We start from the raw sequence: 144,179 nt of genomic DNA on the forward strand, positions 1-144,179 counted from the left end.
ATGCGTCAATCCGAGTTTGTACTCCGTCTCCATGGGACGTTAAACCGTAATCTTCCTTCGTTCCTTCGCCACTTGTAAGGAAACCATAGCGTGTGGAAAGGCCAATCTTAGCTCTTTATTAGCTAATAAACTAATAAACGTTACAGATAAGGTATCATTGGTTCTTAGTTGATTGAGACTATGTCGAAAAAGTCAGTACAAGGTTTTCTTTTAAAAACATATAATCTTCAATACTGCTGCTTCACACTTCACACTTCGCATCACGTTTACGTTAGTAAACTACTGCAATAAGAATTACAATTGAAATCTAGACTAGTATCATTAGGGAAATATCATACAAATGTTATGGTACAAATAATCAACAGTCTGCGCCTGGGGCCTGGCCTACAAAATTTCTTGAGGAAGAATTACTGAGAACTGCATGAAATAGCTATTTCGACAAGCGAGCGGTTCTGCGTTTTAAAACATTCTTGTACTGTACTTATCAGCAGAAGGCACGAACGACCCAACAGTCTGATCTCAAGTATTCCTCTTTATCTTGAATCCCATCGCAAACTCTAATCAAGATAGACAGAGAGGAATAACTACGAAAGTAGTCATCATCTCATGTATAAACGAATGGTTTAATAAGTGAACTACCTACTCAAAGACGCCACTAGTTTCCTTGCCTAGGACGGGCTGGAAATCAAACTTACGAAAACTTTAATAAACACAAGACAAGAGATAATCTATGTCTCCACATTAACGTATGTACATATTGTTGAAATACTTTGCTAGAGTGACATGCAGTATCACAGTTATTCCAACTACATTTTAATAAATAAATGAATACAGACATTTTATAATCTTCTACGCTGTCGATATGAAGGCTTAAGATCATAAATTATCTTTTCAGTATTACACAGGTGTCAATAATGAATGTTATGAGGCACCCACTTGTGTTAGTGAGTTAATCCACCTGAAAAACACCGGTTATTTCGTTGAACTGCTAAGCAAGAAGGAAATGAAAATAATACGAATATGTCTCTCGTTTTCTCGTCATAGACGTGAGAAAACCTTTCTTCTTTGGCATCGTTCGTGGTTGGAAAACATGTTCCAGTAATTAAGTACGCACGTTAACATTAGTCACAAGACTGGTAACTGAGTGTCGAGAATCAAATGTCAAGGGGAGCTGCACTTCTCCGGAGATGGATAATACATTCGTTCTGTCACTGGAACATTAGCAGCTGTGATAAGCGTGGTAAGATATACGTTGCATGTGGAAACTGCCCAGAAGCGTTAGGAATATTTGTTTCGTACTGAGATCGATTTTAGTAGCACTGCAATAACGTTTCTAAAGTCTGGTGGGACTCACATTTGTTTCAGAATCGAGAACATCAAGTAGGAATGACACAAATGTGGTTACGCCATGTAGTTTATTCTCATCTTCGTTAATATTTCTTCATGAATTTCATGTTATGAACAACACACATGAACGATTAGATTTAGTTGGCCGTCAGACGGACAGTCAGAATCGATTCTACGCAACTTCAACTAATAATTAATTTCTCGTACAAGGCGAATATCCTGACATGAGACATCAGACATCTTTCAGATCTCACTCTCTTCAATGAAAGGACTTTATACTGACGGCGAATTAGAAACGACAACGTAATAACACCGTGATGAAAGCACTCAGTTGGTGTCAAATGCTATCAACGGGTGTGCTGACATTATGTAAGTGGCCGAATGATACTTAATCAAGAAGTCATCGTAATTACTGCATGGTTTAGCTAGCTTACTTCCACACTAAAATAAGCAAGAGAAAGGAACTATTGTAGAATTGGGGAAGATATCTTGTTATTTGGATTAGTCCACTAACGGAATTTGTTGAGCCACTGCACCGAAGTCACTTGCCAATAAGATTACCTACCAAATAACGATAGCGCGTCTACGTGGATAAAGGTAATAACTAGTCGTGAATATGACAGCGAGGCACGGTGCTTTCTGGAGATGGCATCTATCGTGTCAATGAAGAACAAGCGACACCGAAAATGTCAGTGTGAGTTTGATCGTCGCTGTAAATGGACGTCAGAGAATTTAACCAACGTAACTTCATCAAGACAGCAACAACCTGCGGTGAGAACGTCCCGGGATATCAGACATAGCTCGAGGAAGCTGTTGGGAACGTGATCTGACGTACATATTTGTCGACCGTTGGATGGCACCATTCTAGAGAGGATGAGCAGCTGGTAAAGGAAGTGAGCGACGAGGACGCCAGAGGCACGGCGACGTGATCCGATCGTACGCCGATCTCTCCATGATAAAGAAAGGATTTTGTGTGTCACTGCTAGACTTATAATGAAATACAGTTCGTAAGTAACCCTTTGTCAGCCAGATATTATAAGAGACTGATGCAAACTGCAGGAATGATGAATCGTTCACGACAGGGTAATAACCGACAGAACATGAACTTGGATAACATTAGGCTTGTTCTCTTCAAGCTTACCACATAAATACTCACTTTAGGTAATTTAGGAAAGCCATGAAGAAAAAGGACTTACATCTGGCTGCCAAGTGGCAGGAGTTTGCTCCATTCCTCTCAAAGGTGCAGCACTTACATCATTGTGCCACCTAATTTTATTCCAGTGCATGCGAAAATTGAAACTCGTGACACACAGTGTGGGAACCTAAAACTATGTGAACGACGGCGACAGCATCTGTGTGGAATCATTGCTGTTATCCATCTAACAGCTGCAGTCAGCTGGCAGACCATTGAAAGAAAGTAACTTCACTGATTCGCCATGAAACTATAAAAAGAACCAGTCGTATAGTTAATCATGATTTTTTCCTGTCGTTGACTTACTGTCGTAGTCTACCAGACTGTTCCACAGTGAGGAATTGTGAATGCCAAGTACTTCACTTAGCCACCCACGAAAGCATGGTGTATTTCAGAATAAAAATCTTGTTTTTAATATCGCCCAATCCATCCCCTTTCCATCCTCTCCAGCTGCCAATAACGTTGTTTGAGTAAATGTAAGATGAAATGTTTAGTTATATTCTGTATTTGATTATGCATTAATAGCGTGTGTAAATGAAAACATTTATTTTAAGACAGAGAACTAGCTAAACTATATCTTTATCACTCATCCTCTACATCTGTTTAATTCCTTGGAACGTCAAGTAACCTTACAACAATATCAACATTTGTTCATTCCAGCTGAATCTAGGAAAATTATCCAAACAAAATAGAAAACAGGAAAATGTGGTTCTTCTGAGTTAGATCAGAAATAAAAAACAGAGAAACTACACCTCTGATATGAAACTTCCTGGCAGATTAAAACTGTGTGCCCGACCGAGACTCGAACTCGGGACCTTTGCCTTTCGCGTGCAAGTGCTCTACCATCTGAGCTACCGAAGCACGACTCAGGCCCGGTCTCACAGCTTTACTTCTGCCAGTATCTCGTCTCCTCTGATAGTACGATATATGAAAGCTAGATAAAACTTGGATACTGCGATTTATTATTATTTTTCTTTGTAGTACTAAATGATAACGCAGCATTCAGCTGCTGGTTCTTCAGAGTCTTACTCTAATCTGGCATCAGACTGACATTTTCACTTCCTGTGGTAGTGTGCATTACCTCATCAAAAGTATTCGGACGTCCATTGGCGGGCATTAATACGACGTGCGTCCACCTTTCAACTTTATGATGGCTTGACATCCGCAAGACATACTTTCAATAAGATTTCTGAATGTCAGTAGAGGAATGGAAACCCAATATTCCTAAAGAGCCGAAAGCAGAGACGGTAGTGAAGTTAGAACCAGGGGTCTTGTGGCGAAGTCGACGTTGTAAGTCAAGCCAAAGGTGTCCCACTGGGTTCTAGTCGGGATTCTGGCCAGGTTAGTTCGTTTCAGAAATGTTATTTTTCATATAAAAATTTCTCGCATATGTTGCTTTATAACAGGGTGCACTGTCATGCTGATAAAAATTATCGTCTCTGAACTGTTTCTCCACGGATGTAAAATGTCTTAAACATGGCTGCGAAACAGCAACAGTGTAAATCTGAGGAAGTTGAAAAAATCAGCCAACCAGGTGCTAAACAAAGGTTTATTAACACTTGACCCAGGTTTCGATATTTCTAAAAATACCTTCTTCAGAAGGTGTGGGCCATATTATTTCACGTGATGGCACATTAGATTAGATGAAGCCGAGCGACTCTTCTCATATGCAGAATTGACAAAAACAAGAATTATCCCAAGCCATGGCTTTATATAGGAGCCATGGTTTGGTATAATTCTTGTTTTAGTCAAAAGATTTGCTGCAAATGGTGAGCTCTGCTTTCATCTCGCAAGCAAGACGGCAGCCTTTACGACTTCTGACAGCCGCTCGAAACCAGAGAGATTGCATGGGGGCTTAATTAAATGCAATGTAAATAATTTTAATTTTTCGTAGCTGTTTGTCCGATTACGAAGTCTCGTACCGGTTGGCCCTGACTAGTATTATTACGCAATCTGACTGCTTAGAACAATAACAAAGAATGAAATGGAAATTTTCATTAACACAATTAATTAATTAAGTCCCCAGCAACTATAAAACCTACGAAACCAAAGCACAAGTGTAACTGTTCTGTGTGTGGAAGTATGACTCAACGTACGCATCTGGCACGGTTCTTCTTCAATAACACAAGAATTTATAAATATCATTTATACTGAATTAATTAAAGAAAATAAGAATACCATAATTACTCAAGAAAACCAGAATTACACTCTAATACAAGAACACAAGGCAGATGCTTTGTTGACTGAACCTGTAATGACGCATTATTTAAAACATGGAAATAATGAAAAATAAATCAAGTTTCGTTACCTTCATATATTGACCAAAATCACTCTCATAATTACAATATATCTCCACACCGACTCGCTATTACCACATCTCAACAAGAACCTTTCAGTATCACATCTCAGCAAGCACTCTCTACTAGCACATCTGAACACGAACTGACTACTACGAGTCCTCGACAAGCACTGCCTTCTAGCACATCTCAATAATGACTGTGCCAGTGGAGGCGGCGGAACAATGCTCTCTAGCGATCTCTGGCGCTGTGGCTCAGTGTAGCCACCTTTCATATGCCCTTCCTCCACGGCTAGAATTTGATGGTATTTTTGCCAGCATTGGTGGTGAAAATACCACCAAATTCGTCAAAAAAATATAGAAAAAAATAAAAGATAATATTAATACGTAAATATCATATAACTAGATAAAATTTTGGCTTTGCACTGACCTTTCAATAACCTATTATATAGAATACAGTAAGCAATACAAATTCTTTCATACATGTGACTTTACATAACAGTTTATACAAGTATTATGTGGTTAAACAGTTCAATCAATAGCGTCAGCAATGACGAATATGTGCAAGTAAGAGTCTCATAATTTTTCACTAACAGTAATACACAAAAAATCAGTTTATACAAATATTCACATAAACGCTTTCCATAGCTCAAGAATAAGCAGTTGACAGTTCCAGCAGTAGCACCCAGCAATGGTCAACAGGTGCAAATACCAACAAGTAACATTTTTTCAATAGAAACAGTCCATCAGTGGCACCGAGTACTGTTGAATAGGTGCAGACACCAACAAGTAACACCATTTCAGTAGAAGCAGTCCATTAGTGGCACCCAGCAATGTTGAGCAGGTGCAGACATCAACAGGTGACATCTTTTCAGTAGAAGCAGTCCATCAGTGGCACCCAGCAATGTTGAGCAGGTGCAGACACCAACAAGTAACACCATTTCAGTAGAAGCAGTCCATTAGTGGCACCCAGCAATGTTGATCAGGTGCACACAGCAACAGGTGACTTCATTTCAGTAGAAGCAGTCCATCAGTGGCACCCAGAAATGTTGAGTAGGTACAGACACCAACAAGTAACACCATTTCAGTAGAAGCAGTCCATTAGTGGCACCAGCAATGTTGATCAGGTGCACACAGCGACAGGTGACTTCATTTCAGTAGAAGCAGTCCATCAGTGGCACCCAGCAATGTTGAGCAGGTGCACACAGCAACAGGTGACTTCATTTCAGTAGAAGCAATCCATCAGTGGCACCCAGCAATGTTGAGCAGGTGCAGACATCAACAAGTAACACCATTTCAGTAGAAGCAGTCCATTAGTGGCACCCAGCAATGTTGATCAGGTGCACACAGCAACAGGTGACTTCATTTCAGTAGAAGCAGTCCATCAGTGGCACCCAGAAATGTTGAGTAGGTACAGACACCAACAAGTAACACCATTTCAGTAGAAGCAGTCCATTAGTGGCACCAGCAATGTTGATCAGGTGCACACAGCAACAGGCCACATTTCTCAGCAGAAGCAGTTCCATAAAATCTAGTATCACTGATCACACTGTTCATCAGAGTTTATAAGCAGAAATTAAACATGTCCTAGTGGCACCAATCATGTAGAGAAGGTACAAGTAACAGTCCATAATTTTTTTTACAATCACTGATCACACAGTTCATCAGCAGAAATTAAACATATCCTTGTAGCACCAATCATGTAGAAAAGGTGCAAGTAACAGTCCATACTATTCACCATAACTACTGAGACAGTTCAGTCATGAACAATAGTTTGAATGCACATACAATTTCTTTAACAAAATATAATCAATGCTCTTACACTAAACATACAAATCATAATAAACACACAAATGATATCAGTTAATTGTCACATTAACTATTACAGTACATAATAACAGTTAACCTATAATATTTATGGGTGTCAGTGCAAGCCACTACCAACAAATAAAATAATATTTAGGAGATAGGTTGGGATCGCTTCTCTGGGATTATAAAAGGAAAACACACAAAACACACTCACTCATCTTTCATCCACATTAGTGCTACTGTGTAATTGAATAGTGTTAACTGTGTAAATGCAATTCTGTCAAAATTTTATGTTCATCCTGTGTATCAAGTAGTAGTGGCAGCAATGTATAACAGTCAATAATAGTTAAGTCAACGTCATAGTCATCATGTCAAGACCAATGTTTGCCAAGCCAGATCAAAATGTACGGTTGCTGAACAACTGTCAGTGTACCAAGATATGCAAATGCTTCCTCTCTCAAAAAAAAAGTATATACTGCTTGGCGATTTGACAAAGTGTGTGTGTAGGCAATCTTCTTTCTACTTGAGTGTTCTAGTCTGCCATCTTCATCCTCCTTGTTCCATATAAACCAACAAAAACAATATGCTCCTCATTTACTTTACCTCTTATCCACCAAAACTCCAATAATCATCAACTTCACCTAATCTCAATACCTCAATAATACGTCGATACATATAAACCTCAGCACCAATATCATTTCAATATCATTTACCTTACCTTTTGTCCACGAAAACTCTAATAATCATCACTTAATCTTCCTCACTTACTTTACCTCTTATCCACCAAACTCTAATCCAATAATCATACCTCTTCAATACGTTGATACATATAAACCTCAGCACCAATATCATTTTACTTCCATAACAACTCTTTCCTCTAGTCAGTCTCCTCGAACAAGTACAGACAAAATCCTAGTGCAACTTCAATTCATCATCCCATACAATCCGAAGACACAGTGTCCACACACAACCTCTGTGTAATCCATCTGACCCAAATTTTCTACTCATTATAAATTATAAGATACATTTTGGTTCCTTGTCCATCATTAAATAAAAGAAATGCATACATGACCTCTAACAGCCTTTAGTTTGAATAACTCTCAGTGATTAAGTACGATTACGGAGTGTGAATGATCATAATATTTCACAGTGTGTACACCACTTCAAGAATCATAGCAGAAGCAAACATGTGGAGTATTTTTTGTGTCAAGTGTCACTTCCTATTTCAATTGCTCACCAAAATGCAGTGTAATACTGTCAATGGTCTAAACCTAGTTTTGGTCTGTCATGTCGTTAGCTTCCTTCCTATTAGCATACATTTATACAGCTTTCATAAAACCTCCAGCTCATGTGACTTCTATGAAGTTTCTTGTACTAATGTCGTTTATGTCGAATTACTGCAGTTCATTTTCTTATCTTAAAAATATAAGGCACTGAGCGTAAGCAAAACATGCAATAGCGAGTAAATATACCAGTAGAGAACAGAATGTCAACAAGTGGATGCAGCACAATTCTTACAACGAGGCTCTGCCAAGCGAACAATCTATAATTAATACCACAGTGTAACCTAAACTCTATGTTCGTACACAGTATATCAGCATTTCTATATACTAAATTGAAGAGTAGTTATGACAACAAAACAGAAATGTGTAAATATGCAATCCATACGCACAGCAGCAAACATGCCTTACACAATAAACAGGTCATTAGCATCACATCGACATAAGCAAATAAATGTTCATATGTAATCTTAATAAGTACACATGAAGGCGCAAGCAGATAAATCACAAAGTGTAACCTACATACATAACAGCACAACTAATCAGGTGACAATTATAATTTAAATAAATAAGCACAGCAGGCACATAATAAAAAAAATATGACATCAGTGAAAAAGCATAGCAGCCAAGCGATGCATAATATACACAAGTAATAACACTGTTCATTAATCAATAATTGTCAAAATCAGTAAATGTACACAAGCACGTCGCTTCACAAGTAAATTCATAGAACATAAAATTTAGCACAAAGTATGAGTCACGTAATCGCGAGCAGCAAATTACGTCTAAAGTACGTACCTAAGTGGAATTATGTTACCTGAAAAATAAACTCAATTAACCGTTACCTTTTTTTTGTCTATTACTTTCTTCTTCGAAATGTCATTCTTCCTGAAAATTTTCTCCAAAGCAAGTCGTCTTAACGTCGGACACGCACAGAATTTACCTGAAGGTCTTAAATACTTTATACAACCGTATCCTGAAAAATACTGAACGTTAATAACATAATTTATGAAGTCCTTATAGCTTTATACAGAATTTATTCGGAGAAATTAAACTGTGTATTTATTTACGTCTGTCAGTGCATTCGCACTGAGCGCTCGATCAGCTGTAGGCGCGTGACGTAGAAAGTGATTGTTTGCGGTTAACGACTGCCTTGTGCGGCGCGCAGACTGACTGTTGCTTTGAGTATGTGCCGCCGCCAAAACACAGCGCGGTATCCTTGTACTCTCTCCATGTTTACGTAAACTGTTGGTTTCTCACAAGTAGGTCATTCCACAAAAATTTTTACGTTTGATATATGATGTATTCCTTTAGAGCGTCGTGATTTAAGAGTTTCTACTTCAACAGTGTTATCATGAATAATTTTGCGAACTCTAAATGGACCGTTATAAAGCAGAAAAAATTTGCGACACAATCCCTTTCCTATGTGAGACAAACGATGAGACTTAATTAATACCTTCTGACCAACTGACAAAGTTTTTAAACGACCAGGACGTTTAGCTGATTTCTCTCTTGTTGCAGCCGCAGACGCAATATTTCGTAGGGCCAGGTTCACAACTTCAGAATGCCGCAGTTTCCGTGTAGGCGGAAAAGGAACGATTTCAGAAATGCGATTTATCGGTGCTTTATTTTTTAATATCAATAGTGGCGGTAAAGAAGTTGAATCATTAGGAAGTTCATTCAGAATGTTTTGAAAAATATGAAGATACTGATCCCACGTTCTGTGATTCTGATGACAATAAAGACGACACAATTTATTGATTTCCTTCATCCATCTCTCTGAAGCATTAGATTGAGGGTGAAAAAGTGAAATGAAAATTGGTTTAATCTTCCGACGCCGTAGAGTACGAAGCCAAATTTTGGAGCGAAACTGTGATCCATTATCTGATATAACCTTATCAACATGACCAACTTCTTTAAGAAAATGTTTGATGAAAGCATTAGATACTGAACGAGCTGTTGCTTTTCGTAAAGGTGTAAAACACACATATTTTGATGTTAATTCCACTGCTACGAAAATATACGCAAAACCATTAGTAGAACGAACCACTGGACCGAACAAATCGACTGCAGCCATCTCCTTTAATTTCGCTGGAATGGTAGGAAACAACGGTGCTCTGTGAGAAACAGTTGGCGGCTTAGCCTTTTGACATAATTTGCATTTGGCAAGAACAGATCGAATACGTTTTTCCATATTACTGAAGTAGCAATTTTCTCGTAATTTATGAAAGCATTTTCTGGGACCAAAGTGCGCATAACTGAAATGTGTGTACCAAATCAATTTATTGACCCACTCATCAGGAATACAAACTAACCAAACAGAGTTGTTGACCGATTTCCGTTTAAAAAGAATGTCATTGCGAACTAAATAATGCTGTCTAATCGCTACGCTTTCCTTTCTCCTCCACTTCTCCTTAATGTCCTTCCAGATTGGATCCTTATTTTGCTCCTTAGCGATGTCCTGGAGCGAAGACGAAATAAAGTTCTCAAACGCAACACCTTGAATATACATCAAACAATAATGGTTTTCTTGGCAGTCCTCTTCAGCACTTTGTTTCAAACCCATAGGTGCACGTGATAAAGCATCAGCAACAATATTTGAAGATCCCTGTATGTAAACAATGCTAAAATCAAATTCCTGTAGATACAACGCCCATCGTGACAATCTGCCATGAGTTAATTTTGTCGACATAAGAAATTCCAGAGCTCGATGATCGGTGTAAACCTTAGTATGTCTGCCAAACAAAAATGTGCGAAATTTTGTGAAAGCCCATACAACAGCCAAAGCTTCAAGTTCCGTAATCGAATAATTCTTCTCTGATTTAGAGAGAACACGACTTCCAAATGCAATTGTCTTCTGTACTACAACGCCGTTTTCTTCTATCTCTTGAAATAAATGTGCCCCTAGGCCTTTGTATGATGAGTCCGTCGCCAAACAAAAATCTTTAGATAAATCCGGATGTGAAAGAAGTGGAGCAGCAACTAAAGCATCACGAAGTTGTTCAAATTCTGACTGAGCTTCCTCATCCCAACACCAATTAGAATTTTTTCCAGATAATTCACATAAACGAGGTGTGGCCAAATTGTCCAATCTAACAAAGCGTCTAAGAAAATTACAGACACCAAGGAAACTACGAACATCACGTTTTGTGGTAGGAACAGTATAATTACGAATAGCGTCTAGTTTCTCTGGATCAGGGAAAATACCTTCTGTAGAAATAATGTGACCGAGAAATTTCACCTGAGAACGACCAAATTCTGATTTTTCCAAGTTCACTGTCATGCCAACTCGTGCAAAAATACGTAATAATGAATCCAAAATTTTGTTGTGCTCACTCCAAGAACGTTTAGCAATAAGAATGTCGTCAACATAAGAAGTAATATTGTCACGAAGATAAACAGGTAAAATTTCATTTAAGCTACGAATGAATGCTGCTGAAGATACAGTAAGTCCAAACGGTAATTTCCGAAACTGGTAACAGTTACCAAAGGCTAAAAAAGCAGTATATTTTCTACAATCAGGGTGGAGTTCTATTTGCCAAAAACTTGCGCGCATATCAATCGTGGATAAAACTTTAATTCCATGGAAATGTTGAAGAAGTTCATCTAAATTTTGTGGACGGTCAGTTTCAGGAATAATAATATTATTTATCTGTCTGGAATCCAGAACCAAACGAATTGACCCATCCTTTTTAAGAACAACGTGTAATGGGCTGGTATAAGGGCTGACTGCTGGCTCAATAATGCCCTGATCTAACATGTATTGAAGTTCATTCTTAACCTTGTCTCTGTAAGCCAAAGGAATAGCGTACGTTTTCCCGCGAAATGGTGTGTGTTCTTTTACTTTAAATAAATATTGTAAGCCTTGTATAGTTCCTGTGTGATGACTAAACACTGTAGCATGTGAAGTCAAAATGTGGTGCAGCTCTTCTCTTGCAACGTCATCTGGCACTTCAGCTTTCTTAACCTTTTCATTAATTAATTCTTCGCTATTAATTATATCCTCCATCGCGTCTCTGTATCTATTGTCATTGTCATGAATAAACACACTGTCGTCATAACGCTCAACAAAAGCATCAGAAGTAAGAAACCTTAAACATTTTGTATCTGATTCAGATCTTGCTAAACACTCGAAAAATTTCAAACATTTCGGCATTCCGGCAACAGTCAAATTCACACTTCCTTCTTTAAAGTTCAAAATTGCCTTATGTGCGTTAAGAAACTCCATACCTAAAATAATCTGTGTACTGAGTAATGGAACAATAATAAAATTAGCAGAAAATTCGTATACTTGACAAATGAAATTTAGGTTGGTCTGTTGTTTAACTTCCACACCTTTTCCAGAAATAGCGCCTCGAATTGTAGTTTTAGAAATAGGTAACACAGGACAGGCAATAGTTCTTTTACATATATGAAAAACTGATTCACTAATGACGTTCAATGGGCTCCCAGAATCTAAAACTGCAGTGAACTTATTCTTACCCACACATACTTCAATAACAGGATGTAAAAATGCGTCTACATTATTTTCCTTTTCATCTAGCAAAATGTCTCTCATGTCTTCCAGGCGTACGTAGTGTAAAGTCGAAGTGTCATTACTTTCTGAACCGTCTATATTGCTGCCAGAAGCCGAAGCTGCTAGTCATTGTCGATTGTTTGCGTCACGTCTTTGATTATTCCCGACATTTCGCGGATCAATTTCTACTATTTCCACTTGTCTCTCTGAATTTCTGTCACGCGGAGGATGCCAATTAGGTCCTTCCTGTCTGTTAGATGCAAATTCTTGGTTGTGTCTGTTATTAAAATTTCTGTTTTCCTGTCTGTCTGCATAACTACTTCTTGTATAATTTCGACTGTCACTTCTGAAATTATTGTTAGACCTACTACCCTGGTTATTTCTGTAGTAAGAGTTTCTATTATTGTATGAATAATTTCTGTCTTGATGATACCGATTACTGTTTCCGTATGATTGATCATTCCGGTAAGAATTACCGCTATTATAATTGTCTGTGTAATCTCTGTTAGAACGTCTGTTATTGTCATAAGGCTGGTATCTATTGTCCTGTCTGTTACGTCTGTCATTCTCAAAATTACCCATATAACGCCCGTTCCGATCACTATCCCTTTTCTCTGAAAATCTATCGTAATTACTGTTACTGAAAAAGTTACAAGAAGTCCCGTCGTCGTTGTCATACTCAAGTTCTTGTAACAAAGTCTTGAAAGTCTCAATGTCGTCTTTACATCTTCCAGCTAAAGCAATTTGTCTTATGGATTGTGGCAGCTTAGTTAAACAAATGCGAATTAATTCAGTCGGGCTATAAGGGTTGGAAAGGAACTGATTCTTTCGAATCATGTCTTCAAAATATTCTGCTGGGGTGCGGAAGTCAGACTGTTTGAAATTACGCTGCATAATAAGACTGTGTTTGACTCTGTCTTGCGTGTTTTCGGACCAATATGCCGATAGAAATGCATGATAAAAATCATTTAGGTTATTACAATCTCTAATGAGTGCGCGCATCCGCGTCGCCGGTTCGTTTTCTAAATATCCACACATAAATTCCAGTTTGTGACTTAGTGGCCAATTTGGTGGGAGTGCATACATAAATTGATCTAGCCATGCACATGGATGTATGTCATTCTTAGAATTGCGGAAGATCTTAAATTTCCGAACGGTCAAAAAGTGTTTGTAGTCAAAGTTTTCGCCTCGTGGCGACAAAGACCTACCGCGTCTGTCCCAGTTTGAATGTCGATTATTGTCAAGTTCGCGCGCCTGGCGCTCTCTTGTTGCATCCCGTAAATGAAACAAATTATTTTCTTCAAACCCCTCTGGTATCTGTGATTCTAAATCTCTTTTGCCGTCTTTTCCTACGATTTCGCCTTCAATTTGTTTGAGTTGCTTTTTTAATGCCTCAAATTCCCTTTTCACGCGTTCATTAAATTTTCCCTGATTTTCAACATGCTTATTTATGTCCTGATACTCTTCGGTTTCTGCAAATGGCAATGGTGCTGTATCATCTGAATCTCTGTCCCCATGTAAACTAAGATTTGTCAATTTATCTGAAGTCTCCTCAACTCTTTCCGATAAGTCACCTATTTTTTCTTTCTGTTTACCTACGTCTTCCGTAAGTGTCGCGACTCGGGTTTCAGTGTTGACACATTTGATAGTTAACTGTTCATATTGTTGTGTTAGGTTATTTAATCTGTCATTTGGTACGGATTCCTCGATTCTCTCAAATATTTCTTCCTTATCGTGTGCACGTTGTAAATTTAACTCTGAAAAATTCTGCACTATCACGCGATCTCTTTCCTCCTGTTCTCTATCCTGTTCCCTTTGTCTAATCTCTACTGCAATTAATCTATTATTGTGAGCATTCAAAATCGGTTGTACTTCTTCTCTAATTTCTTTCTTTAATTCATCTTTCATGTTTTTGAAACATGTCCCTAGTCGTGAATCTAACCGTGTTTCCATTGTTCCCATCTCAGTTTTAATTGTTCCTATCTCTGTTTTAAATTCAGATCGAAACTGCTCCATTGTTCCCATACCAGTTGTAATTGTTCCTATTTGTGATCCCTGTGAGTCTAACCGTGTTGCCAAAGTTCCTATGTCTGTTTTAATTGTTCCCATATCAGTTGTAATTGTTCCTATTTGTGATCCCAAATTTAATATTGCACCCATCAACTGCTCCATATTAAATGGTTCAAAATTCTTTTCGCCCCTAACATTTCCCGCAAAACCAGTTTCCTTCGTCATGGCTGTAAAGCTATTTGTGTTCGATACTATTTCAGAATCTTCTGTCATTAATCTCGTATTCTGTGAATTTTCTGATTGAGAAAAATTTTGAAATGGTTCCGGACTATCTTCCCGACTTATTAAACTGTTTTCCACTTCATTATTCATGATAGTGTTTTCCTCTGTTGGCGAGTTCGCCATGTTAACAATTTCGTCATTCTCACTGTCCATCATTTTCGCCTTTTTCATTGATCGCGTAATCATTTACAAAAAAATACAAAACTCGTCACTGTACGAAAATTACACACAATGACTCTTTATCTCCAACAATACCATTTACACGAAATGTTTCCTTCAAACACGCTTAACGAACAATTGAAATAATTGCACTAAATCGTCAAACGCGTATACAAGGCAACAAAAAAAATAAATTTTGAAAAATACCATTAGAAGAATGCCAATTACCAAATCTACACATGCAATATAGACTACAATTACTAGACTACAAATTACTACAACAATACTACTGTCTACTATTTTTACAATCAGAAGAATTCCAAGGGACGATCCGAAGCAGCGGTCGCCACGTGCATGGGGGCTTAATTAAATGTAATGAAAATAATTTTATTTTTTTTGTAGCTGTTTATCCGTTTACGCTGTGTCTCGTAAACGGTTGGCCCTGACTGTTATTATTACGCAATCTGACTGCTTAGAACAATAACAAAGAATGAAATGGAAATTTTCATTAACACAATTAATTAATTAAGTCCCCAGCAACTATAAAACCTACGAAACCAAAGCACAAGTGTAACTGTTCTGTGTGTGGAAGTATGACTCAACGTATGCATCTGGCACGGTTCTTCTTCAATAACACAAGAATTTATAAATATCATTTATACTGAATTAATTAAAGAAAATAAGAATACCATAATTACTCAAGAAAACCAGAATTACACTCTAATACAAGAACACAAGGCAGATGCTTTGTTGACTGAACCTGTAATGACGCATTATTTAAAACATGGAAATAATGAAAAATAAATCAAGTTTCGTTACCTTCATATATTGACCAAAATCACTCTCATAATTACAATATATCTCCACACCGACTCGCTATTACCACATCTCAACAAGAACCTTTCAGTATCACATCTCAGCAAGCACTCTCTACTAGCACATCTGAACACGAACTGACTACTACGAGTCCTCGACAAGCACTGCCTTCTAGCACATCTCAATAATGACTGTGCCAGTGGAGGCGGCGGAACAATGCTCTCTAGCGATCTCTGGCGCTGTGGCTCAGTGTAGCCACCTTTCAAATGCAATTATTTCAATTGTTCGTTAATCGTGTTTGAGGGAAGCATTTCGTGTGAAGGGTATTGTTGGAGATAAAGAGTCATTGTGTGTAATTTTCATATCGTGACGAGTTTTGTATATTTTGTAAATGATTACGCGATCAATGAAAAAGGCAAAAATGATGAATAGTGAGAATGACGAAATTGTTGACATGGCGAACTCGCCAACACAGGAGAACAGTATGTTGAATAATGAAGTGGAAATCAATTGAATAAGTCGGGAAAGTAGTCCGGAACCATTTCAAAATTTTTCTCAATCAGAAAATTCACAGAATACGAGATTAACGATAGAAAATTCTGGAATAGCATCAAACACAGATAGCTTTACAGCTATGACGAATGAAACTGGTTTTGCGGGAAATGTTAGGGGCGAAAGGAATTGCGAACAAGCTAATATGGAGCAGTTGATGGGTGCAATATTAAACTTGGGATCACAAATAGGAACAATTAAAACACAGATGGGAACAATGGAAACACGGTTAGACTCACTGGGATCACAGTTACGATCTGAATCAAAAACAGATAGGGGAACAATGGAAACACGGTTAGACTCACTGGGATCACAGTTGGGATCACAAATAGGCACAATTAAAACAGAGATGGAAACAATGGAAACACGGTTAGATTCACGAATAGGGACATGTTTCAAAAATATGAAAGATGAATTAAAGAAAGAAATCAGAGAAGAAGTACAACCGATTTTGAATGCTCACAATAATAGATTAATTGCAGTAGAGATTAGACAAAGGGAACAGGATAGAGAACAGGAGGAGAGAGATCGCGTGATAGTACAGAAATTTTCAGAGTTAAATTTACAACGTGCACACGATAAGGAAGAAATATTTGAGAGAATCGAGGAATCCGTACCAAATGACAGAATAAATAAACTAACACAACAATATGAACAGTTAACCACCAAATGTGTTAATACTGAAACCCGAGTCGCGACACTTACGGAAGACGTAAATAAACAGAGAGAAAAAATAGGTGACTTATCGGAAAGAGTTGAGGAAATTTCAGATAAATTGACAAATCTTAGTTTACATGGGGACAGAGATTCGGATGATACAGCTCCATTACCATTTGCAGAAACCGAAGAGTACCAGAACATAAATAAGCATGTTGAAAATCAGGGAAAATTTAATGAACGCGTTAAAAGGGAAGTTGAGGCATTACGAAAGCAAGTCAAACAAATTGAAGGCGAAATCGTAGGAAAAGACAGCAGAAGAAATTTAGAATCACAGATAGCAGAGGGGTTTGAAGAAAATAATTTATTTCATTTACGGGACACAACAAGAGAGCGCCAGGCGCGCGAACTTGACAATAATCGACATTCAAACTGGGACAGACGCGGTAGGTCTTTGTCGCCACGAGGCGAAAACTTTGACTATAAACACTTTTTGACTGTTCGGAAATTTAAGATCTTCCGCAATTCTAAAAATGACATACATCCATGTGCATGGTTAGATCAATTTATGTATGCACTCCCACCAAATTGGCCACTAAGTCACAAACTGGAATTTATGTGTGGATATTTAGAAAACGAACCGGCGACGCGGATGCGTGCACTCATTAGAGATTGTAATAATCTGAATGATTTTTATCATGCATTTCTATCGGCATATTCGTCCGAAAACACGCAAGACAGAGTCAAACACAGTCTTATTATGCAGCGTAATTTCAAACAGTCTGAATTCCGCACGCCAGCAGAATATTTTGAAGACATGATTCGAAAGAATCAGTTCCATTCCAACCCCTACAGCCCGACTGAATTAATTCGCATTTGTTTAACTAAGCTGCCACAATCCATAAGACAAATTGCTTTAGCCGGAAGATGTAAAGACGACATTGAGACTTTTAAGACTTTGCTACAAGAACTTGAGTATGACAACGACGACGGGACTTCTTGTAATTTCTTCAGTAGCAGTAATTACAATACATTTTCAGAGAAAAGGGATAGTGATCGGAACGGACGTTATTTGGGTAACTTTGAGAATGACAGACGTAACAGACAGGACAATAGATACCAGCCTTATGACAATAACAGACGTTCTAACAGAAATTACACAGACAATTATAATAACGGTAATTCCTACCGGAATGATCAACCATACGGAAACAGTAATCGGTATCATCAAGATAGAAATTATTCATACAGTAACAGAAATTCTTACTACAGAAGTAACCAGGGTAGTAGATACAACAATAATTTCAGAAGTGACAGTCGAAATTACACAAGAAGTAGTTATGCAGACAGACAGGAAAACAGAAATTTTAATAACAGACACAACCAAGAATTTGCATCTAACAGACAGGAAGGACCTAATTGGCATCCTCCACGTGACAGAACTTCAGAGAGACAAGTGCAATTAGTAGAAATTGATCCGCGAAATGACGCGAATAATCAAAGACGTGACGCAAACAATCGACAATGACTAGCAGCTTCGGCTTCTGGCAGCAATATAGACGGTTCAGAAAGTAATGACACTTCGACTTTACACTACGTACGACTGGAAGACATGAGAGACATTTTGTTAGACGAAAAGGAAACTAATGTAGACGCATTTTTACATCCTGTTATTGAAGTATGTGTGGGTAAGAATAAGTTCACTGCAGTTTTAGATTCTGGGAGCCCATTGAACGTCATTAGTGAATCAGTTTTTCGTATATGTGAAAGAACTATTGCCTGTCCCGTGTTACCTATTTCTAAAACTACAATTCGAGGAGCGATTTCTGGAAAAGGTGTGGAAGTTAAACAACAGACCAACCTAAATTTCATTTGTCAAGGATACGAATTTTCTGCTAATTTTATTATTGTTCCATTACTCAGTACACAGATTATTTTAGGTATGGAGTTTCTTAACGCACATAAGGCAATTTTGAACTTTAAAGAAGGAAGTGTGAATTTGACTGTTGCCGGAATGCTGAAATGTTTGAAATTTTTCGAGTGTTTAGCAAGATCTGAATCAGATACAAAATGTTTAAGGTTTCTTACTTCTGATGCTTTTGTTGAGCATTATGACGACAGTGTGTTTATTCATGACAATGACAATAGATACAGGGACGCGATGGATGATGTAATTAATAGCGAAGAATTAATTAATGAAAAGGTTAAGAAAGCTGAAGTGCCAGATGACGTTGCAAGAGAAGAGCTGCACCATATTTTGACTTCACATGCTACAGTGTTTAGTCATCACACAGGAACTATACAAGGCTTACAATATTTATTTAAAGTAAAAGAACACACACCATTTCGCGGGAAAACGTACGCTATTCCTTTGGCTTACAGAGACAAGGTTAAGAATGAACTTCAATACATGTTAGATCAGGGCATTGTTGAGCCAGCAGTCAGTCCTTATACCAGCCCATTACACGTTGTTCTTAAAAAGGATGGGTCAATTCGTTTGGTTCTGGATTCCAGACAGATAAATAATATTATTATTCCTGAAACTGACCGTCCACAAAATTTAGATGAACTTCTTCAACATTTCCATGGAATTAAAGTTTTATCCACGATTGATATGCGCGCAAGTTTTTGGCAAATAGAACTCCACCCTGATTGTAGAAAATATACTGCTTTTTTAGCCTTTGGTAACTGTTACCAGTTTCGGAAATTACCGTTTGGACTTACTGTATCTTCAGCAGCATTCATTCGTAGCTTAAATGAAATTTTACCTGTTTATCTTCGTGACAATATTACTTCTTATGTTGACGACATTCTTATTGCTAAACGTTCTTGGAGTGAGCATAACAAAATTTTGGATTCATTATTACGTATTTTTGCACGAGTTGGCATGACAGTGAACTTGGAAAAATCAGAATTTGGTCGTTCTCAGGTGAAATTTCTCGGTCACATTATTTCTACAGAAGGTATTTTCCCTGATCCAGAGAAACTAGACGCTATTCGTAATTATGCTGTTCCTACCACAAAACGTGATGTTCGTAGTTTCCTTGGTGTCTGTAATTTTCTTAGACGCTTTGTTAGATTGGACAATTTGGCCACACCTCGTTTATGTGAATTATCTGGAAAAAATTCTGATTGGTGTTGGGATGAGGAAGCTCAGTCAGAATTTGAACAACTTCGTGATGCTTTAGTTGCTGCCCCACTTCTTTCACATCCGGATTTATCTAAAGATTTTTGTTTGGCGACGGACTCATCATACAAAGGCCTAGGTGCACATTTATTTCAAGAGATAGAAGAAAACGGCGTTGTAGTACAGAAAACGGTTGCCTTTGGAAGCCGTGTTCTCTCTAAATCAGAGAAGAATTATTCGATTACGGAACTTGAAGCTTTGGCTGTTGTATGGGCCTTCACAAAATTTCGCACATTTTTGTTTGGCAGACATACTAAGGTTTACACCGATCATCGAGCTCTGGAATTTCTTATGTCGACAAAATTAACTCATGGCAGATTGTCACGATGGGCGTTGTACCTACAGGAATTTGATTTTAGTATTGTTTACATACAGGGATCTTCAAATATTGTTGCTGATGCTTTATCACGTGCACCTATGGGTTTGAAACAAAGTGCCGAAGAGGACGGCAAAGAAAACCATTATTGTTTGATGTACATTCAAGGTGTTGCGTTTGAGAACTTTATTTCGTCTTCGCTCCAGGACATCGCTAAGGAGCAAAATAAGGATCCAATCTGGAAGGACATTAAGGAGAAGTGGAGGAGAAAGGAAAGCGTAGCGATCAGACAGTATTATTTAGTTCGCAATGATATTCTTTTCAAACGAAAATCGGTCGACAACTCTGTTTGGTTAGTTTGTATTCCTGATGAGTGGGTCAATAAATTGATTTGGTACACACATTTCAGTTATGCGCACTTTGGTCCCAGAAAATGCTTTCATAAATTACGAGAAAATTGCTACTTCAGTAATATGGAAAAACGTATTCGATCTGTTCTTGCCAAATGCAAATTATGTCAAAAGGCTAAGCAGCCAACTGTTTCTCACAGAGCACCGTTGTTTCCTATCATTCCAGCGAAATTAAAGGAGATGGCTGCAGTCGATTTGTTCGGTCCAGTGGTTCGTTCTACTAATGGTTTTGCGTATATTTTCGTAGCAGTGGAATTAACATCAAAATATGTGTGTTTTACACCTTTACGCAAAGCAACAGCTCGTTCAGTATCTAATGCTTTCATCAAACATTTTCTTAAGGAAGTTGGTCATGTTGATAGGGTTATATCAGATAATGGATCACAGTTTCGCTCTAAAATTTGGCTTCGTACTCTACGGCGTCGTAAGATTAAACCAATTTTCATTTCACTTTTTCACCCTCAGTCTAACGCTTCAGAAAGATGGATGAAAGAAATTAATAAATTGTGCCGTCTTTATTGTCATCAGAATCACAGAACGTGGGATCAGTATCTTCATATTTTTCAAAACATTCTGAATGAACTTCCTAATGATTCAACTTCTTTACCGCCTACACTGATATTAAAGAATAAAGCACCGACAAATCGCATTTCTGAAATCGTTCCTTTTCCGCCTTCACGGAAACTGCGGCATTCTGAAGTTGTCAACCTGGCTCTACAAAATATTGCATCGGCGGCTGCTAGAAGAGAGAAATCAGCGAAACGTCCTGGTCGTTTAAAAATCTTGTCAGTTGGCCAGAAGGTGTTAATTAAGTCCCACCGTTTGTCTCATAAAGGAAAAGGCTTGTGTCGCAAATTTTTTCTGCTTTATAACGGTCCATATAGAGTTCGCAAAATTATACATGATAACACTGTTGAAGTAGAAACTCTTAAATCTCGACGCTCTAAGGGAATACATCACATATCTAACGTAAAAATTTTTGTGGAATGACATACTTGTGAGAAACCAACAGTTTACGTAAACATGGAGAGAGTACAAGGATACCGCGCTGTGTTTGGCGGCGGCACATACTCAAAGCAACAGTCAGTCTGCGCGCCGCACAAGGCAGTCGTTGACCGCAAACAATTACCTTCCTACGTCACGCGCCTACAGCCGATCGAGCGCTCAGTGCGAATGCACTGACAGACGTAAACAAATACACAGTCTAATTTCTCCGACTAAATTCTGTATAAAGCTATAAGGACTTCATAAATTATGTTATTAACGTTCAGTATTTTTCAGGATACGGTTGTATAAAGTATTTAAGACCTTCAGGTAAATTCTGTGCGTGTCCGACGTTAAGACGACTTGCTTTGGAGAAAATTTTCAGGAAGAAGGTCATTTCGAAGATGAAACTAATAAACTAAAAAGGGTAACTATTAATTGAGTTTATTTTTCAGGTAACATAATTTCACTTAGGTACGTACTTTAGACGTAATTTGCTGCTCGCGATTACGTGACTCATACTTTGTGCTAAATTTTATGTTCTATGAAATTACTTGTGAAGCGACGTGCTTGTGTACATTTACTGATTTTGACAATTATTGATTAATGAACAGTGTTATTACTTGCGTATATTATGCATCGCTTGGCTGCTATGCTTTTTCACTGACGTCATATTTTTTTTATTATATGCCTGCTGTGCTTAGTTATTTGAATTATAATTGTCACCTGATTAATTGTGCTGATGTGGTTAGATATGTAAGTTATACTTTGTGATTTATCTGCTTGCGCCTTCATGTTTACTTATTAAGATTACATATGAAGATTTATTTGCTTATGGCGATGTGATTCTAATGACCTGTTTATTGTGTAAGGCATGTTTGCTGCTGTGCGTATGGATTGCATATTTACACATTTCTGTTTTGTTGTCATAACTACTCTTCAATCTAGTATATAGAAATGCTGATATACTGTGTACAAATATAGAGTTTAGGTTACACTGTGGTATTAATTATAGATTGTTCACTTGGCAGAGCCTCGTTGTAGGGATTGTGCTGCATCCACTTGTTGACATTCTGTTCTCTACTGGTATATTTACTCGCTATTGCATGTTTTGCTTACGCTCAGTGCCTTATATTTTTAAGATAAGAAAATGAACTGCTATAATTCGACGAACGACATTAGTAAAAGAAAGTCATAGAAGTCACATGAGCTGAGGTTTTAGGGAAGCTGTATAAATTTATGTTACTAGGAAGGAAGCTAACGACATGACATACCAACACTAGGTTAGACCATTGACAGTTATTACACTGCATTTTTCGTGAGTAATTGAAATAAGAAGTGACACTTGACACAAAAAATACTCCACATGTTTGTTTCTGCCATGATTCTTGAAGTGGTGTACACACTGTGAAATATTATGATTATTCACACTCCGTAATCGTACTTAATTACTGAGAGTTATTCGAACTAAGTCTGTTAGAGGTCATGTATGCATTTCTTTTATTTAATGATGGACAAGGAACCAAAATGTATCTTATAATTTATAATGAGTAGAAAATTTGGGTCAGATGGATTACACAGAGGTTGTGTGTGGACACTGTGTCTTCGGATTGTATGGGATGCTTAACTGAAGTTGCACTAGGATTTTGTCTGTACTTGTTCGAGGAGACTGACTAGAGGAAAGAGTTGTTATGGAAGTGAAATGATATTGGTGCCAAGGTTTATATGTATCGATGTATTGATGCTGATGATTATTGGAGTTTTGGTGGATAAGAGGTAAAGTAATGATGATGATTATTGGAGTTTTCGTGGACAAAGGGTTATATGTATCGATGTATTGATGCTGATGATTATTGGAGTTTTGGTGGATAAGAGGTAAAGTAAGTGAGGAGCATATTTTTTTGTTGGTTTATATGGAACAAGGAGGATGAAGATGGCAGACTAGAACACTAAAGTGGAAGGAAGATTGTCTATACACACACTTGTTAAATCACTAAGCAGTATATACTTTTTTTTGAGAGAGGAAGCAGTTGCATAACTTGGCTCACTGACAGTTGTTCAGCAACCGTACATTTTGATCTGGCTTGGCAAACATTGGTCTTGACATGATGACTATGACGTTGACTTAACTATTATTGACTGTTATACATTGCTGCCACTACTACTTGGTATACATGATGAACATCAAATCTTGGACAGAATTACATTTACACAGTTAACACTATTCAATTACACAGTAGTACTTAATGTGGATGAAAGATGAGTGAGTGTGTTTTGTGTGTTTTCCTTTTATAATCCCAGAGAAGTGATCCCAACCTATCTCCTAAATATTATTTCACTTGTTTGTTGTGGCTTGCACTGACACCCATAAATATTATAGGTTAACTGTTATTGTGTACTGTAATAGTTAATGTGACAATTACCTGATATCATTTGTGTGTTTATTATGATTTGTATGTTTAGTGTAAGAGCAATGATTATATTTTGTTAAAGAAATTGTATGTGCATTCAAACTATTGTTCATGACTGAACTGTCTCAGTAGTTATGGTGAATAGTATGGACTGTTACTTGCACTTTTTCTACATGATTGGTGCCACAAGGACATGTTTAATTTCTGCTGATGAACTGTGTGATCAGTGATTGTAAAAAAAAATTATGGACTGTTACTTGTACCTTTTCTACAATATTGGTGCCACTAGGACATGTTTAATTTCTGCTTATAAACTCTGATGAACAGTGTGATCAGTGACAGTGTATTTTATTGAACTGCTTCTGCTGAGAAATGTGACTTGTTGCTGTGTGTACCTGCTCAACATTGCTGGGTACCACTGATGGACTGTTTCTACTGAAAAGATGTCACCTGTTGCTGTGTGTACCTGCTCAACATTGCTGGGTACCACTGATGGACTGCTTCTACTGAAATGGTGTTACTTGTTGATGTCTGCACCTGCTCAACATTGCGGGGTACCACTGATGGACTGCTTCTACTGAAATGAAGTCACCTGTTGCTGTGTGCACCTGATCAACATTGCTGGGTGCCACTAATGGACTGCTTCTACTGAAATGGTGTTACTTGTTGGTGTCTGCACCTGCTCAACATTGCTGGGTGCCACTGATGGACTGCTTCTACTGAAAAGATGTCACCTGTTGATGTCTGCACCTGCTCAACATTGCTGGGTGCCACTGATGGATTGCTTCTACTGAAATGAAGTCACCTGTTGCTGTGTGCACCTGCTCAACATTGCTGGGTGCCACTGATGGACTGCTTCTACTGAAATGAAGTCACCTGTCGCTGTGTGCACCTGATCAACATTGCTGGTGCCACTAATGGACTGCTTCTACTGAAATGGTGTTACTTGTTGGTGTCTGCACCTATTCAACAGTACTCGGTGCCACTGATGGACTGTTTCTATTGAGAAAATGTTACTTGTGGTATTTGCACCTGTTGACCATTGCTGGGTGCTACTGCTGGAACTGTCAACTGCTTATTCTTGGGCTATGGAAAGCGTTTATGTGAATATTTGTATAAACTGATTTATTGTGTATTACTGTTTGTGGAAAGTTATGAGACTCTTACCTGCACATATTCGTCATTGCTGACGCTATTGATTGAACTGTTTAACCACATAATACTTGTATAAACTGTTATGTAAAGTCACATGTATGAAAGAATTTGTATTGCTTACTGTATTCTATATAATAGGTTATTGAAAGGTCAGTGCAAAGCCAAAATTTTATCTAGTTATATGATATTTACGTATTAATATTATCTTTTATTTTTGTCTGTATTTTTTTGACGAATTTGGTGGTATTTTCACCACCAATGCTGGCAAAAATACCATCAAATTCTAGCCGTGGAGGAAGGGCATATGAAAGGTGGCTACACTGAGCCACAGCGCCAGAGATCGCTAGAGAGCATTGTTCCGCCGCCTCCACGGGCTGTCATTATTGAGATGTGCTAGAGGTCACTGCTTGGGGAGAGCTCGTAGTAGTCAGTTGGTGTTCAGATGTGCTAGTAGGGAGTGCTTGCTGAGATGTGATACTGAAAGGTTCTTGTTCAGATGTGGTAATAGCGAGGCGGTGTGGAGATATATTGTAATTATGAGAGTGATTTTGGTCAATATATGAAGGTAACGAAACTTGATTTATTTTTCATTATTTCCATGTTTTAAATAATGTGTCATTACAGGTTCAGTCAACAAAGCATCTGATCCCAAGCCATGGCTTTATATAGGAGCCATGGCTTGGTATAACTCTTGTTTTAGTCAAAAGATTTGCTGCAAATGGTGAGCTCTGCTTTCATCTCGCAAGCAAGACGGCAGCCTTTACGACTTCTGACAGCCGCTCGAAACCAGAGAGATTCTCTTCAGATCCAAAGCCGCACACATCATTGGTACCGACATGAGCCACCACCTGCAGTTGACTGCACCCTGCGCTCTTCATGGCATCCGGAAGGACCCGTTTCACGTCTGGAATGACTCCACCCAGTCTGCACATAGAGTGCACATTGACTTTCTTCCCTTCCTTGGTAGCCATGTCCCTAAGGGCCTCCGCAACGCACCCAGCATTGGAACTACCATTTACCAATAATCCCTCCCTCTACCCAGATCTTGCAGACTAAGAGGTTTCCTCTGCATTTGGTTGAGGGACACTGTCAACCACAGACAGTACCTGGAAACTATCAGACTAAGAAGGCCATGTGCTTGGCCCCTCAGGAAGTATTTTGGAGCATGGCACGCCCCGAGGCGACCTCCCACTCGACCACTGCAAGCAGTAACTGTACTGGCCATTGGTGTAGACCGATCGGTGGACCCGTGGTTCGCGCTGGACATCCGTTGGGTGCCCACGACCGGTCCTCAACAGTGATGCCCATCTGCTGCAGCCTTAAGCAGTGTAATTTCGAAAGTTTGTCTGCCTGAAAATGTACTGTTGTCCCAAGCATATTGCAACAAACGGTGTATTTCTATCACTGCTCGTTTAGTTTTTATTGCCGTTTCAAATATACTGGTCATTTTTGAAACACCCTGTATATACGATGTACAACCTATCAAATGATATTTAATTGTGGTTGTAGTTCACAGCAAAGTATGTGCATGAGTGCTTGTAAGGTGTGAAATTATAGCCACCTTGCGATAGGAGGTCCGGCAAGATATTATGAGTTATCCCATTACTTTTTTCACCTGAGTGTATTACCTGTTCAGATTCAACATCAGGGTAGTCGTAGAGGAACGCGTGACTATATCATCTTTTAGACGCATATAATGTAACTACGGAACCAATCGAGCGACCAAACAACCACCATACGAATTTTCAATGCATTACTAACATTGGAAGATAAGAAACAATGTCGCTAACACAATATATCGACCATAAAAACAAACATTTCCTGAATATGGCACTTACAAAATCCCTCTTATGCCTCACAACATTGAAGCGTGAACTTGAATAATGACGGGGTAGCGAGTGTATCTAGAATTGCTGACGATGTGGATGCAAGTGTTCAAAGAACTTGGGTATGCAGACAAGATCACATATGACATTGAAATTTGTCGCTGCGGCATCCTTCTAAGAGAACTATTCAATAAAGAGTAATCATAACTTTTTTGCAACATATCTTTACTCCTCCTCATAGTTTTGACATTTGTACCAGCATTTTTGCCAATCTACAAAGACATACTGGAAACTATTTTTTTGGAAGATCCTTCGGAATCACCTCCGCAGCCTTCACTATTATTTCTGATAATGGAAATTGCCTCCCACGAAGGAGTTTCTTCAGGTTGTGAAACTGAAAATAGTCACACAGATCTTTCTCTAACATCAACTTCGACTGCATGCCGACTTGCATACGAATGTCCTTGTGGCCGGGAGTCAGCTGTCTTGGAACCCACCGCACACAGACAGGTCTCAGATGAAAATTTTCTATCACAGGCTCGATGCAATTTTCGATATTTTAGAAGGTGTTCGTAAGTTTATGCGTCAATCCTTTCCCGCAGTGACAGCATCAGTGTCGATATTTTCTTCAGTAAGAGCAGTAACTGGAGAGTTGGGTCTATCTTAGAGCTGTGCCGTAGGGAAGAACAGAGTCTCCTGTAACATTGAATAGTCCTCAGCTGGACGAAAACATAATTACAGAGCTGTATGTTGTTCATTACCCATTACCTCCACAAAAGCGGTAGGCGAAACTGAATATGTCTCTGCTTACCTGCGATTCGCAGGTGGGAAACCGAAGCGCCAACAATGAAGCTAATAGGGCGTGTTTGTTTTACATTTAATTAACATAATATAAGATTAAATAAGGACATAAGCAAATTTAGGCACTATCCCATGGGTCGACCTACTGGAATCCCGTAATGAAAGAAGCGCTTGGAATTCGCAAAGATTTAGCAGCGTTTTTAAGAGAGACAGAAATTAGAATCTGAGTGGTGCCCGGAGACGAGCACTAACAATGGAGCGTCTGCAAAGAAATACAACCAAAGTCATAAGTCTTAAGGGGATAGGTGATGTTGGGGCGTTCTCCGTTCGCCTTCTGCCCCTCAGTCGTGCTCCGGTGACGGGGTAGAAGGGGGGGGGGGGCAACGCACCACGAAATTACCTATTCCCTGAATTTGCGCATGCGAAACCCGCTCTCCAGGTGACATCGCCGCTAATGTAAGTCTGAATTCCAAGGGACGCCACCTAGCCTGTGAAAATCTTGAACACCACTATAAGACAAAAGGAATTTTCTCCAGATAGACATCTCCAGACGAAAAAGATGAGGTTCACCATCGAAATTTCGAATTTTAAATACGGTATCATGCGGCCTGAACGCCAGTAAGATTTAACTGCGTGGTCCCAGGTAGACAACGCAGCAGCATGTCAGTCGCGTACCTGCAGAGCCAGTACACGTCGATGACCGTGTATGGAGCTGAGCGTCGCAGGAAAGTACATAACGCATGAAGTATAATGCAGTCAAGATGCTTTTGTGAAATTTGAAAAAGAAGTGACTGTTATGCTGAAGTTGAACGGTAAACTGCTCTGACGCAATTCCGGGGCATGTACGGAGTGTCCGACAAAGGGGTTTCCGCTGAACTTTAATAACTGAGGAGGTATTAATGATAATCTGATCCATTTGTGGTAAAATGGTGATCTCATGACTGGTGTGTGTAGCCATTCATTTCATCGGCTTTTTTTTTATTTTAAGCTGCCAGTAACTACACGTAAATAACAAGTTGGCCTAGAAACTTGTCCTTACAGCAAAGAAAGTGGATTTTGAAATGTTACTCGAAATGTGAAAACATGAAATAAATCCAGAGACAATGGCGACGTAGTCTGATACTGCGCCACCGTCACGCGTAACAGTAACGGATTTACACGACAAGTTTAGAGGGCAGGAAGAATGTGTGATCTGAAGAAGGGATACTGTGCCAGTGAGAAATGAGTAGCAGACGAAAGAGGGGTGGACGCAGGTAGAACAGGCTTTCACAAGATCCCCAACGAAGACCACACGGAAAGCCGCGCGCTAATCAGGTTTAAGACAATCAGTTGTACACCCCAGTTTAAAGTAAGCAAAGTGGACACCTTGAGTTGTCAGGTTGCATCACGCGATGAATGACATTGATCCGGATAGGCGCCTCGAATTATGTGAATGTATTTGCAGTAATGAACAGTTGACTGATGTCATTGCTTGGTCTGATGAGGTGACCTATAAATTGAATGGAATAATTAGTAGCCATAACTGTACGTAATGGGCAAGAGATAATCCCCATGTTACGGGAAAAAAAACGAGCGCTTAATCTTCCAGGGTTATCAGTGTTGTGTGGTGCATCTTCACGTTACCGTAAGTCGACGAGGAAGTGTTGAGGTTTCACCCATATCTTCCGATATACCGCCATTAGAGTTGCTGCTGTGGAGAACTCTGAAGGTCGTCTACGCCACGATGTCACGTACGCTGGATGACATGAGAAAGGCGACTGAAATTGCCTGTGACTCCATTCCAAAGGCAATCAGAACACGTGTGTTGATCTGTTCCACAGTGTTGCAGACGATGTACTGCTGCCGATGGAGGGCATTTTGTATATTTTCGCCGGCCGTGGTGGCCGAGCGGTTCCAGGCGCTTCAGTCTGGAACCGCGCGACCGCTACGGTCGCAGGTTCGAATCCTGCCTCGGGCATGGATGTGTGTGACCTCCTTAGGTTAGTTAGGTTTAAGTAGTTCTAAGTTCTAGGGGACTGATGACCTTAGAAGTTAAGTCCCATAGTGCTCAGAGCCATTTGAACCATTTTTTTATATATTTTCAACAGTAAAACTTCATCAGTAACATCGTGATCATCCACGTGACTTAAAATTTCATAGTTTTTATCAATTTTGTTCGAGTTGTAAGTTCAAACAGTGTAAACACCTTTGAGGGACACTGTTTGTATACACTAAGACCAAAAAGCTATGCTACTCGAAGAAATTATCCGAATGAGACAAAAACTAGTAGACGGGATGTAGAGGTAAAGTAAAATAAATGATAACAATTACAGAAAAGTTGGGTGATTTATTCAAGAGAAAGAGCTTCACGTATTGAGCAAATCAATAACTCGATACTCCACCTCTTCCCCTTACGCAAGCAGTTTATCGGCTTGGAACAGACCGATAGAGTTCTTTGATGTCCTCCTGAAGGTTATCGTACCAAATTCTGTCCAATTGACGCGTTAGTTTGTCATCCTCCCGAACTGTTGGGAGGGCCCTGCCCATATTGCTTCAAACGTTCTCGGTTAGGAAGAAACGTGGCGATCTTGCAGGCCAAGGTAGGGTTTGGCAAGCATAATGAAAAGCTATAGAACATTCGCCGTATGCAGGCGGGCATTATATCGTCGACGTACCTCTCTGCTGTGAGAGTGGCGCGAATGACAACTATAGTAGAGGTCTGCATATTGAAGGTTTCGCTGGCTCGTAATCTGTCGAGCTAGTCGCGCTGGGTCATGGCTTCCCGGAGTCAGAACGCTCGAAGCGGGCTGCGATCCAACGAGGCACCTTGGGAAGGGGAGGGCAGAGGCCGGCCGCGCTGGTGTTGCCACCGTTTTAATAGCAGCACTCTGTGTCTGCAGTCTTGTGTCCTTCTGGCATACTCCCACCAGCTGACGGAACTACCTACAGTCAGATCAGTTTGCCCACTCTGTAGACAGATACTCTTGGGTGGCAGTTTCTAATCACGACATCACTCCAGAGGTTGAAAATACCGCTTCAGTTGTAAATTTCTTTTATTATCACACAACTGGTTTCAGTCTCTTATAAGCCCATCATCAGGTGTCGTAACTGTGCTATGGCCCTCGAGTGCCGCGGTGGATGTGTTATAGGTGCGGTGTGCTACCTATGAGCGCAGAACCGGTCGTGTAATAATAAAAGAAATTGAAAACTAAACCGGTATTTTCAACCTCTGATATAATGCTCAGTTGCGGATGTTCTTCCAACACGATTGTTTGCATGACATCACTGTGATCCATAGGATAAAACAGCTTCGTTTATGCAATAACGAAATTTTAGAAACAGTTTGTAATTTAACAGGAAAACTTTATTTACCAACTCATGTCGGTCTCATAATGAAAAACCTCATTCCTGCTTTTTATAAAACCATTTGCTTTATTGATTCAAATGTACATATATGATCGTGACCGGCTAACAAATTAGGAATTTAACAAGAACAAAATTGTCTCAAAGTTATTCCCTGCTGGCGTAATTACAATGAATCGACTCGTTGCGGATCAAGTTTGCTTCGACAGTCAGAGATAACGTTCCAAACGGCACTGAATTTCTTTTTTAGCTTATCAGAACCTAATACTTCATCACACATTTGACCCACACTACTTAACGTCTCATCTCTGTCACAAACAAAACTCATTTCCAATAATCGAAAGGGCGACCACAGAATTGTTGCTATTCTGTGCAACGCCGGAGTTTCGACTTTCTCATCTATGAGATGGAAACAGAGATGATTCAGTACTCGTAGTACATACATACAAGAAATATATGATAATACGACCGTTGTAGTGTACTTCCAAAATACCGGCGACACTGAAATGGCGTTATGCAGTTAAACGCAGTTTTCATTTGTTGGACACGCAGCACGTCTACAGTAATTTTCAAGTATGTACCTTTGTACCTTCGGGTTCTATATTAAAATGTCTTTTCAGCTTGTGCATCCATAACAAAACAAACTGAACTGATGGAAATTTCACGCCTTCCAGCATTCCTGTTGCATCTCTCAATGGCTCTGAATGTCATGAGTTTTTTGAAGTGTCGTTACCGTAATCGGCAAATTTTTCAGAGACACCTCTCACCGGATGCAGCTACATGACTTTGTCGTAGTGCCTCAGTACTTACTGCAGCATTCTAAGCAAGCTGTTACACTTAAAGCTGTTACACTTACTTTATGTTTCTTGCTTCAAGCTTGTCTATATCGAATTCAGGTCACCAGTTTTCTTCAGCAGCGTGAGTCGTGGAATAAACTACTCCAAGCCCATACATTAAGGAATCGTCATGTAACATAAGTTTCAGGACAACGTTCAAAACATGTGTAATGCGTGCATAATGCTAAAAGGATTCCAGTGCCTTGCATACATTAGCGCCTTCGTCAGTGGCAAATGAAATCTTATTAAAATGGTGAGGATTTACTCCTAACAAAATTGAATAACGTTTCCTCGATGCAGTTCTTAATAAATTTTCCGTACGTTTTTTTCTTCTCGGAAAAATGATTTGTCACCAATGCCGTATTTCGCCGTGCCTAATCTCGTTAAGCAAAGTCCACAGTACTAGATAGGTAACACATTTTTCCGATACCTGTCTGTCCATATATTCACTGTACATCCACATGCTCCTATGGCCTGAATAATGCTGGACGTCATACTCGCACGTATTTCATTGGCTTGTCTTTCAGTGTGTCGTACTACTACCATAGGAGGAGGCAAAATTTTGCAATTGTCTCCATCTGTCAATTCTGAACCGATATTTACAAGTTCCTGATATAAAACGCAAAATCCTAAACCTAATATTAATGTTTATGGACGAAGGTCTCTGGCACACATTTCTGCGCACCGTTTTTAACTATTGTATCTTTCACTGAAACTCCAAATGCTTCAGATATTACACTGTGTCGTAATCAGCAGGGATGTGCCTTCAGGTGTGTGGTGGCGGATATGTAAGATAGGAGAGCAGAGCAGTTGCGACAGTACACGTAGCCGACATCCTTGTCAGTCACTGATGAAAATCTCGCCGTGATATTGCTATAGCTACCGGTACCGTCTTTCGCACACAGGATATATTATTTTGAATCAGGTTTCCCATTTCCTTCGTCTCGCGTTCATGCGCCTTGATTCTACAGCGGGCGACTGAGTGGCGCTCGAGTAACTATAGCAGACGGCCAAGCATGAAAATCGAGTGCGTTTTCCCCCTCAGTCCAAAGCGGCTGTGTTCACATATGACGGTCTTACGCGGAACTACATGCTCCGAGCAATTCAAGGTAGTGTAAACCTCAGATGCGGACCTCAACTTCAGGCTGTATGGCGGTTGTCATAGTGGCTGGGGTCCCACAGCTGCCATGCTCGTCTCCAGAGACGTGTGCGGCGTATAATCCGATATAACTGATGACGAGCGAAGACGTATCTGTAGACACTCAGGACAGTGCTGGGACGTCAACCTGTCTGTCACTTGGCACGCGGACCACTAACTGGGAGTGACGGTGTGGGTTGCTACTTGTTTTCATGCGAGGATGCCTTTGGTGGTCATCCGTGGCACCCTTACAGAACAGCGGCACGTCGACGACATTCTATGCTCCATTAGATTGCCTTCGTGGCAAGCCATCCTGGGCTTACGTTTCAGCAAGACAATACCCGCCCGCAGAAGGCGAAAATCTCTGCCGCTTGTCTTCGTTCTTGTGAAACCCCAACTTGGGCTGCAAGGTCACCGCTTCTCTCCACAACTGAGAACGTTTCGTGGAGAAGGAGGAGGAGGAGGAGGAGTAGGAAGAGATTAGTGTCTAACGTCCCGTCGAAAACAAGGTCCTTAGAGATGGAAAAGTACAAGCTCGGCGCAGGGAAGGATGAAGAAAGGAATCGGCTGTGCCCTTTCAAAGAAACCATTCCGGCATTTGCCTTAAGCTATTTAAGCCGGACGCGGGTTAAAACCTTCGTCCTCCCGAACGCAAGTCCAGTGAGGACGTTTGGAAGACTATGAACGGGGTCCTCCAACCATCTCAGGATCGTGAAGATCTGAAGCGCGCACTGGGCAGGATCTGGCACGATATCACTAAGGAGAACATCCAAGCCGAACAACTGCTTGCATAAGGACCAGAGAAGGAGCAACGCATTACTGATTTGATCAATTTATGAAGCTATTTCTTTTGAATAAATCATCCATTTTTTGGAAACTTTAATTCATTTATCTGTCTATATCTGTACACCACATCTATCGACTTTCATCCCATTCGGATAATTCCTTCTGTAGGGTCCTTTTTTGTCTTAGAGTGTATTATTTTGAAGAAAATGTCTGCACTACTTTACCTTTTCTTATTGTTTTAAACGACGACCGCTATAATGAATAATTTATGATGAATCAGTCATTAAGAGCAATTAGTGTAGATTTTATGCATAATTCTAGCTAATACACAGTAATGTTGATACTTTGTGTGAAAATTGAAGTTGACAGCTATAGGCTCTGTCGAACACTATAATGTGCCATAAGTTCGTTCATTATAGGTGCAAGTACGCAGCAGCATGAGAGAAACCAGTCAGGGAAGGCTGTCCTATATTGTTCACAGGTTAATGGAGGAGAGAGGCTGCAGTGATACCTGAGGGACAGGTGGCTGTCAGAGCGATACGCTTTCGTTTTGCTCATCCGTCAGCTACTGCCCTACTGCAGCTCAGTCTCCTCCCCTTGGCGGCACGTCAGCCACTTCGTAGCGTACAAGGTTACCTAAACGGCAGATAACTGCGAGAGCAACAAGGGCTCGATGTTTGCCGAGAGCGCTTACAGCTCCGTCAGTCAGCCAGCCAGGCGCCGGGTGGGTCGCCGTGTGCACAGTAGTCAGAGCTGCGCGGCGCAGGCAGCCAAGTGCGTGGGTGCGGAGGCTGCCGCCTGGGGCGGGACGCGGTGCACACTGCACAGCGTCTGTCGCCGCACGTCTGGCGCGCTCTGCAAGCACAGACGGTGCGGGGGCGGGCGTCTCGCCGCCTCCGGCGTCAGGTGGCCGCGCGGCTGTCTGCGTGCCGTCCCGAGCTCCTGCAGCCGCGCACACAACCAGGTTAGCGATGGGAAAACCGACCAGGTAAAACCGATACCGGTGTTATACTTCTGAATATACGTTATTTTTCGGTATTTGTTAGGCCTCAGTTAGAGAAGATATTCTTCTATTTATTACTAACAACACAGTAAAAAAAAATAAAAAGAAACGAAGTATCGGTTAGCCACAGCAGCGATGCTAAAATTTTTCGTTTTTAAATTAATAATTTTGTTTGAAAAAGGAGTACTTTTTATTTGTAATACTTGCATTGATTCGAAATTTTTAGTTATTATAGACAATGGCAGAAACGATCAGAGCTACTTTAATAACGCTGCCGACGGAAACAAGCAAAAACGAATGACACTCCTGCCGCCGGAGGTTCGAGTCCTCCTTCTGGGCCGGCTGGAGTGGCCGAGCGGTTCTAGGCACTACAGTCTGGAACCGCGCTACCGCTACGGTCGCAGGTTCGAATCCTGCCTCGGGCATGGATGTGTGTATGTCCTTAGGTTAGTTAGGTTTAAGTAGTTCTAAGTTCTAGGACACTGATGACCTCAGCAGTTAAGTCCCATAGTACTCAGAGCCATTTGAACCTCCTTCTGGCATGGGTGTGTGTGTTGTTCTTAGCATAAGTTAGTTTAAGTAACGTGTAAGTCTAGGGAGGGCAATGGCCTTGCCGCAGTGGATACGCCGGTTTCCGTGAGATCACCGAAGTTAAGCGCTGTCGGGCGTGGTCGGCACTAGGATGGGTGACCATCCAGGCCGCGATGCGCTGCTGCCATTTTTCGGGGTGCACTCAGCTTCGTGATGCCAATTGAGGAGCTACTCGACCGAATATTAGCAGCTTCAGTCAAGAATACCATCATAACGGCCGGGAGAGCAGTGTGCCGACCACAAGCCCCTCTTATCCGCATCCTCCTCTGAGGATGGCACGGCGGTCGGATGGTCCCGGTAGGCCACTCGTGGCCTGATGACGGAGTGCTTTTTCTTTTTTTTTTTTTTGAGTAAGTCTAGGGACCAATGACATCAGCAGTTTGGTCCCTGAGGAATTCACACACATTTGAACATTTGAAACAAATGACATAGAATTGTCGCAGCAGTGCTGAAACTATTATCTCCCTGTTGACGAGTGTCGTGGCCTAAGGCACGCGTGTACGTGCAGGGTGCAAGACTTGTCCACACTTGGTCTACACGGTAGATTCTCGCTTTCGCAGCCGGACAGCAATTGTATTGCTACGTGTCTCCAACCCTAGTCTGGAAATATTTTTACAAAGTGACATAGCAATGAAGAAGTACAATGTATTATGAAATAATAAAAAACGATGGATATTTGGTAGCAGCAATAAATTAAAACTTAACAATTCATTCATGGCATACAGTTAAAAAATAAAGTAGCTGATCCGTAGCCTTTGTCTATGTAATCTGCCTTTATCTGCTTGTGGTCCGTGAAAACGGACAAATTAACACAAAAAACAAAGTTCATCAACCGCAATTCTCGACCTTTAGTACTGACCAATTGTAATGCCAAAATAGTGATATGATCTCCAATTAAAGCATGGTTTTTGAGCAGAGTTTCAGAAAGTTAGAATCAGTACTAGAATATTGGTGATTTTTCGTAGTATTCAACCACTTATCGCTATTCGAGAAAAGCACGGAACAGTGGACGGAAAAAGTTTAATTTTATTTTGCTATTTAACTTAATATTTTAATTCTGTGTAGCTTAAAACTGAGAGGATCAAATTGTTTTCCATCTTTATTGGATTATTACGTCCATTACATGAAATAATAGGAACAAGAAACCGAAATTCAGTTATTTCAGAAATTGTTTATTTTGAGCGGTTTTAACAGTCAGGTTAAACTGGCGCGGAAAAACTCAACACAGCCACAAACTGGTTGTTTCAGCGATAACCACCATCCATAACACAAGACAGGTGCAGATTCATGGTTCAAATGGCTCTGAGCACTATGGGACTTAACAGCTATGGTCATCAGTCCCCTAGAACTTAGAACTACTTAAACCTAACTAACCTAAGGACAGCACACAACACCGTCAGTCATCACGAGGCATGTAGATTCATGAATCGTTTCATAAGGCTATACAAGGAAAGAGGAAGTCGTCAGAGAAGGGATTGCTGCGCTTGATAATGAAAGCAAGATGTACGAAAATCAAGACACTTTCTTAGGTTATGTTGACCTAGAAAAAGCGTTCGTCTATGTAAAATAGTGAAAAATGTTTGTACTTTTCAGAAACTTTATTACTGTTTGTTCATTGTTATGTATGTAAATTGGTTTCCTATTCTTAAACTTTCGTGTACGTCTGTGTTGTAATGTTAACGCGAACAATGGAAGTGGTATGCATAGGTAAATGCTATTTTTATAGAAAAAAGTCATCAAATCCATCCGAAACTGTGTAACTGTATTGCAATCAACTTTTAGCAAAAATAAGCAGAAAATGTAAAACTGACTATTCAATAAGCTTCCTAATGAAATTTCGGTTCGTCGAGTAAACGGCGATACAATGCGTGATGTCACAGTACGTGTCTTGCAATTCCAACACACAAAAACTAACAGAGTAAAAATTCTACATAAAATAACAAAGAAAACTTTGAAAGAATAACTGTACAAAATGCTCCTATAAAATTAGCTCTGCAAATTTACCTACCAAACTCTAAATGACATTCGCGAAGGCGTAACACTGTACTCTAAGAATTAGAATGTCTGACAAAGACATGATTACTGAACTGGAGTTTTTCTACACTGAACCTAAAGATAATTTTGCAATGCAGCGCTTAACTGTGAATGATTTTACTATATCCTGACTGTGACTTTAAGCTGGCCCTAACAAAGCTTCATAACTTATCTTGTAGCAACGGAAGATCGGTACTGCTCGAAAGTGATGACGGTCAACATGGAGGGCAACAGTAAACCACCTAAGGAAAGTAAACGTGGCCCAAGTGCAATGCAAGAAACGCAAGAATAATAAGCACATCGTGCTTGTTTTGAATGACTGACTTCCGCTAAATGCAATTCTACAACGGAACATTAAAAACCAAATTTCCATGAGGGAACGGTGGAAGAAACTAATATTCGAAAACTGTATTGTGAAGCTCTGATTTCTTAACAATTACAACTATCTTTAAAAAATACATTTCTTAAAAAATACAATTCTGCCCTGTAATTTGGTAATGAAATTGTTATGGAGTGGTGAAGCTATAACTCTGAGTGCAAACCATATGAGCAGACCATTTTGCTTAATCTCTTGTCGACAATCAAATTAACTGTACCGAACCAATAAAGAAAAAGTCGTGCTAAATATTTGCCTTTTTAAACTCGTGATAAATTACGCGCGAGGAAGCGATGCAGCAACAACATACCTGAATATCTTCACACTTCTCAAATCATCCCTTACGGAATCAAATTTCCACAAAGCAACATCCTCTGCATTTGCATCTCTGTGCTGTGCTAGTCATTTACAGAGCGCTCAGCAGCGTAACCAACATCTGACTCTCTCGCTTCACAGAATGCTCCACTGGCACCGACGATGCTGTCGACAACCAAAGACCACAATGCTTGAACTCGGAGCGCCGGTGGTGTAACATACCGACTATAGAAAACTTCTGTTTGAAAACTGTTCAGTGTGAAAGTATGAAGTACGACAGATCCAATAAAAATTAAGAGCTCACACCACTTTCACTGAACAGCTAAAATAAGTTGGAAACCCCAGACATTACTGCCCTCTGTAGAAGTGAGGAAGAAGAAAGACCTTTTGAGAGAAAAGAACAGTCTAATGAGACGATACAGAATATGAGTACAGAGAAAACGTAAGAAAGACTGAAGTTATGAGGAATACCGGAAATGTGCTGAGCGATAATCTTAACATCAAAACTTTGGGATCATGAGGCAGACGAAGTTAAGGAATTCTGCAGCCTAGGAAGCGAATGAACAAGCTATTGATGACATTGAGAACTACTCTGAGGTGAAGAGCTTGGCTCAGGAGTGGAAATTCGTGGCAGGCCGCATCAAATCGGTCAAAAGGCGGACGATCGAAAACAAAAGAGCAAGGTGTTTGAAAAGATTCATACTATTTCATGAGACTGTGTCTTGTCCACTATTTAGAAAGAAGTTTGGGTGAATTACAATTTTCGTGTCGAACTAAATATGTCCCAGCTCCGCCGGCCGGAGTGGCCGAGCGGTTCTGGGCGCTACAGTCAGGAACCGCGCGACCGCTATGGTCGCAGGTTCGAATCCTGCCTCGGGCATGGATGTGTGTGATGTCCTTAGGTTAGTTAGGTTTAAGTAGTTCTAAGTTCTAGGGGACTGATGACCGCAGCAGTTACGTCCCATAGGGCTCAGAGCCATTTTTTTTGTCCCAGCTCCAGTTGCATGTTGTCGGTTCATGTGGTTGCCGGTAGGGGCTACCTGCGCAGCTAGATCGTTCGTTACCCAGTGTGTGTCGATTCCACATCTTTGTAACCCAGCCACAAAAGGTGTTTTGCGTTCTGAATTTGAATGGGTGCCATTCAATTACAACTGTGAGATTTTTGTCGAGACATCGACATGACACCTCCTGTACGTCGTAGCATTCGGCAATGGCACCAGCAGTTTCAAGACGCATGATGTAAGGGGGAAAGAACAGCTCTCCAGCATATATCAGTTCAAGACATAGAGACCTTTCAATAGAACTTTATACGCAGACAACAGGTGTCTATAATTTCATGCCAGCCGAGATTTAAACATTTTTCACATGTCTGTAGGTCGTCTTTTACGACGAAGTTTGTATTTCAAACCGTACATGACTCGGGAGTTATAAGCAACGTTCCATTTAAGCGAACCATAACATCGTAATAGTATGGGGGACACGGCAGTCAGTCACATATCACAGTCGACTACGAGATGCTTCATCTTTTCCCGAGATTAAAATTTACGTACTTCTCATTTTTTTCTTTATTTCATTTTTTGCAAGAGGCGGTTAGAAGAATCACATACCGGGATGTGTCGAAGACTTTCCCTTCCCTCAAATCCAAGACAATGGCGAAAATTTCGTTTTCCAACAGGCGGGAGCATCATCAACACCCTGCTTCCTACATGGAACAGCATTTCGTAATATTTCATTTCATTTATGGCATATTTGAAGACCTGCTGCCTGATATTTTGTACAGGGGGTCGTACATTATACAACTTTGAATGTGTTCCGTTACTTTGTATGTTTGTATGCATGATGCTGTTTCCTTTAAGCAGTGTCGTAGACTGGAGTGAAACCGCGGAACTTATTCTTCGAACATCGCCTCCTCGTGAGGCGTATTCTTTAGATGTAATGATTGTTTCGTTGCTTATGTTAGTCATTTTCCTTTGCATTATTCAGTTATCATATTTAAAGTACATTTAAGAAACATAAACCAATTACGTTCTGCATCTGCTTTTCTTATAATTATCTTATTTACCTATTTTAGATGTTATATTCCTTATATTATGAGTCTGTGTCTGATATTGTTGTTGTCTTTGCACTATTTTTCTGTGCCTGCATCTACATCAATGTGGGTGGCTGTATCTGTGTCCTTTCAAGGATGCTGTTGTCATGTTTGTTGTGTATTTGTTCGAGATCCGCCGTATGGATTTTCTTGTCTATTGACGTAATGCAATGATCTTGAAACCTTATCAACGATGTTGTTTGGAGCACACCATTTATCTGGTTCTCGCAACAGTTCTTTGATGTCATTATATACTAACCTGCGTGACGGTGTTGCAATGTAATGATATTTGTTCAGGAAACCCATATGCTCCACATGTACACGTCGCTCTCTGTCTAAGACCCACTCGGTTCAGTGATGTTTGGTACGGGCCGTGGCCGGTCGAAGAGTGAATCATCCCGCTGCTTCGATCCGCAAGCTTTAGCTTCAGCCTTTCTGGTATACTAAACGCGACGGCGTTTTGCCGGCCATCGCCCACTCCCGTTGCCACGTGCCAAGGCGCAAGCTGTTCAATTGACGCGTGAGTACAACGTTTTCCCTTTACTTCTCGACTTTTGTCGTTCGGCATCACTTTAGGCAGTATGTCGCTGCTCTGTGGCGGATAGTGATGTCAGTGGGGGCAAGTCCCCAGAACCGCACACAAAGCTTATACTAATGTTGTGTCCTCGACTCACTGTGTTTCTACAGGTCACTAGACACATGATACATTTGCTGCAGGGAATACTATGCCTTCCAAGAAAGCAGTGCGATGCGTTCGTGGTGTCTTCAAAGGTAGTCTGCATTATGTGGTATTAAGCCTTGCAAGTTTCTCAGTTGCCAGTCTGGTGTGTACAATGAACGTAAGCCGATCGTCAATATATATTCCTAAATATCATGTTTCTTGTTTCTTCTGTAAGTTAATGTTATCCAGTTTAATAACAGGGTTCTGTATCAGTGCCCCTTTGAGTAATAGAGATAGTGTTCCCTTTGCAACTATTTTGAGTTCATTTTGGCTACTTATACTTACAAGAAGTTGTGTAGTTTGGTTTTCTAGGTGTACTCGTGAGTTTGCTGATTCAACAACCAATCAGTCTGCATAAGCGACTACCCCATTTACCTTGCTGGTGCAACCAAGCTGTTTAGAAGTAGCTCGACAACAATATCTCAGAATATTGGTCCGCAGATTAAGCCTTGCGAGCATCCTTTTGTTATGTTCTTGACTATTTTATGGCGTCCTGCTTCTCAGTGAGCTGTCCTATTTTCACAATAATCTAGTGAGCTGCTCTACAGGGCAGTTGGTAGTTGCATCACCTTCAACCTAGCAGGTCACCAGAGGTTATCAAATGTTGAAATATGTGTGAATTTCCAAGGGACCAAACTGCTGAGGTCATCGGTCCCTAGACTTACACACTACTTAAACTAACTTATGCTAAGAACAACACACACACACACACACTCATGCCCGAGGGCCGGCTCGAACCTCCGGCGCAATCCGTGACATGGCGCCTCAAACGGCGCGGCCATTCCTCGTGGCAAAGGTTATCAAAAGCACCTGAGATGTCGATCAAAACTGCAACTGCATATTTATCGTTTGGCGTGTGTATTATGTCTGATGCGCGGTTGGTTGCTTCATCTATTGATTTTTCTTGCCCTCATAATGAGATTCCTTAATGATGGCTCAGCCTTAAAAGGAGTATGGATCTCATACTGAATCAGTGGCATCCAACATCGCTTAATGTCACGCTGTCTTTTTTTGTTGATGTTAGTGAATTACTCTCTCCCTGTGTCTTCTTCTCCCGCCAGCTTTGGGTAAATTGCGACGCCGTGTAGCAAGAGTAATGAATTCAGGAACTACAGAAATATCTGAAATCATAGAGGACGAGATCAGAATAGTTTGGATATATGTCGTGCTTGCAATGGAGTTCACTTTTAGCATTTACGTAACGTAAATGAAAACTGTGATCCTAAATCGAATTGTAAAACTTAGCTCAAGGTTGCATTTGCATGTAGGAGAAAGTACAGCGTTAAAATCGGATGGTTCTATTGAAAATGGGATTAAGTTCTAAGGCGCCAGGCCATGAAAAGCACAATTTGTACAGATAGTTTTACGAGGGCGTGCTGAAAATTAATGCCTCCGAATTCTTTATGTGAAAACTCTGAAAGGTTTTTAATAAAGCAAACCTCTTTAACGTTCTACATCTTTATTCTTCATGTCTGCATCTTTATTTCTCAACATAATAACGATGGCGACGAACACATTTCTCTCAAATAAAGACCAATTTGTTGATTTCGTCACTGTTAACTGTTTGATTAATTTTTGACAGAGCCACAATCTTGCCTCTGCCTGTACCGCTTCATCTCTGTCAAAATGAAGTCATCGAAGGCGTTCTTTAAGTTTTAGATGAAAATCGGATGGGACCAAGTCGGGACTGTATGAAGGATGTTCGATGACAGTGAGCCCAAGACGTTGGACTGTTTCAGATGCCGTGGGTCCTACATTGTGTTGCTACATGAGAGGGTGCTCCATGTGTGGACTAACTCTTCGAATTCGAAACTAGATTACAGCACACTTTTCCGCACGCAGCAGCGCAGTTACGTTATACATCGCCATATTATACGCAACGATTTGCAGTCCTCTGGCGGCAGTGGGCTGCAAATATTTGGATATGGAGAATAAGAATGTAGGAAGTTAATAAAGTTTATTTTATTTAAAAGGCTTTAAGCGTTCTCACTCACAAATTTTGAGGGCTTTTATTTCAGCGTGGCCTCGTATTAGCTTAATCTTCTGCAGAAATTAAATTTCATAACACAAAATTCCTTAAAAAACAGTCTCGACGTTTAATTAACGAACCATAATTAATAACTAATTAAAGTAATTAAATAACTTTTACTTTAGTACATGTCTGAGCAGTTGACATAACAAGCCAACTGGAGCACCAATCAGTCAGGTTAACAAATGGTGCAGACTATAACAGGGAAAGGAACATCATTTTGAAAAAATTACTTCGTATATCTCCAGTTCACATAATGAGTAATATTTGGCTACAACAACGTTAGGGGTGACGTCATAAATATTCCCCCAGCTGAGGTGGTAAATTAAAACATCAAACACTGTTCTCAACAGTTAGCAACAGACACAGACACAGATGAACACACAAGTAAAATATTAACCACGACAGGCAGGAACGTAAATGTCGACACCCTGTTAATTTTAGGATGGTATCCTAAGCTAGTTTTCCTTGACGTTCTCACAGAAAACTTATCCTTCCGCGATTATCCTGCAGTAAAGGAATCATAGCCTTCAATGCCATGTGTCATATTTAATGCACTTGGACTAACTTCCTTCTCACTAAATTGACAACATTTCACAGTTGAGTCAGTTATAGGCCTCTCTCTTTGTTAATTATATCGTCTTGGACCATAATTTCGATGGCGTCTTTGATCATACAATCCTAGAAACAGGAATATTGCCTAAATATGATCGCATTGTTGTAATATACAGTGCTGCTGCGCCCCTAAGAAATTCAGTGCTGGAATTGTAAAATTTTAGAGTTTAATTCCGGCAGACAATAGAAGCCAACGCTGCTGATGTGCTAATCAAGTAAGCCACTGGACAGTATTGCTGACATTACTCCAAAACATTCCTGCCAGACGAGGATTGCTACACCGGTCACGGGCGAGGCACCTAGAACCACGAACGCCACAACACAGTATGACCAAGAATGAAGTAATTATTTTTCAGCTCAGAGCACTTGCGTCCTACCAAGAAACTCTTACGTCGAAAATTTAACCGGACATAACAAACCCGTGATCGGCACAGAGTGAGCTAGGGAAAACTGACAGGACAATGAATATGGCAAAACCACTCGCCACTTTCCCCCCTTCCGCCGAATAACACTACGTCAAAGACGTAACTTTAAAGGTATAAATAGTTGATCTCTGGAGCACAAGGCTTTCTGTCGTGCCGCCATCCCATCTGCGTCTTGAACTGGAGAGAATGATGGACTTGTAACAGTCAGTTTCAGACCAACCATGGCTGCATTAGGTGATGATGACCGGCCGCTAATCTTCCGCCAATTAACTCATCGAGTTCCGGCAAGGGGCATCCCATACCTTTGACGTGGCGGCTGCGAGACTTGGGGAGTCTCACCGATGCGGAGAGCTGGTGCCCGGGCAGCCTCTGCCCTCTAAGGGTCTGTGGCCTACGACATCGGTAACACACGCCCTCGTGGCCTCCTAGCTATCTAGACATCATCAGCCACTGTCCTGGTCTACCCCTGGTCGGCATCAGGACAGCTAGTGTTGGGTATCGCACCAAAGCGAGCAACATGGGGACAACGAGTACATACGGGGGTGATAAAGGCAAGGCCTCCAGTCCAGATTGTATACCAGTCAGGTTCCTCTCAGAGTATGCTGATAAAATAGCTCCATATTTAGCAATTATATACAACCATTCGCTCACAGAGGCAACGGCCTTGCCGCAGTGGATACACCGGCTCCCGTCAGATCGCCGAAGTTAAGCGATGTCGGGCGTGGCCGGATTTTGGATGGGTGACCATTCGGGTTGCCACGCGCTGTTGCCATTTTTCGGGTTGCACTCAGCCTCATGATACCAATTGAGGAGCTACTCGACCGAATAGTAGCGGCTCCGGTCAAAGAAAACCATCGTAACGACCGGGAGAGCGGTGTGCTGACCAAACGCCCCTCCTATCCACATCCTCAGCTGCGGATGACACTGCGGTCGGATGGTCCCGATGGGCCACTTGTGGCCTGAAGACGGAGTGCTTTTTTTTTATTCACTCACAGAAAGATCCGTATCTTAAGACTGGAAAACTGCCCAAGTCCCACCAATACCCAAAAAGGGAAGTAGGAGTAATCCGCTGAATTACAGACCTATACCACTAACGTCGATTTACAGCAAAGGTTTGGAACTTATACTGTATTCGAATCATTATGAAGTACATCCCCAACCCCCCCATGAACCATGGACCTTGCCGTTGGTGGGGAGGCTTGCGTGCCTCAGCGATACAGGTGGCCGTACCGTAGGTGCAACCACAACGGAGGGGTATCTGTTGAGAGGCCAGACAAACGTGTGGTTCCTGAAGAGGGGCAGCAGCCTTTCCAGTAGTTGCAGGGGCAACAGTCTGGATGATTGACTGATCTGGCCTTGTAACACTAACCAAAACGGCCTTGCTGTCCTGATACTGCGAACGACTGAAAGCAAGGGGAAACTACGGCCGTAATTTTTCCCGAGGAAATGCAGCTTTACAGTATGGTTAAATGATGATGGCGTCCTCTTGGGTAAAATATTCCGGAGGTAAAATAGTCCCCCATTCGGATCTCCGGGCGGGGACTACTCAAGAGGATGTCGTTATCAGGAGAAAGAAAACTGGGGTTCTACGGATCGGAGCGTGGAATGTCAGATCCCTTAATCGGGCAGGTAGGTTCGAAAATTTAAAAAGGGAAAAGGATAGGTTAAAGTAAGATATAGTGGGAATTAGTTCGGTGGCAGGAGGAACAAGACTTTTGGCCAGGTGAATACAGGGTTATAAATACAAAATCAAATAGAGGTAATGCAGGAGTAGGTTTAATAATGAATAAAAAAATAGGAGTGCGGGTAAGCTACTACAAACAGCATAGTGAACGCATTATTGTGGAGAAGATAGGCACGAAGCCCATGCCTACTACAGTAGTAAAAGTTTATGTGCCAACTGCTCTGCAGAGGATGAAGAAATTGATGAAATGTATGATGAGATAAAAGAAATTATTCAGGTAGTGAAGGGAGACGAAAATTTAATAGTCATCGGTGACTGGAATTCGAGAGTAGGAAAAGGGAGAGAAGGAAACATAGTAGGTGAATATGGATTACAAGAAATGAAAGAGGAAGCCGTCCGGTAGAATTTTGTACAGAGCATAACTTAATCATAGCTAACACTTGGTTCAAGAATCATAAAAGAAGGTTGTATACATGGAAGAATCCTGGAGATACTACTAGGCATCAGATAGATTATATAATGGTAAGAGAGAGATTTAGGAGCCAGGTTTTAAATTGCAAGACATTTCCAGGGGCAGATGTGGACTCTGACCACAATCTATTGGTTATGAACTGTAGATTAAATTTGAAGAAAGTGCAAAAAGGTGGGAATTTAAGGAGATGGGACCTGGATAAACTGACTAAACCAGATGTTGTACAGAGTTTCAGGGAGAGCATAAGGGAACAATTGACAGGAATGGGGGAAAGAAATACAGTAGAAGAAGAATGGGTAGCTCTGAGGGATGAAGTAGTGAAGGCAGCAGAGGATCAAGTAGGGAAAAAGACGAGGGCTAGTAGAAATCCTTGGGTAACAGAAGAAATATTGAATTTAATTGATGAAAGGAAAAAATATAAAAATGTAGTAAATGAAGCAGGCAAAAAGGAATACAAACGTCTCAAAAATGAGATCGACAGGAAGTGCAAAATGGCTAAGCAGGGATGGCTAGAGGACAAATGTAAGGATGTAGAGGCTTATCTCACTAGGGGCAAGATAAATACTGCCTACAGGAAAATTAAAGAGACCTTTGGAGAAAAGAGAGCCACTTGCATAAATATTAAGAGCTCAGATGGAAATCCAGTTTTAAGCAAAGAAGGGAAAGCAGAAAGGTGGAAGGACTATATAGAGGGCCTATACAAGAACGAAGTAGTTGAGGACAATATTATGGAAATGGAAGAGGATGTAGATGAAGATGAAATGGGAGATACGTTACTGGGTGAAGAGTTTGACAGAGCACTGAAAGACCTGAGTCGAAACAAGGCCCCGGGAGTAGACAACTTTCCATTAGAACTACTGACGGCCTTGGGAGAGCCAGTGCTGACAAAACTCTACCATCTGGTGAGCAAGATGTATGAGACAGGCGAAATACCCTCAGACTTCAAGAAGGATATAGTAATTCCAATCCCAAAGAAAGCAGGTGTTAACAGATGCGAAAATTACCGAACTATCAGTTTAATAAGTCACAGCTGCAAAATACTAACGCGAATTCTTTACAGACGAATGGAAATACTGGTAGTCGCGGACCTCGGGGAAGATCAGTTTTGATTCCGTAGAAATGTTGGAAAACGTGAAGCAATACTGACCTGAAGACTTATCTTAGAAGAAAGATTAAGGAAAGGCAAACCTATGTTTCTAGAATTTGTAGACTTAGAGAAAGCTTTTGACAATGTTGACTGGAATACTCTCTTTCAAATTCTAAAGGTGGCAGGGGTAAAATACTGGGAATGAAAATTATTTACAATTTGTATAGAAATCAGATGGCAGTTATAAGAGTTGAGGGGCACGAAATGGAAGCAGTTGTTGGGAAGGGAGTGAGACAGGGTTGTAGCCTATCCCCTATGTTATTCAATCTGTATATTGAGCAAGCAGTAAAGGAAACAAAAGAAAAGTTCGGAGTAGGCATTAAAATCCATGGAGAAGAAATAAAAACTTTGAGGTTCGCCGATGACATTGTAATTCTGTCAGAGACAGCAAAGGACTTGGAAGAGCAGTTGAACGGAATGGACAGTGTCTTGAAAGGAGGGTATAAGATGAACATCAACAAAAGCAAAACGAGGATAATGGAATGTAGTCGAATTAAATCGGGTGATGCTGCGGGAATTAGATTAGGAAATGAGACACTTAAAGTAGTAAATGAGTTTTGCTATTTGGGGAGGAAAATAACTCGAAATAGAGAGGATATAAAATGTAGACTGGCAATGGCAAGGAAAGCGTTTCTGAAGAAGAGAAATTTGTTAACATTGAGTATTGATTTAAGTGTCAGGAAGTCGTTTCCGAAAGTATTTGTGTGGAGTGTAGCCATGTATGGAAGTGAAACTTGGACGATAAATAGTTTGGACAAGAAGAGAATAGAAGCTTTCGAAATGTGGTGCTACAGAAGAATGCTGAAGATTAGATTGGTAGATCACATAACTAATGAGGAGGTATTGAATAGAATTGCGGAGAAGAGGAGTTTGTGGCACAACTTGACCAGAAGAAGCGATCGGTTGGTAGGACATGTTCTGAGGCATCAGGGGGTCACAAATTTAGCATTGGAGGGCAGTGTGGAGGGTAAAAATCGTAGAGGGAGACCAAGAGATGAATACACTAAGCAGATTCAGAAGGATGTAGGTTGCAGTAAGTACTGGGAGTTGAAGAAGCTTGCACAGGATAGAGTAGTATGTAGAGCTGCATCAAACCAGTCTCAGGACTGAAGACCACAACAACGACAACATGAAGTACATCGAAGAAAACGATTTATTGACACATAGCACGGGTTCAGAAAATATCGTTCTTGTGAAACACAACTAGCTCTTTATACTCATGTAGTAAAAAGGGCTATCGACAGGGGATATCGAATTCATTCCATATTTTTAGATTTCTAGAAAGCTTTCGACACCGTTCCTCACAAGCGTCTTCTAACCAAACTGCGTGCCTCGGAGTATCGCCTCAATTGTGCGACTGCATTCATGATTTCCTGTCGGAAAGGTCAAAGTCGTAGTAATAGTCGGAAAGTCATAGAGTAAAACAGAAGTAATATCCGTCGTTCCCCAAGCAAATGTTATATAGGCCCTCTGTTGTTCCTGATCTATATTAACGACATATGAGACAATCTGAGTAGCCGTCTTAGATTGTTTGCAGATGATGCTGTCATTTACCGTCTTGTAAAGTCATCAGATGATCAAAACGACTTGCAAAATGATTTAGGTAAGATATCTGTACGGTGCGAAAAGTGGCAATTGACACTGAATAAGGAAAAGTGTGAAGTTATTCACATGAGTATTAAAAGAAATCAGCTAAATTTCGATTACGCGATGTCACACAAATCTCAAGGCGAGAAGTTCAACTAAATACTTAGGGATTAGAATTACAAATAACCTAAATTGGAACGATCAGATAGATAATATTGTGGGTAGAGCAAACCAAAGACTGCGATTCATTGGCAGAACACTTAGAAGGTGTACAGGTCTACTAAAGAGACTGCTTACACCACGTTTATCCGCCCTATTCTGGAGTATTGCTGTGCGGTGTGGGATCCGCATCAGGTGGGACTGACGGAAGACATCGAAAAAGTACAAAGAAGGGTAGCCTGTTTTGTATTATGGAGAAGTAGGGGAGATAATGTAACAGACATGATACGGGAATTGGAGTGGCAATGAAAACAAAGGCGTTTTTCGTTGTGACGTGATCTGCTCATAAAATTTCAATCACCTGTTTTCTCCTCCGATTGCGGAAACATTCTGTTGGCACCCACCTAAGTAGGGAGACATGATCCTCACGGTAAAATAATAGAAATCAGAGCTCGCACAGAAAAATTTAAGTGCTCGCTTTTCTCCTCGTGCCGTTGGAGAGTGGAACGGTAGAGAGACAGCTTGAAGGTGGTTCATTGAACCCTCTGCCAGGCACTTTATTGTGAATAGCAGAGTAATCACGTAAATGTAGATGTAGATGTAGATGAGCTGACACAACTCCAGAGGACCTGGATAGGCCTCGCTCGTCTTTACCTGCGGACGCCACATATGGCTTCATCTCAGAGGGAAAGCACACCTTGTGTACAAATGTGGGTAAGACGCATTTATGCTGGGAGTTGTGGTGTTCACAGACACAGAGTAGTGTCTTTAGGCTTTTTGTACACACTACGACCCAACGTGCTATCTTATTTGCTTTTCACCAGAGTTTCAAGAAACGTGAGGACGCCACCCTGTTCCACCTCCATAGCAAATTGTATGTTTGTATGAAGAGAGATGAGGTGATGGAGAAATTCATTTAACCGGTCCCGCCCATGTGGCCACACGTCGAACATGATGGAGACATTCCCTTAAGCTGTCCCATTCATGTGACCAAACGACGAAAATATCACCACATAACGATAGTATCAAGGTGGTTTTAGTTGTAATTGCTCTAGGACCTTCTTATCGAAATCTTAAATTACCAAATTCGCCACAACCAGTGACAGGTCATCCCACGGCGACGCCGTCTGCGTGTTCATAGTTATTTCCATCAACAAAATGTAAGTTGAGGTGAGCACTAACTCGAAGAATCTCGTCAGGTTCATCTCGGATTTCTTGCTTATCAGTTCCATGGAGTCCTTAGCGGTAGCTAGGTGAAGAAGGAATGTCAAAAATCATCAACAGGTCACTGTCATTGAGATAAACTTCTTGCAAATGATTATGAAAATGAACGGGGTTCTTAATGTGATATTGGCATTTTCTCACTGATGTCCTCAAGAGAACAGTCTGGTTTTTGGCTAGTTCACACGTTGCTACTCCTACACTGCTAATTATGGGCTGCGTTGAGACGCCCTATTTTAATCACTTCTGGCAGCCCATCAGTTGTGGAGGTGTATCAGTTCGTGGTCGGTGTTTCTGGACAGCTTTCGCGTAGAAGGCATTGCAACTTGTTCAACAGTTTTTCTCCTTCTATTTTCCAGTATACTACATCATAAATTTTCCGTTTCCACTCTGCTCGCAGCAGCAGCATAGCAGCGTTTCCTTCGCGAATAGGCAACATGACCAATTCGTGGATGGCTTCTCTTCCCGTGTTTGAAATATTGCCCTTTCGTAGGGTGGCTCAGGTGAATGCGCGACATATTTGAAAGCGTGTTTTTTCGGCATTGTTGGCTGGCAGAGCGTATATGGTTTGTCCAAAACCGTTACAGATGTTGGAATTGGGCGAAGTTCAGGCATTCCCCGAGCACTGACACTGGTGCAACGTTGAGCGCTCTCTCTGTATACCTCATATTGATTATTTGGCCTTACAACAGGTAACAAATTATTTGTAACTGTAGTGTCTTATGCAGATTATGTAGAAAACACGAGAAAACTCAGACATGCATATTATTAAGGCACAATGATTCAATAAATGAATTCAAATAATCAATATGGAAACAAAAACTATAATGAAAAATATTTAAATTTATAGTTACTGCATCTTCGCAACCAGCGATACTTTCTAGAATGAGATTTTCACTCTGCAGTGGAGTGTGCGCTAATATGAAACTTCCTGGCAGATTAAAACTGTGTGCCGGACCGAGACTCGAACTCGGGACCTTCGCTTTTCGCGGTCAAGTGCTCTACCAACTGAGCTACCGAAGCACGACTCACGCGCCGTCCTCACAGCTCTACTTCTGCCAGTACCTCGTCTCCTACCTTCCAAACTTTACAGAAGCTCTCCTGCGAACCTTGCAGAACTAGCACTCCTGAAAGAAAGGGTATTGCGGAGACATGGCTTAGCCACAGCCTGGGGGATGTTTCCAGAATGAGATTTTCACTCTGCAGCGGAGTGTGCGCTGACATGAAACTTCCTGGCAGATTAAAACTGTGTGCCAGACCGAGACTCGAACTCCGGACCTTTGGAAGGTAGGAGACGAGGTACTGCCAGAAGTAGAGCTGTGAAGACGGGGCGTGAGTCGTTCTTGGGTAGCTCAGTTGGTAGAGCACTTGTCCGCGAAAGGCAAAGATCCCGAGTTCGAGTCTCGGTCCGGCACACAGTTTTAATCTGCCAGGAAGTTTCAGTGATACTTTCTGCTTGTGAATCGTGAAAGGCATTTACAAACAGTCACGAATTTCTTCCAAATGCATGTTCATGTAAAGACAGTACTGATTAGAAAGCAAGTCAGAATGACCTTAGTGCAACCTTCGCATTAAACTTTACAGAATTAAGTGGTGACATATTTACAAGCAGACAAGAAATTCTTTAAAATTAATTTCCCACACAAAACTGCCAAAAAGAACATACACAATGTTTACATCAATTGGCTTAATACACATCGAACTCTTCACATACCCTTGGCGTACTAAACCTTACTGAACGGAACGGTAGTAGCCTGAGATCAACAGCTTCAAATATTCAGAACCATCTAGTAGACAACGTCAGCGCTACCGTCACAATAAATACTTAACAGTATTGGAATGTTGCTAAGCTTAAAAATCTAATCTCTCAATAAAACATGAGTTTCCTTTGCAGCATGTAACACACATGGATACAGTCACAGCTACATAAACGATAAGTGTAGCTAAACGCTAAATTCAATCAAACAGGGGCAAAGTAGAAGGATGTTTCATATTCGAAAACAGGCCACTGATTTGTAGAAGAGGTCACACGCACTGAAATACAAAGTTTAACGAGAACACTAGCTTAGATGCAGCAGGTAAGAGTAATACAACTTAATGGACTAGACATACGTGACATCTAATACACCAGAAAATAATAAAACATAACGCCATACAATCCACATTGGGCCACAAAACAATGTTGCTCACACACATGATCGAATACTTGTAGATGTAACCAACTGACACCCTGCTAATCTGGTGCCATCACTTTAGGGTCTACACCAACAGTGAAGAGTAAGGCGAAGCCCATATCGAGGTACCATTTCCACACAAAGTAATAAGAAAGTGGCAAATCAATAGCTTACACCCGTTGCCCACGGGTTCCCAGCGTCCGTAGGGAGTCATACTTGGTAAAATGCAATTCTTAAGGAAGGAGAATTTTACAATGTCATGTCCGTCCCATGTACAGCTGAAACTTCACTGCAGGACACCTACCATCACAATGAGATGTCGGAGCAACTGTGTAGCCCATCAGCAAAAGCCGCTCCTTGTTCCTGCTTTTAAAGCAGCCTTTCTTCAGGAACATATCTGGAGATGGAAGATAAACGTCTGGAGAACCCCAATTCAAAACACTGTTGGCTCACTGTAGCCACTTGTGTTAAAACTTGCATGAAAGAAAAAGCTGTTTATCTCATTATTACGTAGCAGAAATTAAACTCTGCCCTGTGAAAGAAAGGACGCCTGTGACAGGCTACAAAGACTCTGGTGGGTGGAGTTACAACAAGTACAAACGCTCTGATTGGCCAGAAACAAAATGAGTGGCCACCAGCTTTGATATAGGCAAATTGCAGACAGTCTAATTCACTTTTTCTCTTGCACAAAATCGTTGAGGGTTGGAGCAAGGCGACTCGCGCAATGCTGAGACGATTGCGAGAGTCATTGTGTGAACACTTGTTCACAGGCTCGTCTTAACTCTGGATGATCTAAACTGCAAAGTATCCTTGTACATTATACATTAACAGTTAACGGTTGCAAGCGATTTGAGGGCAACAACGTTCGCGCTATTCCAGCCAAATAGTGTGTACCAAGACTATTAACTTAGCTAGCGAATAACTAGGAGTCTCGGCTTCACCCGAGACGAAGGAAATGTATCTCACTAGTGTTTAACAGTCGAGAGAGATTTAGAATAGTTCCTCAGGTTCACAGCTCGCGCCGACAGCAGCCACTGCCGCTGCCGACCAAAGGTAAACACGCACGTTCACATTACACCAGAAAGTTATATTCAATTGCCACTCAAAACTGCGCTCGTCTCCATCTCTCTTAATTTTTTTACATTCATGAGCTGTAGTTAAACATATGTACGATGTCGAGCTTAATTGAAGCAGAAACGTGGGATATCCGATCTAACGAAAAGAAATGACCAGCCACTGTAGAGTGCTCTATACTCTTAAGTAATGAAATTCTTTTAACTGTGTACTTCTTTTTGATTGCTATTTACCGACCTCCATTCAATTTTGGATATTTTCATTGCGCATTTTAGCGTAATTGTTATCTATGGTCCTAATTGTATTAATTTGTTTGTATTTTTATCGACCCCAGATGTGGTCATCAACCATCTTACCATTAAAGAACACTATAATAGTTAGGAACTTTGCGTCATAGTTCTGAACAACCAGTATCAATATTTTATCACCCTGTACATAATTTAGCAAACACTGCTATACCATGAAGTCATACTTAGAGTAAAAATAACCCTTATTAACGAAAATCTAATATTTTCGTTTTTGTAAACATACAGTTATGCCTGAATCCATACACTAATTTCTGTTAGCGATAACGGTTCCTTTACGGGGAGTGTAGTGGAATCGACATTGAGATCACTGCCTGATTACATCACTGTCCTTACTGCTGCACTCTTGTGAGCTCTGCATGCATGAGGTGGTACCCTCCAACCTTGCAGGCCGTAGGTTCAACACCAAATTCCTAAAACACTCACAGACTGTCCTTGCGCCACTGTGGTAGGAAGATAACTCAAAACCAGTCTCACATATGTTAGAAGACAAAAAAAAAAGAAAAAAAAAACAATGTGCAGTCAATTGGCACAACTCAGAGTTGCCCTCATGACTCATGGCCACAGCCACAACTCCGACGCAGCATCACACTCCAGCGAGCCACATGTTTCCTTCCTCGCTCGTAGGCCAACTCCAGTCTGAGCAACCTTAGCAGCGAGGCTCTCAGTGCACACAAGGCAAAGCTCCCAGATATTGATAACCAGAGACATGCTGGCAAGTCTCTGTTTTACCTTGGAACATTTAAAGCGAGATTACTAAATTGTTTCTACAACAAATTATGCCCTAAGAACCATAATATGCTCTTTCTGTTCTTTTGGTTAGGCACTGTGTCATTGTCCCATTCGTAGGTGTTCCTTGGTGCCGACGTTAAGAAAGATATAATGTTTTTTGTATGTCCAGCCTTTTGACAGGAGGTCTTTGGGTCGACAGCCGTTTACTATTGTGAGCAAATAAAACGCCTACAGTCGTTATTATGGTTTTATTTAGTCTTGGACATTCATTTGATGTATATGATATAAGTATGAACCTCAGCTCTGTACAACTCAGCATTGTATACTTTGTCACGACACATGGGTCATGTTTCTTCTCTTTGCTTGTTTATGAAGTATTGTCTCCTTTATACATTTAGCACTTCGTAGAGTTATTTTTCCTTTCAGTGTGTTATTTCAGGATTGTGCAGATAATGTATGTCCGAATGGCCAATTAAAATTATGGAATAGTTATTTATAGAAGTTATTAATAAATAACATAATTGTACAATATATTGAGTGGAAATTCGTTATGGTATACGTTAGGTATGTGACAATGGATGTATCTGTTCGTTCTATCAAATCTTTGTTATAAATTCACTTCTAAAGTCTTGTCCTTGTTTCTCATTCGGTTTTTAATCTGTTTTTATGTAGCTTGATTGATAATTCGATAATGCTATCTTTACTGTTTATGCAAACAGGCCTGACGATGGCGAATTGAAACACCGAAACTGGTTGCAACAAAATAAATAAAATCATAAGGACGGCTGTAGGTGTTTTATTTTCTCACAATAGAGATAATATTACCAGGTGGCTATAGCGGAAATAAATCTTAAGCATATCAGTACAAGTCAGCGATGGGTTTCTTGGTGCTGGCAACCGACATGTGGTTTCCAGACTTTAACCTAGAGGAAACCGTGTCTACATGTAGCGGCTGTCTTTCCTTTTCTTTTTTTTCTTTTTTTTACCTCTTTATCTCAGAGCAGCACCTCCACGAGAAGCCCATTGCAAGGTCTGTCGTCCCCCACATTTTATGTTATCTTCTGCTTCCTCTAGTACCATGGAAGTTATTCCCTGGTCTATTAATACGTGTCCTATCATCTTGTCCCTTCTTCTAGGTAATGTTTTCAGTAGGAGGGCAATGGTCATTTAGGACTAAATTTGATCTTCAATCTTAGGGTAGCCAAGGGCAAACACATTTCGATATCAATGACCTTTACCTCATGACATCCTTAATGATCTTGAACATATGACACCGTTACTCCCCTTGTTCCTTTCCTATCATTTTGCGTAATCCGAGGCTAATATTTTACTTGCAACTAATACGAAACATTCATATTGAATCAAAATGTAGCTTCCAGAATCAAAAGTATATGAACGATATTTTATAGGTCATGCGCAGTCTTCTGACTGGTTTATTACGGCCCCCCCCCCCCACGAATTCCTCTGCCAATCTTTTTATATCAGAATTGCACTTGCAACATTTAACCTCAATTATTTGCTGGATGTGTCCAAATTTTTGTCTTCTGGCACAACTTTACCCTCTACGGTTCTGTTTAATACCGTGGAAGTTAATCCCTGTCTTAACAGATGTCCTACCATCCTAACCCTTCTTTCTGCCAGTGTTTTCGATATATTCCTTTCCTCGCCGTTCTGTGGAGAACCTTTTCGTTCCTTACCTTATCATTCTTCTGGACACCATACTTCAAATGCTTCTATTATCTTCTATTCCACTTTTTCCACAGTGCATGTCTCACGACCATACAATGCTGTGCTTCAAATGTACGTTCTCTGAAATTTATTCCTCAAATTAAGACCTATGTTTGATACTAGAAGATTTCAAGTGGCCAGGAATGTCCTTTTTGTTAGTGCTCGTCTGCTTTTTATCTTTTCCTTGCTCCACCCATCCTGGGTTATTTCGTGCCTGGTTAGGAGACTTGCTTAATTTCATCTACTTTGTGATCACCAATCCTGATGTTAAGTTTCTCTCTGTTCTCATTTCTGCTACTTCTCATTGCCTTCGTCCTTCTTCGATTTATTCTCAAACGATATTCTGTAATCCTATGAGCATGTCTTGATTTTTCTTCAGTCTTGCTTATATTATCAGTCGCCACATCATAACTGTCTCTCCGGTGCCTTTATCTTTCCTAAAGCCAAAACTATCGTCATCTAACGCTCCCTCAGTTTCCTTTTCCAATCGTCTGTATATTAGTCATGCCGGTAACTTCGACACATGAGCTTTTAAGCTGATTGCCCCATAACTGTCGCACTTGTCGGCTCTTGCAATCTAGGGAATAGTGTGAATGATGTTTTTTTCCCGAAACTCGATGGTATATCTCCAGTCTCATACATCCTACACACAAAGTGAATAATCCTTTTTTTGACATTTCCCCAAAAATTTTTAGATATTCCGATATTATGTTATCTATCACTTCTGCCTTATTTGATTTTAAGTCTTCCAAAATTCTAAATTTGGATTCTAATACTGGATTCCCTATCTCTTCCCTATCGACTCCTGTTTCTTCGTGTATTACGTAATCAGGTAAGTCTTCCTCTCATAGAGACCCTCAATGTACTCTTTCCACCTATCCATTCTCTCCTCAGCATTTAGCAGTAGTGCACTCTTAATGTTACCGCCCTTGTTTTTAATTTCACCGAAGGTACTGAATTACCTGTTCACTATCCCCGTACACTTCCTCTAACTGCTTGCGACGTCGGCATGTATACTCGAACTATTTTTCCGTCTTGGTTTGCAGCCGATTCTGATGAGAACAACCCTTTCACTTAACAGTTCACAGTAATTCACTCTCAGTTCTAACCTCCTATTCATAACAAATCCTACTCCCGTTATAGGATTTTCTCCTGCTGTTGATATTATCATTACTCGTTTGACCAGAAATCCTCCTTTCTATTTCACTGAACTAACACCCATTATAATTAAGCTGAGCTTTTCTATTTCCCTTTTCAGATTTTCTAGCTTTCCTTCTAGGTTCAAACTTCTGGCATTCCACGCCCCGACTCGTATAACGTTATCCTTTCGTTGGTTATTCAGTCCTTTTCTCAACATGACCTTCCCCTTGGCAGTCCCTTCCCGGAGGTCCGATTGTGGGGGAAGGGGGGCGGTGGTGGGGGGGGGGGGGGGTTCGCTAGCCCGGAACCCTCTTTGAAAATGCCTTTGACAGATGACTTCTTATGCCAGGAGTCTCCAGCTGCCATTGCTGATGATTATTATTCGAAATTTTTAAGTAGTGGCGTGGTTCGAACCCGAGGCCGAGGACATTCTGATAATTAATCGAAGAAGCTACCCCTAGACCACGGGCGTTTCTGGTGTAAGATACAGTAGTTTCAAGTCAAATACACCTAAGCACCCACATATACAGGCATGCAGGCACAAACACCCATACACACGCACACACACACACACACACACACACACACACACACACACTATATTTATGCCATTTGTCACAATATTATTTTCGCATCTAGTATATCTGTTAACATTTTTGGCTTATACCTGATTGTGGACTCTTAAATTAGATGTTCACATGCTATTTCCACGAATAAATTGCTACAAACACGTTTGGCTAAAAACAATGCACAGAGAACGTGCCTGAGAAATTCATTTTTAGATCTAAAAGAAGCTATGTTCACAAACCAACCGATCCAAGTTTATAACTGTAAAAATGGCGTGTTGACTACGATATTATGTTAAGCAGGTAGTCACACAAATAATTAGGCAATCTGAATTACCGTTCTATAACTGTTAGCTACTAGAAAAGTCAAGTGTCGCATTGTATTACTACATCTCACCTATCAAGTAAATCTTGACTGCGAACTCTCAAATTAAGTACTACAATTTCAACTCCATGTCTAAATTGTCTGCAAATACGTAAAGATATCCACATTTCGATCTGAGGCTGTTCCACTTTTTGCAATACACCGAAATTTCATTAATTGGTGTATTTAAAAGTTTTTTGGAGTAATGCTTCACTTCACAAAGCACCAATGTTTTAGGGAAAGCGGAGGTTATGCATCATGTCCTATACTAGATGATATAATTTACATTATTCTCTGACTGCATTAGCTCTTTCTACTTACTTTTCTCCTGAACATAGCCACTGTTACGTTCCGCTCGTGTTATAGTGATTTCAAATTTTCCAAAACGTTAGCATAACAAACAAACTAAAATTAATGCCTTTTCAGAAGATCTATAATGTGTTATGTCGCTTAAACTACGTATTTTCGTAACACACAACTGTATCCACGTAATGCAGCAAATACAAGATGCTAACATACAATACCCCCACACAACACAACATAGTCAAAGACAGTAGTAGAGATGGTTCCAGACACAAAGTGGAAAATTTGATATGTCGAAAATACAATCTTTGCACCAAAATAAAATTATTTATCAAAACACACGCAGAATGATTATCGTAATACGCACGTATAATGACACATCTCTCATCACTAACGACAATTTGATCCTGCGCCAAAGTAACACTATTGATCGAAATATTGTATATAAGATTTCGAGTACAAAACACACATGACACTACCATCGTAACTTAAATGTCCCATAACATTTTAAGTGCTCACATAAAAGAACTGGTAATCCAATACACAGGAAAAGGAGCATTTGACAAGAGACGTTAGATATCTGTAACATCTTTGGAAAGCACAGTGATCCCTCAATTTAAATTTTTCCATTTCTCAATTTGTCTGTATCGTTTATCAACAAAAAAAACAAAAACACGACTAGATTGCTGGCACTATTGATGTAACTTACAGACTATCGATTTGCTTAATTTGATCTCTGTACCACACTGGAAGAAATCAAAAATTATGTAATTTATTTATCACAATACATAAAGATACGTTCTATAACATTAAAACATGCATGGACACTACTGCTGACCTAAGTTACAGGTTAAAGTGCACTTGTCATTGAGAACAGGTCCAGCCGGCCGGAGTGGCCAAGCGATTGTAGGAGCTACAGTCTGGAACCGCGTGACCGCTAGGTCGCAGGTTCGAATCCTGCCTCGGGCATAGATGTCATGTCCTTAGGTTAGTTAGGTTTAGGTAGTTATAAGATCTAGGGGACTGATGACCTCAGAAGTAAAGTCCCATAGTGCTCAAGAGCCATTTTTTTGAGAACAGGTCCATCGTATTTCAAAATTTTAATAAAATATTTTGTATTATTTATTAAATCGGTCATGGCGCTACCAAACTAAATTACAGGTTAAAGTGCACTTGTCAGGAGCTGAGTTATGCTGTCCGACTGTATTAATTACATGATATTTTAATGATGTTGCATACTGGACAGTAGCAATACCTATTCGTGTAGGTAAGAAACAAGTGTTGCTATGCATCCTGCTCCACCCCTGTTAATAGTAAAATGCTATTTGCTATTCATAGCAAATGACGAAGGAAGAACGTCGCTACACAGCCTGCTGTTAATAATTTTATGACACTTGAAGATGAACTGATGAGTGAAACCTGTAGTAAGTAAAAATTAATTTCAACATTAGCTCATGGCGGTTTTGAAATACGACTTTTTCTAAAAATTGTTTTTCATCGTTTTGCACTTGCATCATTTACTAACATAGTAACGTGTTCCAAAGATCATTTGAATAATTTTTTTTCTATCTAACTTAGGTGGAATGTGTAAGTTTACAGTATATGTATACATTATTAGCTTTAGTGGACATGATTAGCACACTGTTATAAATTTAACATTAATGGATATATTTTTCAGTTCTACTCATGCTTTTAAAACCAGGTTTTTCTACTGGCTACATGTTTCAATAAAAATTGAGTATTGAATAGAAGCTGTCCTGAAGAAATAATTTTGGGTTAAATTTAAAACTTTCTTTACTACCTTTCAGCCATTTTATGTAATTATGGAAATGATTAAAAAATATTTAATGGATATTGGAATATTTTCTGGGCTACTGACAGTTTAAATAATGATTAATAAAGGTAGTCCTATCCTGTAGTGTTGTAGGTGTGAACATTACTATTCTTTCCAGATTCTGATGGATTATTTGTTACTAATTCATTAGCGATTGTGTATATTGTAAAGGTGTAGCTAAAATGCTTATCTCCTTGAAGAGGCAACTAAAAATGAGTGCAAGTGAAGATCATGTATCGTTCTTACTGCTTTTCTGTACAATCAATACTTCCTAGGTGATGAATTAAACCTCAAAATTATTCTGTAAAACATTAGTGAATGGAAGTATGCATAGTATACTAGAAATTTGATTCGTTGGTTACCTTGATGACCACTAATACTAAGAGCAAAAGTAACTGAAATTAGTCAATTCTTCTAGTTCAAATTTTCATCAGTATGAACACCCAAAAATATGGGGCATTCCATCCAGTTTATTGAATCTTGTTCTTGTACTACATCACTGGTTGGTAAGACTCTTTTCATTGTTCAGAGGTGAGTATTTTCTGAGAATTGAGAGAGAGAGAGAGACCATTCTAAAAGATGCAGTTAATAATTCTTTAAAAAATCTTCTTCTTTCTGCTAGTTTTGTACGCCATGTGGCTTCTCTCACATCAAAGTTCCCATCTCCTGTCTTGCCAGTCCTCTTTTTACTCTGTGCTCTGTATGGCAAGCCTCACTCCATCGTTCTAACTTAGGCGGGTCTTCCTCTTTTCCTGTGTCATGGAGATATCCAGCGCCATATTTTAGAAACGCATCTTTCCTTCTAAGATGCCCATACCATCCAAGCCGTTTATTTTTGTCTACTGTATACTTGGTAACTTTTCACCTGCTCTCATATCACTTCAGTTCTAACTTGGTCTCTTTTTGTTACTTCGAAACTTCGTCTCCAAAACTCCATTTCCGTAGCGTTTGAAAAGTGCGATTAACAATTTCGTCTTCTGCTTTCTAAAGAACGAAGTTCAATAAAACAATGTTTCTGTAACAACATTTTAGTCTGCGAAAGTACCAGTTCTGCTTGATGATGTGAGATGGAAGAAACAGTTGTGGGTCCAGAATTGAGCCCCATGGTATTTCCTTCGTTATTTTTCCTCATTCTCTAAAATTTTCTCTCCATCTGTCAGCACAATTTTAATGATTGTGTTCGTTAAATATGTTTCAAATCCGATGTTCATAAAGCCAGACGTCCGTAAAATTAATTTTCTAAACAAATAACGTAATCTGCTCAGTCAAACGCTTTGGTCAGATCACAAAAAGTACCAGCTGGGGATATTTAAGGCCAACAGTCTTAAATTTTCAGCCAGCCTCAATTTCGCTGCACGTTACGTCCATAACGTGAGAAACGTTTTGTGGCTGTAATCTCCACGAGCAGTATCTCGCCGAGGAGCGGCCGTCCACCTGTTAGTACAGAAAGCTCTCCACGCACTTAAACTTAATTTAGTATTCAGCGGGACCACACGCACACAAGGGACGCGCTGAAAGGAATGATAAATGCGCTTCTAAGCGGCCGCCCGGCTCGCCTCTTTCCGGGGACGACGCCCCATTTCTCAGCGCCGCCGCCAAGGTACACACGCTCCTCACAAAACTCATTAATAACGGCGCAACATCTCCGTGTTTCCTGTGGCACAGACGGGCAGGCGGCAGCGCGTTGACCTCTTGCGCCCTCTGTGCTAGCGGAGCGACTCAGCTATTCCCCTAATGGTCGCTCCAGGGACTGCCGTGCGCTCGAAATCACTGTGAAGGGAAACTGCCATACGACAGCCTGTGTGTGTGTGTGTGTGTATGTGTAGAACAGGTAGTTACTGTCGGAGATGCGGAGTTGAGTGAATAGAGCCTCTCAATAGGATGAACCATGCAGTTCTCCGTAGCAGAGTTTCAAAAATGTATCTATTCAAAATGTTCAGATGTGTGTGAAATGTTATGGGACTTAACTGTTAAGGCCATCAGTCCCTAAGCTTACACACTGCTTAACTTAAATTATCCTAAGGGCAAACACACATAGCCATGCCCGAGGGAGGACTCGAACCTCCGCCGGGACCAGCCGCACAGTCCATGTCTGTAGCGCCTAAGACCGCTCGGCTAGTCCCGCGCGGCAAAATGTATCTGTAGTATGCTTACTGCCTGAGAGCAAAATACATCGCTGGCCATTAAAACTACAACATCATGAAGACAAAATGAAAGAAGCATGAAATTGTCTTCAAGTGTACTATATGCTTGGATATTCAGTTGAGTTCAATTTATCGCCACGATTTTTTAGATTGGAAACTTATTTATTATTTGGAATGTGGTGTCACCGCCAGACACCACACTTGCTAGGTGGTAGCTTTAAATCGGCCGCGGTCCATTAGTACATGTCGGACCCGCGTGTCGCCACTGTCAGTGATCGCAGACCGAGCGCCACCACACGGCAGGTCTCGAGAGACGGACTAGCACTCGCCCCAGTTGTACGGACGACTTAGCTAGCGATGCACACTGACGAAGCCTCGCTCATTTGCAGAGCAGATAGTTAGAATAGCCTTCAGCTAAGTCAATGGCTACGACCTAGCAAGGCGCCATAGCAATTGATAGTTATCGTATGAAGCATGTCTCATCAAGAACGATGTATACAAATGATGGATTAAAGTTAAGTATTCCAGAAGCTACGTACTTTTCTTTATAGAATTCATTACGTATCCTGTTTCAGACCTCACGCCATCCTGCGTGAGTTTAAGCGCGTGCCTTTCGGTTACCCGTCACTGTGGACTGGCTGTCTTGTCAGTCCACAACATGGAAACTTTAAACAGGTCGTACATATTCAGTAATTATGGTGAGGTACAACTTTTCATATTATGCTTATAGTAGTAAGTTAAGTTAACAGCAACCATTGGTAATATTAGCAATAAAATAGATTATTGAAAATAGGAATCAAAAATAACACAAAATAAAAGGAATTAACTCAACTCCTAAGTGAATGACTTCCAGCTTATATTACTGCAGGGTGAGCCAAAACGGAATTTACAACTTTGAAATGATTTAGAAATTTACTGAGATAACTTACGGAAGGTTTAGATGTGTCATTTCGTAGCAAAGAATCTCACGTTTCACATTAAATTGTCAAGTGGAATTTTGCTTCGATGTGACTACCATTTCCGATGTGGCAAGCATCCCACCTAAAATCAGTTTCTTCACACACTCATTGCAGCAAATCGGGCATAACTTGTGCAATGGCAGTGTAGATTCGGTTTTTTTGATCGACTAAATTGTTTGGTAGGGGAGGAACATACACAAGGCCTTTAATGAAACCAGAGAGAATGCAGTCCAGTGGTGTCGTGTCTGGGGAAAGATGTGGCCATGCGAGTTGCCCTACACGGCCATTCCACCGACGTGGGAAGCGATTATCGAGGAAACCTCGAACTTCCGTGAGGAAATGTGGTGGTTCACCGTCTTGCTGGTAGCAAACCGTGTCATCTCTGTCATCTTCATCTGTCTGTGGAATTAAAACGTTTTCAATCATATCCAGATACCAGTAACAGTTTTCTCCATGAAGAAGAAAGGGCCATGCACTTTCAGGTTGGCATGGGTACAAACACATTAACTTTGGTGCTGTCATGAACATCTTCCAGGGATACAGGTAGCTTTTCGTTGCTTATATTCTGCAGTTGTGGGTGTTCACCATGCCACTGATATGAAATGGTGATTCAACGCTGAAGATTGTTGTGTTCAGGAATGTCGCGTCGTACTTCATCCGACGCAAAGTTTCTGCACAGAATTTCCTATGAGCTACCATATCCGCACCACTAATTTACTGTGCCCTCGTGAAGCTGTATGGTTTCAAATGTAAACGCCTATGCAGTACGCACTAAACAGTCTTTTGTGAAATGTCAGTCTCACGAGACGCACGTTGCATTGATTTTTGCGGACTGTGGGCAAAGATCTCCCAAACCTGTTCGGCAAAATCATCAACACGCAGGCGGCCTGGTGATTTGTCATATCACAGTGAACAATCCGTCTCATCAAAGTTCTGGTGCCAAGGGTAAATTGTAGGTCTGCTTGAAGGTTTTTTAGCGTATTCGGTGCGAAATTTACGGCGAACAGTTGTTGCAGAATTCGTTTCATGAATCCAAAACACGCAGTGAGCACGTTCCGCAGCAGTATTGGAAATTAAATCAGCATTTGGTGTCATTGGCCGGGAGGCCACTGTGGGGCAGATCCAGCCGCGATGATGCAGGTCTTATTACATTCTACGCCACATTGGGCGACCTGCGCGCCAGATGGGGATGAAATGATGATGAAGACATCACAGCATCCAGTCCCTGAGCGGAGAAAATTTCCGAGCCAGCCGAGAATCGAACCCGGGCAATCCGTCACGCTGACCACTCAGCTATCGGAGCGGAATCCGCAGCAGTGAAAATAGCCATTTTAAGTGTGCACTACGCTGGCGCTTCTGGTGGTGGAATGTGGTACTAATGCCCTGTGTGAATGAAACTCGAAGTTGTTTGCTACTAAATGGCACATCTGCCGATTCTATAAGTTATCGTAAAAAATTTCTGTATCATTCCAAAGCTCTAAAGCCATAGCTCACACATTACTGCCAGCCTTGGAATAACTAGAGATTTGCCGTCTAACTACAGCTGCATGTATACCTACACCTACACCTGGTGTTGCTACACTATTTTATGTAGCCCACACTGGCTTGTGAGTGCCTTAGCAATTATTGAGTGTGTGTGTACCGTGTGAGTGGCCATAGCAGACTTTCTTTCTTTTATCTTTTTTCAATATTTCTTCTAGTTTCTGTTAATTAAATTTATACATGCATATCATTATCTATAATGGAGGAAAAGCTTCTTGTGATAAGTGGACATTATTTTGATACTGAGGGCGCCCACTTAATCTTATAGACTGAAATTTAAACAGTTGCCTTTTAGATATTCGATGTGTAGTCATACTGACTGTAGTCCACAAGTTTTTTGTCACTTCCAATTGTTTGCAGATCGCAGTGCAATTGTCTGCAGTCTCTCTCTCTACCTGAAAAAGAGTGCATCTGAAAACGACATGATGACCAGAAGCTTCCCCCACCCCCACCCCCCTCGCCCTCCGAATTCACAGATTGGCGTCTTACTGCATCCCACTCGATATAAATCTTTGCAGTATGGACTGTCACCTGTTAATAGGAGCACCATACCGTGAGTAGGGGCCATGTAGCACGGTTAGAGCCTTTTCCTAGAGCTTGGGAATATGCTGTATACCGGCCTTGCCGTGCAATGTCCTAGTCAATCCGCCAGCCATCTAAATTCTAGGCTTTTATCAATAATATACCTGTGATCTCGTACACACGGTCATGCTGTTCACGCCTCAATCAATACAGCGCTGGCCTCTAAAGCTACAGGATAATCCATCGGACTTATCCCTAGAAAGACCAATAAACGCTGGACAGGTGTAGTGCGAGAGACACCGGCGAGTCTCAGAAGTCGCTCCACTGGATTCGTTGCAGTATTGCTTGGCCGCGAGGGGTAGCCGTGCGGTCTAGGGCTTCTTGTCACGGTCTGTGCGGCTCTCCCCCGTAGGAGGTTCCAGTCCTGACTCGGGCATGGGTGTGTGTGTTGTGCATAGCGTAAGTTAGTTTAAGTTAGATTAAATAGTGTGTAAGCTTAGGGACCGATGACCTAAGCAGGTCCCATAAGATCTTACCACAAATTTACAGATTTTTTATTGTTTGATACCTGCCTAGTCGATGGTGATTCACCCACACGCTGGTAGAGAAGTCCACAGTGGCGTTGAAGATAGCTTCGTGATACCGCTGCGCTACATGAAAGGGTAATTTACAGTAACCAGTGACAGCACGAGAAATCTTATCCGTAATTTTAGCCGCTTAATGAGTAATGTAGACTTAGAGAGAGCTTTTGACAACGTTGACTGGAATACTCTCTTTCAAATTCTAAAGGTGGCAGGGGTAAAATACAGGGAGGGAAATAAGTGATTAAAAGTTTTAACTTACAGTGATCAGGCAGCATATAATGACCACCGACCTACTATCGATGTAAGTCCGTCCAGGTGATAGCAGCGTCACGTGGCGAGGAATGACTGCTAGTCACACACATGTGAGATGCATGTAGTATCAGCTGTCCGTCTGTAGAACGGGGTAGGCGCGCGATCTATCTGAGTTGGACCGAGCACAGATTGTATGGCCCGGAAGCTCGGCATGAGCATTGTGTAAACAGCACGACTTGTCGGGTGTTCGAGGAGTGCTGCGGTGAGTGTCTTCAACACGTGTCGAAACCGTGGTGAAACCACGTAAAGACGTCGTAAGGTTGGGCGGCCACCCCTCATTACAGATCTCATATGTCCTAGGCTAGGCAGACTGGTAAAATAGGACAAGGCGGCGAACTGTGGCGGAACTAACATCAGACTTTAATGGTGGGTGGAGTACAAATGTGTCTGAGGGCACAGTACACCGAACATTCCTAACAATGGGCCTCTGCAGCCAACCACACATGTAAATGCCAATATTAACACCACGACATCGACAACTACGACTGAAACGGTCACGTGATCGTCGGTAGTAGACGTTGGCACAGTAGCAGAGCGTTGCATGATCTGATGAATCTCGATACTTTCTTCACATCCGTCGTCTTCCAGTTAAACGGCTCCTTCACCCTGTGCTGTAGGACGGAGACAATCTGGCGGCGTACCCATTACGCTCTGGGGAACATTTACGAGGTTCAGTGATGCTCGTGCATGGCACCATGACGATCAAAGAACATCCTACACTGGTTGCACACCACGCACACCCCTTCGTGACGATTTCCCGACGGCAGTGGCATTTATCAACAAGATAGCGCACATGTCACAAAGCGAAGACTGTGATTCAGTGTTTCAAGGAATAGAATGGCGAGTTCCAATTGATGTGCTGGCCCCCCAACTAACCATATCTCAACTCAATCGAGCATATCTGGACTGTGATTGAACGTGACGTCAGAGCTCATCGCCATTCTCCCCAGAATTTACCGTAATTAGGTGACATGTGTGTGCAGATGTTATGCCAACTCCCTCCAGCGACCTACTAAAACCTCACTGCTTTCATGTCAAGACGCGTCGCCGCTGTTATCCGTGCCAAAGGCTGACCTACCGGCTGTTGGGTAGTTGGTCATAAGGTTCTGGCTGGTCAGTGTACATTTCGTCAATGAGGATGGCCACAACGGATATAAAACTGGATGTGCAGTAAACGTTATTTCCGACTTATTGGTTTACTCTTTACTACTTATCCAATCAGTATTAGTCTTATGAAGCAGTGGTAACAGTAGTGATCTTTTAAAGGTAACTTAGTCTTTTGGTCCTTTTCTTTGACCTCTCAGAAAATTTCATTTTACCCCTCAGGGGGTAGTTACCCCCAGGTTGGGAACCAGTGGTCTCGAGCCTGGAAGGATAAGCACATTATCCACTTGGACGTGCAGGATCGTACAATCATGTCACCTAGTTTTTCAGGATGCGGGCATGTTTGTAGCACGAGAAGTAAGCAAGCGGACAGAGCGATGACGTCTGCAGCGCCACGGGCAGTCAGCACGGCGAGGATTGTTGCGGCTTCCCTACAAGCGGTGGCGGAGAGAGGCGAGCACAACGATGGACACAGAAGGTATGTCTCCTCCCTGTTTGCAAGCATCACATGGATGACTCTGTGTGTGGAGGCTCCTAGTAGAACGATCGTTGCAGTTTCCTCTTACTGGCCCAACACTTGCCATGATGCTTTGGGGTACCACTGATTACTCAACATTATCATCCTTGGTTCGCATAGCCGGTAACTTGGACAGCAAGCTTTACGTTTCTGACATGTTAAGGCCGGTGGCTGTGCCCTATTTTAAGGTCCAATGACAAGAGAACGCCAAGTGACATGTTTCCCTTACTGTCCCGAGATTCTTGGATTCAAAGCATATTCGATTATTCTGTCACCCATTGAAAATATTTGGTCATCAGCTGCCGAGAGATTGGCACACCACAACACAGTGCACAGTGTGACTGCCGAAATTTGGTATACATTAGAAGCAGTGCTGATTGACGTGCCCATATTGCGTCACCCAAGCTCAACCCGTCTCGATGCTGCAGCTGCGCTACAGCCCTTGCTACTGCCAGCACTAAATTTCACACGTATAGGGCTACTTCCAGATAAGATAAATCTAATAATGCATCTTGCTACTGTATTCTATTCTATATGCACAATAAGAAAAACTTTGGTTGTTTGTTATCGTTCCTGGTACTGTAACTTTAGTACACAGAAGTATGTTTAAAAGTGGCCATTTGAGGTCAGTTTAAGATATTTCCAAAGTCATCATTGGCAAGCCTGTCTATTTTTGAGTAACTGCTTTTAAAACTCAGTCACGCATCGACAGTAATAGAGAACCGTTTAGCGGCGATGAGGATACAGTTTTCACACACACACACACACACACACACGTATGTTGTAAGGCCTGAAAAACACTATAGTGTAGTTTGGGACAGTTGAGACACGAAAAAAGTTGCAAAAATTTGGAAACGCAAAGCCGTCATGTACTGTTTTGAGGAATAACGTTATTCGGGTTGCGAGTTGGCAGATAGATTGATTATGAATCTAATCGAGAGCAAAACAAGGACTGGAAAACAAGTGGAAGACTATTTACAATATAAAAATAAGTCTACCACCTACCAAGTCGGCAGTCTTGCGAAATGCGCAAACTCGCACTCACGGGACACATAAGTGTCGCTTAGTAACCACTTTTAATCAACATATCTGAAACCACTAAATCGTTAAGTTCTGTAATCGTCTAAAGTACAAGGGAAAATAAGGTCAGATAGATCGCGAACTGAAACAGACAGTGAAAATCCGATGAAACTTTGCACAGTATTGTTGGACAGTGTCGCTGGTAAGCCTGTAGATCGCGTTACGTCGCTCTTTTCGATTCTGAGCACATAGTGAGCACCTGAACATGCCTAGAACCATAGTGTCTCCCGCTAAGTGTGGATGCTCGTTGAGGGGTTTCATCTTATTTCATGCAACCTCACATAAAGTTTCTGTCATTTCTTTCTTCATGGCATTCTCGGCTGCACGCTGCAGGGGCAATGAGAACGTCACTGCAGTGCTTTCGATGGGAACCGTTTGACAACCACCACAGAGCCCGGACTTGGCGGCCTTTGATGTTCATCTCTACTCACATGAACCGCTGGCTATGAAGATAAAGTTCTGGCACAGACAATGAACCGTACAACAGCGTAGAAAAGTGGCGGAAAAGACAGGGGGCTGGCTTCCTTTGGCGAGACTATTGGAAAATTAGTACGACGCTACGACGTATGTCTGAATCGGAGCAGTGAATTGAAGAGAAGTAGCTGGAAGGTGTAGGAAACTGTTGCAAATAAAACATTTTAGATTTTCACTGTGCTTTCCATTTTAGGACGGACCGGACATTGCTCTCCGAATAGCCCTCATAATAATGCATACAAAAGAGATGGTTAGAAGGTGCCGGACCCACCATTTTTACAAAAACAGCTCTCAAGGTACCCCTTACCTACAGTCCAAAACTAGTATATGCAATGGGATCATCAATGGACGGAACACGAGCCAAATAGACTCCGTTCTAAGCCTCAGGGCTTTCACCGTACGGGTGGATACAGCATTACCATTACGAACTATTGACTGGAGACAGCAAGAATGAGATCTTAAATATATATCTAGCAATAATTGGGGTGTTATTAGTCGTACGTGCTGGATGAAACTGGATATGTCTGAATGTAAGTAATCTTGACCTTCATGTAAAACTTCAAAACCTAGCCAGCCAAGATGTTCAGCCTCTATTATTTCGAATCACTACTAGTGTACTCATGTGGATACTTGGTTGTCGGCGGATTGTGTGAGCACCACAGAGAGACCAAGAACCCGAACTGATGACGTATCTCTCTACTTCCCCGGAAGACGTGACAGTCGAGGTGGCGGAATGACAAGCACACTGGGAAGACTAGGCTCCTAATCTGTGTGTGTTAGGTTTCCTTACTTCGATTAAGGCAAATGTTGGGAACTATCATTTCAAAAGCATCCGGACTCTTCCCTTCTCCAAATCTTAAACCTATTTCCGCACACCGAAACTGGCAGGTTTCCTCCTCAATTTGAGCAATAGCGTATTCAAAAATACCCTTTCCTGCCTCAATAGTGTCACTAGCATGCAAAGTTCAGGTATTGTATACCTGCACGATAATATTACACGCTTATGTATCAATTAGGACTGCTTCAAGAACTGCTTGTAACTTCTGCCTTCCTAATCGACCCACTGGATTGCGATATGATTGACCGTGATCGCATATGCCCAGTGAAATTTTAGAGTGAGTAAAGCTATCGCTGCCGAAGGAGAATATCACCGGTTCGTTGGAGGAAGGTGTACAATAGACTCTTCTAAAGGACAACGGAAGGTTGTCACGCTTTTCCGAAGCACAGCAGTTAACGAGAAAATAAATGAATCAATAACCTCAGTGTAATGTAAAGCAAAATTTAGAAGAGGGCAAGCAATTACTTTTGATTAATGAAAGATTGAATTGAATTCCCTTTAAACAAGTAAGCAACAGATTTTACTTTTAGTGGAACAACAATAAAATACATACTAAGTCAGCAGAAGTCACTCGATAAGCTAAAAACGGAGTAAATGAAACTGTGCACTCTTAATTTGTGCCGTACCTTTAGTTATTAGTTTAGGCATTGAAAGTTTACGTCGCTCTAAGTGAATGAAGTTAATACCTAAAACTGCATCTTAGTTAAGCCTCTCCTATGCAATATAAGAATAAACAGTTACTGAAGCAGAAAATTTAGACTGAACTGGTCATTAGCAAACAAACAAAACTGGTAGTAAATAGTTAATCAATTTTCATATATTTACGACACTCGGTGATTGCATGGAAAGGAAAAGAACTCTGCTTGGTTATAATGTCTTGGATGCCATTTGACTTCATGTCTATGGAACAAATCCGACGAGCATTTTAGCAGAGCCCCCGCAAGTCTACGCGTGGTGCTAGCCGAGATCTTGCGTTACCGTGCATGAGTGTGGCGTGTGTTGTCCTCAAACCACACCGATTGCAACTGGTACAAGCTCTTCAAAATACTGACAAAGTGAAGCGAGTGATCTTTAGAGATGCTATTCTAGAGGACATGGAAGATGACACTTTTATATCACGGTTGATATTCAGTTTTGAGGCAGCTTTCCATATTAGCGGTAAGGTTCACCGTCGTAATGTGCATATATGGGGGCTCTAAAATCCTCTTGAAACAATTGAACACGAACGTGATTCACCAAAAGTGAATGTTTTTTTGTGCTGTTTCGCAAAGCAAGGTTTATGGACCCTACTTTTTGAGGAAGAAATCGTAACATGACAATGATATCTTGCAATGCTACAGAACTGGTTATTCCCACAACTTGACTTTGACAATTTCATCTGATAGCAAGATGGAGCACAACGACACTGGCACAACAACATGTGCAGTTCCCTCTATGCCAACGTGCCTCAGCATTGGATAGGGCATACAGGAGGGCGAGACCAGGCTTTACACTCTTGGCCTTCTGGGTCCCCTGACTTAACACCATGTGATTTCTTCTTGTGGGGATATGTTAAACAATGTGTTTACGTTCCTCCCTTACCTCGTGACGTTGATGAACTAAAAACCAAAATATCAGCTGCTGTAGCTTCAGTGACAGGAGACACCTTACGTTCAGTTTGGGATGAATTCAGCTATCGGTTAGATGTCATCTGTGTAACCAATGGAGGATATATTGAACATTTATGATGGATTTTTATAAACTTCTGTCTTTTCTAAGTAATTTAGTATGCAATTCGTTGGTGTTAAGCCCTTCTACCTAATAAATAATTCTATTTAAAATCGGGTCATTCCTTTTGCGACATCCTGTATTATTGAAGTTAGTGGTTGACAGTAACTACTGTATTGATGTATATTTTGTGGCTCAGTTGCTTTAAGACTGGTATATGTTTGCTACCTGAATTCACAATGAGTTTTTAATTCTGCAGCAGAGAGTGCGCTGACATGACTGGAACCTAGTTCGAATCTCAGCCTGGAACACAGTTTTAGTCTTGCAGGAAGTTTCACATATTTTTCTCCAGTTGAGGATGCTTCGATACTTTTCTGGCGCAACTGCTGAAGTTTCACAAATCTCATTTTCATATCTGCATAATTTATCGTACAAAAAACAGAAAAACTGAGGAAATAAAAAACAACACAGAAGTCGCCATATCTGTAGTCGTGGGTCAAGAGGACCCGGGCATACGCCAATACTGACGAGAGAAGCGAGCGGAACACGTCCATCGCACAGCAGGTCTTCTGCTTACTGCCGGAAGGCACCTAGGTATGGAGGAAGCCTAGTCTCCCACAACGTTTTTTACTTACATTCACAGATTAAACATGGATACACTGAACTCACGACTGCTGTTAAGATTTAAAAATGATATGCCGCAGAGTGAATGGGTTTAGAGATGAAGAATTGGCCGCTAGGCACCTACAGTGTAAGTTCACTGAATACAATAGAGTGTGGAACAATGAGTGGACTGTCGCCACAGTGACAGCAATACTTTTTCTTCTGACGATTGTTACATTACTCTGTTCTGTGCTGTACGTTATGATAATTGCCTTCTACAAGCTTTGAGGCGTTGTGAAGACATTTCACAGAAACAGCGGTAACTGGGGTAACGAACCAAACAAATCATAATTACATTGTTACTCTAAAAACTACGAGCAGCTCTAGACCACGGCTCCCATATCTCAAATTACTTACAAAATGTTCCCGAAGCAGCTCCGAAATTTTCCTATATTAATCGTTGTTTGACGCTGATTTTATTGCTTTTTTTTATTTGTTTAACATGATGTGATTAGGGCGCTCAGCTCAGGCCCTGTCTTACATCGGACCAGGGTTTCACACATGCAGTATCTATTATATCATAGTTACCTCAGAAATAACGATTTGTTATGTGATAACTAGTATTAAAGTGATTTGAGTGTCTGAAGTGGCAGCGTGAGTAAATTATACTGACTATGAATCACTAAAGTTATGCAGTCAGTATTTGTACTACTGCAGCTGCCGCCACTAATAATGACGAGAGTAACAACAGTAATAAAAATAATAATAATGACTATTACGAAATTAATAACAGTAACGATAGTAGCAGGTATAGTAAGATTTATAGGTGTACAAAATAGATGTTTCCTGATGTAGCGAGTTCTGAGGTAAGGAAATTTAAGGCGAATGCATTGACTAAGTACACAGGGAAATGAGGAAGATCAGGCTGGAAAACGGGTTGTGCATAGGGACGAGCGTGTACACGACCAATGGTAAACATTATTGTTGCTTTAGCAGGTATGTCATTACCTGTCTTGTTCTCTAATATACTGCGGTAGTTGTTGCAGAGTCGGTTCGCTGCCACTGGGAAGTGCCTCGAGAAAATGGCTGAATGACGGAGTGGGACAGACAGGAGTTTGTTCTGATGGGAATAGATGTTCCTGTCGTGTTGTTTGGACAAGAGAGTTCAGCTTGAGGAGAGATGTGAGGGACCGTGTTCTTTGACAAGGCAGTGTAGAAGACAGGGGGTACGGGAATTTCTACTCTTGTCTGCACTCAGCCAGGATAGCTGTGCATATGATGGCGAAATGTGATAGAAGAGTCGAACATCACAGATATGAGGAACACAGTCATTCATAACTCGTTCCATCCGCCGTGAGCATTCCTGAGAAAAGCCTTTCAGGATAGCATTGCTGTAATCAATAATAGGAAGTAGAAGTGTTTGTTTAAATTCCGTTTTCAGGTCAGGAGGGAAGAGCTTTTCGTGTTTCAAATGGTTCAAATGGCTCTGAGCACTATGGGACTCAACTGCTGAGGTCATTAGTCCCCTAGAACTTAGAACTAGTTAAACCTAACTAACCTAAGGACATCACAAACATCCATGCCCGAGGCAGGATTCGAACCTGCGACCGTAGCGGTCTTGCGGTTCCAGACTGCAGCGCCTTTAACCGCACGGCCACTTCGGCCGGCTTTTCGTGTTTCTGTAGGATATGGAAAGATGCTGATGCCTTCTTGCACTTTCAGTAACGTGCTTAGTTCAATTTAGATTTTCATCTGTTATTACTTCTAGGTTCTCTGCTGACGGAGAAATGTTGATATTCGCCCATTTAGGGTTAAAGATGTTAGTGACTCCCGATATTTCGCGAAATGGGCCTAGAATGACCAGTCAGTACCGCTTGGGTTTTGGGTGGGTTGAGCTTCAATCGTGTATCTTGCACCAGTTTTGCACACAGGTCGGTACTGACATTCTCGATAGCTGTCTTCAGGTTTACTGATTTTGCATTTATATACAACGGGAGGTCATCGGCGTACACATGATGTTTGCAGTAGGACGAAGCTGATGACACATCATTTACGTACAATGAAGGCAGTATACGACCTAATACCGAACCCAGGCGAAGCCTGATAGTACCAGCCACCACTCTGACTTTATGGTGCCGGACATGATACACCGCTGGCGAAACGAGTTCACGTTAGACTCTTTGCCGAAGGAGATATGTTGATATTCGCCCATTTAGAGTTAAAGATATCAGCGCCCCCCCGATATTTCGCGATAATGGGCCTAGAATGACCAATCAGTATCTCTTGGACAAAACACCTTCATATGACTGAAGAGATGGAGAGACCGGGGTTGTGTGAGGTTTGAGCGATGGTTTCCTCCACTTGAGGCACTCCCGAAGGAGCTGCGACAGCCGCTGAGGGGGCGGAGGCTACTTCGCGGAACCGCGGCCCGTAAATCTCGCAGGACGGACAGCAAGACAGGAAGCCGCCGAGGGCCCAAGGACAGCGGCCGGGGGTCCGCTTCCTCCCGATTGTCCCTGGCGGCAGCTAACGGCGTCTGACGCGGGCCCAAAGGGGAGCGTGTGCCTCGCACAGCGAGCACCAGCTTTGTTCGCCGATTCGGACGGGCGAGGCGCGGCGCTGCGGTATTGTTATGCCGAAATCCTTCCGCAGCGGCGTGTTTGTGCCAAAGCCAACTTGACTGCTAGATGACGCACGATGCGCGTTTCTCTCATTCGGAAACGAAAGCCAGTGCAATGCAAAGAATGCTGACGCGCCAAACTATCTGTTGCTTTTTGATGATCTCGTTAAGCGGATCAGCTCCGCTGAGAAAAGTGCAGTGGTCATTTTTGCGTCATCTGCCTGAATTTAAACATGTAGTGTAGGAGTCTACTGGACTCAAGCGTATGTCTCTACAACTGCCTACGGTATTACTGGACAAGTGGATAGATGAAATAGGAATACAGGAATACCACACCTAAAAAAAAAAGCTCTGTTTGTGGTGCGGAGCTCTGCGACGCTGGCATAGTTCCACTACTGAAACAGTTTCACGATATGAGAAGCATTAGAGATAGATTTTCTAACAGTAGCATCCAACAACACAAGGACATACTAAGGAGAAAGCACCAGGAAAATTTCTAGAATGTTAAGCGATTGTGCGTATAAAATAAATTAACGTTAGGAGCTCAGAAAACAGTTTATATCTTACGAAAAGAAACATGATTAAGAGCGAGAAACTCTGCAGTCACAAGGATTGACCAATCAGTGAGAGAAAACGTTTGTAGGCACCTTTGCACAAACAGTGACAAACCCAAACTTTCACGTATATGTGGTACTCCTTTGACGCCGAGGCACTAGAACCTAAACAAAATAAACTCTATTTTATCCATAACGGATGCAGTTGAACTCTGTGAGCATTCCCGTTAATGAAATTTCTAATCATCTTTAATGAAGTGCTTTAAAAATTAAAAACTCTAACAATTCATGGTCCCCTAATAACAAGCAATTTTTTTAAAACAGTGTCTATTTAACCTTATGCAATTTGCCAGCAATCATTAGGTATGTTATAAATGGGAGTGCTGTTTCACAATCATGCAACAATTTCAGTTTTATAATTTGTAATATCTGTTATTTGCCTGTCTGACATCTGTGTATTTATTTGACATAAGGTCTTTGACCATAACCCGTGTTTTACAAACGTAAACGCGTTGGATGCCTTGAGTGATGTGATTCTGAGGTTACTAAAATCTAAAGTGCCATTACTTATCAAGGACATAACACAGGAAGCACTAATATTTAGCATAATGACTAATATAAAGTAAATGTTTAAAAAACTAAATATTTTTGTCAAAAAGAGAATAAATGTAGGGGGAAAGTGATATGGGTACACTGGCTAAGTAATTAAATATTTTACAACACATGTCGCTTATCCACGTCCAAACGTTTCACTTGTATCTGTTTAGTCATCATCACACTATTTGTTTTTTATTTAAACAGTGGTCTCCAACACTGAGTATGGAAACACGTATGTAAATGTCATCCATCTTCAGATTACCTTACATGAATGTTATTCATTCTGCTAGGTTTTTAAATCTCTCCATACTGTTAATTATTCCGTTCTTGTTTTGCATTTTTGTGTTGAGTTTCTTCTGTATACTAGTTTTGCCTCTTCAGATGATATTTGTTATCTTCTTTTCACAATTTCTGAACATTTCACACTGTTCTTTGGACGTTTCTATATCATTTGGCAGTATTGCCATATTATCTGCAAATACCAGGCATCCGATTATTATCTTTGTTCTACCTAATGTTATCCCGTTACTTACATCAGTTTCTATCGACTTTCTCCTTTACCATATTACTGCCTGAATAGAAAAAATATGTTTTTCCAGCATGGTATTAGTAACGTCGTATTCTTTTACCTGCATCTACTAATATTTTTCAACAGGTTGGTATAATTTGTCTTCGTAGATTCCTATTCTCTGAGAGAATTTCTAAAATCAGTTTAACTATTATTGTTGATGTCGTTAAGCTTCTATAACAATGAGCGAGTTTACTAGCTAGTAGCCGGTGAATTTACTGTGTACTAGTAAACTCGCCCAGTATTATCACACTAACTAGGTACCTAGCAGATTGTAAACAATCTAAGAGAAAAATTGGAAACAAGGCTACTTAAGTCGGTACGCTCTGGCTTATGGGCTTGTTAGCTAGTAAATTAGCCGTGAGCCAACAAAGTTACTAGAGAACTACGGAACTAGTTCGCGCCGGAGTCGTTATTTTAGCCCATGCTATCAAAAGGCATGTAAGAGAGAAAGAAAGAAGAAACTGAGGAACAGAAAACTGTGGTTAAAATCTTGCACCGAAAGACGAGAGAAACATAATGCATCGAACAGTTTATTCAAATAGTTGAAAGACGAATGTCCTTTGGATTATAGAAATATTTTTATATTTAACTGCAGTTATTTTGATGATTTACTGCATATAGTAGGTGGAAAGCTTAAACTAGACAATACGAAAATGAGTGTGCCAAGCCCAAATGAGAGGACAAGCTCTGTAGGCACAAAGCTGGAAGTTGCACTACATCTGGCAACTGGTGAGTTCCGCAACTCGAAATACACTCCTGGAAATTGAAATAAGAACACCGTGAATTCATTGTCCCAGGAAGGGGAAACTTTATTGACACATTCCTTGGGTCAGATACATCACATGATCACACTGACAGAACCACAGGCACATAGACACAGGCAACAGAGCATGCACAATGTCGGCACTAGTACAGTGTATATCCACCTTTCGCAGCAATGCAGGCTGCTATTCTCCCATGGAGACGATCGTAGAGATGCTGGATGTAGTCCTGTGGAACGGCTTGCCATGCCATTTCCACCTGGCGCCTCAGTTGGACCAGCGTTCGTGCTGGACGTGCAGACCGCGTGAGACGACGCTTCATCCAGTCCCAAACATGCTCAATGGGAGACAGATCCGGAGATCTTGCTGGCCAGGGTAGTTGACTTACACCTTCTAGAGCACGTTGGGTGGCACGGGATACATGCGGACGTGCATTGTCCTGTTGGAACAGCAAGTTCCCTTGCCGGTCTAGGAATGGTAGAACGATGGGTTCGATGACGGTTTGGATGTACCGTGCACTATTCAGTGTCCCCTCGACGATCACCAGTGGTGTACGGCCAGTGTAGGAGATCGCTCCCCACACCATGAGGCCGGGTGTTGGCCCTGTGTGCCTCGGTCGTATGCAGTCCTGATTGTGGCGCTCACCTGCACGGCGCCAAACACGCATACGACCATCATTGGCACCAAGGCAGAAGCGACTCTCATCGCTGAAGACGACATGTCTCCATTCGTCCTTCCATTCACGCCTGTCGCGACACCACTGGAGGCGGGCTGCACGATGTTGGGGCGTGAGCGGAAGACGGCCTAATGGTGTGCGGGACCGTAGCCCAGCTTCATGGAGACGGTTGCGAATGGTCCTCACCGATACCCCAGGAGCAACAGTGTCCCTAAGTTGCTGGGAAGTGGCGGTGCGGTCCCCTACGGCACTGCGTAGGATCCTACGGTCTTGGCGTGCATCCGTGCGTCGCTGCGGTCCGGTCCCAGGTCGACGGGCACGTGCACCTTCCGCCGACCACTGGCGACAACATCGATGTACTGTGGAGACCTCACGCCCCACGTGTTGAGCAATTCGGCGGTACGTCCACCCGGCCTCCCGCATGCCCACTATACGCCCTCGCTCAAAGTCCGTCAACTGCACATACGGTTCACGTCCACGCTGTCGCGGCATGCTACCAGTGTTAAAGACTGCGATGGAGCTCCGTATGCCAGGGCAAACTGGCTGACACTGACGGCGGCGGTGCACAAATGCTGCGCAGCTAGCGCCATTCGACGGCCAACACCGCGGTTCCTGGTGTGTCCGCTGTGCCGTGCGTGTGATCATTGCTTGTACAGCCCTCTCGCAGTGTCCGGAGCAAGTATGGTGGGTCTGACACACCGGTGTCAATGTGTTCTTTTTTCCATTTCCAGGAGTGTAGGTATCCTGCCTTTTCGAGTTCCGTAATCAATAATATTGAAGTAATGTGTACAATTTTGTCCAGTTAGCGAATCGCTACTGATATCTCCGAAGTGGATTTTTCGAATCTGCTCGTTTCTTTAACCCTTCTTACTGGCGTAGCTGATGGTCTCATTTTTGCAGACTACTTGTTTTTGAAGCGTTGTTTAACTGTCCTCATCTGGCACCGTGTCTTGGATGTTTTGTGATAGACCGTAGAAATAATACTGATTTAAATTTATTTAAAATATTACTAAAGTTAATTAATTACTTTCATTGTTTACAGGAGCCTGCAAGAGTAGAAAAACGGAAACAAATAGAAAATAACTTTTTTCGGTGTTGGAATTTTCCTGAATGTTTAGGAGCCATCAACGGGAAACATATCTTTTAAAGATCTCCGTGTTCCGGAGTGACAGTGTGATATTAACATCTATTAAACTTATAGACAGCCCTCGTAATATTAACACGAATGTTACTAAAGGCTATGAATTCTATTGGCATTTGTATTGCATTAAACAATATTTTTTCTATTATCAGTTACAAGACACGGATGTTTTGTGGTACATCATTTTCCTACACTTCTTACTGTCACTTTCACTTGGTGTATTTATTCGAGGGGCGTTCAATAACTAATGCAACGTTTCTTTTTCTCTGAAAGCACGTTGGTTTAATCCAATATACCACGTTATTCCCCACTCTGTTTACTACAAAATCCTATTTTTCAGCATAATCTCCGTTCAATGCGACGGTCTTAGTCCACCTTCCTGGGAGCGCACGTGTGCCAGCGTGGTAGTACTATACTGGTCGACGTTGGAACCAACGTTATGCTGCACTAATAGCCTCCCTATCATCCAAGTTCTGCTTCATCCGGAGAGCATCCTTCGTTGGGCCAAACAAATGGAAGGCGGAAGCTGCGAGATCCAGGCTGCACACCTCAGAGTACCCCACTTGGTGGACAAATGTGTCAGCACTATCAACAGCTCGTCGAGTTGTGCAGCGAGGAGTTTGATTGTAATCAGGCGATCGCCTCGAATGAGAGTGTTCGCACGTTCCAACACTGCAAAAGTCCCAGCTGTGTGCGGTCGACCAGCAACGGGAGAGAGAAAACGTTTGTGCGACCTTATTGTGATGATGACAGACGCCCTACCGATTCACCGTGGTTTTACTCACTACCAGGTCTCCGTACACATTCTGGTTTTTCTCCAAAATACATTCAACGACAGCTCTCTGTGTTGAAAGTGCCTCCGTTAGAGATACCATTTTGAAGGCTACGTATAGCGCCGTCATTTGTCGGAACTTCATGAAACTATAGGGGCTGAAGCGGGAATATTCCATTATGTCCCACAACAAATTCCAAGTTTTTTCAGCCGTAACTGGCCGAGATAAAAATGTGCTGCATTACTTACTCAACGCCACTCGTCTTTCAGACCCTCTAACTGCTCTTACACTTTAGTGGTTTCTTGTCTTAGTGCTACTTTCAATCGACATGTTTAAAATTACTCATTCAGCCTATAAGGTACACCTAAATCCAGCACATGTTGCCATTCTTCTTCTATTACTATGTTTACAAATATAGGAAATTAAAAAGAAAAAGAAAAATTCAGACAAATTCACAACACCATTCTTCCACATGAATGATGATACATGAATTATGGTTATAAAGAGATATATCTGTTACCTGCAGGGAATCCCGTCCCATAGTTCTTCGAGCATGCATGAAATTGCTGTATTCACTGCTGTTCCTATGCAGTAACGCAGTTCATTCAAAGTGTTTGGAAAGGGAGGCACATAGACGGGGTCTGTCACAAAAGACAGAGAGAGAGAGAGAGAGACGTCACAGACCAAAATACACTACTGGTCATTAAAACTACTACACCACGAAGATGACGTGCTACAGACGTGAAATTTAACAGTCAGGAAGAAGATACTGTGACATGCAAATGATTAGCTTTTCAGAGCATTCGCACAAGGTTGGCGCCGGTGGCGACACCTACAACGTGCTGACATGAGAAAAGTTTCCAACCGATTTCTCATACACAAACAGCTGTTGACCGGCGTTGCCTGGTAAAACGTTGTTGTGATACCTCGTGTAAGGGGTAGAAATGCGTACCATCACGTTTCCGACTTTGATAAAAGTCGGATTGTAGCCTATCGCGATTGCGGTTTATCGTATCGCGACATTGCTGCTCGCGTTGGTCGAGATCCAATGACTGTTAGCAGAATATGGAATCGGTGGGTTCAGGAGGGTAATACGGAACGCGGACTCGTATCACTAGTAGTCGAGATGACAGGCATCTTATCCGCATGGCTGTAACGGATCGTGCAGACACGTCTCGATCCCTGAGTCAACAGATGGGGACGTTTGCAAGACAACAACCATCTGCACGAACAGTTCGACGACGTTTGCAGCAGCATGGACCATCAGCTCGGATACCATGGCTGCGGTTACCCTTGACGCTGCATCACAGACAGGAGCGCCTGCGATGGTGTACTCAACGACGAACCTGGTTGCATGAATGGCAAAACGTAATTTTTTCGGATGAATCCAGGTTCTGTTTACTGCATCACGATGGTCGCATCCGTGCTTGGCGACAACGCGGTGAAAGCACTTTGGAAGCGCGTATTCGTCATCGCCATACTGGCGTATCACATGGTGTGATGGTATGGGGTGCCTTTGGTTACACGTCTCGGTCATCTCTTGTTCGCATTGACGGCACTTTGAACAGTGGACGTTACATTTCAGATGTGTTACGAACCGTGGCTCTACGTTCATTCGATCCCTGCGAAACCCTACATTTCAGCAGGATAATGCACGACCGCATGTTGCAAGTCCTGTACGGGCCTTTCTGGATACAGAAAATATTCGACTGCTGCTCTGGCCAGCACATTCTCCAGATCTCTCACCAATTGAAAACGTCTGTTCAATGGTGGCCGAGCAACTGGCTCGTCACAATACGCGAGTCACTACTCTTGATGAACTGTGGTATCGTGTTGAAGCTGCATGGGCAGCTGTACCTGTACACGCCATCTAAGCCCTGTTTGACTCAATGCCCAGGCGTATCAAGGACGTTATTACGCCCAGAGGTGGTTGTGCTGGGTACTGATTTCTCAGGATCTATGCACCCATATTGCGCAAAAATGTAATCAAATTGGTTCAAATAGCTCTGAGCACTATGCGACTTAACTTCTGAGTTCATCAGTCGCCTAAAACTTAGAACTAATTAAACCTAACTAACCTAAGGACATCACACACATCCATGTTCGAGGCAGGATTCGAGCCGGCGACCGTAGCGGTCGCTCGGCTCCAGACTGTAGCGCCTAGAACGGCACGGCCACTCCGGTCGGCGAAGATGGAATCATATGTCAGTTCTAGTATAATATATTTGTTCAATGAATACCCGTTTATCATCTGCATTTCTTCTTGTCGTATCAGTTTTAACGGCCAGTAGTGTATCAAGCGAATTTTCAAACCAATTATGCTTAGTGATACGCGTACGCCTCTGACAAGTAATTCATCGTCGAGGAGGCCCATTAAGAAATTCCTTTACGTGGAGTTCCAGTCTGTTTATAAATTAAATTTTAGTTACGTTCTCTCAATTGAGGAAAAAGCCAGATCTCACACTAATGTAGGTACTAAGTGTTGGTCAAACTATTACTTATGGAAGACAGCTACGAAACCGACTGAAAGACGTGAATAAAATCCAAATGTTATTGATGACGGAGTTCTGCTACTCGTATAGTCATTGCCTCCATATATGCTGATGAAGGCTACGGCGCGGCTTTGGTGTGAGATCCAGTCAGCTGGCTAGCGCCGCAGTGCCTCTGTGAGTGCTGCAACTCGACAATGACGGCTGGGCATTCAGCTATTTTCCGCCGGCCGTTCGCATTGAAGTCAGCCGCCCTGCGAGCGCCACCCGCTGGCTCAGAATGCAGAGCTGAGAGCACGCACAGTACAATGGTGGGTCGCTAATTCCAGGCGCCTGGGGCGCGCCGCGCAGGCCAGCTGGAAATTTCTGTTTACGTTGCCGGCGCAGAGCTGGCTGGCTGGAGTTTCTCCCTCACCTCCCCATGCCTCCCCCACCCACACTCTGGCTCCAGCTTAGCAGCGAGGCGGGACGGATGGTATCGTTTACGTCGGACTTCCTCCCCAACAGCTGTCGAGTTTCCGCCGTTCCCCCGTCCCGCTCGCCAAACTGCTGTCAGATTGATGTGGACATAATGTCCTTGGCACCTTTGTGCCAAATATCGGCGGCCCTTTCTGGCGGTGAATGGCGGCCTCGTTCTGGTGATTTGCCCTCGCTCTGCAATACGGGAGTAAACTCAAAAGGTCCGGCGAGGAATGTCGAAGCATACGAGAGTTCACGCTCATTGATATAGGCAACGAAATTTACAATATAAATAAATAGAATGTTGTAAGAACCCTCAAAAGCTGCTGAGTTGCTGATGAAAAAAACTTTTACTCACTACCAACTGACTAATAAAAACGAGAAGCAAGACAAATTTTGTCAGATAACATAAAGAATGAAAAGATAAATAGAATTTCTGAAAAAATAGGATTTTTTCGTAATACTATTGTTACGGTATCTTATCAAACAGTAAAGCCATAAAAATATTATAATGCATACCATCGATAAGAAAAGTCAGTTTGAACAGTCTGGAACATTTGATGATTTTTTTTCGTTCATGTGGAGCGACAGTCATATGAAACTTACAGAAAGATATTACCGCCATTTAGCTGTGTGATACGCTTTATTGCACATCTAGATTCAGCCTTTGACCATTTTCAAGCGTTACGATCCGAATAAATGAATACGCAACAAAGTATAATTATCACTAAAGTTGGGTAAAAACATAACTAATGTGTAGATTACATGATCTGTTATTCTAATTACATGTCTAACTTCAATGTCAAAATATATATCTTCAGTATATAAACCTGATAGTTCGTAAGTAAAAGAAAGAACATTTTTCTGGTATATTAATTGATTGGCGACTTGCGTTACTTATTACCAAGGTAAGGCTGTGAAATAAAACGAATGACCAATTCACAAGTTTACACTTCGTTTCACTGCGCCTACACAACAACTAACATAAACATACAGGGTGTTTCAAAAATGACCGGTATACTTGAAACGGCAATAAAAACTAAACGAGCAGCGATAGAAATACACCGTTTGTTGCAATATGCTTGGGACAACAATACATTTTCAGGCAGACAAAGTTTCGAAATTACAGTAGTTACAATTTTCAACAACAGATGGCGCTGCGGTCTGGGAAACTCTATAGTACGATATTTTCCACATATCCACCATGCGTAGCAATAATATGGCGTAGTCTCTGAATGAAATTACCCGAAACCTTTGACAACGTGTCTGGCGGAATGGCTTCACATGCAGATGAGATGTACTGCTTCAGCTGTTCAATTGTTTCTCGATTCTGGCGGTACAACTGGTCTTTCAAGTGTCCCCACAGAAAGAAGTCACAGGGGTTCATGTCTGGCGAATAGGGAGGCCAATCCACGCCGCCTCCTGTATGTTTCGGATAGCCCAAAGCAATCACACGATCATCGAAATATTCATTCAGGAAATTAAAGACGTCGGCCGTGCGATGTGGTCGGGCACCATCTTGCATAAACCACGAGGTGTTCGCAGTGTCGTCTAAGGCAGTTTGTACCGCCACAAATTCACGAAGAATGTCCAGATAGCGTGATGCAGTAATCGTTTCGGATCTGAAAAATGGGCCAATGATTCCTTTGGAAGAAATGGCGGCCCAGACCAGTACTTTTTGAGGATGCAGGGACGATGGGACTGCAACATGGGGCTTTTCGGTTCCCCATATGCGCCAGTTCTGTTTATTGACGAAGCCGTCCAGGTAAAAATAAGCTTCGTCAGTAAACCAAATGCTGCCCACATGCATATCGCCGTCATCAATCCTGTGCACTATATCGTTAGCGAATGTCTCTCGTGCAGCAATGGTAGCGGCGCTGAGGGGTTGCCGCGTTTGAATTTTGTATGGATAGAGGTGTAAACTCTGGCGCATGAGACGATACGTGGACGTTGGCGTCATTTGGACCGCAGCTGCAACACGGCGAACGGAAACCCGAGGCCGCTGTTGGATCACCTACTGCACTAGCTGCGCGTTGCCCTCTGTGGTTGCCGTACGCGGTCGCCCTACCTTTCCAGCACGTTCATCCGTCACGTTCCCAGTCCGTTGAAATTTTTCAAACAGATCCTTTATTGTATCGCTTTTCGGTCCTTTGGTTACATTAAACCTCCGTTGAAAACTTCGTCTTGTTGCAACAACACTGTGTTCTAGGCGGTGGAATTCCAACACCAGAAAAATCCTCTGTTCTAAGGAATAAACCATGTTGTCTACAGCACACTTGCACGTTGTGAACAGCACACGCTTACAGCAGAAAGACGACGTACAGAATGGCGCACCCACAGACTGCGTTGTCTTCTATATCTTTCACATCACTTGCAGCGCCATCTGTTGTTGAAAATTGTAACTACTGTAGTTTCGAAAGTTTGTCCGCCTGAAAATGTACTGTTGTCCCAAGCATATTGCAACAAACGGTGTATTTCTATCGCTGGTCGTTTAGTTTTTATTGCCGTTTCAAATATACCGGTCATTTTTGAAACACCCTGTAAGTAAAATGATCGTCAAAGATCGTCACAGAGACATCACAGTCTGAATCAAAAATGTTCAAATGTGAAATCTTATGGGACTTAACTGCTAAGGTCATCAGTCCGTAAGCTTACACACTACTTAACCTAAATTATCCTAAGGACAAACACACACACCCATGCCCGAGGGAGGACTCGCAACTCCGCCGGAACCAGCCACACAGTCCATGACTGCAGCGCCATAGACCGCTCGGCTAATCCCGCGCGGCACAGTCTGAATCGTCTGTTAGAAGCTCACAACAGTAAGGCCATACCAAACCGTTAGGAAACAAGAACACACACTAAGGAAGAGAAGGAGCAGTTTGAAAAACTTAGACTGCACGAACAAGGACTGTCTTTTTACGTAAGGAGCAGGGTAGAGAGAGGGAGAAAGAGAGAGAAACAATCAACATAAACATAAGTAAAACGATAAGTATAACGATCGTCACAGACGTCATAGTCGACACCACGTGATTTATGGTATGTCAGTGAAACAGGTAGCGGAACTGTTTATTTAAAGAGCTGGTTTCATCATCATTGATAGGTACAAGTACCAGTGTTTACATTATCAACTTCACAGTGTGCATGTAAAGATCGCGACGTACACCATCAGCCTTCTGAAATCATTGAATTTCTATGTCTCTTAAATTACGATGGTGCTTCTATTGTGTATTCATTTATTTCAGTTGTAACATTTGGAAATAGCCTAAGGCTGATATGTAGATGGTGTAATAAAGCATACAGTACCGTCAAATGTGAGTTATATCCATCCGTCAAGTCTGAAACCTACTTCTGAGACTCTGAAAAGGTTGTTATGCACGAACAAGCCAAGTTGCTCGAGTATACCAGGCAAACAAAAAAGTTAAAGTGAACATATTTGAAGCCAATTGAAGTACAGAGTTTAACACAATCTGTTTGGAAGAGGATCCCTTCTCTCCCAAGAGTGTAAAACTAAAGCAAATAATGGCTCTTTCTCTGTCAGATTTGTGGAAAGGAAGGGCGAGAAAATTTCGCTGATAGCTGAAGTGAAACAACAATAGAAGAAGAAAAATGACTTAAATATATCGGCACATAAGTCCCAGAATTACTACTCCTCACCCATCATTGTCAAGTGCCTTGCCTCCAGGATGTCCTAAATGAAGTTTTGAAATCATCATCATAATTTAAGACTGATTATGTCTTTCAGCGTTCAGTCTGGAGCCTAGTCCCCCTTATAAAATTCCTCCATGATCCCCTATTCAGTGCTAACATTGGTGCCTCTTCTGATGTTAAGCCTATTACTTCAAAATCATTCTTAACCGAATCGAGGTACCTTCTCCTTGGTCTACCCCGACTCCTCCTACCCTCTACTGCTGAACCCATGAGTCTCTTGGGTAACCTTGCTTCTCCCATGCGTGTAACATGAGTCCACCATCTAAGCCTGTTCGCCCTGACTGCTACATCTATAGAGTTCATTCCCAGTTTTTCTTTGATTACCTCATTGTGCACACCCTCCTGCCATTGTTCCCATTTACTAGTACCTGGAATCATCCTAGCTACTTTCATATCCGTAACCTCAACGTTATTGATAAGGTAACCAGAATCCACCCAGCTTTCGCTCCCATACAACAAAGTTGGTCGAAAGATTGAACGGTGCACAAATAACTTAGTCTTGGTACTGACTTTCTTCTTGCAGAAGAGAGTAGATCGTAGCTGAACGCTCACTGCATTAGCTTTGCTACACCTCGCTTCCAGTTCTTTCGCTATGTTGCCATCCTGTGAGAATATGCATCCTAAGTACTTGAAACCGTCCACCTGTTCTTTGTTCCTCCTATTTGGCACTCAATCCGTTTATATTTTTTTCCCACTGACATTAGTTTTGTTTTGGAGATGCTAATCTTCATACCATAGTACTTACATTTCTGATCTAGCTCTGAAATATTACTTTGCAAACTTTCAATAGAAACGGCCATCACAACTAAGTCATCCGCATATGCGAGACTGCTTATTTTGTGTTCACCTATCTTAATCTCACCCAGCCAGTCTATTGTTTTCAAAATATGATCCATAAATAATATGAACAACAGTGGAGACAGGTTGCAGCCTTGTCTTACCCCTGAAACTACCATGAACCATGGACTCTATTTACCATCAACTCTAACTGCTGCCTGACTATCTATGTAAAGACCTTTAATTGCTTGCAAAAGTTTGCCTCCTATTCCATAATCACGTAGAACAGACAATAACTTCCTCCTAGGAACCCGGTCATATGCCTTTTCTAGATCTATAAAACATACATACTATTCCCTGTTCCACTCGTAACACTTCTCCATTATTTGCCGTAAGCTAAAGATCTGGTCCTGAGAACCTCTAAGAGGCCTAAACCCACACTGATTTTCATCCAATAGGTCCTCAACTAATACTCGCACATTCCTTTCAACCATATCTGAGAAGATTTTACCCACAACGCTGATCAAAGAGATACTCTGTAGTTGTTACAATCTTTTCTGTTTCCATGTTTAAAGATTGGTGTGATTACTGCTTTCGTCCAGTTTGATGGAACCTGTCCCGACTCCCACGCCGTTTCAGTTATCCTGTGTAGCCATTTAAGACCTGACATTCCACTGTATTTGATGAGTTCCGACTTAATTTCATCCACCCCAGCCGCTTTATTGCACTGCAATCTATTGACCATTTTCTCCACTTCCTCAAATGTGATCCTATTTCCATCATCATTCCTGTCCCATTGTACATCGAAATCTGAAACATTACTGATCGTATTTTCACCTACATTGAGCAACTCTTCAAAATATTCCCTCCATCTGCCCAAGGCATCAACAGGATTCACCAGCAGTTTTCCTGACCTGTCCAAAATACTTATCATTTCCTTCTTACCTCCCTTTCGGAGACTGCTAATTACACTCCAGAATGGTTTTCCGGCAGCTTGACCCAAGGTCTCCAACCTGTTTCCAAAGTCTTCCCAAGATTTCTTCTTGGATGCTGTAATTATCTGTTTGGCTTTGTTGCTTTCTTCAACATAACTTTCTCTGTCTACCTGAGTTCTATTACGTAGCCATTTTTGATATGCCTTCTTTTTCCTTTTACAGGCTGCCTTGACTGTGTCATTCCACCAAGCTGTTTGCTTCATCCTACCTTTACACACTACTGTTCCAAGACATTCTTTGTCCACTTCTAGTACTGTGTCCCTGTATCTTGTCCATTCCTTTTCCAGTGACTGCAATTGACTACATTCAACTAACTGGTACCTTTCTGAGATCACTGTTACGTACTTGTGTCTGATTTCCTTATCTTGAAGTTTCTCCACTCTTATCCTCCTACACATGGATCTGACCTCCTGCACTTTCGCCCTCACAATACCAATTTCACTGCTGATTAAATAGTGATCGGTGTCATCAAAGAATCCCCTGAATACACGTGTGAACCTCACAGCCTTCCAGAATTCCTGATCTGTTATTATATAGTCAATGACAGATCTGGTTCCCCTGCCTTCCCAAGTATACCGGTGAATGTTCTTATGTTTAAAAAAGGAGTTGGTGATTACTAAGCCCATACTGGCACAGAAATCCAGGAGTTGTTTCCCGTTCATGTTGGCCTCCATATCCTCTCCAAATTTACCCATAACCTTTTCATACCCTTCTGTTCGATTTCCAATCCTGGCATTAAAATCACCCATGAGCAGAACACTGTCCTTGTCCTTTACTCTAACAACTACATCACTGAGTGCGTCATAAAAACTATCCATCTTATCTTGATCTGTCCATACACAATGCGAATATACTGACACAATCCTAATTTTCTTGCTAGACACTGTCAAATATATCCACATCAGTTGTTCGTTTACATACCTTATTGCAACTATGCTGGGTTCCATTTCTTTCCTGATGAAAAGCCCTACACCCCATTGTGCTATTCCTGCTTTGACTCCTGACAGGTAGACCTTGTATTCTCCCACTTCCTCTTCTTTCTCACCCCTTACCTGAATGTCACTAACAGCTAAAACGTCCAGCCCCATCTTACTTGCAGCCTCTGCCAGCTCTACCTTCTTCCCAGAATAGCCCCAATTGATATTAATAGCTCCCCATCTCGTTACCATTCGTTTGCCAAGTCGTATATTAGGAGTCCCTGGTTTGTCAATTAGAGGTGGGACTCCGTCACTTCCAAAGATCCGAGGCATTTTGCTCTGATTGTTGCCAGCATCATATTTATAGTACCAGGAAAGCAGGTTGCTAGCCTTACTTGCCCCGGGTCCCATTGAGTTTTATCCCTAAAGGTTGTGGGACTAACCGGTGGATTTGGGAGTCTTTGCCGTCTGAGCACAAAGGCGGCCACGACTCGGAATACGTCCGAGATGCCCAGCCTTATTCCAAAGTTACTGGGATCCCGACTGTCAGGACCACTTACTTGTCCACTCATACGTTGCCCGTGGTTCATGAACTAGGACATGATACCAGGAACCCTCAATATCAGAAACCCAAACCATGAAGTTTTGAAATAGATTCAAAATAAGATAAGAGCAATACAGATGAAAAAGCAAGATCGTCTCAGGCAGCCTAATCAAGCCTCTAGCATCAAAAATCGGAGCTGTCACACATTTTACCTAAGATCAGGCAACTCCACAAACATTCAAACTTTCATTTCCATAGAAATGAACTTGCAGTACCAAACGAAGGCTTTAAACATAACGAAAACCGAACTTCAGAATAACAAGGGAATATGTTTCTTTTTTTGGTCATCAGTCTACTGACTGGTTTGATGCGGCCCGCCACGAATTCCTTTCCTGTGCTAACCTCTTCATCTCAGAGTAGCACTTGCAACCTACGTCCCCAATTATTTGCTTGACGTATTCCAATCTCTGTCTTCCTCTGCAGTTTTTGCTCTCTACAGCTCCCTCTAGTACCATGGAAGTCATTCCCTCATGTCTTAGCAGATGTCCTATCATCCTGTCCCTTCTCTTTATCAGTGTTTTCCACATATTCCATTCCTCTCCGATTCTGCGTAGAACCTCCTCATTCCTTACCTTATCAGTCCGCCTAATTTTCAACATTCGTCTATAGCACCACATCTCAAATGCTTCGATTCTCTTCTGTTCCGGTTTTCCCACAGTCCATGTTTCACTACCATACAATGCTGTACTCCAGACATACATCCTCAGAAATTTCTTCCTCAAATTAAAGCCGGTATTTGATATTAGTAGACTTCTCTTGGCCAGAAATGCCTTTTTTGCCATAGCGAGTCTGCTTTTGATGTCCTCCTTGCTCCGTCCGTCATTGGTTATTTTACTGCCTAGGTAGCAGAATTCCTTAACTTCATTGACTTCGTGACCATCAATCCTGATGTTAAGTTTCTCGCTGTTCTCATTTCTACTACTTCTCATTACATTCGTCTTTCTCCGATTTACTCTCAAACCATACTGTGTACTCATTAGACTGTTCATTCCGTTCAGCAGATCATTTAATTCTTCTTCACTTTTACTCAGGATAGCAATGTCATCAGCGAATCGTATTATTGATATCCTTTCACCTTGTATTTTAATTCCACTCCTGAACTTTTCTTTTATTTCCATCATTGCTTCCTCGATGTACAGATTGAAGAGTAGGGGCGAAAGGCTACAGCCTAGTCTTACACCCTTCTTAATACGAGCACTTCGTTCTTGATCGTCCACTCTTATTATTCCCTCTTGGTTGTTGTACATATTGTATATGACCCGTCTCTCCCTATAGCTTACCCCTATTTTTTTCAGAATCTCGAACAGCTTGTACCATTTTATATTGTCGAAGGCTTTTTCAAGGTCGACAAATCCTATGAAAGTGTCCTGATTTTTCATTAGCCTTGCTTCCATTATTAGCCGTAACGTCAGAATTGCCTCTCTCGTCCCTATACTTTTCCTAAAGCCAAACTGATCGTCACCTAGCGCATTCTCAATTTTCTTTTCCATTCTTCTGTATATTATTCTTGTAAGCAGCTTCGATGCATGAGCTGTTAAGCTGATTGTGTGATAATTCTCGCACTTGTCAGCTCTTGCCGTCTTCGGAATTGTGTGGATGATGCTTTTCCGAAAGTCAGATGGTATGTCGCCAAACTCATATATTCCACACACCAACGTGAATAGTCGTTTTGTTGCCACTTCCCCCAATGATTTTAGAAATTCTGATGGAATGTTATCTATCCCTTCTGCCTTATTTGACCGCAAGTCCTCCAAAGCTCTTTTAAATTCCGATTCTAATACTGGATCCCCTATCTCTTCTAAATCGACTCCTGTTTCTTCTTCAATCACATCAGACAAATCTTCACCCTCATAAAGGCTTTCAATGTATTCTTTCCACCTATCTGCTCTCTCCTCTGCATTTAACAGTGGAATTCCCGTTGCACTCTTAATGTTACCACCGTTGCTTTTTTTAATGTCACCAAAGGTTGTTTTGACTTTCCTGTACGCTGAGTCTGTCCTTCCGACAATCATATCTTTTTCGATGTCTTCACATTTTTCCTGCAGCCATTTCTTCTTAGCTTCCCTGCACTTCCTATTTATTTCATTCCTCAGCGACTTGTATTTCTGTATTCCTGATTTTCCCCGAACATGTTTATACGTCCTCCTTTCATTAATCAACTGAAGTATTTCGTCTGTTACCCATGGTTTCTTCGCAGCTACCTTCATTGTACCTATGTTTTTCTTCCCAACTTCTGTGATGGCCCTTTTTAGAGATGTCCATTCCTCTTCAACTGTACTGCCTACTGCGCTATTCCTTATTGCTGTATCTATAGCGTTAGCGAACTTCAAACGTATCTCGTCATTCCTTAGTACTTCCGTATCCCACTTCTTTGCGTATTGATTCTTCCTGACTAATGCCTTTAACTTCAGCCTACTCTTCATCACTACTATATTGTGATCTGAATCTATATCTGCTTCTGGGTACGCCTTACAATCCAGTATCTGATTTCGGAATCTCTGTCTCACCATGATGTAATCTAATTGAAATCTTCCCATATCTCCAGGCCTTTTCCAAGTATACCTCCTCCTCTTGTGATTCTTGAACAGGGTATTCGCTATTACTAGCTGAAACTTGTTACAGAACTCAATTAGTCTTTCTCCTCTTTCATTCCTTGTCCCAAGCCCATATTCTCCTGTAACCTTTTCTTCTACTCCTTCCCCTACAACTGCATTCCAGTCGCCCATGACTATTAGATTTTCGTCCCCCTTTACATACTGCATTACCCTTTCAATATCCTCATACACTTTCTCCATCTGTTCATCTTCAGCTTGCGACTTCGGCATGTATACCTGAACTATCGTTGTCGGTGTTGGTCTGCTGTCGATTCTGATTAGAAGAACCCGGTCACTGAACTGTTCACAGTAACACACCCTCTGCCCTACCTTCCTATTCATAACGAATCCTACACCTGTTATACCATTTTCTGCTGCTGTTGATATTACCCGATACTCACCTGACCAGAAATCCTTGTCTTCCTTCCAGTTCACTTCACTGACCCCTACTATATCTAGATTGAGCCTTTGTATTTCCCTTTTCAGATTTTCTAGTTTCCCTACCACGCTCAAGCTTCTGACATTCCACGCCCCGACTCGTAGAACGTTATGCTTTCGTTGATTATTCAATCTTTTTCTCATGGTAACCTCCCCCTTGGCAGTCCCCTCCCGGAGATCCGAATGGGGGACTATTCCGGAATCTTTTGCCAATGGAGAGATCATCATGACTCTTCTTCAATTACAGGCCAAATGTCCTGTGGATACACGTTACGTGTCTTTAATGCAGTGGTTTCCATTGCCTTCTGCATCCTCATGTCGTTGATCATTGCTGATTCTTCCGCCTTTAGGGGCAATTTCCCACCCCTAGTACAAGAGAGTGCCCTGAACCTCTATCCGCTCCTCCGCCCTCTTTGACAAGGCCGTTGGCAGAATGAGGCTGACTTCTTATGCCGGAAGTCTTCGGCCGCCAATGCTGATTATTTATAAAAATTTAGGTAGTGGCGGGGATCGAACCCATGGACCGAAGACGTTTTGATTATGAATCAAAGACGCTACCCCCCCCCCCCCTCCCTCCTCTTTTTTTTAATCTCCTTTTGTTCGCCTTTGATCGTTGCATCTGCTCATGGCGGACGTCGTAAAACATCCATTGAAGTTTGTTGTTAATCGAGTAACTCAGTTTTTTTATTACAGAGAGCACGTAACCCTCTGACCGAACACGCTGAGCTACCGTGCCGGCATCCCTAGACCACGGGTTGAGGGCATATGTACGCAGTATAAATTGCAGCTGGTGTTGATAATCTGAACGAAAATGAACAAACAATAAGAGGTCACAAAACTAGTGAATTACTAGAGAAACCCCTTAAGCAGAAATTCAATAAAAACAACTGAAGTGGAGAGCCAATGTCTAAGAAACGTCAGCCAAAATCTCAATGAAGGCATTGCACTGGCAATGACAGCTGAAAGCTGATGTGTGTAAAAAAGAGACTCGATTTCTTTCAGAATAACCATTTATAAGAAAGCTCACACATCACACATAATTTCAACAATAAACTAAATAATGTACTGAATAAAGTATGTTTCTTAATCACAAGGGGAGAAACTTAGAAATTAACGATAATGCACCCAATGACTCCAAATTATGCTTCTCACCAAAAATCTATAAAACTAATATCGCCACCAGACTCGTTAATTCTATGAACTTTCCAGGCTACAAAATTATGAAAAGCTACGTCAAAGTTACAAAAACTGTATGAATCGTATACCTCAGATTTAGGAAAAGACATCAAAGAACTTTAGATTCCAGTTCATGCAGAGCCTATTTCGCTAAATACAGTGAACTTGTACTGCAACATACTCATCAAACAACCTACCGACATAATTGAAAACAATTAATTGAAATAACAATGTTTACAACTGAAGTAGATGAACTATCAGCACTGCTAGATATTTTTCTCTCCAGCAAATATTTCACCTTGAGTGGAAAAATGTTTAAACAGGATACAACCATTGGATAGGCAAATGAGTGGGATAATTGTAGGAATTTTTATTAAATGACTTGAAAATAAGAATTTGTGCTCCACTACTGTAGATATGTGGATGACACGTTCATGGTACATAATTAAGCTAAAGAAGAAACAGGAACTTTATCAAGTAGTTTCAATAGTTTACACCCAAAACATCCAGTTCACCATAGAAGCCCGAAAAGATAACGAAGTACATTTTTAGACCTAAAACTAATACAAAGCAAACATTGAACATAAGTATAAAGAGAAAACCAACAAACCCAGACACTGTCCTTGATAAGTGCTCCATCGCCCCATCCTGTCTGTTGTTTTCGTCTACAACCTTTTGTGCTTCGCAGCGGAAAGCTGTGAAAAGCGATATGAGGTGTCAGGGAATTTCGTAAGTAGCCTCGATTGTAGGAATGTCTTAGTAGTGAAAAATAAATGTGTTAGAACGTCATGCATGATTAGACATTTTTTCACGCATCTGAGTATTTATGACGTCATATGTCTTGAACTATGCGTTGTACGATGATATATTTGAGTAATTACATTCAGCAGCGTATGTGGCTACTGTCTGCGAAATATGTTGTGAATAGTGTTAGTGTAAATTCAAACGTCGTGCATGATGCGTCAGTTTTCACGCATCTCATTGTTTATGACGTCATATCTCCCGATCTATTCATAAAATGGTGTAATTTTGTAGTATATTCAGTGGCACATGTGAACTCAGTCTGCAAAACGTGTTACGAGTACGTTCAGTAGCAAAGAAGTTATACATTTAAACGTCACCCATGATGCGGCAGCTTATCAAGCACCTCATTGTTTATGACATCATAGCTCCTGAACTATCCACAGCGAGTGTTACCTGACAGTAAGGGATATGTGTACCAAGGTTGGCTGAAATCTGTCCAATGGTGTAGGAGATGTTGTGAGACATACAAGCACACACAAGCACACACACAAACACACACATCACAAATGCATACTGTCATCCATTTTTATATTATGTATTGATTTAAGTAAATCAACAGATATTAGTAACTGGTAGCAGTCCCTGAAAACTCTTTTACTTTTGAAACAATCACCGCTGTTTAGTGGTCAACATAGCTTTAAAATGTATAAGACTAATTCTGCCGATTGTAACCATGGCCGGTTTATGAACCGAGTGCCGAATTTTCCATTACGATGCACTCTGTGGAAAGTAGATGAACCGCTTGAGGCGCGTTTTAGTTTTCTTCGCTTCATGCGAAAATAGTAGCCAGGTGATGACAAGCGTTATCACTAGTAAAAACGTTGTAGTAAACATGGGTCGGCAAGCAAGCCGTTTGCTCGGTCATTACGAATATGTGGTCACAACCAATTTAAAATTGTCCTGGTTAGTAAAATTAGATGAGAAATATTCACTTTTAGTTTAAGTCCCCATCCAACTGGGCAACAGTTTTACCCAAGGGCCGCCTTATCTTGCACACGTCAAGGAATTTGGTCACTTATCATGGGTCACTTTGCTGCTAATACACTCTAAGACGAAAAATAAATGAATAAATGAACGACCCACAACGAATAAATTAACTGACAGGGAGGGAAAGCGCTAGATGTGATGTACTTGTACAGACAAACAAATAATTACAAATTCAGAGAAACTGGATGATTTATTCACACTGGACTCGCATTCGGGGGGACGACGGTTCAAATCCGCGTCAGACCATTCTGATTTAAATTTTCCGTGATTTCGCTAAATCGCTTCAGGCAAATGATGGGATGGTTCCATTGAAAAGGTACGGTCGATTTCCTTCCCCATCCTTCCCTAACCCGAAGGGACCGATGACCTCACTGTTTGGTCCCCTCCAGCACAGATCAACCATTTATTCACAAATTGAGCAAGTCAGTATCACGTTGGTCCACCTTTGGCCCCTGTCCACCTAGTTATTCGGCTCGCCATTAATCGATAGAGTTTTTGGATCTCCTCCTGGATCTTCCAAATTGTGTCCAATCGGTACGTTAGAGCATCAAAAGCGCAAGATGGCTGGAGGGCTTGTCCATAATGTTTGAAACATTCTCAATTCGGCGGAGAACCGACTAACTTGCTCTCCAAAGCAGGGTTTGGCAAGCGCGAAGACAAGCAGTAGAAACACTCACTTTATGCGGGCCGGCATTATTTTGCTGAAATGTAAACGATGAAGGGCAACCAAATGGGGCGTAGAATATCGTCAACGTACCGCTGCGCCGTAAGAGTGCCGCGGATGACAACCAAAGCAGTCATACTATGAAACCAAATGGTACCCCAGACCATCACTCCTGGTTGTCGAGTCGTTTGGCGGGCGACAATCAGGTTGGCGTCCCACTGCTGTCCAGTACGTCTCCAGTCACATCTTCAGCCTGGAATCTCATTTAGTGGAATAGAATTGTCTTCATAAATGAGTCCCGCTTCTAATTGAGCCCTGACGACCAGCGAGGACCTATCTGAAGTCGCCCCAGACAGCGGTGGACGCCACTCGCTATATGGCTCGACAATCATGAATGATGGTCTGGGATACCATTTGACTTCAAAGCAGCACCTCTTTGGTTGTCATCTGCGGCACCCTTACAGCATAGCAGTACGTCGATGATGTGCCCCGTTTTGTTGTCCCTCGTAGTAAGCCATCCTGGGCTAACATCTGAGCAAAATAATGCCCGCCCACACACAGCGAGAGTTTCTACTGTTTGTCTTCGTCCTTGCCAAACCCAAGTCTCTCCCCAATTGAGAACGTTTTGAGCGTTATGGACAAGGCCCTACAGCCATCCTAGGATTTTGACGATCTAACGCGCCAATTGGACAGAATTTGGTAGACATCCCTCAGGAGGAGTTCCAACAACTCTGTCAGTTAATGCCAAGCTGAGTAACTGCTTGCATAAGGACGTTAAATGGACCATGCCGTTATTGACATGCTCCGTTTGTGAAGCTCTTTGCCTTGAATGAATCATTAAATTTTTTTCTGTACTTATAAACATTTTTGGGCTGCACGTGAACGTCATATTTACCAATTTCCGTCGCACTCGGAAAAATCCCTTCGTGGTGCATCGTTTGGTTCAAATTGGCTCTGAGCAGTGTGGGACTCAACTAAGGTCATCAGTCCCCTACAACTTAGAGCTATTTACACCTCACTAACCTAAGGACATCACACACATCCATGCCCGAGGCAGGATTCGAACCTGCGGCCGTAGCGGTTCCAGACTGTAGCGCCTAGAACCGCTCGGCCACCCCGGCCGGCTGGTGCATCGTTTCCCTTTTTTTCTGTTGTAGAGGGTGTAAGAGGAAATTCAGCCCGCCAGTGTGGTCCAATATGAAAATAGATGATACTTTATGTATTTGTGTCCGACTGAATGTGAAACAATTTGTAAATGATAGAATTAAAGATTTCCATTTTCTTTCAGTTTAATGGCTAGCGCTTTTGTAACCGAAGCTACAAAATGCAATGAGTCTAGTTCTTTCTGCTTTCACTAAAAGCCTTTAGAGACTTGAGGAATTGCATTAAATTGTAATTAGTTGTTTTGTAAGGTGGGTATGTCATTAAATTTTTGTTAGTTGTCGATGTGCACGTGAGAGAGAGAGCAAGTTATATTACTATTAACAATCTTTGGTCTTGTCGTGACACAGACTTTGATTCTGTGCAGTGCGATACATCCTTAGTTGAAGTGTGGTAGGTGATGGACGTATTTAGTAGTGCTGCGTTTATCTGAGTTTGTATCTGTTAGATAAAGACAGATTTATTGTGAAGGACGGCAAGGATGGGTATGAAGTATATATTGGAAGGCGAAAGAAATATAAATTTTGAATAATGAAGAGAAGAAGTGTGAGGTGAGACTGCAGCACGGTGCAGCTAGTTTGTCGCAGTTTATTACCGTCAGCGAGGTGAGAGAGAGGCCATCCGATTTTCCTGAGTCGTGCATTAACATATCAACTTATTAAGGTGTTAGGTGTTGATAGAAATTCTCTATTCACGCTGTACCATTTTAAAATCATTATTCACTTTGTTAAGCATTGTACTGTCCAGATCAATGGTATGTGTGAAGATGATGTGAAGTTTTACTCCGTCTTTTTCAATACAAACTTCATTCTAAAATCGTTGTCTTAGAATCTTAGAATATCATTTCATAGGAATAGCTTCTCTCCCCACTGCACTGTTTCAAGAAGGTTTGTCATTACGCATTACCTCATTGCACCATGTGTTACGCAACAGTTTGAGTATTGTTTGGAAATTTTATTTTAAGATAGAAACCTAGCTTAGACGCTGCCTGCTTGCTGTTTGCTGTTGAGCTCTGGAGAAACTTGCAAAATAATGTAAAGATGCGAGGTTAGTGGAAATTTTGATTAGGGCTAGATATTTTTTTTCTTCAGTTGGGCATTAAATATAAAGGCAACTTGTATTCAGACCAGTTACAGTTCAGTTTAAGTTAGGTTTTGTTTAGTCAAAGGTTAACATACCTTTAAGGAGAATAACGGTTTGTGGGTACATAGTTTTGGTAATACGTAAACTTTTTACAGAGTGGGAGGTATATATGGGCTACATTTCAAACAGAAACAAATAGTGAGGACCTTCCAGTTTCTTCTTTCAATAATTTGCACTGAAATAAGGTTCAAAAATTAATATCTGTGAAGTACTTGTTTTAAAAGAAAAAAATTGTTAGAAGTGACATTAGATTTAGATTTATTTTTAAGGGTCTTACGAGGACCGCAAGGGAAGGCAACTAATGTCTTTAGGACAGGGGAAAGGAGGAAGAGGAGGCACCAGGTGGTGACGTATCGCTCGTGAGAGAGAATGAACTGCAACAGGCCCAGTCTGCCTGAACGGCAGAGTGGAAGGGAGTCCTGGCCTGCAGCGATACGAGGCTGCGACGCGCTGAACGGCCTGCCAGTCGAGAAGACGCGCTGCGACTGCCGGCGGCCGCCGCACCGAGGTAACTGCGCCGTCTGCGTGCAGATGGCAGCCCCGCACGCGCCAAATGGCCCGGCCTCCGGCAGCGAGCGCGTATTTACTTCACTAATTTGATTGCGATCTTTAGTGACTGGCATGTTTCTCACTCATACAGGAAGGCGTAAGGAGGAAAGCTGCAGGCTTTGAGAAGCGATAGTGATTCCAAGCAGAAGACCCGATATGATCGTACTGTATGTCCTATTCCCAGCGCTTTTTTTTCTAAAAAAAGTTTGAGGGTACTCCAACATTGGATACAATGCAGCGAAAAGTAGTTTTAACTGAAGCATGGGATAACACCTATCTGCTTTTAGCTTAGCTATGACGACATCAACATGTCGAACAACTAAAAAAAAAAAAAAAAAAAAAAAAAGTATTGCAGTCTTCAGTTGACTTTACGGAAAGAAACCATTTCTTCTTTTCTGGAACCACCTGAAGATGACACAGATATTGTACCCCAAGGCTGTGCAATGTTCATGCTTTGTTTATTTCTTTCTATGCCTAAACTTCCAACTTCTTTGCAAATTCTGCAGCCAAGTTTTTTGTTTGAAACGATCGACCAGTCATTTTTCTCACAAAATGCAATTTTATGTTCCAAAGTCCCACATTCTAGACGATCATTGAATTTTCTATTATGCACACTGTAACATCCACGAGATAAATTTTAGCTACAGTGCGACGAGAGGAAATTATGCCTCTAAGAGTTATAAACATTATCTATTCGACAAATGAAAAAACAGTGAAAACGATGATAAATATTAATTATTTATATAATATTTTATGATGTAATTGGACGTATCGATATGTATCATACAAAGACAATGATAATTGCTAATTCCTTTTAAGATCTGCGTTTGTCTTCCTTTGTTTTTACCTTTTGTTGGATGGCTTATGTAGGTTGCGGGCGCATATCAAAATGAGGTCTGTTAAGAAATTGTAATTATTTGTTAATTATTACTTGAGAATACAGTTCATTATTATTATAAATATGAGTGAATAATTATTTGTAACTTTAATTCCTCACTCAATAAGCATTATCTGTGTTAATTATTTCTTTCCGCTGCAAAGAGCGCAGTCATTGATGATAGCGATTTGTATCGCATTTTTGTCTGTTTTTTCCTTAGAAAAATATCAAATGTTTGCTTGATGAAGTCTAAATACTGCACAATACGAAAGTAAAGTTTAATAAGCATTTCAAATACTTATCTCATTTGCTCTAGCAATAGAAAGTCTCTATCAATTGTCTGCCGCCATTTTAACAATTATCTCAGCGGCAAATTCAAATTACGCAACTCTGTAGACATAAATGCCGAACTAATACAAATGTGTAAAAATAAATGTGCACCGGTGGTCCCGAACTATTTTTAATGAAAATAATTCGAATCAGATTGGTTCTTTAAAAACAGTGCTCATAGCACTATCCTTATAACAAACTTTTCTAGCTGATGTATGGAGCCGAAATTAATTAAGCACGAGTGGCGAAGAATATTGTTTCAGGTAACATACGTCAGTGTTGTGCGCGGCTGATATTCGGTGGTTTTAATGATCATTTTGCTGAAGGTAACTGTTTCCATCATAATCCATAGTTGTATAGAATCTGTTGTATGAACTGTGATTTAGTGACACTTAGACAACTTACAGACAACACTTTAACAAGACGTTAACTTGGAGTTCTTTAGCAATTTGACCAAATCTTTAGCTGGGCCAAAAATTATTTAATAATTACTCAATGTCATAAAATAAAATTATCATTTTCATTTTCAAATTAGTTAAATACCTAACCATTGAATAAAACAGCGAACGCCACACTAAAAAATGGTATTGGAGTCTATGGAGCTATGACGACATCAACATGTTGAACTACTAAAAAAAAAAAAAAAGGAAAGGTATTGGTGTCTTCAGTTGACTTTACGGAAAGAAACCATTTCTTCTTTTCTGGAACCACCTGAAGATGACACAGATACTGTACCCCAAGGCTGTGCAATGTTCATGCTTTGTTTATTTCTTTCTATGCCTAAACTTCCAACTTCTTTGCAAATTCTGCAGCCACGTTTTTTGTTTGAAACGATCGACCAGTCATTTTTTCTCACAAAACGTAATATCTTGTTCCAAAGTCCAACATTCTGGACTATCATTTAATTTTCTATCATGCACATGTTCGTTCACTGAATTTTCACACGTAAGTTCAGTGCTCAGGTTTACAGTTTCACTTTTGTCATCCACTGATGTTGAATTTCCTGGCTTTTCACTCGCACACGAATTTTTAACAGTTTTTGGTTTTTTAGATGCAGGAGAACAAGTAAAGTAGTTTGTTAATTTTCTGCTAATCTCTCACCTCCAACTTAACTTACAAGTTGCAACGAAAGACAGGACACACTGGAAAACTTCGCACAACCGACAAGAACGGAACAGCAAACGCAAACGAATGAAGAACAACAAAACAAAGATGGCAATCAATCGCGAAGGATCATGTTAGCAGAACCGTAGAGACATCTATCGGTAGCTCGGCGTTTGAGCGTACGCATATCGGTTTAGCACTACCATCGCCCACTATTAGCGGATGAGGGCACTACATGTTTGGCGAACTGGCTGCCAGCGATTCAGTTGTCGAGAACGGTTGCTGCAGCTTCGAAAAGCTTGAAACAGTCAATGACATCGCTTTTCCCACCAAAAACTGCTCTGGTATCGTTCGTATTGCAATTACCAACACTAAAAAATGAAGTTAAAAGTTTACGTCCGTGAAATAAATCTTTGGCACTCTTCCAAGCTCTCAACATCGTAAAAAAACTTATTTTGTCGACGAAAAAGTTTAGGGGTACACATCCCCCAGCGTTCCCCCAGAAAAACAGCACTGCCTATTCCCAATGATTTCCGAGATAGAACACATTTCATATCACTTTTGTACGTTTTTCTTGAATAACTCGAAATCCGCACCCTCTTGCGAAAAGGTGTCGCAGTACAAAATACAACTACATTAAATTTCCTATAGAAGAGGTTCTATACATTTTTTCTCTACGACTAATAGTTCGCTTGAGAATATTGTAAACCTCGCACTACGCGCCTGCTCTGTAGCTTAGGTACTTTTTGCAGGTCAATTTGAAATAGTTTCCCGGTTTTGATAGACCACAAGTGTCTTACATCGAACTATTCGTCTCGACATCCTCTGCACAACCATGGTACGCTCTAAACATTGACACCGTTTGAATAATACAGATAATAAGTAACGGTTTACACTGAGGTGTCAAAATTCAAGGGATACCACTTAATATCGTATCGGATTTCCTTTTGCCCGGCCTAGTGCAGCATTTCGACGTGGCATAGGCTCAACAAATCGTTGGAAGTCCACTGCAAAAATATTGAGCCGTGCTACCTCTATAGCCGTCCGTACTGCGAAAGTGTTGCCGGTGCTGGGTTTTGTAAACGAACCTACCCCTCGATTTTGTTCCATAAATGTTCCTTTTCATTCATGTCGTTCGATCTGGGTGGCCAGATCACTCGCTAGTGGTCCTGAATGTTCTTCAAACTAATGGTGAACAGTTGTTGCCTTGTGACACAGAGCACTGTCATCCACGAAAATTGCTACGAATGGTCTCCAAGTTGACGAACATCACCATTCCCAGTCGATGATCGGTTCAGTTTCACCAGAGAACCAGTACAAACCATGTAAACACAATCCACACTAATGATTATAAAGAGTCCGCCTCGATTGCAAATAGAAACCGGATGTTGGCCTAGGCTTCGGCGTGGATAACCACGCCCTCTTCGGGACAAATTAAAACTACAAACTGCATAAAGAGGCATGGTCCAACATTAATACAGAACGCCCAAAAGGGCAAAAGACTAATTGTCATAGTTGTTTTTGCCACTTTAAACGTGTGTTCCGAAGAAGGCATGGTTATCTGCGCCGAAACCTAGGTCACATCCACTTTCTACATATTTACAATCGAAGCGCATTCTTTATAATCATTAAATTATTCACGATTGCTGACGGGCTGCAGTGTTAAAAGTTCTCAAGTTCCTACCAGCCGAGATGTCTGATGCAGCTAGTAAATATTTAGATGTCACGCTTAATGTGGCAAAAACAAGTATGACAATTAGTCTTTTGCCTTTTTGGGCGTTCTGTATTGATGTTGACCATGTATCTTTAGGCATTTTGTAGTTTTAGTGTGTTTTGAAGAAGGCATGGTTATCCGGGCCGAAACCTAGGTCAACAAGCGGCTTCTGTTTGCAATCGAGGCGGATTTTTTATAATCATTAAATTATTTACGATTTCTGACGCGCTGCAATGTTAAAAGTTCTCACAATCTGCACTGTTATACAGACATCACCAGCTTGCACAGTGCCTTTTTGACAACTTGGATCCATAGCTTCGTGGGGTCTGCGGCACACTCTAACCCTACCATCAGATCTTAGCAACTGATGTTGGGACTCATCTGACGAGCCCACGATTTTCCAGTCTAGGTCGAACCGATATGGTCGCGAGCCCAGGAGAGGCACTGCAGGCAATGTCGTGCTGTTAGCAAAGGCACTCGCGTCGGTCGTCTGCTGACATAGCCCATTAACGGCAAATTGCACCGCACCGTCCTAACGGGTACATCCGTCGTACGTCCCACAGTTATTTCTATTGCTTGTCTGTTAGCACTGACATTTCTACGCAAACGGCGCTGCCCTCAGTCGTTAAGTGACGGCCGTAGGCCACTGCGTTGTCCGTGGTGGGAGGTCATTCCTGAAATCAGGTCTTCTCGGCACACTGTTGATAATGTGGATCTCAGAATATTGAATTCTCTAACGATTTCCGAAATGGAATGTCGGATGCGCCTAGCTCAAGCTACCAGTCCACGTTAAAAAAATCTGTTAATTTCCGTTGTGCTGTCATGATCACGTCGGAAATATTTCCACATGAATCATCTGAATACAAATGACATATCGTCCAATTCACTGCCCTTTTATGCCTTGTGTACGGCCGGCCGTTGTGACCGAGCGGTTCTAGGCGCTTCAGTCCGGAACCGCGCTACTGCTACGGTCACAGGTTCGAATCCTGCCTCGGGCATGGATGTGTGTGATGTCCATAGATTAGTTATGATTAAGTAGTTATAAGTCTAGAGAACTTATGACCTCAGATGTTAAGTCCCGTAGTGGTTAGAGCCATTTGAACCTTGTGTACGCGATACTATCGCCATATTGGCATATCGCTATCCCATGACTTCTATCTCGGTAACCATTCGGAATAGGACATATGTCCATACGAGTTTTTTTGTTGTTGTTCAGAATCGCTACTACTATCACCTGTCAAAGAATGTACCTTTCCTCGTGACTCACCCTGCATGAGCGACGATCAAAGAGTTTGCGTTTGAGGGTGTTGCAGCCTCTTGAATGCAACATATTGCGACTCTGGTGATGGTATATGAGCACTTAGCACAGTCTGAAAGGTGCCTCTTTGTATGTCTCCAATTGGCCGACTTGCGAATAGTGCAATACCCCGATTGTGGGGCATTCCCATGTAACAGTGGTCCAAAGTTCGAGTGCATTGGGATGTGGGGACAGGCATACTCGTTAAGGTTCTGGACGACCACATTTGACAACCAAAAGGGAGGATACCTGTATTGTGAACTAAGCACATCGTAACCACTTCATGTCTGAGACCACCACCCGAGAACAAGTTATGGACTCCCTGCCACATTCTGCGTTATCTCGCAACTTTGGTCGGTTACTAGCAGCAGCCGGCCTAGGGAACTGCCGTCCCATGCGTTACTTGCAGTTAACAACACAACACGGCTGAGTTCAGCTTGGTGCTGTGACCGGAAAATATGGAATGTTGATGAGTGGTGTCGCATTGTGTTTAGCGATGACTCGCATTTCTGCACTACTGCTCCAGATGTCCATCATCGGCGAGACCTGGGGAGAGGTCCCATTCTTCCAATTTTAGGAGAGCTACAGAGGTGTTACTCCTGGGGCCATTGGGCGCCACTGGGTGTGACTTCACGTTGTTGCTGGCAGTGACTGAGGGAACTCTGACCGCACAATGCTACGTCACGGACATCCTGCGTCATCTTTCATACAAAAGTAACTTGGCGCCATTTTTCAACAGACAATGCTCATCGGCACTTTGTGTATTGCTGAAGTACTCCTGTGACCAGCAAGATCCCCAGGTAAGTGTAGGACCAATTCAGACGTCAGCTCCGTCCCAGTGCCAGTGTCCAGGATATAAAGGCATATAAAGCGCATACGGCTGTTTAGGCTTGCCTCAGGAGAGGATACAACGTCTTTGCAACCTCCTTCCCAACCCAATCAGCACATACATCCAGGCCAGAAGGGGTACAACGTCATACTGGTGTGTGGACCCATACCGGCAAGCTCTTTCTACATATTGCAATCACTGACATAACGTTACATACCATCTCATTTCGCGAGGTTCCATTTCATTCGCTCTTCAGCTCCTGGGTCCTTTACTTTTTTGGCCAAGCACTGTAAATAAATAACAATATAGCGAGTGCCGGCATTTGCCTGCAAGGGAACAGTGACGGTTAGAAATCAAACTTACAGAGCGGCGTGTAACCGTTTCTTTATTTAACAAGTTTCACTCGAGCAACGCGTGCATGTTTGGAAATTACGTAGCCGACGGCCACATGTTACAAATATCGGGCTTGGTATAGTGCCGCTGTGACACAAATCGGTAACTTCTACATTGTATTGTGGACAGGATATTTTCTTCCCGCATATCACCCGCGAATGCAGTGTAAATGGGAAAACTGCTTCTATTACATAAAGTAGCCTTCACCATGCATCATGCGGTGGTGATTGAAGGATAGCCTATATGCTATTGCATATCTTCCTTGTAAGGTGTATACTTCGCCGGCGATGGGCGAGGCATGACAGAATCTCTGACCAGAGAGTAGTTTATTGTTAGTTGTTGCTTGTCGCGAGTCTGCGCTAGTCTGCGCGAGTCGACAGTAGAAGTGAGTCGGCAGTAGTAGTCGGTCGGCTTTAGTAGCGAGTGGACAGTAGTAGTTTCCGGGAGTCGGCATGCGTCGGCGGTGTGCTCTGGTCGCGACTCTAGAGGATGAGTATTGTTGTAGAAGGTAAAGAAGCAGCATTGCGCATATTTAATAATGTATGTTAACTGTAATTAATTTGTTAAAAAAAATTGCCCCAATAATAATTTTTTTATAAAGTAACTCTTTTAAAGAAAAGTATTCATTTCAATTTAAAGAATTTTTCCAATGCATTATCATTGCTTCCAAGAATCCAAAAAAAAAAAAAATATATAGGCCAGCATTGCACGAAGCTGTGTCGAAGAATGTATAATTAAGAGCAGATATAATTGCAGTTTTTATTGAGGTAAGAATTTTTGCGTTTTGCTTTTTTATTCAGAATACAGGGCCGAAGGTCAGCGCTGCTGTCCTTATAAAATTTCCCAGATATTATTATTTCCTTTGGGAGGTTACATTTCGTTCATGGTTCATTATTTAATCAATATTATTGTGTGGTTTATGGTCAATTTTCAACCCTTAATTTTTGTGTGGGGAGTTTACGCTTGGTTCCATTTCCATTTTTTATTTAACATATTTTCTGCGGGGAGGTTACACTTGGGTCCATTTTCTTATTTTTCATTTTTACATTTTGTGAGGAGGTTACACTTGGCTCATTTTCATTTTTATTTAACATTTTTCGTGTGGGGAGGTTACATCCTATATCATTTCCGATCGTCTTTCTATTTCCAATCTTTAATACTTTCTTCATATCTTTGAAGAACAGTTCCCAGAACCCATTCCACAATGTTCGAAACAACTTGTATACAGTTCCATACCTCTTTTTGTTTTTCTAGGAACATTTCCGAATTCTTTGGTACTTTAAAAAGGTAGAATTGACCCACCCTCCTCGTACCTCAACTGTATTACAGGTTATTACATTTGTCAATTTGCTATTGTCTCAATTTTCGACGAAGTGAGTCCGCTTCTGAGTATACGCCTCTTCCACACTGCTTTTTCTGTAAGATGTCAGAGGCGCACATCATCATAAAAGTCATCAGCTCGTTACTATGTGGCTCAAACTATATTTAGTTGCTTGAGAATTCCAGACTGAGATTTTCACTCTGCAGCGGAGTGTGCGCTGCTATGAAACTTCCTGACAGATTAAAACTGTGTGCCGGGCCGAGACTCGAACTCTGGACCTTTGCGCACAAAAGTCTCGGTCCGGCAACAGATTTAATCTGTCAGGAAGTTTCATGCTTGATAATTGTTTATTTTATGTTATTCTGTGGATGTTAACGTTGTTTTGGCCGATGTCAACTGTATTTGCTGATACAAAGAAAGCAAATCGTGTGCATCGTAAGGTGACCGAAAAGAATGAAACGAGAGCCTAGTAATCTCTACGGAGCAAATAGAATACCTTAATGTAGGCCCGTAAATTGAAGCAGAAAAGACTAAGGATTGGAAATTGTACCATTCAAACACGGATTTGTCTCACTGTTACTCGACCTTTTTGGGAATATGAGGTGACAAAGAGAGTATTGTCGTTATAAAACTGCTGGGATGGCGGTGAATGTCATTGTATTTTTACGTAAAAAGAAATCAAATTTGTATCACACAATGTTGATATCCACCTGAAAGCCGAATTACAGTATGGATGGTAGAGTACGTGAAATGAATACGTTATACGACTAATTGTGTCTGCCGGGTGTCCTAGGAGGAATGACCAGTATTTAGGAGTATTACAGGAACGATCATCTGAAGCCAAAACTTCGAAACAAAAGAAAAAGAAAACCCTGTCCCGAATAATTTTCGAGACGGACACTTTCGATGTACATCGTTTTTTATTTTCTGTTTTATTCAATACATTGTCAGGTTTACACATGTAAAACAGTTAGTAAACATTACAACATGTGTTTTAAAAAAATATCAGTAGAAAAATAGCTATCTTTTAAAGAAATCACTGTCCCGTCAGCAATCATCGACCGAAAATGCCGACGGGATTCTTCGACAGCAGCAGGAGCACAAACATTGCAGAAGCCGTAACTTTACACCTTACCTGCATATTCCTCACTTGTGCAGGTCTGGCACATTAGCCAGCGCGTGTACAAAAGCGCTTAACCGATTATTCTCTCTGGAACATTCTCAGTCCCTCCCACCATTTCATTCACAACACACATGGACAATTGCAACGATCAGTGGGCTAGTTCAATGGTAGAAAGACATCCCATGCAAGAGGTTGAAAGCAATGAGGTAGCCTGCGCTGGCATAAAACGTCAAAGAAGCTGGATCGATAAGACATTTACGTGCGCGTCACTAACGCAAAGAAAAGTACATAAATGTGTTCTGTCTCGGAAATCATTTGGAATAGGGCACGCAAAAGAGCGTTCCTGCAAGTCATCCAATATCGACCAATCCTCTTGGGACACCCTGTATACAATGAACCGAAAACCAAATAAAATAAAACTGAGGATTCATCCACATTCTAAAGCTGTTCCTTAAGTATTTTCAACTACCTTGTCACACTACGTCTGCATAAAGCTGTTCTAGCGTCTCACTGAAGTTGCTGTAATTATTTTGCTTCTAGTTTCCTGTGTGTGGATTCTTACAATCATGACGCAAGTATTGGGAGACTCTCTATTCCAGTACAAATTTTCTCGGCTTTGAAGAACTGATTTAGAGTTCCGTGTTCGTGAATGTAGGTCACGGGACGGGAGACGCTAACATGGAACTGGTTGACATGCAATTCAATACAAACTCCCAGTCGCCGGGCTGCAGCCCGACGCGCCCATTGACATGCAAATCCCAGCAGGCCCATACATCTTGTTAGTTGCGAGCGCCCACACACCTACGCACACACGCACGCACACCCAGCCGATCGCGCTCTACGTACGGAGCAAAGCTGAAGATGCAGCATGCAACCGCATCTCACGGGTTACCTCTGATGTTCCAGTTCTCCGTAACGTTCAGTCGCACAGGTCTATACGGACCCAAAAAAGGATTAGGGCGTATATAATACGAAACTGTACGCTCGTGATCACGAGAATTGTTTATCGCATAAATCTCGTGCAAGAGAAATGAGAAGTGCCACACGGGCGACAGCTTCAGCCATTGTGTGAGCGCGCCGCAACTGGAGGGGAAACAAAAAGGAAGAGAAAAAAAAAAGAGAGAAGAGCTGAAATTGAAAGGAATATATGTTCCATTATAAGCGCTCGGCACGCTATTCACGTCGAGACGAAGCAGAACTATATTATCGTTGTGACGCTAACAGTGATTATTGCTAAGCAGGATTCTCGTTAAAAGGAATTAATGTAGCCGAAACCCGAACGCGACACCAAAATAACGTTCGTTCGGAATCGCCGTATATTTATCACCTGGTTTTGACAACACAAACCTCTCGCTAATGGTGTTACCACTCAACGCCTCAGTGCGGCTACACGATACAACTGTATTCAAGATGCAAATCACTTTTTGTTTCCTCTATCAAATTTTTCTCTTCTTTTTCCTCACAATTTTTCTCAATTGTTTGTCCAATTACCGGCCAGTATACTGATAACTAGATGTAATACAGACCTTTACATTTCATTGTATTCTAATGCAGTGTGTAACGAGCGATTGTGTTATGTATGTCTTTCTTCCTAAGTTCCTTGTATGACGACAGTGAAACGCTGGCACATATGGAAATATTCTTCTTTACACAAACCGTTTACGTCGATCTTACATTTGTGGTTTCTATTAATTAGGAACTCTGGTTGCTAACATATGTTTTGAAAAGTAATGACTGTTTAGTTGTAAAACTGTCACTCTTTCATGATAATATAGAGGTGGCAAAGGGATGTGAGAACAAAGTCCTTTTTTAGTTTTTATTTATTTGTGTAGTCGAAGCCATCAGTCACATACACATCGTTAAGTTTATGAATAAAGACAGCCAGGTGGCAGACACCTACAACCAAGAATCGATTACAAATGACAATTCCTTTAAATCCATCGGTGTCATCATTCTTTCCTGTTTCTTAGTTCATTGTGAACGTAGGGCCACCTCACGCTCGTTAATAGCACAAGACCTCTGATTAGCTTTTCTTGAATAGTCAAAGCATTTCAACGAGAAGCAAAGTGAACAATTTGTCTCATAGATCGTGTATATTAAACACGCTTAAGAAAAAGTAAAACTGAACTAAAAAAATAACAAACAGAAATAATCATAATTCTTAATATCTCGAACGCCAAACTCCGTCGTTTTAGTTCCACTTCGATCAGCATATGTTGGAGACATATTTATTTTGTCTTTCCGACTCTCCCTAATATCATATTCTCCCTACCCCAGCTGATAGGAAAAAGATCCGAAATAAATTTGGAAACACATTTAGTGTTCATAGATCCCGAAAAAGCATTTAATAACTAAGCTGTTCGAAGCACTGGAACTCTATGGCATTCACCAGTTATATATAAGATGTAACATACATCAAGATATGCACAGAAGGATAAGGGTAGGAATTATCGCATCTAAATTCTTTAATTTATCTTCTGTACTACCTAGATTCGGCTTTTATGCAACTACCAAGTAGGATGCTAATAGTTGTTAGGCCATTGTTATGTCATATCTGTTAAGGTAGTCCAAAGGCTATGGACTGCCTTATCGCACATGACATAATAATGGTCTAACAACATTGAGCACTGTATTTGATAATGGCATAAAAGCCGAAATCTTGCTAGTACAGAACGTAAATATAGAAATACACAGTCAAATGGCGGTTTATTCTTTTAAAAAAAATTTGCTTGACTGTGGCTCAACACCATCGTAAAATTTTACCTCTAAATCAATTTTTGTACAGGCACTATTAGCCACATGACCACGACATTCAGCTGTACGCATCTTAATTTAGGCACTCGCAAATAATGCGATAGATAGAACCTTCTGAAGAAGGGCACTAAGTGCTCAAAACCGGTTAAGAAACTAAATTTCTTTTATACAACTGGTTGCTGATTATTTTTATATATACAACTACAGTTGATGAGGATGGAAAAAACGGTTAAAATAAATAAAATATTTAAATAAGGCTGTTACTCGACCCAATGTTGTTATAAATATATCTACCAATCACCTTGCAAAACTGTAAAAATAAATGCAGCAGGGAATGGAATTCAGTTAGGAGACCACAGTGTGTATACCACTCTATTCGCAGATGACCAGGTGGTGGTTACGACGTCAAGAAGATATCTCCTACACTATGTGATCAAAAGTATCCGGACACCTGGCTGAAAATGACTTAAAAGTTCGTGGCGCCCTCCATCGGTAATGCTGGAATTCAGTATGGTGTTGGCCTACCCTTAGCCTTATGACAGCTTCCACTCTGGCAGGCATATGTTCAATCACGTGCTGGAAGGTTTCTTGGGGAATGGCAGCCCATTCTTCACGGAGTGCTGCTCTGAGGAGAGGTATCGATGTCGGTCGGTGAGGCCTGGCACGAAGTCGGCGTTCCAAAACATCCCAAAGGTATTCTATCGGATTCAGGTTAGGACTCTGTGCAGGCCAGTCCATTACAGGGATGTTATTGTCGTGTAACCACTCCGCCACAGACCGTGCATTGTGAACAGGTGTTCGATCGTGTTGAAAGATACAATCGCCATACTCGAATTGCTCTTCAACAGTGGGAAGTAAGAAGATGCTTAAAACATCAATGTAGGCCTGTGCTGTGGTAGTGCCACTCAAAACAGCTAGGGGTGGAAGCCGCCTCCATGAAAAACACGACCACGCCGTAACACCACCGCCTCCGAATTTTACTGTTGGCGTTACACACACTGGTAGATGACCTTCACCGGGCATTCGCCATACCCACACCCTGCCATCGGATCGCCGCACTATGTGCCATGATTCATCACTCCACACAACGTTTTCCCACTGTTCAATTGACCAATGTTTACGCTCCTTACTCCAAGCGAGGCGTCGTTTGGCGTTTACCGGCATGATGTGTGGCTTATGAGTAGCCGCTCGACCATGAAATCCTAGTTGTCTTATCTTCCGTCTAGCTGTCATAGTGGTTCCTGATGAAGTTTGGAATTTCTGTGTCATGGTCTGGATAGATGTCTGCCTATTACACATTACGACCCTCTTCGATTGTCGGCGGTCTCTGTCAGTCAACCGACGAGGTCGGCACGTACGCTTTTGTGCTGTACATGTCCCTTCACGTTTCCACTTCACTTTCACATCGGAAACAGTGGACTTAGGGATGTTTAGGAGTGTGGAAATCTCGCGTACAGACGTATAACACAAGTGACACCCAAACACCTGACCACGTTCGCAGTCCTTGAGTTCCGCGGACCACCCCATTCTGCTCTCTCACGATGTCTAATGATTGCTGAGGTCGCTGATGTGGAGTACCTGGCAGTAGGTGGCAGCAGGATGAACCAAATGTGTAAAACGTACATTTTTGAGGGCGTCCGGAAACTTTTGATCACATAGTGTATGTGATGAGCAAATTAATAGAAGAATACAACAAATGGGGACTGAGTTGAAGTTCAAGTAGAGAGAATACTTAACAACGGGAATGCAATCGGTAGGTCTGGAATATCGGATAACTTAACTATCGATTACTGTGACAGTTATAAACATCTAATGAGTATAATTAATAAAGGTGGAACATATGGAGATGATCTGCGACAACAGATTGAGCTCAGGAAGGCGAACAATATCAAGATTTCATTCTCTTTTGTGGTCCACAAATATCGGATTGAAAGCGGAGCTTTTTGAGTCAGTTACTATCTAAGGTTAGGAGTGCTAGATTATTAAGGAGAAGAACGGCAAGAAGATCGAAGCAGCAGAAGTGTACTTTCTGAGGTGAACATCACGGATCTCCTTTTCGAACATAGAACAAATGACGATGTACTGGAAATAACATACAAGAAAGACACCATAATGGATGAAATGGATCGCAGACAACTTTCTTAGTTTGGACACTTGATGAGAATGACACAAGAAAGATCACCGAAAGTTTATTTGGATATGGACCGACAAAAAGAAGGCACGGAGAAATACTGCCGACTTAAAGGGATTGAAGGGATAGAAAGGAGTATGACCAACAGAAATTTGATCACTGAAAAGGCAGAAAAATAGGTTATTATGTGGCTGAGTTGCGAGATACCGCATGAGTTGCTGACCCCTCCTCAATACATAAAATATTCATAAAATCAGAAACGACGCTCTATTATAAAAGCATATCCCAGAATTGGCAATACCCAGGTGCGAGAACATGTGGACTGTGAGGTGTTGGACAGAGAGCCGCCGGTGACGGCATGAAGTATTCTCCATCTACAAGAGCACTTCAGTTACCAATGGAAGACATTTTTTCTCGATCAGTTTCGGTGAAAAAGAATGCAGAATTTGTTGTGTGACATCATGGAATATTCCTGCTTCAGCCCCTGTGGTTTCATGAAGTTCCATTTGGTGAAGGCGCTATACACCGCCTTGCAAATGGCGTCTGTAGCGGAGGTGCATTACAAGCAGAGATCTGTCACTGAATTTCTTTTGACGGAAAACCAGAGCATCGCACACATTCATAGGCGCTTGCAGAATGTCTACGAAGAACTAGCACAAAAACTCGGTGAGTCGTTGTCGTCTGTCATCATCGCAACATGGCCTCGCAAATCTGCCCAATCTCCCACGTACCGGTCGGCCTCACACATCTGTGACTCCTGCAGTGTTGGAACTTGCGGACACTCTCAATTGAGGTGATCGATGGATCATAGTCAAACACCTCTCTGCACAACTGGACGTCTCTGTTGGTAGTGCTGACACACTCCTCCACCAGTTGGGGCAGTCAAAGGTGTGTGCCCGCTGCGTTTCTCGCCTCCTAACAAAGACGTAAAGAGCAACGAAGGGCCATCCGCGTGGAATTCCTTGCACGCTCGAGCTGCTCTTGGCAGTTTTTTTGTCGAACGGTGTCACAGGCGATTCGACCGCTCGAACGGAAAACAAAGTGGCGCCACACCACCTCTCCTCCGAAGAAATGTTTCAAAGCCGTACCATCAGCTGATGGTAGCGACGATCTTATGAGACTCGAAGGATTTATTCTGCTTGATGGTCTCTCTCATGATTCAATGATCATATATGAAGGGTATTGCTGCCCTCGGGAAATTGAAGAAACAACTTTAGCGTGTTCGTTACCACAGAAGTGCAAACGAACTTCTCTTTCTCCATGAAAACGCAAGACCTCACACAAGTCTGCGCACCCGAGAGGAGTTCACCAAACTTCATCGGACTGTCCTTCCTCATCTACCCTTCAGTCCGGATCTCGCACCTACCGACTTCTATCTTTTTTTGGTCAATGAAGGGTCCACTCCGCGGAAAGCAGTACGTGGATGACGGGGAGGTTATTGGTGCGCCACGACGTTGGCTCCGACGTCGACCAGTGGTGTCAAGCCATGAGGGGAATGGAGATTCAGTTGAAAAACTGAGTTATGAGGAGAAAAGAGGGGCCAACAATATGGTGTATTGGAATCCTGAATGAAACGAAATTGTTTCTGAGAAAAAGTGTTGCATTACTTATTGAACACTCCTCGTATCGTCGCCAGATCGCACCGCACCGCCGTCTTCAAAGTTGCACACCACTCTTGCGCGTTGATCGATGCTAAACTGCTATTCCCATTTTTTTTAACATGGATCTTTCAAACGATAAAACGACATATACAGTTTTCCATTCATCCTTTAATATACGTCTATGCATAAGAAGTGCAACATCAAGCAAGATAGCCAAATAAAGAAATTTTACTTATTGCTCGCATGCAATATAGTAGAACAATACATTCTTAAATGTGTAGGCGATTTGGGAGCATATAGGTTGTGAAATTTAGAGCACGGAGCTGCCGCCTCTAGCAGTATCATTGGCTCTATCCCGGCTGGGTATCTGTTCGAACTGAGTTTGGATGTGAGGTACACATACGACATTCCATGCTGATCCACGTGTTTGCTATACTTCCTCAATCACAGTGACCTGTGAAGGCATCCTAAGGCCACACGTCAGTTTGTGCGTGATCTGGTAAACGTGCTGGCTCTGAGCACTGTGGGACTTAACGTCTGAGTTCATCAGTCCCCTAGAACTTAGAACTACTTAAACCTAACTAACCTAAGGACATCCCACACGTCCATGCCCGAGGCAGGATTCGAATCTGCGACCGTAGCAGTCGCGCGGTTCAGGACTGAAGCGCCTAGAACTGTTCGGCCACAACGGCCGGCTGAAAACGTGCTGACAAAGAGCCGTTAAATTGCCACTATACTGAGACAGATTAGTTGAAAGAAAATGTTACGGAAATCTCTGGAGAGAGCACAATGCCCGATCTTATCACGACAGCCATGTATCGACTGATCTCGGAACTACCGTATTTGCGAGCCAGATCTTCCACCTGGAACAAATTAGCATCAAGAGAGTTGCTGGTACCATATAACGCCCACAAACGCAGTCTGGCAGCGTTCTTTCTCCTTGGAGCCTCCATAAACAGATCGGTCCATAATCACACTACTTGCCACAGCCAACAAAGTAACGAGTGAAGGGCCACTTGCAGGGGGCAGACAAACAATTCGTTTGTTCTATCTAGTGTTAGTCATATGGGGCCGCTGATATCCTGGATGGTGTTGAGAATGGCCCTCTCGAAATCAAACACCCACATTCTCACGACAGTCGTGAGATTACAACAAATGATACATAGTAGCAGTAGCACGAAGCGATCCACAGTTTCGGCTGGCTACATTACACCCGGTGTCATACTGCACCCCGTGCTGTTGGACGATTCTCTTTCTTACACGTGGTGTAAGACGAAGCACTTAAACAATGATTTGTGAACGAGAAATTTGCTGCACCATCTTTCCTTACATGAAGAATATGAACGGCATTACTTCTCTCTATTTTGGAGAGTTCCACTGAAATTTTAATGATTTGAAGGTTGTTGAAAGTCGCCTGCAGGTTTGCAGTTTTAAGGGCAGCATTGTATTGCATTAAAATCAATAGCGACAGCATATGGTGGTTCGGTAGCTCAGTAGTCAGTCTGGCTTCGACAGCACATCTCGTTTGATCGTTTGTTTACTTCCGCGTAGCAGCTTGTCTTGGTGTCCGAATTCATCGACCATCACGCCGTTTTCCTACCGCCAAGCCACAAAAGTAACTTCTCCATCGGATCATGAACGACCAAAAGCATATGAAGTAAAATGGTTTATGCGAGACGAAATGCATCTCCCACAGCCAGATGTTTTCGGAATTCATTTTTCTGTCCTTAGTACCACTGTGTACATAAGGCGGGCGAATGAAGAGCTGTGCGCCGACGTTGTGCAGAGCCATGTTAGCTAACTCATGTTCCGGTACTCTGACAGCAATATAGGGGCTGTCGCGGCAGATCACACTGGTTTTGGTCTCTGAACGTTGGAGGGCTTTCGAACTCCCGTTTCAGGTACCGTCGGACGTTGTGATAGCCGCCTTTAAACTTTACGGCAACGTCGTCAGTCATTATGCTGAAACGTGGAAATCGTTCGAAACCTATAGTGTTCTCAATGGTGTCCGCCAGTTAAATCTGAACTGAGGAAACACCTGCCATCTTACTTGGTTGTTGCCGGCTGCAAGGCTGTCCTCATGTATGATGGCCAGCTGCGCACTTGTTCATGTCGTGGCGAGGAAGGCCATGTCCGTTCCGAATGTCTCCGACGAAGACGCCGATCGAAACTGTCGCTCTCCTTCCGGGCTCTCTGTGTTACCACTATCGTACGCACCCGTGGCGAGGCAGCCTACTGAGTCCACTCTGAATCAGCCACCACCGGCGTCGATTCCTCTCGATGACGCGATGGACGTTTTGCTTGTCGCTGCTACACTGCCACCGGACGCAGTACCAATGGACGATGGCAGTCAGCAGATGCAAGCCGTTTGTCCCGACCCCTCGGTTTTTGATCCTGGAGCTGTACCGAACTCCGCTTTTGTGCCATCTCGCCGCGTTTCGGACGACAGCCGTCCGCCATCTGACACGGAACGACATGTCAGGAAGCAAAGATCGCCGAGGAAACGGAAGAGACAGAGCTGTGATGCTTCTAATGATTGCCTCCAAAGGACATGTGCACAAGACGACGATCCTCTTACCAATGATGAGCTGTCTTCCGACGCCCCGACGCAGCACGATGCGATGTCTCTCTCCGCCTTCGTCACCAGTCAGCGTCCACCTACGGACATCGACTTCCGCCGCCTGCGTCTGACGCTGTTGCTCCCTTTGTGAGTCTAACACTACCCGTGGGCGCACCTCTGACCATGTAACAGTGAATCGGACCAGTGACACGTCTGTCTCCTGGGCCGACGACGTCGGTAATGAGGATTAATGTTCAAGAGATGCCCAGGCGATGGCAGCTTTTCAAACTTATTGCACAGTCATGGTCAATGTCAGTACCATTCGTGAGCGCCATAAACTGACATTACTCCAAGAAATAATGTATGCTGCGGACGCTCACGTTGCCCTCTTTCAGGATGTGCATGGTGCAACCTTTTGTCTTTCCCATGGCTTTACGGCACATGTCTGCCATGCTTCCCCTACTGGTAGTGGGGTGAGCGATCCTCTTACGTGACCGTATCCACGCTGATACAGTCGCATACCTTCCTGATGCCAGAGGTGTGGCCCTCTCGTCATCTGGTTCAGGTTGCTGCTGCGAATGTTGCACTTTCTGCTCTGAGGCGATAATGCCTCTGTTTCTGGGTTGGCAGGATACCTTAACCATGGGAGGCAACTTTAACTTCATTCGTGCACTGCAATAGCGGTAACTGTCCAGCACTTTCGTAAGGCGTCCGGATTTTATGGACCTTACATGAGCTTCATCCATGATGATAGGACAATGCAGTATGAGGTCCTCAGAAAATAATAATTACATTATATCAACAAAAGGCAACTTTAGTTAAGTTAATCTCATGTACCGAAAACTAACAAAACAATCTCTACCAATATGGACTGGCATGAACAAACAAGTTAAAGTAAAAAGCATTTTGTAGACGAACCGAGCAGGTGGTTAATGATATTGTGAAACTCCCATTTAGCAAGAGAACCGCGAGCCTCAGCACAGAAGAGATAAGGCCAGAAAAATACGTTATTCCTTTTAACGTAAATAAGACCAGGACCGACGGTAAGTGGCAGCACATCATTAACACCCAGTAAAGAAAAATAAAAATGTGTTCACTTCTAGCAAGACGGTGATTGGCAGAAGCCACATTTGGCGACGCAGACGCGATACGGTGGGGAGATCCCCATTATATAAAAGCATTTTGAGACCTAAAATTTCTATCTCCCTCTTTCATCTCATGACGGATCACACAAGTGTGTGGAAATAAGTGAGGGCGTTGAGAGCTTTGCTTTCTGCGAAGTGAGGATGATACGTTTCACATATTGTGGCGACAGATAATTATTCCTGTGGGACAATGCCACTGCAGATGCTGCTTGGTAAAGTACCCTCGCACATTAGGCCACAGTAAATGTTGACTCTAGGTTTGCTCACTCCAACTTGCGTATGCTTTGACCATTCAATATCAAAAGCTAGGATACTAACCTACCGTCATATTGAGTACATGAGGGTTTTTTTCACTGGTTCAAAAAGTAAATTTATTCTCCACCAACTCAGTGCAGTGACCAGCTACAACAAAATAGATTCAAATGAGCTAATGAGGATTTTTAATAATTTCCTGTGATAAAAATTTTTCATGTGTAGAGATAACGATTTTAATAATCGTCATTTCAATGTGTCCAAGAATTAAATATTTTGTTATTAAGTGTCAAAAGTATTTGAATATGATTTTTGTTTATCACTTAACCACTGAAAGCAACAGATGATAAGTTATATGTAGAATAGAAAAGGGAATAGCTGTGTTGTCTTTCTAGAATAGACCCCAAATTCTCACTTTTATTAATTCATGCATTCTAGGTACGTGGCATCAGTATTTTTTATGATTTTTGTTACGATCCACACCTGTTATTAGATGCCTTACAGGGCCAGGGACATATTTATTTGGAATGTCTGTTTGACACCCTGGGCTTTAGAGGACAGTTCAGATGTTTTGTCAATTTTTGCATTATGTGGTAAACTAAGTTTGCACACGTAAGTACACTTGCTGTGCATATGCAAAGGTCGGACGTACGACAGTTTAACCCTGTGGACTCTTGGGAGCATATTCATGGTGATAGTCTTGGGTTTATGCATTTCACTAGTCATTCTTACAGTCGTCTCGAATGTGTTTATATCTCCCACAATATTTTGTGGGTGCAGGCGAACTCTAGCCCATTGCTTTCTCTTACGACATCTATCTGTGTCATCAATCTCGGCCACCAAAAGGTGTAGCATGGCTGGGGACCGTGGAAACTGAAACCAGCCATCTTACTTCACCTGACAGATGGCAGCTTATCGAAACAACATGGACAGCATGTCGTCAACACCATGAAACACGTGTCTGCCCTGTCATAGAGGGTCCTCTGTGCAAAGCCTGGCCTCCACAGAACCATCATTGGTTATGGAACGGAGGTCATGGCGCAGCGGCGAAGAAGCCACGATTCCTAATTCACCATTCTCTGTGGAATATACTTTGATACCATATTCGCCAGAGCGTCAGACGGTGGTGAATCGTGCCCAAATACAGCTCACTGCTCTCTATAGACGTCACTGTGAAGGAGCTATGGCAAGGGAGCACACACATGACAGCTTAGCACAGGAGCGTCCTTCTATATTCCACGTGATAGGACTTTGATTAATGTTGTTATGACTGATGATTGGTGGCGCTCAGATACTCAACGGTAATGTAGGGTCTGCCCTCTATGCACATTGTGTTATGTTGTACTCTGCACAACGTCACCACGATGCCAACATTACAGAGATCTCCCGACACTCCTTTGACTCGGTACTTGGGAATGCAACGACGGGTCTGATTGCCGACCTTACGGAGGACGAAGTCCGTAATGCTATCCAGGCGGGTTCTACGAACGAGTTTCACAGGCCTGGCAGACGCTCACAAGAGTTTTCCCGGGGATTACGTCCCCTACTGAAGCTGATGTGCATGGAAATTTTTAGGGGTCTATCGTGTAGATTCCAAATGGTTTCCTCAAAGATCTCTTCATTTCCATCCACAAGCGTTGGGGTACATTGTACATATGCGATTATCAGCCACTGACGTCGCTCAACAGCGACACAAAATCTTTATTGATGGCTTCAGGGCTTAAATGGATGGGGTGCTAAAAGGGTTTCTCTGATCAAGCCTCTTTAGAGGTGCCAATAATATCCGCACTGCCATCTGTCGCTATTGAGACATAATAGTTCTTGCTCAGGCTCGTCATTGTTGTGTGCTTTCGCCATATAATCGCTGCTCTGCGGCCTCTGTCAACGGCTATTTGCGCTATCCCTAGGTGGCCATATATTTAGCAGCATTGCTTCCATGTACGATCTCGTTCTCATTCTTCGTTGCGGTGCTGAGGTCAGCCGACGGCGAAGCTTCTGGTAGGTGACTTAACGTCCGCACATCGAGCGCTTAGGTATACGTGTGGGGCTTCCTGCGGACAGTGCTGTTCTATTGCGTGTAACTACTTCTATCTGATGCTTAGGACTTGATTTAGCAAGTGATCTGCAGCGCACGATTGACCTCAACTGCCGACGCCTGCTGTTCCAACTACAAGCGGGACACCAAAACCACCGTCTACGAGCCCTAGATCTTCTGCAGGGGACACAGTATGTAAATGACTATTAGCCATTACGTATCCCCTATATCACAGAGACATTCCTCATTCTGCCGTCTATTGCCTGCCGCATGCTAGCGGCGTTGGGATTATGTGTTTTCCATGGCTTTCTGTTCAAGATACGGCGAGACCTTCAATCTTCCATGGTAAAGGAGAGGTTTAGGCTGTATCATGTCCTTGACAGAGCAGTTGCCCTTTTCGTCAGCTCTCAAATGGCGTTGTGGCACCGTAGTCCATGGGCCCCGCCAACCTGCTGCTGGAGTCCCTTGCGCCATGCTGTCTCTCAGCTACTATCAAGCTTTCAGACGTCCTACAGCCCTTCTTTTATTTCCGCCATTTATTCCTCGAACTGAGGTAAGAGGCTTGATGTTCATGAAGGCGGCAGAACAGATCACCGAATTTGATTGAGGGGAAACATCCCCATGTCGACTGGCGTGCCACCTAGCTTGGTGTGCTCCCCTATCTTGCTACTGATGTCCAATCTTCACGGTACCTTACGATCAATGGCAAGCAAGTCTGCCGGTCGTGCATCCACGGAATTGACCTTGCAGACACCCTGTTGTGTGTCGCCTTTGATGTTCTGGACACGGACGAGCATCGCCCGGTGCGCGGATCGGCGATAAGTGTCTGGTTTTTGGTGCGGCAGATGCTAGTCTTAATTACCCATGCGACTCGCCCTCAGATACCTCCGCACCTGCTCCTCTTCCTAAAGTTGGATTCTTCTCACAAACGAAGACGAACTCCGTGAAGTGGATGTGTGAACAAGCAGTTCACTGCCTGTTTCTTGGTGGCGAGAAAAATGGTCTTGATTTTTGGCACTTCCTTAATGAACGACATTGTACAGTTATATGCAGTCTCAAATACAGACATTTTTTCTCGAGTTTTCTTTGTAGTTTCTTTCTTAACCTACCCCGGAGTTGGTACGTTCCTGCAGTGGGGAGTTGATCCCCTCCCTTTCCATTCATGGTACCGGTTTTCTGGACTATGCATTGATAGTCTCACCGTGTGTGGCGATTTGCTGCTCCCACCTCTTCCCGACTTCGGTTTCCTGCTATGATCGGTGGGAAAAATAAAATAAAAATCATGGATGAGCTATGTATTTCTACTCCACATTCCCTACGCTTTGCTTGGTTAGTGTGGGAGGGGGCAGAACATGGTGGCCAAGCGTCGGATTTCGAACACTGCCCACTTTGTATCCACCCCTCCCTTTAAGCGCTAGGAAATTTTCTTTGGGAAATGGCTCTGAGCACTATGGGACTCAACTTCTGAGGTCATTAGTCCCCTAGAACTTAGAACTAGTTAAACCTAACTAACCTAAGGACATCACAAACAGCCATGCCCGAGGCAGGATTCGAACCTGCGACCGTAGCGGTCTTGCGGTTCCAGACTGCAGCGCCCTTAACCGCACGGCCACTTCGGCCGGCTCTTTGGGATAAAAGTGGTAAAATGCCAAACTACTGATCCAAAGGTCTCGGCCTCGATCCCTGATAAATCATGGGATTTTTATCGGTCACTTCTTACTTCTTTCAGCTCTGGAATTGTTTGTTGACTCAAACATTTACTGAATAAACATTAATTAAAAAAACAGGTAATGTAATTAATTGTTAAAATGTATCTACTGGTCGTTTACCAATAGATACTAATAAACAAAATGCCGAATTGCACTGTGGTTCGGAATCCATGTTAAACTGTGGGTCCCCCTAAAAGTGGATTGGTAAGTCAGTTCAATGCTCGGAGCAAGGTGACGGCATACCATCTCCAACGGGATTACTGTGGTGAACTCTTTGGGGTCCAAAGCAACATGCGGTCTGATGACTGATTTACTTTACTGTTCGGTATATATTTAAGAATAGTTCCCCCTTGTTAAAGCATGATCCAACATCATGAGGTCACAGGGAGCAGAAGATGTGGAGCGTGCAGTGTGGGACAGACACAAGTATTCTCTGTCGCTCTTTGCGCTGAACGTTTCGCATTAAATTATGAAAGGTAATGCCTTGATCATATGATATATTAATGAAACGAATTACTGATTTAGGCTTTTCAGCCATCATCAGATCTAAAAACACAGCAGCGACGTGTTGACGCATAGTCAGCATATCACCACGTTATGTTACCAATGCATGGACTTCTATAATACAACCACGTATGAAGGTCATTGGTATACTCAGGAGCTACAAACGGGCTCCTAACGAAGAACACTTCACATAGCCGCCTTCGAATTTGCACTTCTGTATTGCTTTTTAGAAATCCGTACAGTTTAAAGGAAAACAGCATTATTCAGGGTGATTCCGTGATGATGGAGAATGGTAAATCATTAGTTTGAGGTAAGGGATCCTGGTCCGGAAACAACGGACTCGAAAGTTATAAGCGAAACCCGTTATAACTCTGACAGTGGACCTCTTCTACTGCAAGCTCTTTGCTGGTCTAATTTTAGGAGGAAGCAGTAAGGCCAAAAACGAGAAAACGTTTACTTGACATTTTTTCTTATTTTGGTCCGTACATCCCGGTGCCAAAATATGGAAAGCAAAGAGCTTGCCATACAAGAGGTTCACTGTCAGAGACTTAAGAACGATTTTCGGTTATAGCTTTCGACTCTGTCGTTTCCGGACCAGGGTTCCTTGCCTCAAATTGGTACATTTGCGTCTACAGCTACATCAATTCTCCGCAAACTATGTGACAATATGTGGCGGGTGGTATTTGTGATATCAGTAGCTGATCTCTCCTTCCCTGATCCACATTGCATGGAAAGAATGATTGACGGTAAGCCTCTGTATTAGCTGTAGTTTCTCGACTCCCTTGTTGCGGTCACGCGCGAGACGCATGTGGTTCAAATGGCTCTGAGCACTATGGGACTTAATGTCTGAGGTCATCAGTCCGCTAGAACTTAGAACTACTTAAACCTAACTAACCTAAGGACATCACACACATCCATACTCGAGGCAGGATTCGAACCTGCGAACGTAGCGGTCGTCCGTTTCCAGACTGAAACGCCTAGAACCGTTCGGCCACACCGGCCGGCGAGATGCATGTGGGAAGAAGTTATATGTTGTACACTCTTCCCGGAAAGTACTCTCTATAAATATCAGTAAAATATCTCAGTGATGCAAAGCGCCTCTCTTGTAGCGTCCGCCACTGGTACTTGTTGAGTACCTCTGTATCGCTCTCGCGCCACTCTTGGTTGGGTCTCATCTATCTCTTCCATCAGATCTAACTGGTAAGGGACCCAGATTGATGAACAATACTGAAGAATCGTCTTGTAAGCCAATTCTTTAGTACATGAATTACGTTTCCCTAAGTTTCTTCCCGTGAATCTCATTCTGGCATCTGCTTTTCCTACTACACATTTGTTTTATGTGGTCATTCCACGTAAGATCACCCTGTATATTTTGCTGTAGTTCCTGTATAGAGCAACTCGTCGTCAATAGTGTAGTTGCACAGTAGAGATTAGTTTACCTCTGTGTGCGCAGTATGATCCATTCTTTTACGTCCAGGGTCAACTGTCGGAACTGCACCATTTATTAATCGTCTGACGATATCTCTGCGAATCGTAGCTGTCTTTCGTTGTTACCAGCTTCTTATAGACAACCGCCTCATTTGCTAACACCTTTAAAGACGCGCTCTATTAGGTCACTGAAATACGAGGGTCAGCCTAAAAGCAATTTTTCTTATTTTTCTCTCCTTAATTGAAGTTTTATAGGCAAAAAAATTGAATTTGGTGCTATTCCGCGATGCTTCTTCTCTAATCCACTACAGTAATAACTTCCTGCGTTAGCAGATGCCGCTACTGCATAAGGGCCGACATCGATGTTCGCATTAGAGAGCGTTCAGTGATAGAATTCTTTAATACTGTAGGTGAAACGGCCATTTGCATTCATGAAAGGCTGAAAATGTATACGGTTATGCAACAGTGGATATAAGCACTTCTAGACGATGTAACAAACAGGAAGGGCTAACACCGTTAGCTGACGAAACATGGAGCGGCAGGCCGGTGACTGCAATGACTCCCCGCAAGCCGGCCGATGTGGCCGAGCGGCTGTAGGTGCTTATGTCTGGAACCGCGCTATCACTACGGTCGCAGGTTCGAATCCTGCGTCGGGCATGGATGTGTGTGATGTCCTTAGGTTAGTTAGGTTTAAGTAGTTCTAACTTATAGGGGACTGATGACCTCAGATGTTAAGTCCCATAGTGCTCAGAGCCATTTGAAGCATCTGAACTCCCTGGAACATTCAGCGAATCGATAACATCATTTGTGGTGACCGCCAGGTGACTGTAGATGATGTCTACCATTGCATGATCGTACACATTTTTCAATGTTTCATGAATGCGAATGGGCTTTTTACCTTCTGCATTCAAGAACTCTGTCTCAGAATGCTGTCTAATACCAACATCGATGTCGGCCATTTTTCAAGCGACTGCAGTAGTGGCATCTGCTTGACGCAGAAATTTACTGCTACAGTAGATTGGAGAAGAAGCACTATGGAATAGCGCCAAATTAAAATTTTTCGCTTAAACTTCGTTTATGGAGATAAAAACTGGAAGCATTACTTTTTGACTGACCCTCCCACATAATAAACAATAGCAATGGTCCTATCACTCTTTCTTGGGTATTGCCGAAATTACCTTTACATCTATCGATTTAGCGTTCTACATCATCGCTGAAAATTGGTAACGTCGTCACAGAATCACCCTGTATAGAGGTGATAATTTTACGCTAATTTGAAAACAGTTATCCCAAAAATAAACTCCCTTTTCTGAAGCCATCGGCACACGGACCGTGCATCCGAACGTTGAGCGTTGAGCGTGCCGAGTTTCTGACGTCATAGCGTGGAATAGCACGTTCGGGAGTCTTTCCGAACGTGCAGAGCAATATCTGGCATGTCAGATATTCTGAGCGTGCGTCTGAGCGTTGACCAATGAGATGGCACAACGCCACCTACGTCACACGCATGCCGTCTCCCTTCAGTACAGAGTTGTGAGGCGCCATATTGGCATTCATTTCAAGCCTATATGTATATATGCCGTTTCTGAGCACCAGCAACTTGAGAATCACTGGAAAACCAGTTGTTAGTTGTGTGATTCGGTCCAATAAAATACTGTGAAACATCACATTCGTGGCAAAAGAATTATTGTAACTTGCGTATTATGAGAGTATGCTATTTGAAGGCAGCGACACACTGAAGATCCACACAAAACGCATTGTTCTTGGTACAATTTGTTATAATTAAATTTCAATTAGCGACATGAATATCTACGATTAACGTTTTTAGAAACGGGTAACAAAATACGGCTAAGTACGTGGAAAGTGTTGGTTTAGCGATGCCGGCACGGTACCTCAGCGTGTTCTGTCAGAGAGCTGGTTGGCCTCTGCAATAAAAAATTGAATGGAAGAATCAACAAAACGAACTTGAACGGATGTCATGTGACGTCCACGACGACCAAACACAACGATCAATAACGAAAAAAAAGGAAAAAAAAGCGTAAAGAGTAGTGTCTCTATCCCGTAAGGGGTTTAGATTGGGCCGGTAGTTCGCGTCTTGACACTTCCAATTTTTTTTTCCTAACATTCGCGTTTTTATTAGGTTCTGATACTTTATTATTAGTTTAATATAAGTCTATGTTATAATATTTGATGTTATGTAAATATAAGCTCACCTTTTTTTGAGGGGTGAGTTTGTTCGATTGGCTTAAGCTACAGGACAGCTATCGCTACTTGTATAAAGATATTTTGCTCCTTTTTCTTTTACGCTTCGTAATTCGCATGTTGCAAAGATTCTGCTACTGGGTACGAACAGTGATAAAGAAAGACTGACCTTGGGGTTTTATTAAAATGTGGGAAGGATGAAATAACGTCTATCTTATGCGGAGAAGTATTCCAAATTTGTACCGAACTGTTTGTAATGGAACTTTTATAAGCCTGTGTCCTTATTGATTGGACATGGTACTTTCCTTTTCGTGGACGATGAAGGAAATGTGCATTTTAATAGAGCTAACGTGGGAATTTTACGCGCTCCCGTTGAGTAAATAATGTGATTTACGAACTAGAAACATCCCTCAACTGCCGCTGGAGTGCGTTGTGATCGCGTGTACCACGTTGGGGCCCACGTTCCGTATGAACAAGTCTCAATGTTCCTGAGCGTTCAGCAGCACGTTGAACTTGGCACGGTCAACGTTGACGTTCGACAGCACGGTTCGTGTGCCGACGGCTTAAGAGTTGTACGTGGAGGACACCTGTCTTTCTCTGTACAGCGTCAGTTAAGCTGAACGGAGAAGTACGCCCGGAGTACCGCCTCACGGACAGCGACTCACACGCGCGTCGCCGCTGCAGCAAACAGACATCGGGGCGCAGCCTCGTAACGGGACCGCGCGTGAAGGGCCGACCGCCTCACAGACGCCCACCTGCGTGAGAGCCGCGCGCCAGCATGTCCGTCCCTCCAGCTGACAGCCGACCCCCACGAGAGTGGGCAGCCCACCGCTCTCAGGAATTCGCCCCGGCCTCGTGGGCAAGAAGCCTCTTCAAACGCCGCAAGTGGGCAAAGACACTGGCACCGCGATTTATGCTCGCCGTATTTCACGGGGTGCTCCGCACTCGTCGTGCGCGGCCGACGGCTAGCCGGGGGGTCGCGCGTTCCGAGGTGAGTGATGAGCAAACTTCCCCAGAGCCGCTAGGTGCGCCTCGCGCGGCAGACAGCGACCGACGAATGCCGTCTGAGCCGCAGGGCGTTCCTCCGCGGGAATAGCGGGCGGCTGCGCCTCCTCCCGCCCGCCTTCTTCTTCGGAGTAAATATTTGCCGCCACCACTGTGCGCCATTCATTCGTCGCTGCGCGGCGCGGCCCGGCTTTTCATTAGCGTTGTACCTGCGGGGCCCTGACGGCGTTATTACAGAATTCCTGACGCCGGCAGAGACGCCGAAGCTGTGCACCAGAGGGAGATGGCGTCACCGGCAGATCCTCTCCGTTCGCAAGGACCAGAAACCGCCGTGACTGCTGTGCGTAGATACCTTCATTTTATGTTTGCCGATGTCGGTTCAGGTGGTAGCACGTTTGACTTCCATCATAATTTATTCCAGTATATTAATTTATAATTTTTTCCGTGTCAAGCGGATTGCAATTTAAGACTTATGCACCAGACGTGTCTCGCTTCTATCTGTAAAGCGTCACCAGTATGTAACACATTACTTCGTAGCCGCACTTGTGTGTTAGTCAAAAAATGGCTCTGAGCACTATGGGACTCAACTGCTGTGGTTATCAGTCCCCTAGAACTTAGAACTACTTAAACCTAACTAACCTAAGGACATCACACACATCCATGCCCGAGGCAGGATTCGAACCTGCGACCGTAGCAGTCCCACGGTTCCGGACTGCGCGCCTAGAACCGCGAGACCACCGCGGCCGGCGTGTGTTAGTCGAGTCACATATATTTATGTATTTATTAACATTACAGAGTGACCCACCGTTTTGGTAACTGTTGTGGGTCGTTTGCTTCGGAAAGATAGTAACAAAGCTGCAGAGATGGTCCCTTCCACTTCTTCTGCAGCTTCTTTCAATGACTTTATTTATCCTCTCTTTCACAAAATTGAAACGTTAATTAAGAAAAAGCTCATGTGATTCATAAAATAAAATTTGGAAGAGGGAAACAAGTTTTACTACGTTTTTAAGAAGAAAATAACAGATGGTAGGAAATAGACGGGATAAAAGCTTCCTTTACCTTCGCTATTTCAAAAGGAAAGACTACAGTAAACAGTACCAGCCTGTCTCACCTAAATTAATCCTTATATTCTGCTGTGGATACTACCACATACAAGGTGATTCTCCTTGGACCCGTCAGACGCATTTTCTCTGATGTTTCGTCAGAGATTTTCAATTTCGTCTATGCAATGCGTATCTGAAATCAGCACAGACAAACGCTGTTCATCAAGTCTTATATGCGAAGCCCACTTCCGACAGAAAGTGTCGGTTTATTTGCCATTACGAGTAAAATTACTTTTAAAGCCCAATCGATTGAGAGCACACAGATTAGTCTAATGCGAAATTTGATTTATCCATATGTGTTAACAGGGACAGTAAACCAAGAAGAATAACAGGCAGGCTCCAACAGTGACAACAGCGCTGCTCCATGGCGGTGGCAGTCAGCGCGGACCTGTGTAGTGCTGTCGCTGATGGATTTCTGGTTATCCTTCGTGTTTTATTGTCATTACGGATCGATAAAACGAATATCGGAGTAGGCTAATTGGGGATCGCTCAATCGAAATCGTTTTTCTTGTAACGAGAAATAAATCGATGCTTTCCACTGACGCTGGTCTTCGTATGAAAGACATGATGACCAGTATTTGTTTGGGCTGACTCCAGTTACACACTGTAAAATCTAAACTGCAAATATCTGGCGAGCCACCAGAGGGAAAAGCCAGCTGACGAGCCATTGGAGAGACACCTTGTATATGTATGTTATGAGAGCAGTGGCTTGTGTATGAAATATAATCGTAGTATTTGTTACTGCAATTACTTTGTCCATTTGTCCTTGCCGTAAGTGGAAGAGGAGCATCGGAAGGGTAAACTCCAGCCTCGTGTCTCTGAAGGGCACTTCATATCTGTCTTGTGCATTAGTGTCTGTGTAGGTTTGTGTAGATGAGCCTCATGCATGCATTTTTGTGTACAATATTATAGAGTTCACATGTTTTACAGTTTGCATCTTATACCGTTTACATATTACATAATTACATGTTAGAAAACAGAGATCCAAAGAAATAAAGAATGTTCTTTTTTTACTTCGTACAAACAAGAAAATTCATTGTATTATTTCTGATTGCTAACTTCATTCCTAATTACATGCATACATTACTTGAAATGTTGTTGCAGTCTGGTGATCTGTTACTATGCCGTTTGTGTATCTATATACGCTGAGTACTGTGTGTTCATGGCATCATGTGTTTCCAATCAGTGGTTGAATCTGTGTTGTTCCATGCGTCTGTTGTGGCGAAAGGTATATGTTTGTATGTTTGTGTGTTCTTGTATATGGTCCTTCCTGGAAGTGCAGTGCAAGGAACAGTTTCGGATTTCTGGGGAGTGTTGGTATTTGTTCAGCTCGAAACTCATGGGCCTCTATTTTCCCATTATTCCTAAATGGGTGGTGGTCAGAGCCCAGTAAGCTGATTTCTAGGACGAGTAATTTTCCCGTGATCGGTACTGCAGGGAGATATCTGCAAATTCGAGCAGGGAACACGAACTATGAGTGGGAGCAGGAAATCGCCAGTCAAAGTCCCTACTTTCAGCTCCTACTTGACACCCTAAATGTTAATATTGTCGAACTTTTCGAGAGTTCATGAAATCTCAGGATCAGCCGACAGCTCTCGTGAGTGTAGGTGGTGTCGTGTACCCCCTGGGGCGGAAGTAGTGTTATGAAGTGTATATATATAAGAGTGTACGACGGTATGTGTGCATCTGCACTATGCTGCCACCTACAGGCCATTCTGCACGCTGTTTGTAGCACGCTTACCAACTTACAGGATAACGGCGCGAAATTTCGATTTGTTATTACATATTTAAGGTTTTCATTTGACTCACCCTTGTATATATCTGAAGTCAGTAGCTGACTTTCCTTTACAGTGATCAACCAATTTACTTGTTCAGTACCAAAATCTACAACACTCGAAAGTGTCTTCTCATGGGCTATCATGGAATCGTGCTTAGGCATTTTCCATCTTTCTGAGCGACAGTACGACGGGTATTTCTCTTGTCGTTAACAGAGGCTAAACTCGAAAAAACTTGGTTGTACTACTGCTCTTCACAATTTTTCGGCTTTTACAACTCGCCTAATCATTCTCTCAGCAGCGCCATTTGTGATGGTTGCACATTATTACACTCCTGGAAATTGAAATAAGAACACCGTGAATTCATTGTCCCAGGAAGGGGAAACTTTATTGACACATTCCTGGGGTCAGATACATCACATGATCACACTGACAGAACCACAGGCACATAGACACAGGCAACAGAGCATGCACAATGTCGGCACTAGTACAGTGTATATCCACCTTTCGCAGCAATGCAGGCTGCTATTCTCCCATGGAGACGATCGTAGAGATGCTGGATGTAGTCCTGTGGAACGGCTTGCCGTGCCATTTCCACCTGGCGCCTCAGTTGGACCAGCGTTCGTGCCGGACGTGCAGACCGCGTGAGACGACGCTTCATCCAGTCCCAAACATGCTCAATGGGGGACAGATCCGGAGATCTTGCTGGCCAGGGTAGTTGACTTACACCTTCTAGAGCACGTTGGGTGGCCCGGGATACATGCGGACATGCATTGTCCTGTTGGAACAGCAAGTTCCCTTGCCGGTCTAGGAATGGTAGAACGATGGGTTCGATGACGGTTTGGATGTACCGTGCACTATTCAGTGTCCCCTCGACAATCACCAGTGGTGTACGGCCAGTGTAGGAGATCGCTCCCCACACCATGATGCCGGGTGTTGGCCCTGTGTGCCTCGGTCGTATGCAGTCCTGATTGTGGCGCTCACCTGCACGGCGCCAAACACGCATACGACCATCATTAGCACCAAGGCAGAAGCGACTCTCATCGCTGAAGACGACACGTCTCCATTCGTCCCTCCATTCACGCCTGTCGCGACACCACTGGAGGCGGGCTGCACGATGTTGGGGCGTGAGCGGAAGACGGCCTGACGGTGTGCGGGACCGTAGCCCAGCTTCATGGAGACGGTTGCGAATGGTCCTCGCCGATACCCCGGGAGCAACAGTGTCCTTAATTTGCTGGGAAGTGGCGGTGCGTTCCCCTACGGCACTGCGTAGGATCCTACGGTCTTGGCGTGCATCCGTGCGTCGCTGCGGTCCGGTCCCAGGTCGACGGGCACGTGCACCTTCCGCCGACCACTGGCGACAACATCGATGTACTGTGGAGACCTCACGCCCCACGTGTTGAGCAATTCGGCGGTACGTCCACCCGGCCTCCCGCATGCCCACTATACGCCCTCGCTCAAAGTCCGTCAACTGCACATACGGTTCACGTCCACGCTGTCGCGGCATGCTACCAGTGTTAAAGACTGCGATGGAGCTCCGTATGCCACGGCAAACTGGTTGACACTGACGGCGGCGGTGCACAAATGCTGCGCAGCTAGCGCCATTCGACGGCCAACACCGCGGTTCCTGGTGTGTCCGCTGTGCCGTGCGTGTGATCATTGCTTGTACAGCCCTCTCGCAGTGTCCGGAGCAAGTACGGTGGGTCTGACACACCGGTGTCAATGTGTTCTTTTTTCCATTTCCAGGAGTGTATTATTAGTGGCAGTGGTCAGACACAAAGCCTCGGCAGTCTGACGTCTTCCAGTTTCTACAAGACCAGATGTGAGGAATTCAGCAATGAAGTTTTTACAAGCTATACGTATAATTCATACGCTTTAACGGTTGATTTAATTTGGGGGTGCAGGGTGTGGGTGAAGCAGGTGTCGCTAGGGAGAGGAATGGTGCCGAGGAAGCATGCTTCGTGACAAGAGTCTACTCTCAGTGGACAGTATGCTTTCTTTTCTGGGAAGAATTTGTAGAAAGGAGGCTCTGAGAATTATTTCACCATTCAGTAAAAAAAAAATGTTGTTAGAAATGAGCTGTTCCAGTTGTCTCAGTAGCCTATTAGTTCGTGATTTAATAAAACACCTCGGGTAAATCGGGAAGAGGCGCAGTATGCGGTATAGGCTGCGCTTATATCTGGAATGCTGACAGGGGTAATGATCTCAGAACCATTTGGAACCATTGTTTGAGAAGGTAGTCAATACAGTAAACAAATGAAGAATCGAAAAGTTCGAAGAATCTGGATAGAGAGGGAGTGACGGATGTGATAAGCGAGTTAGCATCGTTGCTTTTAAAGGAAAAGCGCTTTCATTTATCTTTTGCTGCAATTTCCGTCAACAGCTTCCTCCTCCGAGCGAGGAACCACAGTCCACTGGGAATGCCTTATGGTTTCATTTTTCTGCGCGATATCAAGAATCAAACGGTAGAGGTATAATTGGAAAGCGTTGTTCTGCACCGTTTATCAAGATCTGAGATGCTCTAAATGTAGAACTATTAAAAGAAAGACAACATGTGACAGATTTAGGAGCGCATTAGCAGTTGAATAAGAAATCCAGTCGAATAAATGTAAAATTACAACACATCATCTTACATATCCTTCCAAGATTGTCAGTTGGCGTGATGACTGCTTTGGCGACCGCGCAATGCTGCAAACAGAGGATGAGTCGAGAAGTGATAAATGAATACGAAATCAGATGACAGATTCAGGACCAGTTGATCAGGAACAAACCGTTCCAAAATGGTTCAAATGGCTCTGAGCACTATGGGACTCAACTTCTGAGGTCATTAGTCCCCTAGAACTTAGAACTAGTTAAACCTAACTAACCTAAGGACATCACAAACATCCATGCCCGAGGCAGGATTCGAACCTGCGACCGTAGCGGTCTTGCGGTTCCAGACTGCAGCGCCTTTAACCGCACGGCCACTTCGGCCGGCAACAAACCGTTCCCCTACCCATAATTTGCATGTTAATTTTATTTCAACAGCAAATTATAGCATCTAAATAATTAAATACTAATCACAGAAAGGGAAGAAACCTTATAATAATAATTCCCTGCGTAGAGAGAAACCGGAATCTGTAAACCAATTTCGGTTGCCGTCAGTTGGAAAGAAATTAATAATTTATTCAGTATGGCGGTTAATAGATTCAAGTTTAAAAGGAGTGTCTTCTTGGCTCTGAGGCATGAACAAATACAGAAACGCCCTCCGTTCAAACGCGGACACTGTGCCAAGTAAGGAAACCTGTGGGACGGAGGGAAACGGCCAGTTCTATCTCCCGCAGGCGACAGATACTCCTTGACCATCCACCAAGTTAACACCAAAATTACTTTTACAGTTGTGGGAACATTAGTGTGAGGTGCCAGCCGGTTAACAAAACCCCTGAGCACCTCCCCTCTGGGGCATTCTGCAACATCTTCCTGTAAGAACCAACAGATGCCGTCTCGCCCACGACCATGCTGCATTAATGTTTGTTACTTTGGGCATAGTCTAGCAATGACACTCGGATTCGATCGCCATTTCGGTCATTTGTCGATCGCGAATATTTTGTGACTTTTGGGAGAGCAGCAGTGCCAAACCACGCTTTAAGGTTGACTGAAGTCTGCCAACCCCATTTCTCTTGTTGCAGACTTAGTTCTCATGGTTCAGCATACTCTCTCTGTACAGTTCTCAGGTTAAACTTGAGTAGTTATGGATCGATGTTTTTTCTCTATGTCATTCTGTGAATGTATTTTTTCGTTAGTGAAGCATTCCCTCGATTAAGAGTAACTTGTTCTACACAAATTTTAGAATGTACCTCTTTGTTCATTTTCAAAATCGTATCTTTCATTTATTAGTGTTACAATTATTACCACCATTCCCCATGATCCATTCAAATCAGTGGCTAACTGGAAATAAGCAGTAGGGCTAGGCCCCTCAGAGCGCATTTTGTTACTGCGAATTGCCTACATCAGGGGCAGGTGTGCACTAAGGGGCAAAATTATTGTTCTACTTTGATTGACAGGTACTTGACCTATTGTTTTCCTTTGATTGAAAGGTCCTTAACCTATTATTCTGTTAAGTGGTTTTTCATGCCACTGCACTTTACCTATTGTCCCTTCCCCCTGGCTCATTTCAACACCCCCAACCCCCTTCCCCTCGCTGCTACAGGTAACACTTTCATGTCTGAGTTATAGGAATAAGCTCCCCTCTCACTCTTATCAATTTGATTGACTACTAAATTAAACTGATCAATTAATTAACATCTCTGGTAGGAAAGTACAACAATTCCCCCCCCCCCCCGCCACGCCCCCCTTGCGGGAAGTTCAAATTCCCTCAGGACAATGCAACCTTCTTTAACCTAGAAAATGGCGGGAAGATAGGTCACTTCGACTACCTCCACTAACCTAAGTCATCCGACCACCACCTCTTCCTAGGAACTGGTGGGAAGTTAGAATTTCTTCCTAGGAACTGGCGGGAAGATTGAATTTTGAAGTCAATTGGACTCTCTCTTCTAACCTAAGAAAATGGCGGGAAAGAAAGGGCACTTGGGCTACTTCCACTAACCTAAGTAATCCGATCCCCATCTCTTCCTAAGAAATGGTGAGGAGAAGACTTGACCTATGCTGGATGTAAGTCTTTATTCTGCATGCACTATTTATTTAAACAATTATACGTGGTACCTCCATCCAGTGTGCTAACCACAAGGTCTGGGAGTCCAACCGACCTAGTACACAGTACCACCAACAGTGAGTGCTCTTATCCATTCCATGATGTAATCAAAGATGGCGGGGAAAATGGCGGGAAACAGTGTGGTCGCCATGGTCTCCGAAGTCCATCTGCCCTAATACACAGTACCACCACCAGACGGCGCTGTCTTCCCTTCCATGACGTAATCTAAGATGGCGGTCTGAGCCAGCCTTAGTGGCCGTGCGGTTCTAGGCGCTACAGTCTGGAGCCAAGCGACCGCTACGGTCGCAGGTTCGAATCCTGCCTCGGGCATGGATGTATGTATTGTCCTTAGGTTACTTAGGTTTAATTAGTTCTAAATTCTAGGCAATTTATGACCTCAGAAATTAAGTCGCATAGTGCTCAGAGCCATGGCGGTCTGATGGTGGAGAGGAAGGGTCTCATAACAGGAATTTCAAGGGTATATTGTTTATTTATAAAAAAGATCTGTTTCTGGGTGTTGGATTTCTCTTGCTCATCATTTTCTGCTGTTTGGAAAATGTACGTCTTGTAAGAAGTAATTACATGGAGCAAACATGTTGCATAACCTAATGTTTGGCACTATACTCAAATGGCTCTGAGCAATATGGGACTTAACTTCTGCCGTCATCAGTCCGCGAGAACTTAGAACTACTTAAACCTAACTAACCTAAGGACATCACACATATCCATGCCTGAGGCAAGGATTCGAACCTGCGACCGTAGCGGTTGCGCGGTTCCAGACTGTAGCATCTAGAACCGCTCGGCCACCTCGGCCGGCAGCACTGTTTTACTCTGGGTGTCTTAACCTACTGCTTGGGCCTGTATTAGCACTTAACCTATTGTTCTGTTAAGTGGTTTTCCATATCACCCCCATATCCTTAAACTATTGTACCGCTTTTGATGCCAAATTAAGTAATCGGTTATACCCTCCCACCATTTTCTCGTAAACTTTTCGAATTTCACATGCTTTTGAACGCCATTTCTAGCGCATTCTTCACTGTCATCAACCCACTTAAACTATTTAAACTATTATACTGCGTTTTACATAAAAATTATTCAAATTAATTTACTGTTCTGCACTTAACCAGCTGTTCTGCTCCAGCTCTCACACAGCCTCACTTTAACTATTGTACCGCTTACACCATTTAGATATAAAAAAGAGTTTCCAAAAATTAATTAAATCGATATTATTCACATGTATGGATTAGATTTTTTTTAAATTTGCGGCATTCTATTGGTCTTAGAGTAGTGTTCGACTATATGGAGGACTTTACCAGTTGGGTCTGATTCAAGCGATTGAGAAGGTCCAAAGAAGAACCACAAGATTAGTGACTGGTATGTTTAGCCATAGTGAGAGCATTACAAATCTCATTGAAAGTTTGAAATGGGACACACTTGCAGATAGACGATGCACTAAATGGAAGGGACTGCTCACTAAATTCCAAAATACTATCTTCGCCGAGGATGTAGAGCATATATTATTACCACCAACTTTAATATCATGCTATGATCACCATTCAAAGATAAGGGAAATAAGAGCTCGTACTGAGGCATTTGGACAGTGGTTTCTTCCTCAAACGATCCACGAGTGTACAGAGGGGTTAGGGGGGGAAATATGACATTGGTGTGAATAGTGCCCTCCACAACACACCGCTTGGTGGCTAGCGGAGGATATATGTAGATGTAGATGGAATATAGCTTAAACAAAAGATCGCTATTAAAAAACACGTACCACCACCAGACGCCTGATGCCCATGCGGTAGTCGGGGTACATCGGCATTCCCCGTGAGGCTATGATGCGACCATTCGGATCCCTCAAGGATCAGGCGCCAGCATCTCTTTCACACCTGACACCTGAAGAATTACTGTCAAAATATGTATTCACCTAGGTACCGTTGCTGGCGTGATGACGCATAGGGTCCAATGCAGAGAGAGAGAGATGTTGTAATACTTCCCAGAAAAGCACAGGGTACATTTACAACGGTATGGCACGTGCATCACTGAACTTACCTGTCAGACTGCCGCTGCTACCAGTGTGGAAGCACCGTCCGCCTTTTTTTTCTTTCTGCAGATGAAACTTGTAGCACAAAAAGCTATTTTATACAGATAGCGCGCCGGCCGCAGTGGCCGTGCGGTTAAAGGCGCTGCAGTCTGGAACCGCGAGACCGCTACGGTCGCAGGTTCGAATCCTGCCTCGGGCATGGATGTTTGTGATGTCCTTAGGTTAGTTAGGTTTAACTAGTTCTAAGTTCTAGGGGACTAATGACCTCAGCAGTTGAGTCCCATAGTGCTCAGAGCCATTTGAACCATTTTTATACAGATAGCCATATTGCACCCACAATTAAACCTTGAAGTGCCCTACATATCGTCAAATACAGAAAGACTGCTTCTCAGTTACACTGGAACTTGAATTTTAGAACCTGGCTCTGAGCACTATGGGACTTAACATCTATGGTTATCAGTCACCTAGAGCTTAGAACTACTTAAACCTAACTAACCTAAGGATATCACACAACACCCAGTCATCACGAGGCAGAGAAAATTCCTGACCCCGCCGGGAATCGAACCCGGGAACCCGGCCATGGGAAGCGAGAACGTTACCGCACGACAACGAGCTGCGGACATTTTAGAACGTGAAACCGATCTCTGACCCATCAGTATATCACTGCATACCATGTTGATCTAGTAAACATACAATTCGTATCCTGCGCTATACACAATCAGCCCTTTTACATCATTCGTACATTTACTGCAAAGACAGACAGCACTGTACACACTCCTCGCAGCACTAGAAATCCCCCTGTGAGGTCTGCGGTCATACAGCCCCGACAGGTGACCAGAGCACCTCCAGCGGACAGAAATCACTCTCAGAACTATTCTACAATTTCGTACTCGTCCGCCGTCGACACAATTGCGTTACTGTTTCTGGTCCAGACCAACTTGATTCCTTGCTTTTCTACACCCAGCTCCAGACTCTGGAATTACAAGAACACATGTATTTTCGCATGGTTTACCATAATATTATACTGTTTTCGTGGTACTTCTCGATATCATGCACACAGCACTATCCTGCTGATAGCTCGTGCAACGTAATTCCGAAGATATAGACAGGGAATTATTTCTCTACAAACCCCAAACTTCATCGAGGTGGAGCGTGCTCTAGGCCACTGAGTAACTAGAAACTGGTCACGCCTGCGAAGACATTTATGTGAGAACTCGAAAGAAATAGAGAAAATCTCGTGAATACCGATGTCGGTGATGTAACAGACTCCAAATCATCCCTATTATTTACAAGGTCAACTAAGGTGATTCTCACGTCTATAGAACCGGCAAACGTGTCTTTAACATGCTAGATCCACACACCACAATGGATGTACCCTTGACAAAATAAGGCGCGAAATTTTTACCTGCTAGGTGCACACACCACAATCGATGTTCCTTCAGTTAAATAAAGGCGCGAAATTTCTACCTGCTAGAGGCACTCACCACAATCCATGTTCCCTCAAGTAAATAAAGGCGCTAAATTTCCAGAAGCAGTCAACCAAAGGATCTACATGGGAGGGAATAACTGCCCAGCGAAAACACACGTCTCTATTCAATCTCCTCAAATTTCCACTTGATCACGAATGCCACATTACACGTACTAAGTATTAGTTCGCTATTCTGCCGTCTAAACCAGTTAAGACATATACATTCCTACGATCCAACAGATCTCCATCCCAACAGATCCTACCGTTAAAACGAAATTCAAATGGCTCTGAGCACTATGGGACTCAACTGCTGAGGTCATTAGTCCCCTAGAACATAGAACTAGTTAAACATAACTAACCTAAGGACGTCACAAACATCCATGCCCGAGGCAGGATTCGAACCTGCGACCGTAGCGGTCTTGCGGTTCCAGACTGCAGCGTCTTTAACCGCACGGCCACTTCCCCGGCGTTAAAACGAAACGTGAATCATTCCTGCACAGGTGACAAGCAGTACAAGCCAAACATGCCCAGGTTGAATCATCACCCAAAGAAATCGGTCACATATATATTTTATCCTTGTACTTACAACTAAATTGCGTTCTCAGTTGAACAACATTCGACAGTGAGCGAAGTATAGGAAATACACGCTGTTTACGACTGTGGCTCTGGAAACAGAAATATCTCTACCATTCTTATGACTAGACATCACAGTATTCCACGTCAAATCCATACCTTCCTTACTAATGGATATAGATATTTCCTTTGCACATATCAGAAGACAAACACATATTGCCCGATGCTCAAGGCGAACCTATCATGAACCCCCTACTATGATGTATAATACCTAGCCAATAACTGATTGCCGGCGATACGAAATAAGTGACCGAAAATATACCATGGGTGAACATGTCTCATACGTTTTTCTTGCTAGTGGTACCACTATGTCTTGAAAAGAGAGGCGTAATCGTCTTATAAACCCTCAGATGTTAAAATAGCCGATTGCAACAACTGCTATATGCTACTGCCAGAAGCGGTCTTGGTTCTACAGCTGCCCACAAGTATCCAAGTTAAAAGCTACACTAGCTTCATAAATCGAGACATCGCATTATCTACGAATCACGTGGTTTTTCGAGAAAAATACCGAAACAGTGATCGTAGGAGTGTATATTATCAGACCAACACGTCACCGACGGTGCAAACTCGTGACTAAATCGCTGAATTTTGAAAATGATTCGGGTAAGGAGTGTGGTATGAAACCGTTATTTGCAATTCCCTGACACCGCTAGATGTTTCTCCAGTATTTGTAACGTATTCTGTATCGACACCATGTCAGAGGTTCTGCGATATATCCACCGAGTTATAGGAGATGACTGACTGAGAAGGATAACAGACAGTAGTACATGGTGTGCCGATTGAGATTGTAAGATATGTAGACTAACTATTTAGACTTCTAATGCTACGCTGCCCGCTAGAAATGCTGTCTGGGATTTTGAATCAAGTCCCTCTATTCATGCACATACCTGTGTTGGATCCTTTGGAGAAGCCCTTTAATGATTAAAACCACAAGTGAATCATATTTCAGATTCTCTCACATCTCGAAACGGGTCACCTCTCTCGAACCTATCTGCTACAGTAAAATTTCTCTCTCGTTTCAGGTAGCCCCTACGCATCTTGTTACGGCTGCCATTTCTGCAGCTTTGCACATGAGGTCGTTCCAATTTAAGTCGGAACTGAGCAGAAGTCGAAGAAGGCCATCCACCACCTACTGCAACCCATGTATAAACAAGTGAAGCTGAGTTACAGCGACAGGACTGTGTTTTGACCATTCAACGGAAATGAAGCCTGCTCCTGCAACATGAGGTAGCATAAAAGACAGTATTTGAACTGGGGGGGGGGGGAGGTCGTGGATTTTGCTACCGCATTGTGCTGCACCCCCAAACTACATACAAGTACTACAGATCCACAGTCATTCACATCTATCTCCCCAACATGCTATCTTCGTTATTCTATACCATCCATCATTGAAAGATTATGAACTATAGAAGCTCACCTGACTTCATCCGATAGAGAACTAGATAACATTCTTGCCACATCTCCCTACTCCCATATTTCGAAAAAAAAAAAAAAACACCGCATGCATGCAGGCATCGGGCACATGTGACGATCCTATTAAATATACAGGTATTGATCCACTGCACCAAAGTTTCATCACTTGTACTGTAGGAGGATAACCATATCCCACAGACGATACTGAAAGTCGCAAGAGACACTCCCTGTGACCATGTGTAGTTGTTTGAAACTTCGTTTTCTAACACGCCTTGTACACTGCCATACATTTTATTTTTCTGCCATGAGGTAGAGATCTGTGTCAGGTTCTAAACTAACATTAATACGTTGTGTTACAACATAAGGAAACTGAAAGAGTTTGACAGCGTTGTGGAGAGTTTGCAAAATGCTGTCTGAAAGTGCTTGACGACCTCTACGTTTCAACTCATCTGTCACAGAGATGGAATAGATGATTGCTCTGCATTCCCTTTCGACTGATTCCTCATACTGTAGTCATGCACGTGATCACTATTTGGTGCTAGCCACCCCAGAAGATGTCACCCAACCATAAAACTCTTTCTCCAACTCAAACAAGCATTGTCAGTCAATCATTATGTGGTAACCAACAGCATAGCAGTGGACAGATGGGATGGAAAAGACACTGCCAATGTACTGAAATAACAAGCATTACAGTTCATAGTGTGAACGATTTTACCAATTTTACAGTAATTTCAACACTTATCAGTGATGTGACAGCATGTTTCCCAAATTCAGTATCATAGCTAAACCACCCCCTGTCCACTCCTTGTCCACTGTGCGAGTATCATTGTGAATATAGACAGCTATGCAGTACGTCCATTCATTGTTAATTCTCTAACACATAAATCATCAAAGTGTATCAGACAGTGCTCTACATATTTCTAACATGGAAGTGTAGGCAGTCTGGGAAGCATTCAATTTTTCTCTGTCAAGGCAGCATTATACTGTATGTCTACTGAGGTACCAATGATACATGCGAGTTGCCTACTGTATCTGACGCTTTTCAGGAAGACAGAGAACCCTCCGCATCACAGTATTATACAGGGTGATTCAAAAAGAATACCACAACTTTAGGAATTTAAAACTCTGCAACGACAAAAGGCAGAGCCAAGCACTATCTGTCGGCGAATTAAGGGAGCTATAAAGTTTCATTTAGTTGTACATTTGTTCGCTTGAGGCGCTGTTGACTAGGCGTCAGCGTCAGTTGATGCTAAGATGGCGACCGCTCAACAGAAAGCTTTTTGTGTTATTGAGTACGGCAGAAGTGAATCGACGACAGTTGTTCAGCGTGCATTTCGAACGAAGTATGGTGTTAAACCTCCTGATAGGTGGTGTATTAAACGTTGGTATAAACAGTTTACAGAGAATGGGTGTTTGTGCAAAGGGAAAAGTTCTGGACGGCCGAGAACGAGTGATGAAAATGTAGCACGCATCCAGCAAGCATTTGTTCGCAGCCCAGGAAAATCGACTCGCAGAGCTAGCAGAGAGCTGCAAATTCCACAATCAACTGTATGGAGAGTCCTACGAAAAAGGTTAGTTATGAAACCTTATCGTCTGAAATTGGTTCAAGCACTGTCTGCAGCTGATAAGATTAAAAGAATCGATTTCTGTGATTTTATCCTTGCTCAAATGGAAACAGATGAATCTTTCGTTTCAAAGATTGTGTTTAGTGATGAAGCAACTTTCCACACTAACGGGAAAGTCAACCGTCACAATGTCTGTATATGGGGCACTGAGAATCCGCGGAAAACAACTCAGTATGAACGTGACTCGCCTAAGGTGAACGTTTTCTGTGCCATTTCAGCCAATAAAGTTTTTGGTCCCTTTTTCTTCGAAGGTGCTACTGTAACTGGACTACAGTATCTGGAGATGTTAGAGAATTGGCTGTTCCCTCAGCTCGAACAAGAAGCACAACAATTCATATTTCAGCAGGATGGAGCGCCACTACATTGGCACTTATCTGTCCGTAACTACCTGAACGTCAACTACCCGAGACGATGAATCGGCCGCCAGGCAGCCCGTGACAGAGCACTTCATCACTGGCCTCCAAGAAGCCCTGATCATAAATTCAAATGGCTCTGAGCACTATGGGACTCAACTGCTGAGGTCATTAGTCCCCTAGAACTTAGAACTAGTTAAACCTAACTAACCTAAGGACATCACAAACGTCCATGCCCGAGGCAGGATTCGAACCTGCGACCGTAGCGGTCTTGCGGCTCCAGACTGCAGCGCCTTTAACCGCACGGCCACTTCGGCCGGCCCCTGATCATACCCTCTGCGATTTTTTCTTATGGGGGTATGTTAAGGATATGGTGTTTCGGCCACCTCTCCCAGCCACCATTGATGATTTGAAACGAGAAATA

General features: G+C 42.3%; 1 pseudogene; it reads left to right on the forward strand.

Moving 5' to 3' along the window:
* The first annotated feature begins 44,960 nt into the window (after positions 1–44,960).
* Positions 44,961–45,078, forward strand: LOC126212549 (5S ribosomal RNA; annotated as a pseudogene).
* Positions 45,079–144,179: the final 99,101 nt, after the last annotated feature.

This window comes from Schistocerca nitens, chromosome 1 (genome assembly GCF_023898315.1).
Source record: "Schistocerca nitens isolate TAMUIC-IGC-003100 chromosome 1, iqSchNite1.1, whole genome shotgun sequence".
Taxonomy (NCBI): Eukaryota; Metazoa; Arthropoda; class Insecta; order Orthoptera; family Acrididae; genus Schistocerca; species Schistocerca nitens.